General features: G+C 39.3%; 1 protein-coding gene across 1 annotated transcript; it reads left to right on the top strand.

Annotated features, from left to right (window-relative positions):
- Positions 1–8437: 8437 nt before the first annotated feature.
- VCAN (versican) lies at positions 8438–106011 on the top strand (the record flags this gene model as incomplete). Its single annotated transcript, XM_079548818.1, has 12 exons — positions 8438–8507; positions 16623–16994; positions 28111–28285; positions 28400–28527; positions 39508–39801; positions 80372–80485; positions 81949–82062; positions 89315–89473; positions 90216–90298; positions 103707–103851; positions 105175–105357; positions 105881–106011. The coding sequence occupies 12 exons, from the start codon at positions 8438–8440 to the stop codon at positions 106009–106011; spliced, it is 1968 nt and encodes a 655-aa protein (XP_079404944.1).
- Positions 106012–144179: the final 38168 nt, after the last annotated feature.

Genomic DNA, 144179 nt, shown 5'->3' on the forward strand with positions numbered 1-144179 from the left:
AGAAAAGAAAAGAAAAGAAAAGAAAAGAAAAGAAAAGAAAAGAAAAGAAAAGAAAAGAAAAGAAAAGAAAAGAAAAGAAAAGAAAAGAAAAGAAAAAGGAAAAGGAAAAGGAAAAGGAAAGAAAAGGAAAGAAAGAGGTTGGAGATGCGTAAAACAAAACTAGGGTGGAGAAGCTTTTGGCTCGGGAGGCTGCCGATGCGAGGCTGCTTGTGAATTGGCAGTACTAGGGGAAGTTTGGAACAATCACCCATATATTCTTTTATTGCAGCCTGTGCTGAGATTGGGGAGGCAGAGGGGAAAAAGGGATTTTGGTCCCAGCCACTTTCCCCACTGCAGCCGACTCCGGGAGCCAGAGCGGAGGAGGTCTCCCCATTCTCTCCCCGGTTAATTGTTTAATTGGGGAACAATGCTCCTCTCGCGCCCGCCTGCCCGTCTCTACGGGGCTGATGCCGGTGTGCGGAGGGACCCGTGCGGGGCTCCCCGGCTCTCGGGGGGCTACGGGACCCCTGCGTTGCCCGCGGGGGCTGCGCGGCTCGGGGGCGGCGCAGAGCAGGGGTCTCCCGCGCCCAGCTGCTGGATGAGGGAGCTTTGCAATCGCGAGGAGGCTCTGGTGGAGCCTGAGAACCCTCCTCTCGCCCAGCCAGCGCCCCTCCTCTGCAGCGCTGACGGTACAACGATATAATAATGATGGGTGGCTGAGGCTCGCATTTGAACTTGCATGCGAGCTCCGGGTGCCCGCAGCTCGGCGCGGCTCGCAGGCAGGTGCTCACCGGTGGTAAGGGAGGGAGGGGAGGCTTGGGTCGAAGGGGAGACCCCCGGAACCAGCACCTCCTTCCAGCACCAACCAGGGAATTTACTCTTTCATGCGGCCACTGGGATCTCTGGACTAGCCTGGCCACCGCGTTGTGATTTTTTTTGCAATCTCTGCAATACGCTACCTTTTAAGGTAACTATAACTCTTTTTAACGCGCTTTCCCCTCACCCCCTCCTTTACTTGTGGTCTCCGGTAAACACCTAGCGTGGGGTTTAAAGCGATCGTTTCGCTGTCGATACCTGTAAGGACAAAGAGTTGAACGGCAAACCTTAAGCGGGAGAGGATAGTAATGATTGATGATTTTAAACAACCTGGGGTAAGTTCGGCGACAGCCGGGGGAGTGAAGGGATGCCCGGGCACTCAGCGAAACCTCTCGCTGCAAAGAGGAGAACAAAGAGAACTGGGCAATTTTGGGGTGGGTGCCCCAGAAGTCTTCGTACCGGTTGCTCGGGAAGGTAGAGCTGCACCTTGGTGTGCGATGGGGCACTTTCTCGCCTGGGGGAGAAAGAAGAAAGCTATTTCCTACGGGTACTGCAGACACAAAGCGCTCGTGCAGCAGGAGAAGGGAATGGCCAGAGGGAACCTTTCCGGCCACCAGGTTTCCTTGCGTTGGAAAAGCGTGCGCTCAGCCTCCTCCGCCCTTGTGTGCTCCCCACACCCCACCCCACCCCCCACCTTCTTTTTTTTTTTCCTCATTTTTTCTTTCTTTCTCTTTTGTCTTTACTTCTTTCTTCTTTTTAATTTTTTTTTTCTTCCTTGTTTCTGGAAAGCTTCTGCCAAGACAGAGTGGGGCAGAGGCGCTCGGGTAGCAGCATCTATTCGGAGGAGCCGGAGAACGGGCACCGTCCGAACCACATTTCCACGGCCGGGAGGGGCTGGCAGGGGACGCGGAGAGAGACCGCGGGGTCAGCGGAGCAAAGCAACGCCTCTAAAGCCACGGACGGCTCTCGGGGGCACGGGGCACTGCTTTCCCCCGCCGCCCTTCGGCTTTTCGCCTTTGTGTCACAAAGAAAGTGAGAGAGCATCGCGGAAGGAATTAAGGGAGTTCCGACGGCGGGAAAAAGAGGGTCTGTGTGTGCGGTGGGTGGGTAAGGGGGGCTTGCCGGAGGGTCGGGCACCCACTGCAAGGGATGGGGCCCCGCGTACAACCTCTGTCCCTCCATCCGCCCCCACGGGCGGCCCCGAGGTGACTCCGCCACACAAAGGGGCGACGGGGCGCGGGCCAGCCCTCATTGTCCCACTTGTCACGTCCTCCCGGCCACCCCCATTCCCTTCGGGCACAGGGATTAAGACCCAAAAGCATTTTTTCTCCTTTTTTTCCTCCTTTTTTTTTTTTTCTTTTTTTTTTTTCCCCTCCTTTTTAAAGGAATGAAACGTGTTGCAGAAACCCATCCCATGACAACTGGAGTGTAAATGTTGGGTGTTTTTTCTTTTAGGGAAAAAAAAAAAAAAAAGGGAGAAAGAAGGAAGTTTCCTTCCAAAAGGGGATGAGTAAGACTTGGCTGCGGCCGGGGAGCGCTGGCTGGGGCGGCAGGGCGGACCCCGGGGACGTGCGGATGGCCGGAGCGGGGGCAGCCGGCGGGGCTCACCAGCAGCGCGCTGAAACCGCGCCCGGGGCCCCCTCCCACGGAGCTCCCCCCGGTGCCGAGAGCGGCGGCACGGCCGTACTCCGCGGCGGGGCCGGAAAGGGGTCCCGATGCCACCGGGCGCGGCTCCGCCGCTCTCGAGGAACGGGACGGGACGGGGAGCGGCGGCGGCAGCGTTATGGCGCCCCCTGGCGGCGACCGGCGGGGCGGGGAGCTGTGGTTGTACGAATGTTTAATTTCCCGCCGGCGGCGTTGCTCGCGTTCGGGAGGAGAATGGAGAACGATAACGGGGATAAAATGGTCGCCGTGCGCCGGCGGGTGGGCGCGGTGTGACAGCAAGGCGGCACCGCCGCGAGGCGGGGCGGCGAACGGCGCCTTTCCCGCCTCTGGCGGGGGCTGGTGGTGCGGGGCCGGTTCGTGCCCGCTGCGGGTCAGCGGGGATCCTGCGGAGCTGCTCCGAGTCAGCCGTCGGGGCACTGCTGGCTCAGCAGCCGCCGTTGTGCGCTTTGTTTCTAAGAGTTCTGCTAATTTTATGCACTGAGGGGTAACATATCCTGCGTTGGTAACGGCTTTCACAGACCGAGCCAAGCGCTCCCTCTGCGAAGAGGCGGACATGTTGCGTAAGCGCCTCAATGCCCACCTCATGGCTGCAGCGCCTGTCCCTGCCCAGCCAGTCCTGCCACCTTCTGCACTGAGGGTACCGGGGAAAGAACGGCCTCAACTTCCCAGAGTGCCTGGTAGCTGAGGCTTGGGCCAGGTGCACTCGGCTCGGCCTGGAGGTGCTGGGAGAGGTGTGCAGAGCTGAGTGAGGCTGAGCCGCCCTGCTTTCCTCGGACAGCTTCCCAACACCTCTCTGCACAGCTGCCTGCCAGCCCAGAGCTGCTTCTGGCTTAAATTAGTGCAGGCCTGGAGGGATGTCCTGAGGCAGCAGCAGGTTGCCCACAGCTGCTAGCATGGGGATCACCAGAACACTGTGCTCTGGTCACTCTCCCGTCTGTGCTGCTGTTTGGGGCCACCAACTGTGCTGCTTGCCCTCTGGGGTGAGGGGAGTGCACCTTGGGTGAGGATGCAGCAGATGCCCCACAGCCTTTTTGAGGACCATAGTAATTCCTTTGGAAGTGGTAACAGGCCAGCAGACAACGATGATGAGTTAGATGGAAGGCGAGACAACGATGAGATGAGACAACACAGTGTGCTGATTAATCACACAGCAGAGATGCAGTGAAACTAGCAAAGTCAATTGAACGGTACTTACAGTGAAGCTGGTATGTGTTGGCAGTTAACAGTCAGATGGCATGAAGGAATCAAAAGCCTGCCAGCAGGAAAGAAAGTGCAGAGCCTTAGAACAGACATCAGCTGAGAATGTCCCAGTGCCTGGTGCTCAGGAGGCAGTAGGAAAGGCACTGCATCTGGGCTGCACTGGAAAGTTATGCAGTTTACTGTTTTTCCCATTAGTAGGTACAGTAACTTCAACTTATGACTCTAGTGTCAGGTTCTCTTGGATGTTTCTCCTCCTCCTCCCTACCCCTCCCCCCCTTTTTTAAAAAAAATTATTCTTTCTTGGTATGAACCTTACTTCATTATATAGGCAAAGAGGTTAAATGGGCAGAGACTACTTTCTTCATACTCAACATACAACTCTGCATCTCATACAACTGCAGAACATGTGCTGAATGACCTGAGAAGCTGCAGCCTTTTATGACAGTTACTCTAGGACAGCAGTTAATTTCTCATTTTTCCTACTTTAGGGAAACCTTTTGTGTTAGAGACATGATGTTCTCCCTCCTGGTTAAATTAAAATAGCATTGGTGTGAGATCAAGCTTGCACTGTAAACTAAGCACAAGCTGGAATTTGATCAGAACTTACTGCTCCTATGACACTCTGCTGTTGTAGGGAAAGGAGCAGCGCCTGCAAAAACAGGAGCTCTGTTCTCTGCTCAGAGGGAGAACCCCCACCATTAGTTTTCAGAGATATAAAGTTTATCAGGGACTTGGTGACTTTTGCTTAAAACTCAGATCTGCATCCAGTTTAGAAATGTGATGACTGCTATGAATCAGTCTGTGAGCAGCAACTCCAAATGAAGTGGACCAGTCCAGTTGGACTCCTGCCAGTGGCAACCTGAGTGTGGTCACATGAATTAAGATGCTTTTTTTTTTTTTTTTTTTTTTTTAATAGGAGGTGGAAATTAAACACTTTCTCAAATCATGCAGCCTTTAGTTGGCAGAACTTTTTTGCTCTGTCTGTAGTGTTATGGCTTTCTCTTCCTCTAGGCGCAGCAACACCAAGGGAAAAAAAAAAAAAAGCTCATGGAGAAGGTATGACTGGAAAGAGCTTGGCTACTTACTGCATACTTAATGCTGCAGCCAGCCAGCAGAGGCTTTTGTAGAGGGCAGGACTAGAAATACAAGCCACTCTTAGAGCAAAGATTTTGTTGCAGGAGCAGTCCCATCTGATCATAGTTTCCTGAGTGGCTGAGGCACTGGTTGCTAGCAGGCTCCTCTGCCTTGCAGATTGCTTTTGAGGGAGATTGGTGCATGCCAGGAGAGGCCCATGTGCTCTTTCCAGGCTGGGCTGGGTGTTGCTGTTTGCATCTGCCCATTGTTCCTCAGACAGGGTAACAGGGCAATTTCACATTTAATTCTGGCAGCTGTGGTAGAGCAGCACTTTGTAACCCAGGAGTGTTTATAGGAACCCATGGAGGATCAGGCTGTGAAAACTCTCATGCATGGCATATTGCATGGCAGTTGTGCTCGTGATGCTCATGAACCCAAGATTTGAACCCTTCCCCCAGCATTTTTCATTACTTAACAGCCTCATGGTGGAGGATATCTAGAAAATTGTGTGAGAGAAGATTTTTGAAGTGCTGGGTGGGGATTTTTGGCAGGTGTCTTGTATTAAGCTCTGTGGTCATGTACAGTACATTTTGGATTTTTTATTTTTTATTTTTTTAGCTGTGTGAGCTCTTACTATAGCAAATAGCAAATATAATTTTATTAATCCTCATCACAAGGCCAAGTCAAGATCCCAACCATGAGTGCTCTAATGGTTTGATACCACCTGGTCCTCAGCAGTCACAAGGTGTCTTGGAAGTCATCTCTTTGCAGTTGTCTTTTCTGTTTCCACATTTCATTTTGAGTATATGGGTTTTTTTTCATCATTCAGGGCTGAAAGCTGAAAATGTTTTTACAATGAGATTCCTCAAACTATGTTAAGAGTGCTGTAACCAGCACTGTGCTGGAAGCATGGCACTCTGTGTTTGTGTGCAAGGTGGGCAGGAACGAGAAGGTGAGATCTTTCATATACCCACTGCAGCTGACTCTCAGCAGCTCTGCAATATGGTGGCAGGTCTGGTGGAATTACCCGCATATGGGACTGGTTGCATCACTTTGTGTCACAGTACTCCAGTGAGCTTCGGGGGACACAAGACCTTGCACAGGTGCATGTTGTCCACTGACAGAGGGGCAGCTACTGCAGAGGAGCATGCAACCCACCCTGCTTAGGTGCTGCATACCTGTCTTCCTGGAAAGTCATTTATTCCTTTTCCATTGTGAATTTGTTTGATCCCATTGTCCAGTTCCCTTGTTTCTGGTCTCAAAAGCCACGGTTGCCTACTAAGGGAGAAGGGATGTGCAGTACATGGGTAAACATGGAAAGCTGAACTATTAAATAGTTTGTTCTAGACTTTTGTTTAACTGTTGATGCAGCCAGTGTGTGACACATGGAAAACACGTGGACAGAACAGCTTGCAAGATCTGGAACTACCATGTCTTCAGAATGGCCAGAGCTTTTGCATTCACCGTCTTTGAGGTTGGAGAATACTGTAGGTCTCCTTTGTGTGCTGCCTTCACAGTACTTGTTTTGCTACAGGAGCTAATTGGCAACGGCCTTGGTGTTTTACAGTGGTCTCAGAACACAAAGGTGCTTGAAACATCTTCTGGTTTCAGCACATCTGCAGTCTCACAGTGACCTCTCATTTTCTGAGACTTTGTGTAATAACAGGGATCACTTGAGCATTTATTTAAGAATATGTGGCTGCCTTTATTTGAAAGTTGTCCCTCTGAATTCAAAGCACTCTGGTGTCTGCAGCTCTTACCAAGTGCAACCTTCTTACTCTTGACAGTGTTCTGTGGGAACATAATATTCTGAAGCACAGTATAGGTTTTTAAAATTAGTTGTGAAATAAACACGTGTATTCTCCATTTGCTGCTTTGCTTATGTTAGCTGGGAGAAAGATAAAACCAGCCAGTTAGTGTTTGAGTCCTCAGAAAAAGCTTAGTGGAGGATGGGGCTCAAACTGAATAAAGTCAGAGACGTCTTGGTTCATGTTTGGGACTGGCTCATAAAATGTGCAGTTTCTGTGAAGTTAATATTGCCAAATCCGTGATATCACATCGTGCTGTGAGCTCTGTCAAATGGATGAAGCAGAAATGAGGCGTCTTTGGCAACGTGCAGCCTGCTCCATGGAAAGCAGCTGTATTCTTTCCTCCACGCCCTGGGAATAGGTTGCAGCATATGTTTCCCAGTGCAACCAGCCAGCCCTGGCCATCTGTATATGGGGAATGAAAATGGCTTGGATTTTCAACCCTTTTGGGTGGGAATTTTGAGCATGATGCTGCTATGTTAGAGACTGCCTCACTGGAAACTCTTCATTTGAGATGTTTTGCGTCTTTTCTGAACCATTCAGCGCTTACAGGTCAGGTGCCAATTCACACAGATTCATGTTAAGTATGGGCTGCAGCTGTTACCGGTGTAGGGAATTTTCCTGGGGTTGAACACATCATCAGTAATTTTTTGAATTTTTTGAAATTACTGCGTGTTTCACTTTAGTGCTCAGTATAGCTTATGGACGTTTGTGGGTTTATTAGTTAAGGCTTTGACCCTACAACGTTACATATAAATACTAAATAACTAAAATGCTAATGTAAAAAATGTCAGAAAATGTGTAAGTAATACAAGGTTCATAGCAATACCATAGATCTCTTTAATCCTTATTTTGCTGTTGAGCTGTAATCTATTTTAGAGTTCAGGTTTCTTGGCTATTTCCAAGCCACGTAGTGTACTTTGACAGCAGGAAACTCACTGTTCTGTGATTTAAAACTTTTCAAGGGCATTTGACAAATCATTACTGAGAGCTATTCCTTAAGATGCCTCAGTAGTGCATATGACTGTGTGGGGAAGGAACTGTTTTTAAAAGCATGGTGGAGGTGGATTGGTGGATGGGCTAACTGATCTTAGTGGTCTTTTCCAACTTTAATGATTCTATGTTTCCAATAGTTGACATTTATGGGAATTGTGATGGTTTTGCTAGAATGCTTCTTAAGTTTGCAGGATAATTGCAGATGTGTAATTAGAAACTGAAATAAAAATGAGAACATACCATTATGAACAAGCAATGTATTATGTATGTGTTATATATGTTTTCAGCTGTGAGAGCATGGAGCCTGTAAAAGGAGCAATAAGCAAACACAAAGGGGATTGACACATTTGTTTATTACTGCAGACTCAGTAAACTGAAATTCAGTATGAATTAGTATTTTATAGTCATTAGAACTGCCACTATAATAAATCTCCACTATGAAATAATACATACAGCAGTTTTAAAGCAGGACTTTTGTAGATGGAAAGGGTCATAGTGCATAGTGCAGATGTTGATTTACGCTCAGAATTCATGAAGTTATTGTGGGAGCCTCTTTTAAACTAAGGTTATTTGCTGATGCTAATTGATAGGGCAGTCTATGTTATGGATGCAGATCTTCCTGGAGGCTGCATCTAAATTGGCAGCTCTACAGGAGGAAGAAGTCATCATGTTCTACTTACGGACTGCTGTTGCTGTGTGGTATCAGATTTAAAACAGTGTACAAAATGGTGAAGATCAGAATATTATTATTCACTGTCCTTCTGAGCATCATTTTTTGAGCTCACGACTGCTTCTAGTATCAACCAATGATGAATAGAGTTGCACTGACTTGCTACACTTTGTAAGGACTCAGTGTTAAACTAACCATTTATTCTGTTTCTCTTTATTTGTAGGTCAAGATGTTGTTAAATATAAAAGGCATCATATGGATGTGCTCTACATTAGCTATAACTTATATGCTACCTAAAGGTAAGTCTGTTATGTATGGAATAATTTATTAAAATTAATTCCAGTGACAGCGGGAAGGAGCACAATCCAATTGGGAAAGTACTTCCCAGGACTGGGGAAATGTGTTTTCTGATTTTATCTCTGTACTGTGTAACTAATTTTGTTCCTGTTTTCTCCTTTTTGCCTACTGATTTACATAGAAAACTTCTGGTGCTTGAGCATGTTTTTGGCAAGGTTTTTACACAGTTTGTGTCTCCTGAGGTTTGTCAGTGCCATTACTATAATTCGAGTAATGATAAAGACAGCGTGATAATGCGATAAAGACATTAGAAAGCATAAAGTGAAACAGCTTGCCTTCTTCAAATGTTCAGGAATGTGACTTAACTGCTTTAACCTCTGTTTGTGAAATGTTGGGCCTGTTTGTCAGATATGTCTCATACCTTCATTTGGCATGGCCTACAGAGGAGTTCCCCTGCATGGATGAAGTGGGGAGTACTGGAGGGGATAGTTTTGGTGAAAAGCAAACAGTTTCATGAGGGCTTCAGCACTGAGAAGTGCCAGTGCATGAGAGCAAGAGCAGCTTGCTGCTACACACCTAGTCAGGCTGCAGAGGTCGCAAATTAAGTGGGGGAGTCTTGGATCTACAGGAACAGCTGTTCTGCACATCTACCAGTCAGATCCCAATGCATGCATTCATGTTATTGATATGACAGCAGCCTTATGAGTTTGTATGTCACTGACACTCTCTATATTCAGGGTGAAAAGTGCCACATACAAGTGAGATATAGAGAAACCAAGAACCCCAGTCTCTGCCTGCCTCTGTAATAACAGAAGAATGAGCCTAAGGAGGCATGCTTTTGGGGTCGCCAGACCCTCCGTGGTGGGGGCAGCTGTAGGCCAAGCTGGTTGGAAGCTGTGGCAATCTCCTGGCTGCTGGGGCCTGGAACCAAAACATCTTAAAGCAGCGGCAGGTGTTAGCTTTGGATAGAAAGTTGGAGCCCTGTTTACTTCTCATGGTGATTACGTGTTAAGCTGAAGTACATATTCATATATGATTGCTATGGTTCGAAACTTTTGACTCAAAATTAGTACAGAGCAGGTCCCTACAGCAGCTGCAGACTCCGAAAATTGGAATGATGGTTTTCCCAAGGCTCAAATCAAGACAATTTTTATTCTACTTTCTTCTTCTCGGGAGCCTTTGGAAAATCTCTTTATACTTTTCTTTTTTTTTTTTTGACTTTTTTTTTCTTTTTTTTTTTTTTATATTTTTTAGCTCTTATACTGTGTATAGCAAAGTTCTTTCTTAGGTAATTTTTCCTGTAAGATAAAAACTGTTTTGCTTAAGTGTTGACTTTAGAAGAAAAGATGGTGGGCTTTTTTTTTTTTTTTTTTCCTTCACTTGGGTTGGGAGCACTATCCTTCTCTGTTTCCTGTCATCCCCTCCTCCTTAAATCTAGTTTTGTTTCTCCATTCTTTACTAAACACACAGCAGACCAAGACAATTAGAAGACATTCTCGGAGGAAACGGACTCAAAGCTTCAGGGAGGGGCAAGATGCTAAAACTAAGCTTCCATTATCTCATTTATTGAGGGCTGAAACTCATTTGGTTATTAAATGTCAAGCTTTTTTTCTTTCTTTCCATTTTTTACTCAATAAAATCTGTAAATGTACACTGCTGTACATTTGATCTGCATCTTTGATCTGCAGGCATTTAATTATTTGTTCATATGAAGTATTCTGGAAGGCAAAGCAAGTGATTGTCAGAAGAAATCATGGACCAACAATGTCAGTTTATATAGGGAACTTAAAAATGTTTATTTGATAAGTTGTAGCACTATTAGTCAGCTTTAAAATGGAGTAAATGCTTGTACATCACTCATGGGATGAGAGGTATGAAGTTAAGATTTTACCTGATAATCAACCTTTGGGAGGAGAGCATGTAAGGAGAGGATAAGCAAGACAAATGAATCTGACATTGTATGTAAAGCTGACATTTCTATTACAACCTATTGAAAATCTGATCATGTTTATTTAGGGCTTAATTCAGTGGTCAGTCTAATCTCACATACATCATTTAGCACTACATGGGGTAGTTCTTCCCCTTCTCCGTACCCTAGTGCTGGCTGACATGTATTTCTATGTGTTGACGGTACTTATGGGCATATCTGTCCAGCTCAGTCAGGTAAATGACTTGTCTGAGAGACATCGGATAACCCTTTTTGCAAGTTAGTATTCAGCTGGATCAGATCTTTGATCTGCCTCACTGATTTATGCAATTGCCTGAGCTGGTAGAATTAGGGAAGTAGGAGTGCATCAATATTTGTGGAGAGGTGAGACTGAAGGAATGACACCATTAGATGCCCTTCAACTTACTCCACTTATCATCACCTCTGAAATGGTTTATAAATTGTTCATGTGACTTCCAGAAAAAGAATTTCAAGAACACAAGTGTTCTGTGAATGTGCTGGTGTGGTCATCTCAGGAATACAGACCAAGTTCTGACTTGTCCTCATTCTCTTGAAATTTTTGGAAAAAGTGCAGAAAAATCTTTGTGTTCCTAGAAATATATTGTGGACTTCATGGGTTTTATTTTTGAAGTTGAGTATCACACTTTAGCCTCAGAGATTCTCAAATGGGAAGTTCTTCAGAATATGGTCATGCTGAAGAGGAAAAAGATGAGGTAAACTTTAATGTGAATTAATCCAATAGAGTCTGGGCTTGATCCATATCTTTCTGTTTTGTAGAAATAATAGTAAGTTTATGTAATAACTTTTCTGAGGATTAATATTACAAGGTCACAGACAAACCTTTCCAGTCCTGCTGTTTAGAACGAAAAGAAACAACAACAACAAAAAAAACCCTTTAAAATAAAATCTCTGTTTGCAATTTGAAAAGTTAGACAGGAATTTCTTACATTTCAATTTTTTTTTTTTTTTTTAAATCCTGAATTTGAGTGAAATATTGATGCCTTGAAATCTTTTGTGAAACACAGATTCCCATACTTTCTGTTCCCAAAATGGATTTGGTTAACCATATGGGTTGATTGAATAGTCACTTGCCTATGATTAATGGCAGTGTTTCCCTTTGGGTAAAACTGTTCTGAAAGCTTAGATTCATTCTTTTGAAACTCGTATAGGAAATTTGTCAAAATCGACAGTTATTTTATGAAAGAAATAAGCTTTGGCAAGTTGGCATTTTCTGCTAGGAAAAATGTTGTGTTGAAAAATTTAAATATCAATTGAGAATACTAATGTTTGAAAATGTGTACTGTTTAGAGGCTAAACTATCCAGTCTGTATTGATCATCTGTCATTCAGTCTGATGTTTGATTTTGGCATCATTGATTCCGTTGCTTACTGAAGCACTTCCTTTTCTCTTCCAGTAGCTCCAAAAGGCTTTCTTTGGGAGTTCCCCCAAACCCCTCTTTTCAAAAAACAGACAAACAAAGTTATTAATTCTGGAATCCAAGAGATTATTAGGTTATAGAATCATAGAACTGTCAAGGTTGGAAAAACCTCCAAGATTATCTAATCCAACCATCCACCTACCACCAATATTGCCTTACTAAAGCATGCTCCTTAGTATAACATCTAAACGTGTTCATCCAAATGTGTTTCTTGAACACACCTGGGGCCATGACTCCACCAGCTCCCTGGGCAGCCTGTGCCCAACCAGCACCTGACCATGCTTTCATAGAAATTTTTCTTGATATCCAACCTGAACCTTCTCTGATGCAACTTGAGGACATTCCCCCTTGTTATTTCTAGTCATGGGGGAAAAGAGGCTGACCCCCATCTTGCCACTGCCTCCTTTCAGGCAGCTGTAGAGAGTTTAAGGTCTTCCCTGTGCCTGCTCTTCTCCAGACTGAACAATCCCAATTCCCTCAGCCACTCTTCGTGAGACTTGTGCTCCAGATCCCTCACCAGTTTCACTGCCCTTCTCTGGACAACATGCTGTGGTGCATGTGAAGGATTAATGATAGAAGTTCATGAGCAAGGTTTGCTCATGACACCTACTCTTGGCCTGCCATTTACTCACTTTGAACTACCTGGTGTTACAATTCTCTGGTTTACAAGCTGGACCCAGTGATTATGATCATTGTTGAAGTTTACCTCTCTCATTATAAGCTACTATTTATCATGTCACGAATAAGTGTGTTTTTATGAAAGCCCTACAATCCAGAAGAGAATACAAACATCTTAGGTTACAGTATGTGATAATGTCCTTTTGAAGGTACAAATAATATACATCAACTTGGCATATCATGTTAATATTATATGTGCTCTAGAACACGTGTGCTTGCTTATAATATTTGCACATTTGTATGCATGTTACACTGGGTTTGGCAGCTGGAATTTATGTTTTTCTGGCAGAATGATTTTTTTACAGAATATGACAATAATTGTTTTTTCATTACTTTGCCTCCTTTTCTTACTCTGTATCTTAAGACTGCAGATTACCTTGTAAAGAACTTGAGTGAGGACTTTATTGGTCTTGGTCTTCTACTACCTCTGCTATCAAAATTTCATACAAGTTTGTAAAAGCTATGCGTTATGTTTTAGTTTTTCAGTATCTTTATTAAAGAAATGATGGTTAGTGAAAAGACATCTCTTAGGCTCAGTATTAGTCATTAAAGTAACAGTACACAATTTCATTGGTCTTTGCAATTTTTCTTGACAGGTAATATATCCTATAAGTACACTGATTACAAACAATTGCACAGAGAATTCTAAGGAACTGCTTTGTGCTCAAACAAGAAGTAGTTTGTGTCCAACTTCAAGAGAAACATATAAAAACACATGTCATTGGTAAGATAAGGCATCTAGGGAAAAATATTCATATATACTGTCATTTCCATGATAAATTGATTAAAATGTCTTAGCTTCAGGTTTGGGGAATATACAGCATTGTTTAGTCTGTGAAACCCCTACCCTGACAGGACTGTTTCCTGTCAGGATACTGTATGAGAGATCTTCATTCTGTTCCTGCTTCTTATTCTGATATTGAACCTATTTAATATTTAAATTGAGGAAGACATAAAAACCCAGCTGCTAAAACACAGAGAGTCTGCTGATAACCTGACTGCATGTCATGCTCTGGGCTTGAATCTGCTGTCCCATCATCTAGTACAAAGCTCTCGTTAACTTTACCGGTAGTTCTTGAAAGATAGATCTGTAGCCAGATTACTTGGACTTAACTGTGTATTTTGTTTCTTTATTGTCTATTTTCCATAAGGACTTAAATATGCTCAAGAGTGATGCATTTTAGTTAGTAAGAGAAAAGAATGCTCATACCATATCTCATTTAAGAGTTATCAGTGTTTTAGGTTTTACTTGGGTAGATGGTGAAGACGTGGTATGAAACAACGTTCAGTGCTAGGATTGCTCTTCACTGATGATTGGGTAAATACCTGCTTTTCTCAGCTCATATTCAGATTTACAAACAGTTACAAAATATTTTGTATGCATTTTGTTGACTGCATCCCTTCTAAGGTACAGTCTGTCTCAACTGGCTTGGACTACTGAAGAAACGAAGTTTTTGAAACTGAATGGGAATATTTCTTAATCATCAATACAAAGCTTTTCAGTGAATTATATTTTCTCCCCTTTTCTCATCTGCTAGTCAAAACAGAGTGCTTTTAAAAGCACTTCATAGAGCTTTCTACAGCTAGATGAGTTTGTAGGTACATAGTTTTTGCCTTATTCTTGGATATAGTCCAGTTTAGGGTAGATCTAATTTGCATATCATTATGATATCTATTTGCTGTCAAGGGTTTCATTCTACTAATGAGAAGACACAAATTCTGAAGAGGAAATTTCCTCAGGGTTTGGTACTGATATTCTAGATCACACATAACTGAAAACAGCGCCTTTGAAAGTTTATTAAAATTCTGTCAGTCAGCGTAATTATAAGTAGATCATTTTTCATTTAAGAAGTTCCTGTAATGTATATAGATGACAAGAGATCATAATAAAAGCTAAATATTTTGAAACTGATTTAATCTCCCACCTGTGCGATTTGGCAGTTTTTCCATCACAACTGATAGGATTGAGTATTCATTCTATTTCTCTAGCTCTACCCAAATGTAATTAAATAAAGTTCCAAGAAATTAAAGGTGATACAAGAGTTAGTGATGTTTTCCTACTGTAAATCTTGGGATAAAACCAGCTCACTGTGGTGTTTAGCAATCAGTTCTAGGGAAGTCAGGTTTTTAGTTCTTTTTAAACAACATCTGACTTCCCCAAATTCTTGTTTCAGTATCTTTTTTTAAACAAATGTGTTTGCAATCAAAGCTTTTGAGCTAGTCTATAGTCTTCAGTAACTTCTGTAGGCTTGCCTTAAAGCCTTGTGAATTGTTCAGTCCTAGTTATATGTTGGTCCTGTTTTTGTCATTCACTGTTTTATAAATACATCCTTTCTAGATCTTTCTCAAGTTGTGTTTGTTCAACATGAGTTGTAGTATCTCACCAATCTTTGCTTGTAAGACTGAAAATTTCACTACATGCCTGAATCAGAGCGAAAAATCTTGCTGGTAAATCAGCTCAGTTCTGTGTGAACTTTTCATTTGAGCTTTGGATGCAGTGCAGCTGTATTGGCAGAATGCTACACCATTGTTGTTAGAATCTCTCTGGTCTAATCAGTTCTGATAAAGCTAACTTGCGTGTTTCTGCACTAAGTTCCCAAGAATCTTAACTTAGGTAGGTATGAATGGAAACTATTTGAAGACTTCCGTTCCAACTTCTTGGTCATCCTTGGCTGGGCCAGTATTTTTCTGGCTAGGACTTTGTTGTAAAAATGCATGGCTGTCATACTGGTGATTATTGAATATTTTTGTAGATGTTACTATTAATGTTTTATTCTCTGTGTGATGTGCATCTGTTAAAAATCATCAGCTTAATAAAAAGTTTTTCTTTTTTTTTTCTTTTTCTCCTTCTCTCCTGTTTTTCTTTCAAAATATTCTTCTCTTTATAGTGTGATGATGTTTTTGATGGTAACTAAATAACTAGATAACTTTTCAAGTACTGGTATCTCATATTTCGTGCTGGTGCCTGGTATTTGAAGACATTTTTTGTTTCTAAACTTTATGAATTCTACCTGACTTCAAATTAATGATTAGCATTTTCAACCTTTGAAAAAATGTTTGCAGGTCAGTGAAAGAGGACATATACATTCTATTATATGACAGCCTTTAATCTTCATTAAGCCATTAAATATGGTGAAATAACATCACATAACAACATAAATCTAACAGAAATCCTGTTTTCAGACAGTTGCTGTGTGCAGGTTGGATGAACAGTAGTCAACTTTCCCCTTGGGATATTGTCAGATGGAAGCATTTCACTGTAAAGTGTTTGCAGCTGGAGATGTCATAAAAATGATAAAGGTCCTATCAAGTCAAGCTTGAGCCAAGCAGGGACTTTCTGTGTGCTTTGCTTCCTTCTTTGCTTTAACATCTTAAAATACCCCATTTCTGTAATGTGTTAAAGGCCCCTGGGCTACAAGGAAATAATTTTGAAAGAATGACAACTTAGGATAATCTCACTGAAAAGGCTTTTGTTTCAGCATGTATACAATAAAAAGAGTTAACCCTTGAAAGAGAAATGGAATAAGGAAGGCAGTGTATGTAAAGTCTTGGGCTGTGTTTTACTTCTACTACATGAGCATATGAACAGGCTGCTGTAAGGTAAAACAAAGTGTAAGCATCACTAGCTCCCCTAAGTGCCTAGTTTTGGCCAGCAACAAATGTGAGATATCTGGTTGTCTTTCAACAACTGGTTTTAGTCTGGTGAAGTTTGAAAACATAGCTCTTACAATTCAACTGTCATCTGTAACCTTCAAAACAGTTTCCAAAGGAAGCCAATACCAATCTGACTGCTACAGTCAGTGACTACGACAAATGGAAAAAACAAATCAAAGAGCAGTGAATTAATTTACCCAGACAGGAAGGAGCTCAGTCAAGGGCTGAGGATGTTGGTACAGACTCCGTTTTGGCTTACTCTGGTCAGATCTTTTGTGAACCAGCTAGAGTTCAGGTCTTAAAAGTCTGTTAATAATTAAACAGTGATGAAATGTGTTTCTGATTTTGCTGGTTGCTAATGTGATATATCCTTTCTCTTCCTCTCTCCCATTCTTCTAGTTAAGGCAGAAAAAAAAACCCTGGTGAAGGGATCCCTCTCTGGAACGTCAGTCCTTCCATGCTTCTTTTCAACCACACCCACCATAGCCTCCAGCTACGCAGCCGAGTATCTTCGAATCAAATGGTCAAAGGTTGAACTGGATAAAAGCGGAAAAGATGCAAAAGAAACCACGGTCCTTGTGGCCCAGAATGGGAACATCAAAATAGGCCAGAACTACAAGGACAGGGTGTCAGTTCCAACCCATTCAGAGGAGACCGGTGATGCTTCACTGACTTTCTCTAGGCTGCGTGCAAGTGATGCAGGGGTGTACCGCTGTGATGTGATGTATGGAGTTGAGGACACACAAGGCATTGTATCGCTGGCTGTTGATGGTAAGAATTCATTTATTTCATTTGTAGTCAGCAGTAATCCCAGTCAAACCAGTAACAGCTACTACTTATAACTACAAGGCATTCATATGACCAGTTTTAGGAAATTGTTCTTCCTTCACTATTGACTTGTTCCATTCTCTTTTTGATTATTTTTAAGATTTTTTTCCAGCCCATATTTTTCTCATTTCTCCTGCACATGTTCTGGGAGGATACTCTTGATTCACAGAGCAAATGCTGTTCACTTGTCCCAGTAGCACGTTGATTGGTTTTATATCCTTTACAAGATGAACTCCTGTTTTCACAATTACTTTTTTTTTTTAGCAAGTACCTCTAAAGTTCTCCAAAACCAGTCTTTTTGAACCACAGTACATAACATAATACATCTATCTGAAAATGTGTCTTTATAAGAAGATAGACTTGGCAGGCAGAAGCAGTTTCTTAGTAATTGTTTCTGTAGGATGAAAAGAAGCGACTGCTCTGCTCTATTGGAGCTCTGGTTGCCTTCTCTTGCTGCTTGGCAGTGGGAATGTAAACCATCTAACCTCAAACAGCTCTTTCTGTGATAGAAACATCAAGCACCAAGGAAGAGTTTATCTCCATAATAGCAGTTGGATAGCTAAGAAAATCACCTGCCAAAAGCTGCAGGAAGACAAGTAGAAGGCTGCTATTATTCTTCCATGTGGAAGACTCAGGCCTAAGAGTTGGCATGCAAGCACCATAAGGAAATAGCCTCCAAAATTTTGGGGAAGAGAATTGTTCTTGTAAAGAAGCACAGGAAACAAAACTTTAAATAGAGTGTTGGTGGCAAAAGTAGCATCTGATCTATTGGCATTTTTCTCCTAAGTTCCTGCTTATACAGCACCATGTGCAGACTGCTCCAGAGCCTGATGCCCTGTCAGTTTGGCACCAAGCCTGAACTATTAAACTGCTGAAAAGCAGGACATGTTAGCCCAGGCACTGTGCCATGTGAATTCTGTACCAAAATTACTCTGAAGAACACTGGGCTGTGTGGATGTACCAGCTTACATGAGCGTTGGTTTGGACTCTACCTTGCACTTCTCTGCATTCAGGTGTTTTTTTGAAATTTAGGTATTTACTCAAGTGACTGAGTCCCAAAACAAACATTGGGATCTTCTGTTGGAAATCATGGCTTTGGCTAAGATTTTTTGTAAGCTTAATACTATATTGTTCTTTCACTATGCCTAACCTAACTTTAGCAGTCTTTTGGCATCTGTTCAATGAAAGGTTTTGAAGGTGTGGTCTTAATTTGGAAATACAATAAATCAGTGTAACCATTAATGTTTTTTTCTAACTTCATAAGCTGTGTAGTCTTAATGACAAAAGCAAAAGAAATCCTGGTTTGAACATTATTTTTCAGTAATGAATATACCTGGCATTCCTTAGCCCTTTAAAGCACTCCCTTGGCTATGTATCTGTATCCAGGAGCAGCAGATGTTCACTACAATAAAATATCAGATGATTTACAGCAATACTTTAGCTTGTGTTACTGCTGCTACAGTACACTGCAATGAGATGCACAGTTCAGATCTCTTTTAAATTAAAAGAAAATTTCAAACACAGCATTTTCTTTCTGAAGCTACTCTTTTTTGTCGTTTTTTGTCTTTGATGTCAAAATTTGGAGAACAGAACAAGCTGTATCTTCATACACATGGTAAAGTAACATTGTTAAGTTATCATTTGTGCACTTGATTTTCCATTTTCTATATAAACAAATATAATTTTTCAGACTTGTAAAAATTTTATATTAATGTTGTTGCTTAATTTTTGTACCCTTACATCAATAAGCCTTCAGCATTTTTGAGACTTCAGCTATTATCTTAAAAGAAAAAAAAAACAAACCAACAAAACCAATTGTATTAGTCACAAACATAATTTATTTTGATTATGTCATCTTTTTGAATCTGTGCCCTGAAATAATAACAATTACTGAAAGAGAGATGTGTGTTCTTTGTGAGTTCTTCATCACCTGTTGTTAGCAGTTAACATTATTGAGAAATCTTCTTTATGTGTTAATTGTGCTAATTTCTGAGTTGAGTACTGGTGTGGCTCAGCACTGCTTTGGTCTGCTCTTCCAAGAAGACTTGCAGGTGATGTTGCTTGTGTAAAGCTGAGTAAAATTATCACTCATTTTGCTAATGTGCATATTTTATGATCATGGAGTGAAAGATAAAATGCGTCTGTGTAGCACTTAATCTCTGGGGTCTGAGCAAGCACCTTTTGCTTCACCTTTTCAGTGAATTAAAAGTGTGTAGACAAAGCAGTTATTATGACTGTGAACATTGCAGTAAACTTCTTGATTGTGTAGATGAACCCAACATGACTAACTTGTTGGAGGCTTTTGCCAGCTTCACTCTGGGGACAATTTAGAGGTGGGAAGGAATGCTTCTGTGATGCTTTGGGAAGCACAGAATCTTAGAACTCTGGAATCGTAGGATGACTTGGGTTGGGAGAATCATCAAATTCCAACTCCCCTACCACAGGCATGGTTGCAAGTCACTAAATCAAGCACCAGACCATGTTGTCCAGGGCCCCATCCAATCTAGCTTTGAACACCTCCAGAGAAAGGGTATCCAAAATCTATCTGGGCAGTCTATACCTGCACCTCACCACCCTCTCAGTGCAAAACTTCCCCTTGACAAACAATCTAAATCCTCCCTCCTCTAGTTTAAAACCATTCCCCCTTATCCTATCACTATCAACCTTTGTAAAAACTTGATTTCCCTTCTGATTATAATCTCCTTTTAAATATTCTATTTCAATTATTTTAATGCCAACACTGTTGTCTGTGTTAAATCAAAGAATAAATTAAGGAGAAGTCGTAGCAACATAGAACCAAAAGGACATGCTTGATAGCTTGAAAACTTATTCCTTTGGTGTTACAGATCACCATGTTACATGTTGTGTTATATACCTTCATTAATGCCCAAATTGAGCAGGGCTTACTATTTGAATGAGTTGTCAGGCACTTTGCATGTTATGTCCCAAAAATCATAGAATCACAGAATGGTGTGGGTTGGAAGGAATGTTAGAGACCATCCAGTTCCAAACCACTCCAAGTGCAGGTTGCTACCCACCAGATAGGGTTCCATCCACACTGGCCTTGGATGCCTCCAGGGATGGGGCACCCACAGCTTCTCTGGGCAGCTGTGCCAGGGCCTCATCACTCTCTGAGTGAAGAATCGCCATGTAATATCTAATCCAAATCTCCTTTATTTTACTTTAAAGCTCCTCCCCTTGTTCTATCAGTATCTGCCTATGTAAAATGTTGGTCTCTCTCTTGTTTGCAATTTCCCTTAAAGTACTGAAAGAACACAATGTGAGGTCTCCCTGGAGCCTTCTCTTCACCAGGCTGAACAGTCCTAGCTCCCTCAACCTTTCTTCGTAGGAGAGGGGCTCAAGACCTATGATCATCACTGTAGCCCTCCTCTGGACCCAATCCACCAGTTCATCTTTTTTGTCCTGAGGTCTTCAGGCCTGTATGCAGTTAGGGCCTAATGAGGGCATAGTAGAGGGGAACAACATCTCCCTCTCCCTGCTGGCCTCTCCTCTGTTGATTCAGCCCAGGATATAGTTGGCTTTCTGGGCTGCAAGGGCACTGCTGGCTCTTGTCCACCTTTTTATCCACCAGAATCCTCAAGTTCTTCCCAGCAGGCCTGTTCTCAATTAGTTGTTCTTGCAGTCTGTCCTCATATTTGGGATTGTCCTGACCCAAATCCAGCACCTTACACTTGGGCTTGTTGAATTTCAATATCTTCTCATTGGACCTCTTCTCCTGCCTGTCTACATCCCTTTGGATGGCTTCCCTTCCTCTTGTTGTATCAACTGCACCATTCAGCTTGATGTCATCAGTAGGCTTGCCGAGGGTGCACTCAGTCCCACTGTCTATGTCACTGAACATCAGTAGGGCTAGACTGCTGTACCCCTCATTACTATTTTCAATGGTGAGACTGAACTGTACCCCTCATTACTATTTTCAATGGTGAAACCTTAAGAGAGAAGTGTGAAATTCTTAATTTTAATTGTACGGGAAGCTGTAGGCTACCACCTGGATACCATATTTAGTTAATGGCAATTATGGGTTCTCCTTGAGGTTGGGGAGGGAGCCTGCATCAACTGCTCAGCAGTGTTACATAGTTTCATCATGCTGGATACCTCCTTTTCCATTACTAATTGTAAGAAAAATCTTCCCTTACACCCTACTTGTTGCTACAATTAAATCGACTTTTCAGACAGGATGATTTTTTTGTTCATAGCAGACCTAGCAGTCTACAGTATTATGCACTTGGACCTCTTACAAAAAGTGGAACATTCAGAACATTCATATTTGCTTTTCATTTGAGGTGATGTCTCCTCTTTACACTGTACTGTTTGAAAATTTCTTTTTCTTGTGTGCGGTTCCTCCTTTTCAGCTGTTGTAATTTTATCTTTCTATGGTGTTTTGAGCTTATCTTTAGGACCCTTTTTGTAATTATTAAACCCAGATCATAAACTCTGTCCTGTTAGGAGTCCAAAGCAGTTGGACTTGATCTTTATATGTACTTTCCAACTGAATTATTCTATTTTACTATTACTGTCTTTGGAAACCTATTTTGCCACTGTTCTTAGTTTCTTCCCTGTTGCTGTTACTGAACATCAAGAGACTTCAAGTACAGTGCCTTAGCTGACATTGAGCTGTCTCTCCATTCCCACTTCAAGCTGCTTTTTGAAACAGATGAGGTTTCACCTGCAACCCGGTATAGATACTTGGATAGAGATAATGTAGAGGTTGATTGCCAGCAGGCAATGATCTTCAGGCCTTCTGACCATCGTCCTTGAGTGTTCAGCCACCCACTAATAGTTTATCAAGTTTCACAGGTGTGCTGGGTCTGAAGTCAGAGTAGAATTTACTTTATTTTCAGTGATTTAAAGTCAGATGCCTAGCACTCAGCTCTTTTCTGATGAGAGTTGTGGGTGAGATGAGCTCTCTAGTAGTTCTCATTTCTGTTCCCTGATCAGAGAGTCTTAGACAGGTAATGTAAACTAGACTCCTAACCTTCAGGAGTAACAGTGGTAAGTTTGAATTCCACAAAGAGTTTAATAAAAAGTACTACTGTACCTCTCCATATTTATTCCATTTCTCTAGGTATAATAAAGTTCGCTTGTGTAAAATAGATGTAAGTTTCCTTATAAAAAGCTGACCTGGACATGCAGAGTAACAGCATAATTCATTCTCAAACATAATTGAGCATTTAATGAAACTGTTGTTTTTTGTAGTTCTGCGAGATATTAAAAAGCAACATATTTGGACAAGTGCAAGGAACATGAAAGAACTGATCTAACAACTCACTTGAGCCAGTTTTTGGTTATTTACCTTGGAAATGCCTGCACATTTGATTGAAGTGGCAAATGTGATCCTTCAGTTTTCTTGCTTTTTTTGAAAATCTTGTCAGAGAGTATTTTTTGGCAATAATGTTACCCTTTTCTTACTGCTGTCTTGGGAGTTCACTGCTTTCACAGGCCTTCTTTTGTTAGCTTCTATTTGAGTCCACTGTTTGAGAGGCTTTTCACAAATCGGATTGTAGAGAAAAGCCAATAAGAAAAATCTGAGGCTTAAAATATTGACCTCTTTAAAGGGAAGAAGCAGCAATTAGGGAGGCAGAGTAGACTGTAATTCACAATTTTATTTTTATGCAAACTTCTTTCTTGCAGGCATTATAGTGATAATAAATGGATGTTGTTTCCAGTGTGGGAACACTGCCTCTCAGTTGTGCCCTGAGCCCTAAGAGATTGCGTGTTGACAACGTAATTGATTTATTCTCTCTAAAGCCAGAACTCCCCTTTATTAGCACCTAAGTATGGCATTTGAAGAGATGGGGTTTTGTAATCTTTTAGATTTATCTATCTTGAATCCTTATCACCTGTTGATGTTGAAATTTCATACTTCCTTGATAACTAAATAGAAATGGATTGCTGCGTTTTTAAGCTTATTCTTTACTCTCCTGAGGAAGTGATGGTAGGGAAGATAGAGGTTTCTTAGCTACAAGGTAAAGAGCAGAATACACAATGGCTCAAAGAGAGGGAAACTGAATTCTGTATTGAGATACCCGGTTCTGCATGCATCTGTGCCTAGGGAGTAGGAATGAGGATGCTATGATACATCTGTCACAGCCCTGGCACAGGGACTTGGAAGGTGGCAGCTGATTTTCAGGCTGCAGGTGATTTGGGGTCAGGCTGAGGATCTGCAGAGGACCACACACCTTCTCCTTTAAGAAGATAAAGTAAAGTAGGTGCTGATATGCATAGCTACACTGATTTTTATCCTGTCAGTCATCTCCTATTGTGAGAACAGTTCTGAGAGGCTATGTATTTCTTTTAATTTTTTTTTTAACAATTTAAATTTCAGTATCAGTGTCTTGGCCTCACTGAATGCTGTGTGACCGAGTACATTGTTATGCAGAGGTAACAGCAGGTACGTGATCTAGGCTGTCTGTTCCAAGGTATTGCAGATGTAGTAACCAAGTCCTCCACTTTGGCAAGTTGTCTGTCAGAAGAATGCAGTTCAGGCTGAGCATCAACTGCTTTCTTTCTCTGCACTAGCTTGTTTAGAGGAGTCTGTGTACACTTGCATGTTGCTGCATTACTTTGTAAAGATGGATGCAAAGATTTTGGGCAAAGGGGTGATGTGCGAGTTGGTGCAAGAAGCCTTGTCCCTGGAGAGCCAGCAAGTGGAACTGGGTGGTTGGTTAGTGCTTCCTCTTTGCGAGCAGAGAGGATCCTGGAGACATCTGTGAATGCAATGCAAGGCTGCTCTCAGGTTGCCAGAGCAAGAGATGGGAGTTGCAAGATGTTTGCAGAGCCTGGAGTGGGAGATGAATTATTGCAAGAAGCTCAAAATTCCTGTTTCTTCCTTTAATGCAGTGCTCTTCCCTGTTGCCTCTGTTTTGGATTGTATTTGTAATGTAAATTGATTTCTGCATAAAAGTAAGGAAGATCACCCAATTTGTTTAGAACTCTATTAGCTTTGGCATTGAGGGATGCTTGAAGGGTCTATCCACTTTGACTGAGACCTGAAAATAAAAATGAACAGAATAACGACTGCCATAATTATCTTTTCTCTTTACATATTCTTTGTGTTATGAGACTACTTCTGAAGTTCAGTCTTTATGTGACTCCAGGCAGGCAAGTTGCAGCAGCATGAGCTCACTAGTGAAAGCTGTTGTTTATTAGCCACAATAAAGCAGGAAGTGTCTTGAAGGAGCCCTTCCCTCCAGTTCTAGGAAGTGTTGTAGCATGATACCCTGGCAAGTGATAAAGCAAAGCTGCAATCCAAAGGTGCAAAACCATAGTATCAGTCTCTTACTCAGGAAGGTCCTAGTTTGTTAAGTGAAATACTTCATGCTTTCCTTCTCTGGTGTAAGGCAAAAATAAGTGAATAAAAGACATTCTCTCTTCCTCAGGCAGCAGCAGTGAATTTTTGGGTGCTGCAAATTACTTTCCTGTGAGTGCTCTTTTTTGCAGACACTGTTGCTCTTTCCTGTAATTAGGCTGACTTTGCCAGATGTTCGGTGACAACATTACGCTCTTGTAGTCTGTTTTCCAGTTACTTTATTTGTTCCTGGGACAACTCCTTTCTTGCCTTTTCTTTCAGAGGGCAAGTGGACAAAGGGGAAAAATCCTTTACAAATGTTGTAAAGTGCAAGAACTCGGACAATGGATTTTGCCCCCTTCTCTCTGTCTAACTGAAACAATGAAAGTCCTGCACTTTAATCTTCTTAGCCCCAGGGGGTCTTCTAATTATTGCAGCTGTTGCTCAGGCTTATACATACTGATGTCTTCCTACCCATTCATCTTGGAGGCTCTTTTATGTCCATTGGCTCCTCAGTGGAAATGGAAGAGCCTTAAACTCGGAGAATAGGTGAAGTTTACCTTTTGGATCTGGGTGAGGAGAACAAAGCATTCTCCAAGTTCCTTTCCAGGATTTACAAATGACCAAAGGCATTTTCTCAGCAGCTCTTTAAATTTATGTTAGCACTAGCTCTTTAGTTCTGCCTTACCAAGGTAATGCAAGGTCCACATGTCATCAGCAAAGCCATTGACCGCTTTCAGTTTGTAAGAAATAAGGGGCTTGTTGAGAAGGCACTCATATGTAGGCAGCTTAAAGCTTTAAAATAATGCGAGTTCAGAGAAGTATGTTGCCTTCTCCTGCTAAGTTAATAAACCTTTCTGTGGCTTTATGGAAAAGCAGTGTTCTTGTGCCTGGATGAAGTCATGTTACATCAGTTAAGTGAACTTGCAGGCGGGAAAAAGTATTGAGGCAATGAGTCTAAATGTCTATAAAATTTGTTTTAATTAAAATTAAAACAACAAGCCAAATGAGCAAATTACTTCACATACTTGTGCATTTCTGGCTTGACTCTGTATAACAGTCAGTGTAAAATATTGTATGCTACTGGTACAATAAGGCCAAGTTGGACAGCTTGTGAATTATACCATGACCAAACAGGTTGACTGAACCTCAGCATTTTTATTTACTATTGTGCCACTGAATAGAGTCATGCTGGTTTATACCAGCAGGTATGTGGCCCAGATTATTGACTGTGTTATAAAATAACCAATATATTAAAATAAAGCTCTTAAATCTTCAATTAACATATTTGTTATTTTGAATTTTTAAATTCAAAAAGTAATTAGTTGTTGTTACCTTAACTTTTTGTGTTGTAAGGCAGTGTACTGTGGACACATGGACATGTGATAAGGAACTGCATGGTTATGGGGTAAACAAAGCCAAAATACTGCTACACATAAGCTTATGGGTATACAAACACGTATGCATGGATAAAGTTTTGCACAACTTAAAGCAACAGAAATGATCTGTGAATTTGCCTAAAGCAGGCAGTGGAAGAAGCCTTACAGCAGAGAAAGTGTAGGGGCATAGGAGCTGGTACATCTCACTCTCTGACATTCCCTTTCTGTGTCTCTCAGAACAGAGAGTTTTCATTAGTAAGAGCATACCTTCCTCGAGGCTGTGCCATAGTGCACGGGCCATTGGAGTGCTCTGGTCCTCATCTGTACCATTACGCTTGCTCTTCTCATTCTCAAGAGAGAAGAAAGGTACTCACGGGCAGCTGTCCCTGCTCTTTGCTAACTCCTGAAGTCTGCCTAGAAAATTGTTTGGAAGGATGTTAGGAGGCCTGAGCCAAGTAACTTGCCGAACTAGTCTAGCAGTTTTAGCAGTCACGATGATGGAGTTGCAGGCACCTGGAATACTTAATTTATGTAATATAAACATAGCCATAATTTTTTTGTGACCTGCTCTTCACTTTGGGCTTTGCCAGTTCAATATTTGAAGCTGAAATAATTACTTTGCTGTTTGTAAGAAGAACTATTCATTATGTATTCTGTCAGCGACTCTGAAAATGCACTTTATGGGTCAATAGTAGCCTGTGAGGATCCAAGCGGTGGCTGCAGCTGGTGTGTGGGTCCACAGTAAAGTTGAAATTTCTGGTGCTTCTTCCATTTCTTTTGTTTTCTGCCAGAAGCTTTAATGAAAATTGATGTCTGATGACTGAGCTTTGAACTACCTGTGTGTGAATACACACAGTGTGTTGTAACTTTGTTTGAGAAACTTTCTTAGCAAACCACAATAAAGAGAAAAAAAAATAGTATTTTTTGCTTATTGTCCATAGTTAGATCTTTGATAGGATAATTTTACTAAATTAATCTTTAGGAAAAGCAGCTACAATTTCTAGGTATGTTGGAATTTGGTCACTTTTGGAAGCTTCTCATATTGCTGCTTACTAGTAAGTTATCAGACTTCCATCTTTCAACAGTATACTAATAACAAAGACTTCTCATTAAATTTGTTATTGTTTTAATGCCAACATTTCCAAGGTCATAACAGTGTACTGTATCCTCATCAGGAAATACCCCAATAAAATTATCACTAAAAATAACATTTTGTGATTTATTTTTCTTGTTTTGTGGCAATTCTGCATAGTGGATTATTTATGGTACTATAATGCTTCTGAAGATTTTCATTTAAATAAATGAGACTAGGTGTTATTTTTCAGTCATCATCAGGACGTATCCTTTCGGTGCTAAACTGTTAAAGACATTAGCAATGGAGAAGGATGTGATTTGGTCAGATGGGGTATCTGTTGTCTGCCATCTTAGAATTGGTGCCCTTTATATTGTTTTAGGTGTTCAGGCACAACTGTTGTCAAACAGAGTTTGAATCATAAGTGTATGGAAAACAGAATGTGGTTCCTTGACATAATGTCTTAACAAAAACCATCTTAACTCTTACCCTTCTCTCTCCAGACATCTGACATATTCTTGTAATTTTGGAAATTGTCTAGATTCTTTCCAGAACCAGAAAGGCAATAATAAAAGCAAGCTTTGTTTTGTCTGTATTGTTGGTACTGCATGCAGGAAAGCCTAGCAATGAAAAATAGGCCAACAGGCATATACTTATAAATGTTGTGTTTGCAATAATCTGTGAATGTGTAGGATCAGACACGAGGGCCATCACTGATGATTTAGCTTGCCTCAAAAGAAACTCTTTGGTGTGCCTGCTTGCTGCATGCTTCCCTGTGGCTGACAGATCTCAAACACTCAAGGGTTGCCCCATTCACTCTTGGCATTTCTGCATGCAGTTACTGCAGCTGGCTACTTCCAAAAGGCTGGTTCTTTTCTTGTTTTTTGATTAGGTCTGTTCAGTCTTGCCTGGTCACGTGATTTGACTTGCAATTGGATGGGCTGACAAGTGAGTGTGTCAGGTAGTGCCTCAGCATATGGATATACTTCAGTGTACATTCTTTTTGGTCACAATGTTCCATTATACTTAAGTGGAAATGCTTAGATGGTTTAATTACTTTTTCAAAGTATGCTGAATATAGTTCAAACTATTAAAAAGATAGGGTGTCATATAGTTACTGGTAGTAGCCACTAGAGGGAGGGGCATAATTCAATTGGTGGAATATCTCAGCCTTCTAGTGTTTTAATTGTACCCATCTGTTTTTACCATCATAATAATATCCAGGTAAAGTTACAATATGATGATGACTGCAGAAATGATGCAAAATGTGTCAGTAATCTGAGTTTGTTATCTTTTCAGGTGTAGTATTTCACTATCGTGCAGCCACCAGCAGGTACACTTTGAATTTTACGCAAGCTCAGCAGACTTGTTTGGACAATGGTGCTGTCATAGCAAGCCCAGAGCAACTGAAAGCAGCATATGAAGATGGATTTGAACAGTGTGATGCTGGCTGGTTGTCTGACCAGACTGTTAGGTGAGATGCTTAGAACACTCTTTGACAGAGTTTCTCCAAATTAGTATGCTTAGCCTGTAAAAACTTAATGTTCTGACTTATTGTGTTAATAAATATGGACATGCTGCATTTCAGATATCCAATTAGACATCCAAGGATTGGTTGCTTTGGAGATAAAATGGGAAAGAAAGGAGTCAGAACATATGGACGCCGTTTTCCTAATGAAACTTACGATGTGTACTGCTATGTGGAACACATGCAAGGTAAGATAGGTCCATATTTATTCTGCATGACAAATTTCAAAATAACTTGGGGTTCCAATATGGAAAAGCAAAGAAATATGTTCCGTGTGCAATACATTTTGGCCGTTTTGAATCTGAAGTGAATTGCTGAGTGGAGTGAACCTATAGTTTGTGCTGTACTAGACTTTAATTAAAAACAAATGTGAAGTCTACAGAAAGTCAGTCTGGTTTAAAGATGCTATAGTCAGTGACAGCAGATCACACAAAACTAGTGTCAAAATGTTCCTATTTTTTAGATGTTATGAAAGGATATTCAAAGAAATTACAATGAAAGTTTGAGAAACTGTATGTATCTTTTATATATATATACATATACATACACATATATATATCTATATATATATGAAGATGGATATGATGCAAATGCTGCTAAATATATTATAGTTCATAAGGTATGTAATTGAGGTTTTCACATGTCCTGAACATAAAGTTAGAAAGATATTTAATTGAAATCCAACTTGAATCTCTTTTCTTTTTTTTTTTTTTAAGAGAGTCATCTCAATATCAAAAAGAAAAACACAAGCATGAACTTTCTATTGAGGATTAGCATTTTTAATTAAATTATTTGTGGTTATATAATATAACTGTAGTCTTTGCAAAAGTTGCTAATTAAATGACTCTAATGCAGCAGAGAGATTATGATCCTGCCACATGTTGATTACAAACCATGGATTGTGATGTGAAGTCCGTGGTACTTCATGATCCACTTGTGATCATGTGATCAGTCTTGGTTCAATGAGGTGTTGGATGTTGAAAAGTAAAAAAAACATTAAATTTTCCTGTGATTGGTCTATTCTCATACCCACTCTTTCAGAGAAGTAGTGTTTTCTAACATCCAACCTGAATCTTGCCTGAAGCAACTTGAGGTCATTCCCTCTACCCTATCTCTTGTTACCTGAGAGAAGAGGGTGACCCCCGCCTCACTACAACCTCCCTTCAGGTAGTTATAATTCATACAAGCTTGGGAACTGAAAATTAAGCAATGCAATTAATGCTCTTAGTTTTGTCTTAGTTTTATTTAAATTCCTTCTATGTCTGACAGTGAACAGCATGCTTGAACACAGAGAATCCATATCATTCCTCCATAAATCCATGACAGAATTCGCCTCTGAATCAGCTCTTGAATCTAAGGTTATACATTCAAAATAGATTGTTCCTAGCTTTCAGAAGCAGTTTTGACAAATCTATATTGTTCTGGAATGAAAAAGAGGAGCGTTCTTCTCTTATCATCATTTACCCCTTTATTACGGGGAAGTGTTATAATATGGAGAAGCTCATCCTGGATGCCACTCCATCAGATCCACAGCTTTTATATGCTGGAGACTGCAGAATTAAATATAGGTGGTGTCACATGAGACTGCATTAGCTGGAAGCAATTCCCTCAACCTGCTGTTCAGGCATCTTTTCAAGCAGACCAGGACATGCCTGGCTTTCTGGGCTGTAAGCACACATTGCCAGCTCGTGTTGAGTTTTTTTAACTATGACCCCAAAGTCCTTCTTGCAGTGCTTCTCTTGATTCACTTTTTAGCTAGCCCACGTTCATGTTTTGGATTGCCCCAACTCATGTGCAACACCTTGCACATGGCCTTGTTGAACTTTATGAGGTTCACACAGGTCTTTCTCAATCCTGTCCAGGTCCCTTTGGATAGCATCCTGTTGTTGTGTTCCATCAAGATTTGCACCATGTTGCTTGGTGCCACCTGCAAACTTACTGAACTTTAAGCCACTGCCTACGTCAGATGTTAAATAGCGCAGATCTCTGAAGAAGATCACTTATCTCTGGTCTCCATGTAGACACTGAGCTATTGACTGCAACCCTTTCCATCTAGGTGGTTCCTCTTAGTGGTTGATCTGTCAAATCCACGTCTCTCCAATTTAGAGACAAGAATGTCATGCGGGACACATGCTTTCCACTAGTCCATTCAGTTGACATCAGTTGCCCTTATTCACCATTGCTGTAAGTCCATTGTTGAAGGCCACAGAATTTGTCAAGTGGAGTTAGCCCCTATTGAAGTCATATTGCCTGTGATGAGTTATCTCTGTTTCGCATGTGCCTTAGCATAGTTACCAGAAAGATCTGCTCTGTGATCTCACCAGACACAGGAGACTTGCTGGTCCATGATTTGCTAGGTGTTCCTTTTTGTGTTTTTTAAAGATTGGGGTTATGTTTCTCCTTTTCCAGTCAGTGAGAACTTCAATGGGCTACCACTGCTTCTCAAATATGATGAATAGTAGCTTAGAAACTTCGTCTACCAATTTCTTCAGGACCCTAGGATATGTCTTAAGTCCTGTGTACTTGGGCATCTTTGGGATCCTTAGGTGGTTTCAAACCTTATCTTCTCTTCTCCTACAGTGGGTGATCCTTCATTTCTCCTAGTACCATCCTCTGGTTTCTGACTTGGATGGTAGGGCTAGAGCATTTGTCAATGAAGACTAAGGCAAAAAAGCTGTTGAATACTTCACCATTCACTACAACTTGGGTAACAAGGTCTCTGATTTTCTTCTGGACAGGGCTCACATTTTCCCTACACTTTCTTTTATCACTGACATATTAGTAGCAGTCTTCCTTGTTTCCCTTGACCTCCTTGGCCAGATTTAATTCAGATATAATTCTGTCAGGACTTAGCTTTCCAACCCTGATCTCTCTCTGCTTGGACAGTGTCACTGTATACCTCCAATGATACCTGTCATTGCTTTCACTCTTTATAGGCTTCCTTTTCGTGTTTGAGTTTGTCCAGGATCACATGTTCATTTCAGGCCTCCTGATGCTTTTGTCTGACTTCCTCTTTGTTGGAATGTATCACTTCTGAGCTTGGAAATAATGATTATTGAATAATAGCCAGCTTTTTCAGCCTCTCAAGGTACTCTATCAGACAGATCCCTGAAGAGGCCAATGTCTGCTTTCCTTGAATGCAAAGCAGCATGCTTACTCGATGCCCTCGATATTGTCCTAACGATCTTGAGCTCCACATTTCAGGGTCACTGCTACTGGGGCTGCCCTTGTTCACATTTTCTATTAGCCTCTCCTTGTAGGTCTACCACACCACCTCTCCTTGTTGACTTCTCTGTCTCTTGGAGAAGGAGGTTATCATCAACGCACTGCAGAAGTCTTCTGGTTTGCTTACATCCTTCTGTCTTGTCCCACCAACAGATATCGTGGTGTTTTAAGTCCCCCATGAAGACCAGATGGTCACAGAATGGTCCCAGTTGCTGGAGTACGTGGGTTATGTTCATATATAATGGTATTACTACACAAAATACCTTACTATGGTAATAAACTGAATCTGAGTAGAGGGGAGAATTCCTGCTAGGTCGGTCAGAGTTTCACCACTGACTTCAAGAAAGTGCTGTCAGATCAATACTGAGCACATAATAAAGCTTATCCTTAAGCTCTCTATTTATGTAGCTGGAAAGTTCTTCATGTGAAGAGGCAACTGTGGTGGAGAAGATAATTGCCAATTAACAGTAGAATCTCAGCCCACTGCACAGGGATTTTGTTGCTTCTGTCTATCAATTTTAATGCCAGATATTAGATATTAGATTATTGCAACAACTAACCACATTTTTTTTGCCTATTTCCTCAGTTTTCAATGAACTCGAATCAGAAGAAAGTATCTACAAGTCAGAAGTGCTATATGGTATAGATATGTTACACTGACATGCAGGGTAGTTAATTTATTCTCTTTGCTGAAGAGGAACAGATGTAGTACCATGTTATGGTATAATGCAGGATAACTTTTTTCCACTGACTTCACACAAACCTGTGCCTCTTTAAACCTGTTCCTTTTTAAGAAAGAGCTATGGAGCCAAGATGGCTTTGTCTGAATAACAGAAACAGAGTGGTTTTTTTGGTTGTTTTGCTTTTTTTTTTTTTTTTTTTTTTTTTTTTTAAAAAGGAACAAATGATAATTTTAAATGCAGAACTTGTTTCACGTTACACCAGTGGGATTACACTTTGCAACCATTCATTGCAGAAGACAGATTAAATTTAGATGAACTGCCAACAGAAGTTATTGGAAAGTGAACACTGCAGAAAAACAGCTCCTGCATTTTATCTTCTGCATTGTAGCATGCTCCTCCACTGGTGGAAAAGTTAGCAGTTCAAGATTAAGTTTTAGTCAAATTTCTAGTTTCCATATTTACCCCACCTATGGTTGATTCTGAAAGTGCAACCATCCCTTGTACTGAGTACTGTCAACATTTCATTAAAAACAGCTGATACTTTGCATATTGTAGAACTGTGCTTAAACACGATTATTTCCATCCAAATTTGAAAGTTCTTATCTACATAGTCTGTTCTGTTTCAGTGCCAAATGTTATATTTGGGCTAAATAAGTCCTTATTCAGAGAGCTCATGTTGGGCAGATGACTATTCATGGAATAGGATGGTTGCTTGATTAATGATATCAAAATCTAAACCATGATGAGATGTCAGCATGGAAGTCATTGAATAGTTAATGGTCTGTTGGCCAATACTAGAGATATTGTTAGCCTAGAAGGCCATAAATGGTGGTAGGAATACTTAATTAGAATACATTGTAGTATAAATTTGTATTGAATTTGCAGTACTAATTCGGGAAGTTACACAGAGGATTTGTAGGAACACACCATTTCAGTTTTCTTCCTTTCTGGCCATGTAAGTTAGCCAAAAACTTGGATTTCTCCTTGAAACACAAAAAAATTAAATTAAAACCAGTTGTCTAAACTAAATCTTGCCACTTTCTTGCTCTAAGGAAACCCATAGAAATTAAAGACTACACAATTATGCATAAAATATTTTGAGTTTTGCTAAAAGCAAACTACACAGGATAATATTTCTGAGAAGGATTTTCAATTTCTGAGCTCCCAGTGATAAAAATAAGAATGTGGAGATAAAATCTGGAGTTAAGATCTTGTTAAATAGGTACTGGGCTTGGGGGTCTTACTGTGCACTCATATACTTCTAAATCTTCATATTTCATTGCATATTTCAGAATGCTAAGTGTTTAAAAATATTTAGGATATCTACCTTTAAATATGAGAGAATTCCTAAATAACAGTTTAATCTAAAGAGATTCAGTGCTAAGGGTTTGGATATAACTGAGGTTCTCCAAACACCTCCAACTGAAAAGTGTCCAGACCAATGTCTGATGTAGGAGACTCCCTTGTAAAGAGACAGTTGATGAGGAACAAGGATTTCCACTGTGTCTTCAGAGATAAGGTTGAATATGTGCTGTCAGAAATAGAGACACTGATATGCTGTCAGAAATAGAGACAAAGTGAAATCTGGTTGCCAAAGCCTAATGATGAAGTGAGGGACTGTGAAAGTGGGCTGCAGAGCCAAAGCACAAACTACTCCATGCAGCAGCATCTTCTGTCCAAAGACAGTTACAAGCCATATATGTCTAATAAACATATATAGTATGCAGATGGGAAGTCATGCTAAGAAAGTTATTTTTGGGTGTCTGTGGGAAAGATTATGAAGTCTCCTTTTCATGCACCATTTTCAGCCCCCTAGTGAGTGTGGGGAAGAAAAAGAAAACAAAACCAGATGGCCTTTAAATACTTTCAAATTAGTCTCATGCATTTTTGCTATTGTCATTGAAATCTGTGTGAGAACAATAGTGATTTAAAAGGTCGAGGTCTAAAATACTGCTTCAGGTGTGAAGTCTCTTGTGTTTTGAGCAGCTGAGAATCTTCTCTAGAGTCCATTCTTACTCTGGAGTGGCAATTGGATTTTAAAGAGGAAGCACAGAGAATTATTTTTTCTTCTCAGTTCAAGGCCTGTGATACAGCCACAGTTTTTGCATTGGTATTTGCTGGATATGTCTCCAGCCTTGAACTATGTGATTTGGTGTAGATTTAAGGATACAAGAGTTCTCAAGCACTCAAATAATGGAACTAGGTAGAAAGTAATTCTATGCTGCTTTTTATGCATGATGTGGAATTTGATCTGGAGCATGAGAAATCTCGTCTTTAGGGAGATCCGAAAATTCTGATTTCTGAATACTTTCTATGAAAGTAAAGCACAAAAAGGAAAAAAATAATCATATGCAGTTCAAAGTTCATTTCTTGCCTTTGTATGAGGCAGCTCTGTAAGGACATAGCAGTTGCCAAGGTACTTTGCATGCTGGAGGGCAAGCTGATGGGGAAAGTATACTCTTCCAGTCCTATCAAGTGCAATAGATTCCTGTTCAGCCTGTGATTTTGCATAGAGCAGATCCAAGACAATCAGGAGAATTTAATTAAATTGTTACTGATGTGTATCAAAAGGAATCAACTAACTTGTTCTAACGTGTAAAGGAAAAAGACTTCTGCTTGCCTAACATTCTGCTTTAAAGTTCAATGTAGCTGCTTATGTCTTTGTGATAAAATGTTCAAGGCAGCTTAAGTCTGTTTTCTTTAAGTAAACCTGAGCGAAGCTGTACATCCAGGCTAGTTTTCCAGGTTTTCCTTTCCTAGAAAGAGTGTCATCATTGTTTGGGCTTCTGTTAAGGATACTTCTTTAACAGTCTGGTGTATCAGAGAAGTAGCCCTTAGCAGAGGCAGGACAGAGGAAAAGAGATGCAGCTGAGACAACAAATCTTGTCTGTGCAGCTTGGGAAATGAAAATTGACTCGAGAGCTGGACTAATAAACAAACTAACTGTACACAGTGTCTAAGGACACTGCATGTGGTGAACTTGTCAGGTCCGTCTTGGCCTGGGTGTGCATGTGCTTTTTTTCCAGAGTAAGCAAAACAAGGGTAGTGGTCTCTGTGTCCTCATGCACATGTACTTAGGTAGGGTATATGTGGGCAATAACTCTCTGTTTATGGTGCATGAGCAGTCTGATAGCCCTGTCAGTGTTTGCATTTTTGCAAGGATCTTTTGGCCAAAAAAAGAGTGGAGGCAAAAATGAAATTTCTTGGGAGCTATTAGTTTCTTGTATACTTAACATTCCCCTGTGTTGCCCTGATTCTTCCCTTTGTCTTTCTTTAGATGACACTGATGATAATGGAAGTTGTAGACTCTGAGAACCCAGCCACAAGATTGGTGAATGCTTGTGAATTCTTTTTCCTAGTCATTGTTGCTGAATCCCAGATGGGATATTGTTGATGAAGAGTCTTGCTGCTTTGCTTTGGGAGAGTAAAATGGGCAAAAAGGCTAAAAATATTAAATACTGATAAATGCAAGGGTCTTTTGGTCATTCTTAGAAATGGGTTGAATAACAGCTAGGACACTCAGTAGGTAGTTACCAACCACTATCAACACCAGCTGCTGTGCTACCACTTTTGTCTACAGAATATTCAGTGAGAGACTTGTGGGTTCTCTTGTAAGCTTCTCTGCATTTTGGGGGAACCCTGTAAAACTCTTGTTGTGACTTGCACGTGATGCCTTCCTCTGCAAGTGTACATGGCTTGTGTCTGTCACACTGGGTGACCCTGGGAGAGTTGATGCTATACTCTGGGAGAAGAGGGCCACATAGCTAGGCTCAACGAGCTACTATAGGAAATAGCAGCATACCAATACCTTAGTTGTGGTTTCATCTATTGGAAGATAAATTACTGGTGAGGTCTGTGCTGTAGGACTAAATCTAGTTTTATTACTTTTGCCCTAGTCAATACATGTTGCATTTTGACCCCTGGCTATGCCTGCCCTTATTTCTGTGCTTGCTTTTAAGATGTGTGATTCATGAAATTCACACCTACAAACATGCCCAGCTCAGTGAGATGTCTCTGATGAGAGAAGATAAGTGAGCTAGCCTTCAAAAGAATGAAGCTTGCTATAAAACTAGCTGATAAGTTTGTGGATTCTAAGCTTTTTCCTTGGGGGTTGCAGTGAATCAGCTTGTCTTCAAGAGAAAAAGCTGGTTTCCTCAATCTGTTTGATCTGTTTGAAAGAGGGAAGAAGCAATAGAGAGGGAAAAGGATAGCTAATGCAACATGATTTCAAACCATGTTCTCTTTCCAATGGAAAGTGAAGTAGGACCAACACTCTTTTCATGTACTATGAACTGAATTTCTACACAGTTGTGGGGATAGAAGTGCAGGAAAAGGAAGTGGGATATTATTAAATAGTCCTTGCAGCACATGCATGATAAGTTTTGATAATTTGGTAACCATCACTTTCTGACTAAGAACTAATAATGTTAGAGAAATGACACAGATAGCAAAATATCTCATCTAAATATAGAGATAGGAGATTTCTTCTTGATCTGCAGTAGTGTAAAGCTGGTTTTAGGAAATACAGGACATTTAACATCCCCACACATTCCATTCTGATTGTACTCAGTGCACACAAACAGTGGGTACTGATTAATTGTTTCTGTGCTCTGTGGGTTAGCAGATCCCTGAAGTACAAAGAATTCTGTACGTGCATCTTACATGACCACAGCGTGCTGCGGGTGGGATGTGCAGGAGGGATTGTGCATCTTGTGTTCTTGGGCTGCTGTAAATGAAACTGATTCTATCCAGCTGATGAAATATATTGAACACTGCTTTCTTTTCAATTGCTTGACAGAAGACAAACCTTTCCTTTTTTTTTTTTCCAATGTGGTGTTGAAATAAGATTGTAGGACAGCTTTTAAGAATGTTTGAACTTCTATAGCAAGGCCTTTATTAAAAATTCGCTTTTTTTTTTTTTTTTTTTAACATTTTGTCCCAGCAATTATCACACACATCAAGTGTACACTCAAACAAACAGGTAGAACTTAAATTTATCTTCAATCTGGACAGCCAAATTGTGGAGTTGTTTTTAAACAGTGGATTCAGTGGATTGTTTTTAAAACAAGAATTCTGGAATCAGAGCAAATCACTTTTTAAAGCTATTGCAAGCTGCTAAGTTTTAGCATGTATTTACTTTTTTTTTTTTTTGTCAGCAGTATTCTTGAAATACACGAATGATATGTGATTAAAGGGAAAATAAAAGCATTTTATTGATTGTTCTGGTACCTTTTTACATTCTTTGTGAATTTATCTTCAGATTTTATTTTTAATATGCCAAATAGGTGGGAAAGAAAAGCTTGACTTTTACTTGCTTGCTGAACTGTTCTAGTTAGACTGCATTTTTTCTTAAATATGTGGGGTTTTTTAATCATTGAATTTTTTTCTGGTAAGATACCCTTTGACAAAGACTGTGTCTGTGTGGGTATAGCCAGCTTCAAGAGATGAACCAAATGAATTGGTGTTGAGTCGGTAGAATTGATTAGGTACAGGCATGTCACTCTCCTATTAAAATTGCAGTATTATCAATATTGCATATACAGACAAATTCAGGCAAATATCTATGTAAAAATCTTCCTGAGCCTCTTGGGTATTTCTTTGCAACCTACTGAGCAACCTACATAAATTCTGTGTGTATAATGGCTGCTATGTGAGCATATATTCCTCAGAGAAGAGGGAGCTGTACTAGGGAGGTGTTTAATGACGTCCCCATCTGGGATTGTGGGATAACTGCAGCCCTCATTCTGTGTTGGCCATGATACTAGATCTGCTCCACAATACAGAAAAAGCTGTCTTCTGCAGATCTGTTTAATAAAAAAGCTGTATTATCTATGTGGTCTGGAGAGCTGGAAGAAGCATTCTGATACCTCTGAGGGTGAATGATTTTTCACTTTCTTTATCATGAAGTGTTCCTGGTAGACATGTTCTGCCCTTCAGTTGCTACTTCTGATTTAAAAACTCCCTACAACACGTATAAAGAAACTTACACTGTGGAATTGATATTACAGCTGTAATAACAAACCAGAGTTTCTACCTAGAAGGAAAAAGAATATTGGCATTTTGCCTTCTTTCACACTTGCATTCCTTTCAAGCCTGAAGCAAGTGTAATATGTGAATGAAATTGCTTGGGGTGATGTAGTCTGTCTGTCTTTTGCTAGGTTGTCTTGAAACAGCTGCTGAGGTGGGACAGATTGCATGTCCAATGTGAATAAGTGGTGCTGTCCTGCAACAATGGTTGCTGTGTTCTGGTCTGCTTACAAGGGATGTGGGAGAGAATTGCTATCTTGTAACAAATGTTTTGAGTTTGCACTGTTTTCTGCAGATGAATGTGTTGATTTTAAGTTTGATCAGTACTTTCTGAAGCCTGAGCAAAATCTGGAAAGAAGTCAGTTTACTTTTTCGTTCCCAGGACAGAAAGATCAGAGCCTTGATTTTGCTTATAGTGTTTGGGTGAACAAGGCAACAAATCAACTATATAATGGCTATTATTTAACTTTGAAGCAAAATATTAGGCATAATGTTTGTTTTCAGTCTCTAGCTGAGAGGCTAGTAAGTGCAAATTACTATTTAATGGAAACAAAACTATAGTAGGGGTAATCTAGATTAGTTCGGCTTTTTTACAAAACGGGCTTTGTGCACACAACATGTCTGCTGCATTCCCTCATCTGTGTTTCCCCACAAGGCAAGAGTAAGATTGATGTAAATACGACATTTGAAGCTGCTGCGGAGCAGGCAGGGAGGAGCATTATTTGCTCTTTGTCTGTGTCCCAAGTGAGATTTTAGCGATGACTAAAAAGGTCAGGTAAAAGGCTTGCAGATGTAAAGGATTTGTTATACTGAGAAAGTAAATTCTGTTGGGCTGGATTTAATTAGCAAAGTTGAGTTGGAAAGTCTGCTCCAGCAGAGGTCACGGAGGAGCTTTGAGGCTTGTGTTACCATTGCCTAGAGACTCAGTCTCCAACCATGATGTAGGTATAATTTGAGTATGAATGCTCGGGCTTTCTTGTAGGCACTTTTTCATAGTGCCTACAACTGAGATATAAGAGAGTTATATCTCACTTATAAGAAAAGTGAGATTTAGGTTTTCTGTCTGTTTTTTTTGTTGTTGTTCATTTGTTCGTTTTGAGCAAAATGGTAAGTAAAAGGCATCTAAGCAAAATTTGAAAGTCACCTTGCAGGATATGGACAGGATGAGAGAAGCTAAGTTGACTAAATGAGGGAATTTGATACTCAATCTTTGTCTTTGTTTTCTCCCTGTAGATGAAGTTGTTCATGTTTCTGTTCCTGAGAAGCTCACCTTTGAGGAAGCAAAAGAGCTATGTCAGAAAAGAGATGGTGTTCTTGCTTCTGTTGGAAACATGTATGTTGCCTGGAGGAATGGCTTTGACCAGTGTGACTACGGCTGGCTGGCGGATGGAAGTGTTCGCTACCCTGCCTCTGTGGCTAGGCCCCAGTGTGGCGGAGGTTTACTTGGGGTGAGAACCCTGTATCGCTATGAGAACCAAACAGGCTTTCCTTACCCAGATAGCAAGTTTGATGCCTACTGCTACGAACGTAAGCTTTTTTAGTTATAATTTTCAGTACACTCACTGTTCTATGTCTGAAAATTGTTCACTATAATATGTTTTGTTTCAGTTCTTGAAGTGCACGAGTCCTTAAAAAATGTTTTATCATTATGGCTTTAAAAAAAGTAATAAGAGAAAAGCCAAACTAAGACAAATGTCTTAAAGTAACACCTTGGTACATTGATGCAAAATTTTAAGGTAAGATTTCAGCCTGCTAAGTACTGTTCTGTTCATGCAGTGATATACACTATCCACAATCACCCTGGGACCTGTGACTGTGGAATGCTATGTAATTCAGTGCCTCATTGCACCCTGATTCCTTGTATGTAATGTCAATGAACATGAGAACAGAAAAAGATGTCTTCTTTGACTAAGGGAGTGACTATCATCTAACCTGATGCTCTATTCTGAATGATGGCAGTAAGAGAGGCTGTTTACAGATTGCATTTAGCCCTACCCATGGAAATGCCAGTAATCTGGAGGCTGTCATTGGATTCTAGACATTTCCTCCCATCATATTTTTTATGCTTCTAAAGCAGTTGTATGTTCTGCTCTCACCCACGTGATGTTTCATGTACTTTTCAACTGGCACTGTGGATCATCTAAATTGCCTTTCTTACTGCTGCTTTTTTTTAATCTGATATTTTCTGAAGCACATCAAGTATTTGCCACATCCATCTTTAAACTGCATCAATCTAAATCAGATCTCCTTCATGCCTGTCAACTTTCCTTGGTCTTTGGGTTAAATGTTCCTCTGTAACCTCTTCCATCTTCTGGTCAAGCAGCCTGGCTCTGCTGTTATTATAGTGCAGTCTATCCCTGCACAGATTCCATTTGTCTCAAAGATTCCCCAGCTTCTACTATGAGCTTCTCTTCCCTTTATCATTATCTCACCTGTGCACTGCAGGTCTAGATCCCTGCCTGTCTCTCTGACCTTCCTGGAACTGACAGTGCTTCATATACCACTATGGAGGACCTGGCCTCATCTGCCCAGCCTCCTTCAGAACACCTCTCTGACAATTCTCTCCATCCTCACTGATGATTACTTACACCTCCACCTCCCCTCCACTTCCAGATAACTTATCCATACATCCTCTGATGTTAAACATTTGGGCTGCTATGTAGACCTTTCAAATATTGCAGACCAGATAACTGTGTCAATTAGCAGAGGATTCTATCACCTTGTTTCTGTCCTTTATGATCCCTTCTATCACAGGACTGTTCCTGATGCAAGAGGACACTGATACTATTAGAAGGTCAGTCATGTATAAGAGGTTGGAGTTTGTGTCTTCCCAGCTGAATGTCCTGAGTCTTACAGGCTCCTCACCAACACAGGAAGGTCAGACTTCTCAATAATTTCCCTACAGGCCTCTCTGGTGATGTTCCTGTGGTTACAGACAGTGCTTTTGGCACTAAGGAATAAAGACTGCTTGTGTTGTATTAGTCTTTAACTAAGAAAGTACAGTTTGGAGGGGCTCACTTCTATGACTGTAAGTCACCATTGCTTGAAATTTGCAACCTATGCTGTCCTCAGTTTTGTCAGTGATGAGCTAGTTGAAGATGTGAATCTCTCCAACCAAGGCACTGAAGGCTCCTTTATGAACAAACCTTACTGCTTGAGAACAAATCCCAAGATCTAGTGTAATGTTACAGTCTGATTGTTCACACACACTCAAACATGCATTTTTTAATTTTTATTATTGTTATTTGTTGCTTGTGAGTTAGATACTGCAAAACTTTGCATGTAAAGGTAGTCCTGGAGGACTTCAGAGGAACTGTATACCAGGAATAAGGACTAGTTATGTTAGGAGTGTGTTTTAATCTGCAGGGCATAATTTTGTCATGTTACTCCTTCTGCCACTTCATATTTATTGTTTGTAAGTTGCAGGTAAAATTAACTAGTGGACATAAAACTCGTTAATCCCTCTAAAAAACTGAAGTAAGTACTGAGTGATTTGCTTATAGTCCATGGGTATGGAACTTTTAATGAGAAAATAAAGAAGACCATAGCAAGCCACCATAATTTATTAAATAGTGAACTTGCATTCTAGCAATTTTGATTGCAGTCAACATTACATCAGACGTAATTAAACACTGCTAGTTAGATGACTCAGGTTTTGCCAAACATATCTTGATTTGTGCAGGGAAAAAAAAAAGAAGTATAATGCTGAATTGTATGTACTCCCCTTCATACTTGCTGAAAACTCTCTCTCCCTCTCATAAGGTGCTTAGAATTTCTCAGAAACCATCTGCAATTCTCCATTGCTTTTGATAAAAGATTTGTGCATGTGTTAGTGAGACTATCTAGTGGTTTGGTCTTTCACATCCCGGACAGCTTCCCGAAGTTGCAGCTGTAGTGAATCACTCTGCTGGTGGAGCCAATCCCTTTTCGGGGACAGAGGAACAGGGAAAAAGTTAAAAATGGCTCTGCAGCATAGCAGGAGATGTGAATTTAAGTCTTTGTTTCAAATGATCCTTTATATGGAAATTTCATCTAAAGCTTCCCAGTCAGCTCTATTTCAGCATGGCAATATACCACATCAAGTCCTCTATCCTCATGCTCTGAGTGCTTTCAGCTTGATATGAAGTCTAACACAGTGATTCCTGCAGTGCCAAGAAACCAAACATTCTTCCCTAAAACCTTGATTCTTTGCAGTTAACTCTAATAGATTGCCCATAGCTCTTAATATGCTCATTAGGTATTTGATATTACAAGACATTTCTGTGGCTGAAAAAGAATAAAATGGGGAAGTGGCTATGCACATCTGCTACAAGAAAAAACACTGAGTTCCTCTGCAAACAAGGAAGGAACAAGTTGCCTGTCCAGATAGCACCAGTGCCAAAGGTCTGCAGCACAGATGTTCATACAGTGACCTGGGGTTTTTAAAGCATCCCCATACAGTTTCCTCTGCCAGCAAGGTTCACATTGATCAAGCCTTGAGTACTGTGCCCACATGTTGATATTTTGTTTGAAATGCAACAACAATGACTGAAGACCTGCACTTCTACTCATGCTGAGCAACACTTTCCTCCCTGAGCAAGACCACTGCAGCAAATGCTGCCCAGCACCAGAGTCTAGCTCTCAAATTTACATGTACTCTCAAGCAATAGGTGTGTGGCAAAGCAGGCAGCTGTTTGAATCATTATGAAGACAAGTCTTGAGTTTAAGAAAAGGGATACTTCTTTTTTCAGCCCTCCTTAAAGTCTTTACTCCTAACTTGTGATTGAATGTATTTAAATGGAATATCACAATATATTAATTTTAGATTGCAGTAGAGTTAGAAGAAGCCTCAACTGATGCATTGAAAATCTAACTTTCAGACTCACATGATCAAAATATGTATTAAAAAAAAGCATAACTCAACTGTAAATTAAAACCAGTAGGCACTAATTTCAATAAAATAGCTGACCTGGACAATATTTAATAGTGAAGTTCAACTTTTAAACTTCAGCTCTTTTCTGGCTACATAATTACGTTGTGCAAAGTGTCTTTACTTCTGGTAAGCAGAAGTGGTCTAGACTAGTAATATATGATTTAAAATCTAAAAATCTTGTTAAAAAATAACAACCCTCTTCACTTTGATCAATCCTTTTCTTATTCTACAGAAACCACATGGCTCTGAATTTCTGAAACATTATCCATGTGTTTCAGCTCATCCTTTGAGTATTGCCAGACATCTTAGGGTTTTTTGTTTGTTTGTTTGTTTGTTTCTGTCAACGGTTTACGGGCTGGTTCGGCCCGGTTCTGTGACAAGCGGGGCAGAGGGATCCACAGATCCTCTGGAAAAAAAGGAAACAGGGGACCCCAAAATAATTAAAACAGCGGCACCGATCTGAGGAGAAACAAACTAATTTACTAAATATATTACTGGAATGCAAGATAACACACTATAATACAATATAATCAGAATTGAGGCTAATAAATCAAATATAATGAGAGAGAGAATGTCCGTGGATAGGCCTCACCACAATGCTGAGGTGAGATGCGCAGTCCGATTGAGCAGCAGGGAGACGGAGCAGCGCCCACGACGAAGGGCCGGAGAGAAAGAGCAATCAGGTGACCTTGCCAGGAGTTAAACCTCTTCTCCCTGACCGCAAGGTCCCCTGGGGAATGTAGTTCTTCTCTTCTTCTGAGCAGGTACCCAGGACTTGAGCATTGACAGTTAAAGTCCCAGTGCCCCACATGATGTTATGATGTGGAATACCGAAAAGCAAAAATCACAAAACCATGACAGTTTCTCTAAGAGGTGCCAAATCATGCATCTGATAAAGCTTAAAAAGTTTCAGATTAAATTAAGTATTTGAAGCTCCCTGGAGACCATCATCAAGGGAAGTTTTTCAGGTGTTAAACTATAGGACTTCTAGTCACGGTTCAAAACAAACAAACAACAACAAAAAAACAACCCATTAAAAAAAATCCACGCAAGAATTAATGGTAGAACAGCTGTAGAACAACTGATAAGAGAATAAAACATTGCTTCAGCAAAAAATTCCTTCATTTTTAATTGGATACCTGTTTCATATTTCATTGTTGCATGGAGCTATAGGGTATTTATTTAACCCCATTCTCACCCCAGCCTCTGTCTCTTCACGCTTAATTCAGTGAAGTGTTTGGGAACCTTGCACAGACTTCAACAGACTTCGGATTAGGCATTTTATACTGCATTATCTGTAGAATAAATTGTGCTCCAGAAATGCACTAAGCAATATCTGTGCAGTTTTTGATGTGCATATCAGTAGCAAAACTGAAATAGATACACACAGAGGTCAATGAAGCTTTGAAGAATAAATGCACGTTTTACTGAGAAATGCTGGTTTATTAAAGCTGAATACTTTCATAGAGCTGTATGGTTTTTGTGAACTTCTCAGTAAAACAGTTTTTTGTTTGCCTCAAAACATCTGTTCGACATTTTGGAATAATTCTGCTCTGGATTGACCATTTTGTTTCATATTTGCTTTTTCATTTTGACTTTTTATTTCATGCACCTTCACTGATTCTCTTTCATTACACTCTTTGGTTTGGTTTTATGATTTCCTTTTAGCTGGGAATTGGGAAATTCTGCATCAGAGGAAGCATTTCCTTGCATAGTCACCCATGAACAGGGTCTGTGTTTGGGTTTTTTTTCTTTCTTTTTTTTTTCTTTCAGAAGAGCTGCATCAGGAGTCATTTCAAGTTATCTACTTCTTGGGTCTTGCTGATTTTCTGGGATGAATGGGTTTTGCTCATTTGCTGCTTCATCTGAAGTTCAAAATCAGTGCATTTTTTACAAAGAAATACAGGAAGCTACAGTCTTCATAATATGCAACAGGAACTTATCTTTGTAAGACCCAAAGGGAAAATACTTGTCTCTATGCAGATTTCTGTCCTGTCAGCCCCAAAGCCTTTCCAATCGGAACCCTCTGTTTCTTATTATTTTATTTGGTGTGTTTCATTAGGATGCGGGTTTTGGTAACTTGATAGCAATGTTTTCTATGGAAGTGAGAAAAAATTAGAAAGAAAAAAATGTCCTCCAGCATTAGCCATCATGATTGCAAACTGCTGCCCAGGAGCATGAACTGTTCTTAGCTTGTCTGGCAGCAAAAAGGATAACATTTTTAGGCATAACTCAAAAGCTGGCAGAAACACTGTTGACTATCTGTTTGCTGTGTGTTCCTTGGTTTTGAAAACATTAAATAACTAAGCAGTCCTATTCTTTTCCACAGCAACCATCAATGACTGTATGTCCCACCTATTTTCTGGATGAGAGATTATTTCTAGCCTCATGTTAGGGGCAGCACAGAGGGAGATCTGTGGGTTTTTGGTCAGCTTGAGAATGGCTGCAGAAGGTTGTAGACTCAGCGATAGTGGTACTCAGCACACAACAATGTAAACATGGATTAAATTTTAAAAAAACTGTTTATCTTTAGAGAAACACAGTAGAATACAGATTTTGTCAAAGCCAGCATCCTCCACCTCTTCACAGCTCAGTTCAAGTGTCAGCATGGGCAAAATAACTTTGAGCAAGCAAATGTTTGTAGGTGATGGTGCTGGCTGGTATGTGCAACAGTGTGGGCTGCGCTCATGCTCCCTTTCCCTTTGTGGAGTTGAGGCCTTATTGCAACAAAATAGTTCTCTGGCTTTCATTATTTTGCTCAGATGGTGGATTTCTATGCCTCTTCCAAGTATGCTGTTTAGCCAGACCTACAAAGCAACAGAGCTGTCCAGAAATGTCTAAATTCCCAGGCTCCCTGCAGGGTCTGTGAGTGAATGTCATGAAGGCTGTGAAGGAAGGCTGTGCACAAGGACAACTTCTAGTGGTTCTTATGTCAGCCTGCCACACTTACAGAGTTTGCAAAAGAACAGTACAGATTTTGCAAAAGAATTCAGAGCACACCAAAAATAGGCAAGAAATTCTCTGTGCCACACACCTCCCTGATACCTGTAGAAGGAGGAGGAGGTGGTGGCTGGTTGCAATTTAACCTTTTAAATATCATGTGAAGTATAAAGACAGGATTTGATTTACCCCGGACCAAGTCCTGTAATCCAGCTGCAGCCTTTTGGTGTCTCTGGAGGTACAGCTTCAGGTGCATGCACTTCTTTTGCCAAAGAATGCAAATATGCATTTCTCTGAGAGGTCCACAGGTGGGTTGCTGAAGCACACCCCTGAGCACAAACAGTGAACAGGGAAGGAAAGGGGACGCAATGGGAGGCATTTTCTTTTCATCCTCTTGGATAAAAAAGGTAGAGGGTCTGTCCCTTTGGGTATTTAAGTACAAGGAGGACAAATCCTTTTTACTCTTTATTGCCTGTGCTCATTGCTTTGGGAGCTGCATACCACCCACGGAACATACAGGTAATTTGTCTCCTTTCACAGTGGGTGGCAAGAACAAAGCACTGAGATTTTTTGTACCAGTTCCTGACTGAAGTGACAATCTTGGCTTTCTTTATTCTTCCATCATTTATTTTTGCAGCCAGAAAACAAAGGTTGTTTTTTTTTCTATTTAGTGCTGGAATGTGGACTTTGTTAGGAAGAGCTGAGTAAAGAGGCTCACCTAAATTTTGTATCCTTTGGCAGTTTAATTATAAATAACATGGAAAGAGAAGTACTTTTTGCTATTGTTCTTTCTGTGGGCAGGCAAGTTAAAATTTGTTCACAGAACCACATTTACATCTGGGGAAACTAGGGATAACATCCTTCCCCCCTTAGCTGCCTGAGCAGATATTACAGAACAGTATCTGTGTTTATAGAGCTCATGGTGCTGCTGCCCATGCTGTGTTGTTAGCTGGAAGGAAGCAGCCTTAGCTGCCAATGTCAGGAGGATGCATAACCTTTCTTTCTCAAGTTTTTCCTTTCAAATAAAGTAGACTGCCAACTAGTTATTGATTTGAATTATTACTTTTAAGAATCCCACTTAGTTTCTCTGATTTTGCATGTATTTTTTAAGTGAAAAATGGCACTGCATTCAGATTTTTCATTATTTTTCTCATTACATTTGGCTGTGTTCTGATATCAAAACACAATGTAGGTAAGTGGGAGTATATTCCTAGAGTAATAGGGAAACTGTATAGCTGTAACATCAGATGTTGAGGCCTCCATATGATATCGCACATCTCACAGGTAGTGAAGGGGTACCTAGTTGGTGTACTACTGACAAATCTTTGGCTCTGTCTGCAGCCCAAAGTTCCAGTTTTTATTTTTTTCTGTTCTGATCTGATTCTTAGACTTGTCCAGGCAGTGAGGTTCTGCCTATTGTTTAAACTCCAGATGGGGCATCTTGTGGGGGAGCATTCAGAACTGTGCTGGTGCTCGGGCAGGTGGCAGGGAAGGAACAGACACTAAGAGCAAACTTAATGAAGCAGCAGTTATCACAGTGTGTATACATGAAACACAGCAAACTGCTGGTGTAGGCATACTCAAAATGGATGGAAGGTATCCATTAAAAACCATTAATTTGGATCTTTTCAACATCAGTGTTATTCTGGGAAAATTTCTTTTGGCTTCTGTGATTCATAGAAAGAATTCAGCATTTCCAGGTTTTAGTGTGACTTAAAACTTTTTATGTATTTATATATTTTTTAATTGTCCTAGGTGCTGACAATAACTTGAAGAAATCTCTTTTTTTATCTATAGGGTCTATGTTCATCCAGGTTCTTACATACATACCTAAATGTAAGCACAGAAACAATATTTCCAAGTGCAAAGAGACTGCATCAGTGGCTCATTTTAGACACATGGTTAAAGTTTTGTGGAACTGATTATGCTGAAAATGTATATATAAAAGTCATAATGTAGATAATTTATGTAATCTTTTATGAAAGCATTTTCTCCTCCAAGAAGTACACCTAGATATCCTGAAAGTATTATTAAATAGAATCGAACATATTAAAATCCTTTTTTGGTAATTGCAAAGTTAAACCATGTATAAAGTAGTGCACTGTGATTTCCTTGAAAAAATATTAAGTTTTAATATTACTCCATTATTTTAAATCCTTCTTTAAACATTAGTGGGAGAGAAGAGGAAGAAAGTGCTGTATAGTGAAAACATAAAATAAATAAATAGAGAATGAAAATGTGCAGTATCTGTATGAAATCATATACTCCATCCAAAATCAACTTAATTCAGACTGTTCAATATAAAAAGAATTGATTAAAAACCTGAATGATAGTCTTTGATATGAACAGCTGCTGGTGAGATAATTTGCTTTCTTGTTGCTAGTATGTTCATGAATATTATTAGGAAAATCTGCCTCATGTCTTGCATAAGAAGAACAGAGGAGATAGCATATTGCATGCGTGTTGCAAGAAGTACAGTAATACAGAACATCTGGGTGAAGAGTTCAAACTGATATTCATTCTACTAAAAAGGCAATCCTCTCTTTGGTTTTCTCTTTTCTCACAGAAGGAAAAAAAAAAAAAAAAAAAAAAAGAAGGAACACTGATAGATTTCTCCAAGAAATTCAAAACACAAACTCAAAAAAGTCTGTGAACCTGAATAATGTGTATGGAAAGCCTTATATATCACATTTATGATGAAACAGTTTTGGAGGCCCTAAAGTTTATTTGAACCAGAACTGCTCTTTGTATGTTGGCAATTGCATGTCTTGGAAAAGAGAAAGGCTGTTCATTGATTAATTATTAAAATTATATATATATTACTTATACCAGCATATGAATTCACATTTGCTAAATCAAATACACTTACTATTTGGTCAGATTTACTGCCAGTGTACTGATTTTATCACTAATAAGCAGATAATTATAGGAAACAAAAAGTAACTGCATTTTGGGCATGAATCTGATCTTTTGGCACTTGCAAACACTTCCAGGAGATCAGGAAGTTACTTATATTTCCCAGCCACAGGAGAATTAAGTTACTTTTCACTTCACTGCCTATAAAACCAACTTTTGCACCCTCATTTTTATCTAGCTTTGTAAAAGAGTATTAGGTACCAATATTCTTTCCAAGAGTGCTCTTAATTGTCTCTTAAGGGAGAGTAATTGGGCACTCAGTTGATGATATTTGCTGCAAAACAAATTCAGTCTTCATTAAGGAAATGCATCCTGTGTTTGAAAGGGATAATATGGCACTATGTTTTGTGCTTCCCGCTTTGCTGTTCAGAGGAGGTGTGTGACAGATCTGTGGTTCTTTGGTGTCAGCACAGCAATTATCTGCTGCCACTCAGCAGAGCTGTTCTAATTTACTTTTCACTCCCTGCTTATGAAAAGAAACTCCATGCCTCAGACCACCCTGCACACTTAGTGATGAAAAGCACTGTAAAGCATAGTACTTTTTAAGTTGTTGATTTTGGGAGCAGTATCTCATATTCAAAGATCATAGGTACTGAAACAAATAATGAGTATCCTCTTCAGGTCATAGGACCCCAGAACTCAAAAGTCACTGTTATTAAGGCTGTGCTTTGCTTAGTGAGCTTTCAAGAGTTTTGCTCCTGCTTGTTCAAGTGCTCAACTTTGGCCTACAAAAAATGTGTATAAGTAGCTAAATCTTCCTTATAAAGCAACACACACATGTACACAAAAGATCAGAAATGTGGTAGAAACTGAATCTATTCCTTTTTCTGCTGGCAAAGAACATCATTTTAAACACAGCAACATCCTGCATTTTTACCCTCACAATTTCTTTTTCACTTTCACTTCTTCAAGAAAGCTGAAATATAATTTCTATTTCCTCATTCCACTGCTCTGTAAATCCACCTACATATTCTAAGCAGCCAGTGTCTGGCAAGCAGCTTCTGTCTCCTTCAAGGTAGTTCAAATAGCTTTTTTACAGAGGTGACATTCTCAAAGTTTTGTGTGTGAAACTAAACAAACATTTGCATGACCTTCACTTGCAAAGGCAAAATCCACATGTTCAGTATCAAAGGCTCACCCATTTAGGCATAGTGGTGTGAAAGTAACTGAACTGTGCATACATACTGGGTTTGCTTGAGAATAAACTGTCACTATACAAATATATATGGCTACAGTTGAGCCTTCCTAAATATTTTTTTCTTGTTTACATTCTGTTATTTCTGCATGCTCTTAACTTCTTTAATTTTTCCAGTGTTACTGAAGTCCCAGGTCATTATCTGGAACATCTTCATCTCTGTGCCAGGCAATAATAATCCAGTTTCAGAATGCACTTTTCTCCCAATAAGTAACTGGTATTCATTCCTTACAATAGCTAGAGTTTCCTGGTCTCTTTTACTATCTCACAGTAGTAAAAAGAACCTTCTGGTTTCAGGCTGGAGTCACAAAATATTGAATCTGATTTGATATTTGTGTGTTGGAGGAATAGATTTCTTTGCTCAAACAGATGTTTAGCAGTATTTTCTTAGACACCAAATGTCTAATAATAACTGACTGTGGTAAGTTGCTAGTTCTCATATATGCAATCTATTTAATGCATCCTCCTTGTGCTTGGTGTAATGCTTTGCTCTTAGCTGGCATCCATCCAAGTTTTCTGACTCTTAGTCACTTGGAAATGAACATGATTTATGACTTTCACACCCCACCTCTCTATTCCTGTTGCTCTTCTGAAGATCGCTGACTTAGAAGAACTGGCAGAAGGGGAGACATATCTACCTAGGACTTTTCCTGAGTAAATCTTGCCTTCTGAGCACAAATCCACCTTTTTCAAGAGTTTAAATTCCATTACCAAAATTTGGAGTGGAATGATTCATTTCCTGCTCTGGTGGGGTAGCAATCTGTGGCAGGATTGGACAGAGAAATGGCACCAGGATCCTCTAAACCATCACACTTTGGTTCATTGGAATGACATAAAGTTATTTGTGCCTACTTAGCTATCCAGCATAGCTACCCTTTACTGCTCACATCATTTAGGAGGTTCATCGCTCTGCTTTTTCATGAGAATTCTGAGAGTTCAGCACTCTCATGGAAGCACTTTTGTTTGTGAAGGAAGTTCAGTTATATCTTTGAAGTGTTTTCCAGAGATCATCATCATAGCAATAAGTTTATGGTCTTATGGTTTACTGTTCTCACCTTTCCCTGTAATCAGAATTTCTCTCAATGTAATTTAAAGCAGTGCAGCAATTCTTGCATTTTAATACAGAATTTTCTGATGGCATGTTTGTTCCTGTTTCTCAAGCGTGCTCTCCTGTGAGGAATCCTTTTTGCAATCAGTAATTATATGCTGAAAATAAACGGAAGTGCTGTTTCAGTCTCCTTATGCATTTGAGTTGTATGCTATAATAAGCTTTGAAGAAAACCCATAGATTTGCAGTACTACTCATTTATGCCATTGTGGAATAAACTTTTATATGTCCTGATCAGTACTTAGCTGTCAAATGGATACTTGTATAGTATTAGGATACTCAGAGATAATTATATAAATAACAGCTACAAAGAATACTGCTCCTGTTCTCATTTCATTTGACATTAAGTTACATGCAACTTAAATAATATGATATTTATGTCACTCAAAGCTCAGTTGTATGCTCAACAGTTGTCGAAAGCTTTTTTGCCTCTATACATATTTCTCAATGTAACATGTAATTTCTTCTAGGAATATGTGAACTAGTTGAAAATGTTGGTAATCTTACTGAATAATTCCTTAACTTTTCTTTATTCTCTCTCTTTTTTTTTTTTTTTTTTTTTTTTTTTTAAAGGTAAAAAAATTGTATCAGAGCCTACAACTGTTAAGCTGGTTACAACTCTGAAAACTGACAGTGTGAAACTATCAACTGCTAAAGTTACTCTTAAACCTTCTGTTTTTGAGAGTTCAGTTACTGAAGTGGCTGTCACCAAAACAAAGGTCCCTGCTTGGGAGGAAGCAACCCTAGAGAATGAAGATACAAAAATGACTACTGAAGTGGCTGAGGAGAAAAGGGAAATGGAGGTGCTTATGGAGAACATTAAGTTAACCACCCTTTTACCTCAGACTGTCACAGATGGTGAAATAAGCCCTTATGATACGCTGGGAAGGACTGAATATGATGTTTCACCTAGGTTAACAGAGAGCACATCTGCAGCTTTGGAAGTGGAGCACACTTACTCTGAAGCAGAATTGTCCGAGGAACAAGGTAGGTCTGAAAGCACTGAGGACGCTTTCTTGACCTCTGTAGTTTTTCAGGATAGCACAGCTGTAGCTAAGAGTTCCACTGGTTCGTGGGAAGATATTGAAACAGGAGATACACAAAAACATGATGCTGATAATCAGACTGAACAAATAGAAGTGGGTCCTCTGATGACAGCTACAGATAGCTTGGTACCAGCTTCTCAGAGAGAGTTACCCAGGACAGGGACTTCAGTTTCACTAACAAAAGAAAATCTGTATCTTGGTTCTCACTCAACAAAAGAACCCACAAAAAAATCAATGGAAGCAAAATCTGACAAGAAACTTACAACTGTTGTAATCCCTAAGGCTTTATTCACTGATCAGTATGATCTTACTACAGAGGGGGAGGGAAGAGAGAGCGTGTACACCATTATGCCTGATAGAATTTCTGGCGTGGCTCTGGTTAGCATCCCAGAATCAGATGTGCCTGCTGTATCAGAGACACTCATAGATGAGCTTGTGGTAACCACTGGACAATCTTCTACAGCAGATGAGTCAACTCCATTCATTAAATTTAGTTCGTCTGCAACTGTGTTTGATAATGAGGCATCAGCTGAGGGAAGCAGAGAGGATTTAAAAGATGTGCATCACACTACGTCATCTGGAATACCTGTATCCTTTTCTGTATTCACTGCCAATGAAACAGAATCTGCTCTCACAGAAGGTACCATTGCCCCACAAAAGTTTGAAGAAGGCATCACATCTGTTCTTCACTCATCTCAGCAAACAGAAGGATCAGCTATTTTAGAAAAGCAGGAAAAAACAAAGGAGCCAGAAGTGAGGACAATAGATGATAAAGTCCTTTATGTCACAACTGTTTTTCCTGCTTCTGTTAGTGCAAGATCTGAGGGACGTTTCGTAAGTGAGAAGTTCACACACACTCCTCCAGTTTCTGGCATGTGGCTACAGACAGATAAGGATCAGAGCTATATAACAGAAGAAATGTCTCATACTAAGAGAATTGAGCTAGACTCTGAAGATGGTATCTCTGGAATGGAGCCTACATCATCTCCAGAGCAAATCATAGAATATACAAAGCATCTGAGAGCTTCAGTTTCAGCAGTAACGGATGAAACCAACACAAGCATGGAGACAGCAGAAACAAAAAGTGATGAAGAAGCTGTATCAGCTGATTTTGATTTGAGTGAAGGTACTACAGATGTCTTCCATACAAGCAACTCTTTAGATTTGGAAAAGTTTACTGTCTCCAAAATATCAGTGGATGAAAGTGGTGCAACATTTAAATCGTTTAGCTCCTCTAGTGGTACTGTGTTACCAACTGCTGTGCCCACTGTCCTGGAGGTGACTGATCATGAAGCAGATGAAACATCAGGACATGTTATGAAAATGACTCTTTCTACCCCAGAAGGTGAACAAAGAAAGGCTACTGAGAAATCGCCAGCAACCTCTGCTGAAGATGAAGTCTCTACAGGGACGGAGATCTCAAAACACACAGTGACAGAAGAAGGCCAGACAACCAGTGTGACATCCACTGTGGAGGTGTCAGTGGCAACACTTCAGGAAAGAGGAGGAGAAACATCTGTTGGCTTAGGAGTAACAAAGGAACCCCTTAAGTTTACAGATTTAACTGAGATAGAGAATACATTTCCACAGAGAGAACATGATATTTCCCTATTTCCAGTCACTGTAGGTAGTGAGAACATTGGAGTTACTGATCAGACTTCTTTTGACAATATCATTCATACTGAAGCAACAGTAACAAGTGCAAAAGCTAGTGAAGTTTTTCCAAAGGAGCTCTCCACAAAAGATCAAGATAGGGAACTAGGTACTGCCACAGGGTCTACCTTGTTTGTGACATCTGTCCAAATGCATGAACAAAAGACGACAGCAAGATTTGAATCATCTCTAACAACCACTCTGGAAAAACACGATGAGACAGGTTCAGCCTATGATGAGATGTATCCAGCAACAGAATTATCAGTGCCTGCATTAATGCTTACAGAATATGGACAAGTTTCAGGGCCTGTTGTAACTAGCACCAGGTCTTCGCATCTCACAGTGACTCCCAAGGCTGAGACTGCTACTGAGCAAGAAGAGAAGATTACAGAAGCGATGCCTGTAACGTTTGGTACACAGGCAAAAGTGTATGAAAGCAAAGGAACCACCACAAGGGAGGAAGACAGAAATATAGGGAGCTGGAGTTCTGTGTTGCCCCCCCATAAGATGCTGAGTAGTCCTTCTACTGCAGGAAGCATTAGTCTTCTGACTTTGGGAGCTTCTCCAAGTCAAACTCCAGAAGGTTCAGGAATATCAGAGGAGCTGGAAGAAGTCAGAACAGTTCCATTTTCATCTAAGGCAGCAGTTAAAACAACTGTGCTCAGTGATGTAGATACATCAACTAACTCTACAGTTAGTGCTGTAGAGAAAATTCAGCCTACATCAGCATCCAAACCTTTTGTTTCTCTGAAGACGCCACGTATTATTCCCGAGGAAGATGAGGAGGTAACAAGCAGTGACATCATAGTAATTGATGAATCTATTTCTGCAAGTAAAGCCACTGCTGAAGATGATCTGACAGGAAAGATGGTAGAACCAGAAATTGATAAGGAATATTTCACATCATCAACTTCTACTGCAGTTTCACGTCCTACTGCCCCACCCACAGTGATGGAGGCCACAGAGGCCTTGCAACCACAAGAGGTGTCTCCTACTTCACAGCCTGATAGTGGAACTGACATAAGATTGTATGTTATTCAAATCACAGGCAATGATACAGGTAAGATTTTGCCTTTTAGACCTGCAATCCATCGTGATGGACAGTGTATCATAACAGGCTGGTGTGACACTTCTAGAATATACAAGAAGTGCTACTTGGATCACTGAAGCATGCAAAGCACAAGTTTTATCTAGACAACAATTTGCTAAGTGTTGGTAGGTCTATTTTTCTATCAATTCAAAATGATTGGAAAAGTGTTATATATATGGCTTCAGGTGAGGTTAATTTCTATGTAAGAATAATATTGAACTGTTACACTTCGTATTAAGACTAATGGTGGTTATATTCCAGTTTTCTTACTTAATGTTGTCACGTCACTGATTTAACTTCAGCTATCTGTGGAACAAGCATTTTAATTTCACAGCTTCCATTCCATGCGTTACTAGTCCTAAACAAAGCACTAGATTATTTTAACATTCCATTAGTCCGTAGCAATTAACAATGCCATGTACATGTAGTCAGCTAAAAAAGGCTAATGCATCCTGCTGTGTCCTAAGATGGATCTCCTGTGATTTTAGAGAAAGGTTTCTGAAGTTTTCTTAGATTTTTTCTACAAGTTTTACAGAATCTGAGATGTAAGTTGATGTAATTTTTTGCAGTTTCATTCTATTTTTTAGCTGATGACATTGTACATGTGTATGCAGCTTCAATTCCATGGGTATCCAGAACAGAAACTTCTGAAGTAACAATGAACTCTTTAATTTTATTAAGAATATGTCTCCATAATTCAAAAGTTGAAGAAGCGTGTAAAATGAGCGTTACTTAAGGAGCCTTGGTAAAACCTTATTTTTAAAAATTAGGCATTGAACACTGATAAAAAGGAAAGAGCTCAAATATCTAGTATGTTCGGTATTGCATTCTGTTTTGTTTTTTGTTTTTTTGGTTTTTTTTTTCAACAGAAACAGTAAAAATTCATTCTATGCTTTTTATAGCTTAACTGTATGTGATGCTTTTGAATGATTATGCAAGAAACTGTTTTGTCATTGGTTCTTTGCCATAATCTCCTTATTTTGAATAATGTATCCAACAGAAATTATAATTTATGGAAGTCTGGTAGACTGGTTTTATTAAGTTTATGGCTGGTAGAATTATGTTTAAAAATCAAGAGGCAGAAGTAGAACCCTTGAGATGTGCTGTATTGTTATTTGACTTTCCCAGTGGACTTGGTATGTTTATTTACTTTGTGCTTGTTACTGTACTTTATATTTACTGGACATAAAACTACACAAGTCATATCAGCAGTGACTGAACCTATTTCAGAAAACAATAGTTATTTTAAAATTTAAGCACTACTTTTGTTTCTGTGACATATTATCTTAACTGAAGCCATAGTTGTTGCCAGTGTCTTGGAAATCTCAACTGAATGAGACAAAAGCGGTAAGTCAGAACAGAATTTCTCAAGACTAGAGTTAAGTTACATGTTTTTATCCCTTAGGAAGTTTGGATAATTCTGTTTAACAAGTAATAGGAGGACTGCGTAGTAGTGAAATAATAGTTTTCTCTGTTCCATTGTTGATTTACACAGTAGTTTGTTGCGCAATTGAGTAGATGTCTTCAGGCAGCTGTTTGTTCCACATGGATGGGAAGTAGTAGGATGGTTTGGCAGTGTGTGGAATCTTCCTGTCTTTTCATATAATGCCTACAGTGTATGATTTGGGATTTTTCTCTGTCTCCCTCAGATAGTCTTCTTTTATGTTTTCTTTGGAATGCTGTGGGTAGGAATTAATCCAGTTCCTAATTTCTGGACTACCTAAAGAACAGCAGATCAGTGCACAGCCATGATTTCTCTCACTGGGGTGATGTAGTCCTCAGAACCGACTTTATTCAGGGTTTATCTTTTGGTTCTTCACAAACATTTTTCTAGTTATACATGTGCATATTTTTGATGGTTATATGTTGAATTAAAGTTTACAGCCTTAAAATTCTGCCCTTAGGACTGATTTAGTCTATCAGCATAGGAAAAAAAAATCCTAGAATAGTATGGTAGTATCTTCATTTTGCTTAAATAATAATAGGATTTATCAAGTACCCAGTGAAAGGTCAAGAAGGAGCTTTATTTTTCTATTTTCATGTGTGACAGTGATAATTCCTCCATTTAGATATTCAGAGAGAAAAGCCACCCTATGCCTACTTGCAACAAGTTAAATCAGAGCTGCCAAAGATTTGTTTTGTCTGAGGATATGGTTTAGGGCTTTCTTTTCTTTCTCCAGAAATGAGAGACTGTGCTTGAAACAGACTGCCAAGCCAAGTTTCACTTCATTGTTATGCAGTCCATAAACTTTTCTTTGTACTGAAGAAAATGTATATAGGAGGTGCTAAAGAGGAATGAATTTGGCAAGTATTACTAACATATGCCCTTCACACAGACACAGCTCAACTTCTTATTCTTTCATTGTTGTCTGAAAATTGATCTGCAGACATATTCAAACTACGTAAATTGTGCCTCTGATGTTTTGTTCTCAGCTAAATGACAGCAAGACATAGTTTTCACTATCTCTTACTCATAAAACAGGAGTTTTTCCTTTTTTGCTTTGGCATTCATTACAAGGCAATACAGTTTAGCATTCTTAAATAAAATAATCAGTGGAGAATATCAGAAAAGGCCCTCATGATTTTAAAGTCATTATCCAGAAGTATATTTTTAGAAATGGCGATTTCTTTTTACCAAACCCTTCAAACAACAGCTGTTGTGGAACAGTAATGGGAAATCTGCTATATAAAGGGCATATATGAATGTGTATAAATGAATGTAGTATTTTCCTTCTTGTGTGTGCACAAGTGTTGGAAATATCGTTGGGATTAGTTTTTTTTTAATCTTTCTTCACCACGTTGCCATTCAGCTTTCTTCAGAAGCAGTACTCAATGGAAATACATTATCACATTTGGTTCCCTAGCCACATGGCTACAGTATAGTCATGCTATTATACTAACAGCCGAATAGCACTCTCTGCAGTTCCATTTACCATCTGTAGTGTAGTCATAACACTATTTCTGTGGAGGTAATGTTGTCTTCGTGAGAAATATTTCACACTCCACGAAGAGGGCTCACGCCAAGGGCTATAGGGAGGCCATGGGCATCTCTCCTGTGCCCATTGAAGTGAGGAACATTTCCATGGCCACACTCTGTGATGAGGAGGAGAAAGAGGGAGGATTTCTTGTGCCTTTCTACTTGATCTCAAGGCCTTGCTAAAGTGGCATCACCTTCATTGAGATGCTTTGAAGTCATCGGCTGGAATGTGCTGTAGAAGCATGGAATGTGTTATGGATGTATGGAATGTGGGGGATATGGTTCTTGATTATTATTGTAGACTCAAGCTGCACTTAAAAGACTTTTAATATTGATGATGTTAAAGTAAATTGAATCTATTGACAAGGATTTCAGGTTCTCTTATACTCTACCAGAATAATTTGTAGTGGTACTGTACGTAAGTCAGATATTTCTGATTTTAAATAAAATAGGCCTTTGAATTTATTGAACCAGCCATCCAGGAACAGTTTCTCCTAGTAGGCTTCTTTTCTCATGCCATCCCTGAGCTTAACAGTTCTTCTCCTAGCTTTTAAAATGCATGCTTGCAATCCATTAAAAATTTCATAAGGGAAGTTTCAGTTACTTTTAGATAATTAAATTTAACTATGGAAGCAGAGTTAGGGGAGTTGGAAGGTCATCCTCATTAGCTTAAATTCTGATAAATACACTCAAATGCTGACAGGAAAGAATGCAACATTGGATGGATTGAACAACTTGTTTGTATCAGAATATGTCACCTTTCAGTGAAAAAATGTCATGTATAAGCAATACACGCACTTCCATGTGTGCACGTGTGAGGCAGGTGCACAGATTTAAGAGGAATATCAGGCATGGTGTTTCTGATGGGCTATGGTACGTGGCCATGTCTGGATTGGATGTTCCAATTAGTGAGGAAAATATATTTGTGTTCAGGGAAACATTCCTTTGTTTTTATTCTAATAAGGAGGATCATGCACATGTTTCATGATGGAGAAAGCCTGGAACTTCATTCTCCTTTACGAAGCAGTAAGCTGCTCCTGCTGCATAGTGACACAGCAAAGTGGCTCTCATCTCAGTGTTGACCACATGAGCACTTCTTCGTTACATAGGATAGGACAAGGGAATCATCTCTTTCAAGGCAAAGAGGGAAGTCTTGTTCCTTTGTATCCTTTATTTCCTCACAGATCTGATATGTGTTGCAGTTGTGAGTGCTGGTGCTGTTACTGGAAGGTAGTGTATCAGCAGCTGGGAATAAAAGAAAAAAAAACCTGAAGGAACTTTTCAGCTCATAAAGATTTTATGAGCTGAAAAATGCTTGTGGGGGTGTTGTTTAACAGTGATACTGGAAACATAACTCCTGTCTGTATCAGGAGTAATTTGCACACCTGCATTTTTTGGAGACATTTAAAAGTCTTTACTTAGTGAGTGTATTTCAAAGCACTTATTGGACCCTGGGACTCACACCAACTCTGTCTGGTTTCTTGTCCCCTCCAGCTTTGAGCAGAATGAAATTGCAGAAACTTGTGCTCTGAAGTTGAGGAATTTTATGGAAAGAGGGTTACAAACCTTTGTGTTTCAACATGTAATTCCCTGACATGCATATTTATTTCTTAGTAGTGTAAGAAGATTGTGAAATTTGGAAGAAAAGGAGTACTGTAGAATGCAAGATGTTAATGAGTCATAGTCGTAAAGCTGAACAAAGGAGGCAGAATGGGGTCTTTGCAGGTCCATCTTAAAATTCATTTAATCCTTTTGTTCTTCCCTGCTCCCTCTGGAAGGCTGTCCCAGATCATCGTGACTCTCCTAAAGTCTGATTCTAATATCTAGCCTGAATTGTTTCTTGGCCAGTTCAAACTCGTGTTTATTCTTGCCAGCATTGTCTTTAGCTTGAATAGGTCTTTTTTCTTCTTGACACTTATCCCTTGATACTTTTATTTCTCTGTTCAGTCATAGAAAATAACCATGTCCCCTTTCAGCCTTCATTTTTCTCATTACTGAGGAGAGAGTGAAAATGCTGTGGCATTCTGCAAGGAGCAGGATCTACTGCTCAGGGTTGTTGGGATGGTGCTGGGTGATGATGTGAAGAAGCAGAACTACATGGCTCCCAGCTTTCTCCAAGTAGAACCTCACATGTGATCAAGCCATTTTAGGAGCTTGCAGCATCTGTTCTAGCTGTCTTCACCTGTACCCACACTGTTCTCTTTTAAGTTGCTTTATTTATGTCTACTGGCAAATACCTATCTGGACACTGTTCTTCGTAGTAGGTGCACATGTCCTACGTGCAACTTTTGGTGTACTTTTCAGAAATTATTAACATAATAATTGTTGTGTTTGAGAGTTCTGCAGAGGGAGAAGAAGCCTTGTCGTTTATGTGCTGAAATCATTTATGTCCTCCTGCAATTGATAGATATGTGCTACAGAAACATTGTTTCTGCTTAGGAACTGTTTCAAATCAAAGTTTATTGTAAAGAAAAAAATGCTGTCCTGCATAAAGCATTCTCCTTCTTTATGCAGTGCCTGCTAACGCACTCAAACATGTATGGATAGAACATCTCTGCCTGCACAGGTTGTTTAGCTTTCTTAGCAACTGTGTGATTCCTGGTATCAGTTGTGCACTTAAGAGAAAGAGAATTGAAAATGTGCCTGAGCATCATGGCGAGCAAAATATCATTTAATCTTTAAGTGTATCTCTTCTGATACGGTATTCTATGGCCATGGTTCTATTGGTACTGTGTTGAGCTAAGCTCATTTCTGTTGGGATGTTGGAGCACTAGTAAGCTGAGCACTAGTAAACTTCCTATCTTATTAAATACAAAGCCTCCTGTTTATTTAATGGAAACTGGACTTGTCTGCTTACTAACTGATTTCCAACTGATATTAAGACTATGGTGGCTGCTGGCCTTCACTAGCCCTGGAGTTGGTCGTATTCCCTGCTGTTTGCAGCAGTCAGTGGGCATGGTTTTATTTCAGCTGATGAATTATTAATGCAGTCTTTCCTAGTGGTGTTTTGTTTGGAGCTCTGGGTTTGTTTGTTCAGCTAGGAAAGAAAAATGCCCAGTAGTTTTGAAACACATTCTGAATGAAACAGGTCTGTCTGTATTAGATAGCTGCTCAAATAATTTTCATAGCCTGAGTGACTGAATTCTCTGTATCTTGTAAAATGTAGAATACAGATAGCCAAATTTTTATTTTGTTTGAGTAACTCAGGCTAAACACCAGCAAAAATGGCCAGATTCTGATATCATCTTTCCTGGTGTAATTACACCACAGTAATTACAGTGAGGTGACTGAGAGCAGAATTGTTTAGGGGACAATAGGAATGTCTTTATAGCATTCACAGCTTCTCTTTTGTTCTATAATTAGTTACATTTTACTTCAAAAGACACTTGTATCATGGGGAGTTAAAGCAACACATTTAACTCTAACTGATAGACTTGTTACTTAATTAAGCCAGTTAGAATTTTTCTGCATTAGAATATTCATGTTGTACTGATGCTATGAAGGATGTTTTAAGGAGTGCCATTAAGTTGGTCACTATCACATATAAATCATAGTTAAAATGCACCAGCAAGGATGTCTGACATGGGAGAAAGTGCTAACAAACAAATAAGCTTAAAAAAACCAAGCTCCCAACCTTTTATACTTTGAAAATAACAGCTCTGTGCTAAAACTTGATATTCAGAAGCTTTCACAATAAACTAAGTCTGTGAATTAATAAGAAGTTTTTAAGCCACTATTGCTGGCTCTTCCTGCAGTCTTATTAAAGAGCAATGATTTCTTTTTTCACATTCCTTTATAGACTTCCATAGATACAGAGAACACTGCCCTCACATTAAATACTGCTCAGAGGATGCATACACATTCCCTGCTGTTTTTGCATTGTTTCCAAGGAAACGTCTCCATCCTAGACATAGGGATTACACATTTGTAGCTTTCTTATAGCTCTTTGTTTATTCATGAGACAAATGAAGGAATTTTATTCATAGGTACAATGTAGTTTTTCATTCATCTGCTGTAAAGGAAGAAGAATTCTGTTAGGAGTTTTGTTTACATGTGAAGAAAGTCTTTAAAAGTCCTTTGGCAGAAAAGATGAACTGTCATTTACATGGAAACTATATCTACAATATGATTCCTTATTTTTTTTTAAGGAAGGTGATCATCTGTTCCAAAATTTTCTGAGCTTAGTCCCCTCTGTAAGAAATCTTGCTACTTACGATGAGGATATCAACTTTTTTGCCATTTTCAGAAAACATTATCTATACTGTGTTGCTTTACATGAAATGTTAATGGGATACAGTGAAACTCTGAGTTAATACAGGATATGGTCCCAGGAATATAAATAAAGATATTTTTATAAGTGCTTCAAATAATAAAGCTCTTAATAGAAAATCATTCCTTTAAGATAGGACACTTTGTATTTAGGTCTGCTAATAGCAATCAAAAAGTGTTTGCAATATTCTTTCTTTCTGAGTGCATAGTTTTCTTTTTTTTTTGCTGCTGTTTTTTGCACATTAGATGTAATTATTAAATTCACTCCTGCTGATCCAGCTAGCCTTTTCTATCACCTTCTGTTTGTTAGTGTTTAGATGATAAATTTGATCAATATTATACATAATGCCTGCTGGTTTCTTTCAGGAGGTTTGTGAATTATTTCCTGGCACAAGTCAGAATGTGTTTTCAGTGTCTGCTACATAGTTTCTGTAGCCTTTGGGAACATGCAGTTGAAGTCATCCATCTTGATCATTGGAGTAATTCATGTTTTAAAAAAAACCTGCTTGCTGAATTGTATTAGGGTTTGTCTGATCAGTCTTATATTACTGTCCTTGCTTCAATGAGGATAATTCAGTAGCAAAAATCATACGGACATTTCTCTTCATTAATGATTAGAGCTGAAATTTCTCCTCTCTCTCCTGATAAGGAGTTGGAAGTTTTGTCTTCTTTAGGAATGATTTTGTCTTTCAGAAGCCTATGCTGTATTTGATTACTTCTTCTTTTTTTTTTTTTAACTGTAACCTTTTGATTTTTTATCATCCAGTGAGAGTTTGATAGTTTCAAGTTGGAGTTTTTTGGCATTTGAAGAAGAATTTCCACATACTTGATATAGTTCTGTGCCAACATAAAAGGGATATGCCTATATGTATACAGAATGACATTCTTTTAATATGAGAACTTATAGTAGGATTTTACCTAAACTATTTCTTTTTCTTTTTTTTTTTCCCTTTCTTTGAGGTGATGACTGAAATGACTCCTGGATTGCTCCTGCATTTGCTATTTAGGCTTGTAGTGAGTCACCATTAAATATTGCAAGCAAAATTCAAAAGTCCTGTGGAAAAGTTGTATGGTCCAGGTGACAGTTTAGGAGGCAATTAAATTATTATTGATAGAGGAGGTTGCTTTCAGATAAGACCTCTGTAGTTATAACCTCATTCTGGAGTATTTCTGCTCTGCCAGGCTTCCTTTTTGGCTGTACTTTTCTTTCTGTCTCATTTGCTGTGCACATGTTCCTGCAGACTGGAAAAAAGTGTGAGGATCAAAGACATCCCAAAGTTGATTCAGAAAGAGATTTTGTATCATGCTTAGTATTTAGTTTTTGAAAGGCTTTTACCTGCATGGCACTATTCTCCTTTTCCTAAAGGTATATTTGAAAGTAAGAGTCACGTCTGAGATATTCTGTCAGAAGCAGTGGGTTTATACAGTCTTATATTGGTAAAACTGAGGGTCCAGTTTACTCCCAAACTGCTTTGGCTTTGTAATACCCAAAGCAAACATGCCCATTAACCCCCTACACAATAAATCTGAAATGTGTGAAGGCTTTTTTATTGTTTTTCTCACACTTCAAGAGATGATACTCTGAACAGCCCATTGAGATTGTGATTACAGAATCTATTCTGTATTTTCTGTATTTTTGTGTAAATTTGCAGTGCATAAAATGTGCAAAAATCCGTATGCCAAGTAAGTTAACATCTATGAGTACAATCACTCTAAATATTTGAAAACATACATTTGAATTTAAAGTTTTACGAAGAGAAGTGTAGTAACACAAGCATATGGGTCCTGGCCAAGATTGATTTGGCCCACAATGGACTACTCTAGAAAAGCCTTGCTCACATTTCAGTGAATAAAATTCAAGCCTTAAAATAGATTGGTGAGTATGGATTGTCACAAAAATAATAGCTATAAATTTGTCCCCAGAAGAAACAGGGGCTGCAGCTGAAAAGTGTGTCTGATTCACTGTATTTTTTTGTGCTGTCTGCTTGACCAGAGGGTTTGAGCAGAGATTAAACTGTAAGTGTGCTTATGCAGTGTTTGAGAGATGTTTAGAGAATTTTAGGGGATAAAATTTCAGAGAAGCATCACAATAAATGGCAGACATATGTATAAACTACTCCAATACTCTGTAGAAAAAGCATTGTGAGCTAGATCAGGTGGGATAATGTGATATATTCACTTGTGCATCTGTATGTATAAACAGAATAACCTGTTGTAGAGCTTGAACTTTAGGAAATTTTCTGGTTTTATTTTTGCCACATAATCTTTCACCTTTGAAGCAAATAACATTGGTTAAGAAAGTAAAACTGAGCACATGTGTACTCCATAAAACAATTGTATTACTCCTACATTAATATGAAATCAACTTAAATTTTTTGGTAACTAACACAGTAAGGAGTCTACTCTTAAGTTTGTTGCTAAAGCCAAAGATTGCATTTACCATGGGATTGAGCATTAATTACTGGGCGTTTCATGTCTCATGGACATCTGCTTTAGCACTGTGGCTGTCGCATTTTGATGTTTTGGTCCAAAGTTTTGTGGCTACAGGTCATTTTTTTGCTGGGAAGGGGCAGTCGTTTCCCACGTTAGTAGGGATGGAATTGATTCTGACTTGTTCCAAATGTGTAGTGACAGAAGCATTTTGGGGTTGCCCTCATGTAAATGACAGCTAGCAAAGGGCAAGACCTGTTTCCTTCTTTACCATGGAAGAGTACCCATGGGATCAAAGCTAAAGTTTTGGTGAGTGGTTGTCTTTCTTTCCCAGCCAAATTTTCTGCCTGCCCTGGTGAGCTGGCCTCTGGAGTTGGACTTTTATAAATAACAGGCAGAATGGCTAATCCAGGCTGCACATTTTGCCTTTTTACTTTGTTTAGGATTTTAGCTGCAGAAACGGATGTAGTACTTGCCAGTGGTTTGTTTTGGGTTTGTTTAGCCCTGCAGAGTTTTAGAAGTGTCTTCTCCATGGGCATAAAGTAAAATGTCATTGTTGGAAGGATGCTCAGGAGTGAGACGCTGCTGTCTGGAACATAGTTTTGTTAATGAAATATTGGAGCGGAGAGGAAATGGGAACAAAATAGTTGTCCTTAGGATATTGTATGGCAAATACTCACTCGTTATCCAGGAAAGTATATTCTGCACTTGCAGGGGCTCAGACTTGACACTGTAAAAGTGCCGTTTTTAACAACTTGACATTTTACTCAATCTGTTTTTTCTTAACAAGCTCACCATTGTGTCAGGGGGGGAAAGCAGGAAGCAATGAGGCTGAAGGAAACGCCAAAGGCTGCCAGAAGGTTTCATGATACTCTTTTATAATAAAACAGTTCCTTTATTTCTGACATGGTTTTTGCATCATCATGTCTATTACTCCAAAATTTGGCAGGGATGCTGAAACAAAATGATGCAGTCCAGAGCCTTGTGCAAAACAGATGTCCAGATGAGTGACACCCTTTACACAGGTGTTTCTGGTCATGGCCAACAATTCAGTCAAGTGTGAACATGTGGAATGGCATAGTTTGAAAAAGGCTGCAGCTTAATGCCAGCAATTGATACTAAGGCTTTCAGCAGGGCTGTATCTCACATGAAAACAGAAATTACTCAAATAAGGTAAAGCAGAATGGTGAAGTCAATTTGAGTAGACAAAGCTGACCACCCACCTTGAATTGCTTTCAACTCCTACCCATCCAGCTGTACACAAACTCTTCCTTCCCAGTATTTGCTTCCAGATATTTGCTTGAATGATTTAGATTTCTTTTCAAGCTCAATGTATAGAATTTATATCTGATTTTTTTTTTCTTTTCTTTCTTTTTCTTTTCAAAATGACTAATGTGATTTAAGGAATAGTAACTTCTCTTTTGACTGTCAGATGGAAAGCAAAAAAAATTTTTGATTAAACTTGATTAAAAAAAAAAAAAAAATCAACCAAAAAACCCCAATGGAAATGTAGATTACATCCTTAAAATTTTCTAATGGGAGCCAAAGTTAATAAAACTTACATAAATATATACCTAACTGCGGAGCACTTTCAAGTGAACTAAATAAAACCCTTTATTTATTTAGACTCAAGAGTAATCAAGAAACTGTCTTTAAGTAGACCTCATTATACATGTTGTGCATGTTAATGAAAAGTAAAAGGATTAAAATAATCAAAACTTTAATTATTTCTGGACTTGTCTTTGTTGTCTTTTACTCAGGTGTGTATAGTAGTAGCCATGTTTCTTTAACACCTCAGACCAGCTCCTTGGCAGCATTCCCACCTTTTTCTGGTGGGGGAGATGAGGTATGCCTGGAGCACTGCTGCACTTTGACCTTGCTTAGGTAGGTTAATAGTATTACAAGATGGCACAAGTTAGAGGAATTGCACATACTGTAGACTGACATTTGGAATTTTCCTTCAGCAGGAAATGTCTGTATTTCAAAATATTATTTCTTTTGAAATGAGATGAAAAGAATAATAATAATAATTTTTAAAAAAAACCTCTCTATGAAACAAAAAAGCGTCCAAAAGATGTTATCAGAATGTTTTATTTCTGTAAAACAGAAGCATTCTATATCAATTCAAATGTTGGTTTTTTTGGTTTTTTTTTGTTTTTTTTTTTTTAAAAAAGAAGTCATTCTACATACCCAGTTCTTGAAACTTTAGAGACTTTTTTCAGTTTTTTTAATTGAAGGCCATCTGGTCAAATTGCTCCTCCACTCCTTCATCACGCTTTTAAATTGAAATATTCATTGAGACTGACACATTACTATGGGATTGACTGGGCTTTCTTTCACTGGAAGATTTTCAGAAAGCCGTAGTCGTCAAACTACTGAGTCAGATTCAGCTGCAATGATCCTCCTCTGCAGAGCTGAGAGCTCTGGGGAGTCAGTGTGTCATTTGGAGCTCTTAGTCATTCCTCAGGCTTGGTCTTCTCCAAAGCCCAGATGTGAGCCCTCAGTGAATTTTTTCACAGTTCAAATAATTCAGTTTGGACCCCTTACTTTGAGGATTACTAAATATTTTATAGAAGGAGTGGAAATATCTGCTGTCTGAATTTATGTCTAGTGATTCTGTTTGCTGTTGGGAGGTCACACTTGCTAACCTATCAGGTGTGTCCCACAAACATGCATGAATTTTCGGACAACACATAAAAGCCTTCAGAGACTCTTCATAGAATCTTAGTCAAACGCAACATGCATGTTTGAATCAATTATTCAAAGCATTGTTTTTCCACTGTGTAAAGGTTGGACTTAGTGAAATTCTGTGACCCATCTCATGCGGGAAGCTAGGCTAAATTTTGTGAATATACAAAAATGAATCAGATACTGGTTTGTGCTTCTGCACCTAGTCCTCACTTCTGACATTGTGCTTTCCATAGCATGTTTTTGAAATACAATCATGCTTTGCATTGCCTTTTTCAGAATGTTTTCTAGAAGTCTAATCAATGGATGGTTTGAAGAACCATCAGCTTCACATCTCTGACCTTGAGTTCTTTTATCAGCTTGCCCAAGCTGATGATCTGTTCTTCCACAGTGCTAGGGATTACAGTTTTATCTATCCCCTAGTCCCCGCCCCAGACACCCAACGATAGTCCCAGAGCATGTGGTCTATTGGAGGTGATGTCCAAGGCTGTTGCTGAGGTGCATGTTTATCAAAGCGCATCTGATGGGGGTCTTCAGGAGTTGGTGGCTGTTGTACAGTGCTGACCAACTGTAGCAAAGAAGCGGAGGTACCTGAAATTAAGCGCAGAGTATATAGCTGTGGGGAAGAAACAAGGTGATGTAACAGTAAAGCATGGAATGTAACAACTGTACGAAGGAAAAAAAAGGAGGGGAGGATTCTGCATTTTTTATCTTAAATGGTTAATCACTTTTCCTTCTGAGCCACAGGTTATTTTTTTTTTAATTTGCATTGCAAGATAAAAACATTACGTTTTTAAAACAGTCACTGAATGTCACGTTTACAGAAATGTGATGAAGACACATATATACAATATTGTATTGTAATTGTAGTCATAATATGAACTAAATCCACTGTGATATAATTCTGATGGAGCCAAAACAAAAATTTCCTGATTATGAAATGCAGGAATAAATAAGAGTAATGCAAACTATGTTGTTTCTTTCATCCTAGCCTTCTGGCTCTGCATTCTTAATAGCGAATGCTATGTAATTTGTGATAGTGCCCCAGTATGGAATGATACTCACACTTAAAAGACAAACAGTCCAAAAAAGTTTTTGGTCTTCTTCTAAAATTATCTTTTCTTTTTATCTGTATTCTAAACAAAATACAGGGCCTCAATCAAAGTCCGCAGAACACTGTGTGAATCTTTCAGTGGATACCATGGGTTTATCAGACCTTTAGTCCTACAAAACAAAGAACTATTACTTCTGGCACATAACTTTGGAAGTTTCACCACCATAAGTGGAGAAGTTGCAGAAATCCACGGGTGAAACTGTGCTGTTTGCAGAATGTCAGATTGAATGCTAATTTTCCTATTATGAAAAAGACAAGAATATGCTTAATGCATAAGCCTACTGGTTTTTATATTTAAGTTTTTAAAAAGTTCGAAAAAATCAGAATCTGTTTTTCATTTAACTTTTTACTCTAATTCAGGTGTTTATCAGAAGGGTTTTTAGAAGGAAAGCCCCCTCTAATGCCTGCCCCCCTCCCAAATGATCTTGAAAAAGTCTTTTAGAATTCTCTGTAGAATATTAATTCTGTTTAAAACAAACAAACAAGCAAACAAACAAAAAAACACCAACAACTGGTATCACATGTTATACATTATTTACATGTGTGGAAGGCAGCAGTGAGTAACTTTGGGGAATTCTTGTCATTGAGTCTTTGAAAATTAATTTGACTGTAGAGCCAAGGATCATGAGAAGGGATGGAATGGAAATTAATGCCATCTCCATCCATTGCTCTGTGGTTTTCAGTAGTATTCTCTTGTGTCCAAAAAAGCGCCTGGAGCAAGGGAATTTCCATTTCTTATACACAGTTACACATATTCTGAGATAGATTCTTATGCTATGCAGGTAATTTAAAACATCTAAATGCATTAAATCAATTAAGAAGCACTGTAGGCTGCATGTAAACCTATCCACCTATCTATTTCATCTTTATTTCACTGCATATCTCTTCAGTTTTCTCCACAAAAGGCTTTACTGGCAAATCTCTGTTGGACTGGCAATGTAGACCTACTACCCCTGTTTAGACTACTTTTTAATTGCTTGTTCTTACTTTCCTTCTTCTGAGAGTAATAGAAGAGCACCTCTTTGAACCTCTTTGAGTGCTCCTTTTGTCTCATCTGTCATCGTAATGTGTGAACTATTGATAAGAGCATTTAGGAACTGAATTCCTTTCCCTTGTCCTCACTCCACCTTATTAACAGGCTCCAATGTATATGTCTTTCCCTGCAGATGAAATGGGCACAAACATAAATATAGACAGCACCTTTCAGCTACATCTAGACAGCTTAAAGCTATTGCGAGTGTTTGTGTGTCTGCCCTGAGCATCTGCTTTTCCCTCCCTATTCACATCTAATGATTGTACGTAAGTTTTCATCCTAAAGTCTTGCTTATTCTTAGAGAACAAGATTACAAGGTATATGAGCTTATATTGTTTGTTAGATTATTGCTCATCTCTAAGGCTTAAGACAATTTACTATAGCTGTTACTGCTGAGTGCTGGCAACTTAAATAACCAAAACTTTTCTGGAGAAGAAATTTTAATAAAGAATGCTTCAATTGGAATTCCTTATTATTTTCTTAAGAGCTGGTAATTTTGTTCATGGGAAAAACAAAACAAGACAATAATACTTAGTATTTGATGAAAGGGTCTTCTCAAAATTTATTATTTGAACATCACACCATAGCCAAGGTTCTTTTATGTGGATCTTTGTGGCATGTGAGATCTTGAAAGAGCTAACAAAGTAGAAGTAATGTCTGATAGAGATCTTTGCATATGTAAGAATTTGTATATGTCTTCTAGGTGAATTTGGAACAGATGTTGTTTGTTAATTTATTACCTACTGTGATTTAGCATGAGCTAGTAATTTGAGGGACTCCCAGGTGTGCACTGCTACAAAAAGCAGTACACTGGTCAGAACTTGTTAGTCATGGTATCCTCCTATGAATTATAACCTATCCTGTTCCATCCTGTTTTTTTTTTTTTTTCTTTCTTTTTCTTAAATATGTGCAGTTCTTTGCAAAAGGATACATGCTTTGTGCACACAATCCTAACAGCTGTATGCGAAATTGTAATAATGCTTATGCCATGTTAGTCTATATACTAGGGTATTTATACATATTATTTTATAAACTTGTACACAGCCATCTTTCTTGTTTGTACATATTTTCATTTGTAATTCTCTGGTTGTGTATTTCTGTATTTCACATTATGGCGAACTTACCAAGAATCAAATTCTGAAAGCTCTCTAGCAGATCTAACTTGCCATTCCCTTTTTCATTAATTGACTTCTTGTGTATTTTTTCAGTTTATGATTTTGAAAACAAAGTGTACAATTTTGTGCTAATAAGAGTTTCTAATTTTTTTGAAAATACAATGTTTGATACTACAGGCTTCACTGGGAAAATACCCCAATAGCTGGGCAGAATCAGGTATAAGATAGTATTTTTCATTGTAATGGGAGCCCTGAACTTAATGCTGTGCAACCTGAATGGATCTTGATTTTTCCCAAATTCTTTAGCAATTAGGTCATAGCCTCTGATTCACTGCACTTAATACTTATTCTTTGTGAAATACCATTACTCTTCAGCTTGAGATTTATCAGAATGAATATTTAGTGGTAATTCTAAGTTTAGCAGTAAGCACAGGGTGAACAACTAGAACATTAATTCTCTACTGAGTTGCAGTGATTTTTCAAAAACCTGAGTTGCAGACAGTTTACATGCATTAAAAAAAAAAAAAATAAAAAAAAGAACAAGCCAAAGATTCACCAGCCTTTCACAGTGTTCTGCATCAGTTCAACATGTTTTAATACGTACTTCTCTAGAATTATCATCTGATTATCTCTGAGGGCTCAATTGTCCCAGAGCTTAAATGATGTTCATACATAGGATTACTTCAAACAAATGAAATACTTTTCCTCTTAGTTTTTCATTTCTTTTATTCTGTGTAAATAGTTCTAATGAGGAAGATATACTTGTAAATTTTGCTCTATCATGTATTTAGTTTGCTAAAATACCTAAACGTATTCTCTGGATAGTAACCATTACCAATGGTGCTGCAAAGAGTCCTGTATGTTGGTAGGTAGTTGTAGACAGAGGTTCATTTGTTATTCGAGTTTATACCAGCAAAGTGTAATTTCACTTTGGACAAAATGGCTTTGAACATGGCCTCAGAAGCAGAATATGTTTGTGGAGTAACATTTGGAACAAAGTTTCCAGCTTCAAATCAGTAGGCTAAGTGCTGTATTAATCAAAGCCTGAAAATTGTTGTTTATTCTCTCAATCTGTTGTCTGTATGCATGGATGGATGTGAATACATTCAGTGAGGATAGTATTTATTATCTAGATTAGAGGGTTTTAAGTAATCTTTGTTCTGAGAAGGTGCATTTATGAAGTGCCAGTGGACTTTATGGTCATAAGTCTTAGGGGAATTCATGAGGGCTTGTAGTGTCTACATAGAACTTCTTTCTTCCTTTTTATCTGCTTGGCTACCTAGATAGAAGATGAGAGGTCTGTAGTCTGTAAGATCGTATAAATCTTTTGAAGCAAGTATTAAACAGAAAAAAATAACTGGGCGTTACTCATGTTAATGTCTGAATGATGACTGATCTTTGAATCTGGTATTTTTTTTTGTTATTTATTATAAAATTTAGAATGGCAAATTGCAACGACTTTGTAAAGTGAGACTATTTGCTAACCAAGGATCCAAGTGTAAATAATAGAGCACATGGTGTGGTTTTCATGGTGTTACTAGTAATATGAGTTACTCTATACTGAAGATAAATGGAGCTATAAAGGTATGTTCTTTATGTCCTACTTTAATTTAGATTTCTCTTTGTTTAGCTTCCTCTAAGTTCAGTTTTAGTGGAGGTTAGCTAACATCACTAATCATCACAAGCATTTGTTGCAGGTTGGAACCAGAGTCTTGTGGTCTAGAAATAGTTCTTGTCTCTCCTATCTAGCACAGGAAAGGTTAGCTCTGGTGTGGACAGCACTTCGTAAGCAGTGAACTCAATATTCAGAAGGTCTGAGTAGAGTGTAAAACACTGTGGAAGCATTTAACATAGTGTGAGTGGAAGAATATATCGAATTTGCTGTTTGACTTTTCTGTTGTTCTTTTCTTGCTCTAGAGGATTGTTCATACTTCATGTGTCTGCAATAATGCACAACCATGACTGTTACTTAGGGATTATGAAAAGCTCTTTTTTTTTTGCAGATCATCCGGTGAATGAGTTTTTGGATCTGTTCAGTCGCCACATTCTTCCTCATGCAGTAGATGAACCCCATACTGATGCAGAATCATCTCAGACTGAACCCTGTACTTCAGACTCTGTGCAGGATTCATCTGAATATATAATATTGGATCCTTTCTTTCCAAACTTTATGGACTTTGAAGAGGAGGAAGAAGATTGTGAAAATACTACTGATGTTACAACTCCTCCAGCTTTGCAATTCATCAACGGAAAGCAACAAGTGACAAGTGCACCTAAAAGTACAAAAGCTGAGGAAGCAAGAAGTGATCAAATTGAAAGTGTTGCACATTCAAAAAATGTAACCTTTTCACAAATCAATGAAACAAATACCTTTATAATATCTGAAACAGAAGCTTCTGGTACAATGCAGCCAAGCAAAGCTGGAGAAGTAATGGGGGCATTTGAAGTCACACAACCGACAGCAGATGTTGCAATGTTAGAACCAGTATATAGTGGTGAATCAGAAGTTACCACAACAGACAAATATTTAGAGTTCACTTCTATGTATGAGCAGTCACCACAAAAAAATAAGGAGACTGTAATGTGGCATGGATCTGAGGAGAGTTCTACCAAAGACACAAAAAATTTGCTTTTGATTGCTAGTGAATCTTCTGGAGATGGCTCCACTGAATCTGATTTGTCTAGGTCTGTGTTCACAGAAATTGTGACAATTTCAAGTTATGAAGATAATGAAAAATTTTCTGGTACAACTTCTGTTCCTAGTGTCATTTCTGTGGAAAGTTCTGCAGTAACTGCTGCTCCAAGTGCAGGTTTTGATACTGCTACTGTAGGCATAGCTGTGAAAGACTTTATTCCAAAAGACGGGACCACCACTCCGGGAAATTACTATAAATCGACTATTAAACTTGATGCAGAGTACCCTTTTGAAAGCAACCTGGAAGCAACAACTCATGCAACAAAGACTGAGATGAGTGCTTCTTCTTTTATAGTTCTAGAAGGTTCTGGGGATATAGAAGAGAACAGTACTTTAGCTTCAGACACAACAGAAACAGCAGTTGCAGAAACACTTTCAGTGCAAGATATTTCTCTGGGTTCTGGCACATTACTGCCAACAGAAATTTCTGTAAGTATTTCAGAAATCACCTCTGCTTTGCCTGGAGGAGGAAGAAATCTTTATTCTACTTTTGATCAAAGTTCTGAAGCAACTGTTTCCACCAATTTTGTGTCTGAATTAATTACGGAGCAACTAGTTGGCAGCTCTGTTGCAACTGAAAAGAAAGTTGAAGATGAAAAAGAATTACAGACTACTGTTTATTCAAGTCAGGAAATTTCAGCCACTGCTGCAAAGGGAAAATCAGAACTGGGTGAGCTTGGAAGCACTACTAATGAAGTCAGAACTGTAAGTCAAGAACAGATCCCTCTCAGAAAAACAGTACCAGTAACAGGTACCATGCATTCTGAAATTGAAAAGGTTACCACCACTCCTTTCTTGAGAGAAAAGAAGCTTTTTGTAAATGAAGGATCAGCTGAAGAACCAGCAGACTTATTTTCAGGGAGTCCCACAAGAAAAGTGGTAAGTACTGACTCCCCGTTTACTGATTCAGGTTCTGGAGACATAGATGTTATCATTGAGTCTGCTGCTTTGACTTCAGATCCATCAAGGTCTATCATGGAAACACAAACAGTAAGACATGAAGGAAATATTTATGTCATCAATGTTTCACTGAAGAATGCCACAACAGAATATGAAGAGCACATAGGAAGAAGTGAACCAGCAACATCAGTTTCAAGTACTGGGTCAGATGGTTTAACAAAGGATTCTGAAGTAGCAATTCAGATGTCTGAGAATGTCTTTAGTACAGAAAACCAAGGAGAACAAACACAAGAAGCAGAACCAACTCACACAGCTCCTTCTGACAATAAAACAAGACTTGGTTCTAGAAGAGAGGTAACATCTCATGTTGCACCAGTAATTAGAACAAAGGATTTACAAAGAGCTGAAGTCACGTCATCTCCAGAATCAGTTGTTAATAACAGCACTCTTGACACCATGGTGACATATGATGGCATAGAAGCAGTAACTGAGTCTACAGAAAGCAAAAAGGGAAAAGGTAGCTTTTCAACCGTTTCTTTGGGTAAAATTCTAATGATTGAGCATGGCTCTGGGGAAGAACTCAAAGCTGACAGCAGCACCACAAAACTAATGTCTAATGAACCTACGGAAAAAGTGCATTTTTCACTTTTTGATCAGGGATCTGGAGAAGCAGAAACTTTAACTGAATCATTTACAAAAGCATCAGTTTTACCCACTGGGAAACCGGAACCACAAGAGCAGTATGACAGAAAAGGTGTCAGCATGCCATCTGCTGTGGTTCATGCCTTCACTGCTGAACCTAATGACCTAGTCACAAATCCTGAATATGACATCACCATTTTGCAAACTGTAACTGATACAAAAATGGAAGAGAAAACAGCTAATGAGCTGACAGTGACATCTTTTGCTACAAATCTTCCTGTGTCAGAAGATGTGCACTCATGGCAAGACAGGCCAAGGGAAATTTCAACAAAAGCAATAGAATCTTCTGGAGAAGCAATGGAGGATCCATTCTTCAGAAGTACACAGGCTAACCATGAACATGTGGAATTTTTAGATGTTCCTACTATCAGACCATATTCAGAAGAAAACAAAGTAGAAGCTGAATCTGGTGAAAAAATATTGTTGCTATTTAATAATGACAGAGTTACTGAGTCTGCAGTAATTGAAAGGAAATACTTAAGTTCTCCTGTTGCAGGTACAGAGGAAGAAGAGAAGTTGGTACAAAATATTTTTCCCACAGAAGATATTCCCAGATTACTCCTGACACCTAAAGAAGAAAAACCAACAAACAATGATCTCATCAGTGATCCATTATTTTCAGGACAAGGATCAGGAGATGAGTTTACTGTTATTTCTTCAGTGGAGTCACTGGCTGTCAAAGAAACCACAAATACTTTAAGTCCTCAGTCTTTTCTTCCTGCAAGTATAGGACCCAAACTTTCCACTGACATGACACAAGTCTTTGAAAGTGGAAGCACTGAATCAAATGCTGAAATTAATGGAGAAATTAGAACTACTGCAGCAGAGCTGCTGACAGAAACTGCATACTCAATGGCCACCAGTTCCCCAGCTTTAGAAGAAGAGAGTTCCAATCGCTCCAACTCTAAAGACAAAGAGATAACACATTATTTTGTTGTGATTGAAGAACCTTACAATAAGGAAATGGACCATAGGAGGGGAGAAAATGAAACAAACAGGCCAATAGCTACTCCTGGAGATGTTTCTCATGAGGAATCTTCACATATGCTGGCTACAGATGACATAACTCCTGTTTCTGTAATACTGAGTGAAACTCCTTATCTTGAAATGGGAAAAACTCTTTCAACCTCAGCAACAAAAATGCCAAGCAGAATATTTCCTGAAAGTTCTGGAGAGGGATCTGGTCAGGATGGTGTTTCAGATTCATTTCCCCCTGATGCATTTACTCATTTTACAATACCTCCTGTGACAGAAGTCGAACTAACTGCTTCATCTCAGGTTCCTGAGGAAATTTATCATAAAGTTATGACAACAGATGCACCAGGAGATGGATCACAGACTGTGATCACAGGATTAGGTTCACTTTTTACAGAAGAAAAAGAGCTTGTGGCAAATCAAACTGCTGCTGATCCAAAGACAGCTACATCAGAAGAGCTGACAAGTGATACTGGGATGTCACTGGATATTATTCCAGTGGTTGATGATAGAAGACATCTTACACTGAATGTTTCTGTTTATGGTGATATTACACTAATTGAAGAACGACTTCAAATCCCATCAGAAAAAACAACTATTATAGACATGGATCACTCCAAGTCAATGCCTGAAGATATAATAAGTGTTCAGACAACGCCAAATCTTGCCATACAGTCAACATATGGCAGTGATGATAGCATGAAAGCTGAAGAGGATAAGTATGATTCAACACTTAATTTTTCTATAATTGAAGAGAATATATCTAGATCTGGTGATAATCTTTCTTTGACTACTTCCATTCAGCCAAATAGTGAATCGGTGACAGCTGGACATGAACCAAAATTAGTAGACAAGGATGTAGGTTCAGGGTATGCTATGCAGTTTGCAACAGAAACTCTCACAACTACCATACTCAATGAACTAGGAATTTTCCTTCCAACAGTACCCGCGCTGGTAAGCCCCCATATGCCTCATGACTCTAAAGAATCTGAGTTCGAGGCTAAACATGTTGGAAGCACAAGCAGTGCAGACGATATGCATGAGCTTTATACTTCAGCAAACAACCAAATAATAACAGATCAAAGTGAAACAATGTCTGTTACTGGGTTTTCTGGAATGGGCCAAGAAGAATCAGGTGATAAAAAGCCTGTGGTTCCTTCCCTCACACCAGATTTGACTATGGAGACAGAAAAGGCTTTGACAACTGACGCATTTGATGTAAGTATGGTCACCACACAGAGTATGTCCCGACATGCAACTGTATCATCTAGCAGTAGTGAAGAAAAGCACTCTACAGTATATGTAGAAACAAAATCAGCGTCAGCAGCAGAGTATGAAGAAACAGACTCAGTAAGTTTAAATTCTGTTTCTCAAATTCCTAAATCCTCGGTAACTATTCAGTTAGTTAACGGAGTATCTGAATATCCTGAGGTAATCATTCCAAGTACATCATCTGCAAAGGATTCAGATCAGTCTGATCACTCATCAGATGGAACTTTCAAAGAGGTTAGTTCTGATATTGCAGCAACTTATAAACCACCCACAACAGACCTAGATACAACAGAGTCTTCTCTGATAGAGTTTTCTTCTGAGCCTGAATCAGAAAGCGTAACTACTGAAAGTACTCCTCACTTTAATAAACTTGTAACAGAGAGGTCAGAGGAGACAGAATCTTCTGTAAATGATCTGATTACTGAGGAAAATGCTACTGTTTCTGGAGATTCTCCATCAATACATGACTACCCTACTGCTTTTCTGAATTTTGGAGAAAGAACAAGCACAGATATTCCAAAACTTAGCACCATAGAAGTTGAATTTTCTTCAGAGAGAGTGAAAAATCCCAGTCAAGAAAGTGATAGGAGTACTGAGAGAGAGACACCAAGGCTTTCATCCACACCTGCTTCAGATTCACCTGACAGTATAGAAGTTGGAGTATTTAAACCTGACCAGGAAACAGTTACAATGCTAACTTCATCTTTAGAGCCTTTGGACAGAAGCTTGGAAACACAGTCAGCTTTGCTTGGTCGACAGGAGATCACAACAGTTTCTTCTAACATTGCAACAAACAATGCAGCCCCTGGAAATAATCCTTATTCAAATGAACAGTCAACAATAAGTTCTGAGGAGCTAAATACTATTGAACTTGTAACTTCATCATTTTCTCTTCCGGAAGTCACTAATGGATCAGATTTCCTGATTGGCACAAGTATGGGTTCGGTTGAAGGCACAGCAGTGCAAATTCCAGGTAACTTCCACATATGATCACTGTTATATATATTTGTTGTGATAATTGTAAATGAATATCTTAACTCTGATAAGTGGTATGGCAATGAAATACAACAGAACTCATGACCCTCAAGCCTGAAATCAGTATGATGGTAAACTCTACTGTGACAAAATGAAGGAGGATGGGAGACCAAAACTCAAGTCAGTGACATTTCCTGAGTGTTTGCATCGTGAAGCTCTGGATCAGACTTGGGCTGCCCAGCAAGTTCTAAAAGTCAGGATGATAACACTGATTGTGATAGAGAATTCAGCTGTGATTATTCATTTTTCCAGTTTTCTATGAAGATATGTGCAGTTATTTTATCTGATAGCTCTTCTGTGTTTGCATGATGATAGCACTTATACAAATGGTTTACAGGTAGGATTTTCAGAGTATTATTACTTTGCAGAGCAGATCTAGCTGCATTTTAAGTACTGGAATTTTCCATTAAAAATATATTTTCTTAATCTACAAGGTAATTTTCCAAGAAGAAACTGAGGCTTCATGAATTCAGATTATCTGTAGCTTACCTAGTTAATAAAGCATCTATCTTTCATAAATTATAAATCTTCTTATTAGACATAATTTGCTACAATATTTTGGTTTACATTAATGGTTATTAGGCACCATTTAATCAAATACACAGATGGTGCAGGTAGGATCTTTATGAGGAGTATAACTTCAATGTATTTTATCTAGGTATAGCTGAAGAAAGAAAAAGGCAAGTTTAAAATTACATAGCTTTCTATTATTTATCTTCAGATAATCCAGGTAGCTATGAATTTGAACATGTTTACCAGAAAATCATCTGTAGATAAACACATGCACAGTAAAAATACGTGCTTAACATTGGTCTGCTTTTTGGATTTAGATATAGGCAGTCCTAAAAGAACTCTATTTTAAGATTATTAGATTCTTTTGAAAACCTCTGGAGCAAGAGTCTGCCCACTTACTTACATGCCCAAACTTATAAAGGGGGATTTTCTCTTGGAGGCTTTAAACAGAACTTAGTTTACCTCCAGCGAGTAGATAGGGAATTTGGTACCTTAAGAACACTGCTTCCATGAAAATTTTACCTGAAAGGGTAAAACAGATGTTATCTTTTATTTTATAAAGAATAGCCAAACCACTTTGGGAAAATGTAATCAAAATATAAAGTTTTTTCCTGTCTTTGAATCAACTTAGATGACAAAACTCTTACCCATTTTGTAAGTTAGGTCTTTATTCTTGTATCCCAAAAGGGTTGTCTTAATAATTTTCCTCTGATGCTGAGAAGTGGATATGAATCGTTGTCTAGTGAACTTTTGTGTGAGTGATTGCTCCTAGGCATTAAATCAATTGCAAATACCTAGGTATTTAAACTTAATTGAAATACACATCACTAGAAGTCACCTCTGCAAGAAAAATCTATTTAAATGATAACTCCCGTAAAACCTGAGGATTTCACAGCAGGTAAGCTTTTATCTTACTGTTTAGTTCAGCTACAAATGTACTCAGTACCTTTATTTGTATTCTTGAAGTGTGGTTTAAGGAAAGGTGAGAAATGTACATGAATGAAAACATAATTTCAAAGAAATAAGAATCTGTGTGCACTGATCGTTTGAATATAATGAAATGAACCATCAACAGGCAGGCAGTATATTCAAGAGATATATGTTCTGTGTACCCAGTCATTCTACATAAACTAACCCTGTTCAAAAAAAGCAAAAGCATTTTCCATTCATTTTGCTTATGTTTAACTATTTTCAGCTATAATTAATTGTTGTGTCATGCTGACTAAATCCTCAGTAGATCATTGTGACTGCCAAATGTAGTACAGATTCTGAAAATTATTTATGTTGGTTCATAGTGAATGCCATGTAATTTTTGAAGTTGTAAATAGTGATGCCTGAAAATGAACTTTATTATTTTACAAAAGTATCTTAATATTCTATCTTATTATTGTAGTTTCTGTAACAATAGTAGGTCTTGCAATATCAGTACAAAAATGAAGAAAGATTTATTTTTCCAAAAATTCGAAAAGAGATCAGCACTTTGAGACCACAGGGTAAACTTTATTTTTCTACTTAACAGGACCAGATCCATGCAAAAGTAATCCCTGCCTTAATGGTGGTACCTGCTATCCACGTGGTTCATTTTACATTTGTACATGTTTGCCAGGTTTCAATGGTGAGCAGTGTGAATTAGGTAAGTTGATGTCATCAAGATACTGGATTGTCTTTAGATTAATTTAAGTATAAAGTTTTCATACATGAGATTTGCAAAAGTAGGTTGTTGTTGTTTTTTTTTTAAGTTGAAGAAAACATGAACATATGAAAATATTCTGCAGTAAAGCCTTACTTAAGAAGAGAACACAAATAGGTCCACTGTCCCCTTTTCTCTCTGCCTGTAGTGTGCACAAGAATGTGCACACACAAATGTAAGTGAATTATAACTGAATCACCTAGAAGCACAAACATTAAATTCCTAAATACATTAAGTAAAATCAGTTTATTCAGGATAATTCCTTAAAAGCATCGTGTAATTATATTAAAGAGTGGTAAAATAGCCGAGACCCAAATATAACCATTGAATGTTAGCTGGTATTTTTTCAAGAAAATTTTAAGTATGACCATAATCAGATGCATTTCTGGTAAAGGTTAGTATTTTAATAACTCTTTTAGCAGAGGATCTCTTCAAACTGCTTGTGACACCTGGATTTCTGTGCTATGAAGTTGGGTTGAGAAACTCACCCATACAGTTCAGGATAAACAGTTTTTCCTTGCTTTTCCTTTCAAACCAACAAGCCAAATCACGATGAAACTAGCAGTATGGCTATTTTGTATACAACTTTTGCACAAGTTTAGTCTTTGGAAAAGTTTTTAATTTAATTCCCTGATCAGTATCATGGGTTTGTTTGTCATCCACTGAATATGAAAGAAAAAAACCTTATGCAATATTGCTAAAATGAATTCCACTTATAATATACTGGGGAGAAAAAAAGACAAAGATTGATATCAGTGCAGAACAATTATCAGGACTACTATGGTTTCATTTGTTTTCTGCAGGAAAATAGATGATTAAAAAAATACTTAGCCAGTATTTTTCCTGGCTTACATGGATGAAATTTGTAGTTCATTAGTGGGTTGTTGCTGCTAGAAGTCACAGTTTAGATACTGCATCTTAGATGTTTCTCTTTGTCAAGGTATCCCCTGGTTACCAGCCAAAGATCAGAGAATATTTTTTTTTCCTTTCATTTGAGATTTGTGAAGATATTTGAGATTTCCAGTGTTTGATGAGAATTTTTTTGTGTGATGGTCACAAATCCAGGCAAAATTCTCTACTGATAGTGGTCCTGCTGTGCAAGATAACTTCTTTCTCAGCTATACAATGCAGTGCTGAATATTTACAAATTAAAGCAGGAGTGCAGGATTCTTGGATCAGTAAAGTCACATTTACTGAAGAAACTGCTTCTTGCTTTTGGGATGAAGAGAAAGGAAATGTGTATGAAATCAGCTGTCAAGCAAATAAAACCACTCTCTTGGATCTTTCGCAATAGTTCATTTTTTTGGTGTGAACTTGTCCAAGTAATAATTATGAATAAGGCAGAATAACATTTCCCTTCTGATAGCTGAGTGAATTATAAAAACATTTTTATCTGTATGTTGTAGATATTGATGAATGCCAGTCTAACCCCTGCCGCAATGGAGCCACATGTATAGATGGCCTCAATACTTTTACTTGCCTGTGTCTACCGAGCTATATCGGTGCTCTCTGTGAGCAAGGTAAGATATGCTTTTAAATCTAGAATGACTTAAGTCTTGTGTATGTGGCTGTGAAAGAGGAAAAACTCTGTCATGTTTTCCATGAGAACTTAAGTGAGTTGAAGTGCCGGAAGTCATGCTTATATACGTTTCTTCTTAATCATAAAATTGGAAAAGACCTTTAAGATCATCGAGTCCAACCACCACCTAACCATACTACCCTAACTCTAACAGCCCTCCACTAAATCGTGGCCTTAAGCACCACATCCAAATGGTTTTTAAACACATCCGTGGATGGTGACTCAGCCACTGCCCTGGGGAGCCTATTCCAGCGCTTAACAACCCTTTCTGTAAAGAAGTGTTTCCTCATATCCAACCTAAACTTATCCTGTTGCATCTTGAGGCCATTTCCGCTCATTTTGTCACCTGTCACCAGTGAGAAGATATCAGCCCCTCTCTCGCTGTAAGCACCTTCCAGATACTGGTGCAAAGAGAGCAGTAAGGTCTCCCCTCAACCTCTTCTTCCCCAGACTAAGCAGCCCCAGTACCTTCAGTCTCTCCTCATAGGGCATATTTTCCAAGCCCTTCACAAGCTTTATTGCCTTCTTTGGACCTGCTCCACCATCTGATTGTCCTTTCTGTACTGAGGTGCCCAAAAGTAAACATAGTGCTCAAGGTGAGGCCTCACCAGTGCCGAGTACAGGGGCAGGATTACTCTCCTAGTCCTGCTCACCACAACTTTCCTGATACAAGCCAGCATGCCACTGGTCTACTGGTCTTCTTGGCCACCTGGGCACACTGCTGGCTCATACTCTGCCAACTGTCCATTCTTGTTAAACTCAGAAGTTTATCCTTTCATCCTTTTTCCTCTTCTCTCACATTGTTATGCTACATAGCTACCTTCAATATGAAGAGTAGAATGTCTTTATTTTGTCTTGTTTTGTTGTTGTTGTTATTTTTGTTATTGTTTTCCAAACAGTGGAGAAACATTTTAGAGAGATGAGTCATACCAGCAGGTACCTAAGACACTTCCAACTTTATACACCTATCTGTTTCCATTTAAATAGTCTTCTGGAATAGCTAGATTAAGGTAGCTTCTTCTAGTAGATAAAGGATTGAAGAAACTATTAAGATTTATGGGTAATCATAACTGTGAGATGGGTTTGCATTTTTTAGTCTGAACAAAATTTGAATATGTTAGACTCCCATGATTTGTAGCTGAGGGCTCTTTGTTTAGCATTACATTTACACCATCTTTCTCAGATGGATGAGAGCAAACACTATCCACATGCTTAATCGATCAAAATTCGTACTATTGCTGTACTGAATGTTAACTGAAACTGGGATCCAAGGCAAACACATCCTGTTCAGATTGGCTTGCAGGCACAAAATCAGGTTATTTCACCACTGTAGAGATGCCTTTGGGATAATGAGTGGAACAAAATTTTACTGCCTCTGAACTTTTGTTTTAAAGTAATTACATGTAGTGTGAAAGACATATCAGAACACATCACTTCAGACAGCTGTCACTTGAAAGTAGGAAATATCCCACTCAGTATACTAGATTATATGTCAATTCTATGAGGTTCATAACCTTGACATCTTCATCCCAAACTTTTCTATATTGATTCATTTGGTGTTATTTTAGGAGAAGTATGTTGCAGGACCACAATTACAAGTAAGTTTTAAAATTTTCTGAATGGGACAATTGAAATGAGATCAAACATCGGATTTTCTGTAACTGTTAGAACATTGCCTTGCAAGAAATGTTGTTGTATTTAAGAGAAATATTCATGCTGCAAGATATTTACTTAGTGTGTAGATATAGGAGGTGCAATAGGGGTAGCAAAATCTGTTCTGTCGGTAAAATTAATGAAGACATCTCTATAGGAAAAAGAAATGGAACCTTAAAATGTACTTTCTGAAGCTTATAAAAATATCTTTTTCTTCAGCTGAGTAGTTTCATTCACAGGGGAGTGAACTGGAGCTTTGGATTTGTGTAATTAATACTGTGTCTTAACCCTTCAATGTGCTACCTATTTTCAGGCTTGTGTCTCATCTTCAGTGAGTGGAAGGCAGTTTGAAAACTCTTCCAGTTCAACCTATAGAGATGTTTCTTAGAGTTTAAACCTCTTGAAGCTGACTGGCTCCAGGACTTTTCACTGTTGAGTTTTTTCAGTAGTCTGCCCAACCTTGTGATTTGAAAGGAATTCTGAATTTGCTCTTAAAAATTGCGAGTTGTCAATATTCTCACAACAAAAGAAAGAAGTGTTTTTGCTCCTCTCCTTCTTTCTACCTTTAATTTCAGCAAACGCATAGTAGTGATGGGCTCCGAGTACCATGGTAGCTTTCAGCTGCTTTTTATGACTAACCTGAGAGTGCATTTTAGGTGGTTAATGGGAACATTTCCTAGTTTGTCAATCAGAACCAGAGCCCTGCTCACTCAGCTTTGGAATTTAAATTTCCTCCGCTTAAAGTCCTGCAGTGGTTTGAGACTTGGGAAAATTGTTCAGTGCCAAATTTCCACTCCACCAGACAAAATAAAACTGTGTTGGCAATTGAGACACAGTTGTCTGGCAAGCAGGCTTTATTTCAGGGCACCAGTCCTGACCTCACTAGATTTAAAGACCAGCCAGAACAACAGAGTATGTACCTCAGTGCCACAGGAAAGGTGGAGTTGAGCACACTAAGATTATATTTCATTACTTTCTCTTTTTTTTCTTCAGTATATACTATTCATTTTAGAGATCCTCAGAAAAAGTGAAGTTGAAGGGCTTTCTTAGACATGGTGCTGAATATTCAAAATATGATGGAAGTGAGAGGAAGAAATGAATGCACGTTGCTTCTGAAAACCAAATTCAAAATGAGACTTTTTTAGGATAGTGGATTTCCAGCTGACATAAAGCCCCACAGTTTTCAACTTTAGGAAATGTGACATGGGGATAAACCCAGGAGCTCCAGTAGGTGGTAGAAGCTGAGGAGCCTTCAGGGTGATCTAACCCAGAGTGAAAGAATCGGTTCTGAGAACCAGTGAGCTGTAACTGGCTCTGTGACAGACATTTTTCTTGCCAGGTGGAAGCGGTTCAGCAGACAATCCAAGCCCGGGAACTTCTTCCTGAAGAGAGCTAAAGTTGTCTGATGTTAGAAATAGAGCAACTGAGGGTGTTTCCTTTTTAAACTAGATTTGTAGGTCAGCATGCCAGCATTACTTCTGAATCAGACTAGATCAAAGTGGAGTGGAGGACCTCTGCTAGAAAATACTCTCTTTTTCCATCACATGCATGTTTTCAAAGCACAGCATGCCACTTGCTGACATTTGCATGTCATTTCCTAAATGCAGAAATATCCAGAAAAGGTTTTTCAAAGGATGACTGCAGACTGAAGTAGACCTCGGTATGAGCCTTATCCCAGGGGAGCCAGTGGTCATTGCCTTGGCATCCTTCTGTGGAAAGACCTTCTGAGAACTTCCAGCATCTGCATAAATGAGGTCAGAGCTCAGAGCATCCCAATTCCTCTTCCCAGAGTGTTGCTTCACACACTCCATGGCTGAGAAAGGAGGAGAGGGGATAAGCTAGGTATCTTGCACACATTTTGTGGAATAAATACCAGAGAAGATGTACAGTGCAGCACTTCAATGTATGCAACTGTTGATTCAGTATTTAGCTGCTCATATTTAGGATGAGGGGAACCATATTTCATGTTTACATTGGAAACAACAGAATGGTAGAGAATTACAATTTGGGCGGCAGCATCAAGAGTAATTGGGTAGATGAGCATGTACTTCTACCTTCCTTTTCCTTCCTTGAATGGCTTGCGTTACCTTCGCTTTTTGTTGCCCCCTCTCCTTGTTATTCTGTTATCTACCTGCTTTCAAGGCATGTTGTTTGCATTTCAGACTCAAACTTTGGTTTTCTCCACTGCCAGGATCCCTGCAGGCACACCTAGCTAAGTCTGTTTATCAAATGCAGCTGCACGCGTGGCCCAGTGTTTCGTAATGATGCCTTTGTGTTTGTTGCTGGACATGCCTCCTTGGGATACTATAGCCAGCTGGTCTGTATTCCAGGTTCTGAAAGCAAAACAGCTTTTTTCTTTATAATTGTATCAGGAACAATGTGTTTGTCTTTTTTTTTTTTTTTTTTAATAACATTATTCATACATAAATTCTTTGTTGAAATGCTTATGATTACCTCTGTCTCATTTGATTCACTTTGTTCCCTGAACTTGGTAGGCTGGGATGGATGTATTTGAGAAAGGCTCAATGCAGAGATAATTTCTGAAAACAGATGGTCTCTAGCTGATGTCTTGCAGCTGAGAAAGGGCTATTTTGAATATTTAGAAATGGTTCCTCTTCAAGACATGTGAGCTAATGGGCCCAATACTTTTGTTAGATACCTTAAAACTGACAGTTGGGGATTGGATTCGATGATCTCTGGAGGTCCCTTCCAACCCCTACAATTCTGTGATTCTGTGATTCTATGATTTTGTGACAGTCACAGATAAAATTCACAGCTGAGTAAGACTCTATGTTCTAATACCTGTTTTTCACTCTTTTATTTACTTTATGCCTCTTATGAAATTTATCTAAACACAAAGGATGTACAGCAGTGTATTTCAGCTGTTGAAAATGTACTTATCATGCCTGTCTGTGTATTAAATGAACAGATTTAATACATTTTTTTAATGCAGTCTTTAGAGATGTTGTTACATGTATACAATTGCAGTTGCAAAGAGCAGGAGCTGTGTGGGTGTCTCCTTGCACACATCACTGGAGCCTGTAAGTTGTAATAAATCCTGAGGCTTACTCAGACAACTTTTAAAATACCGTAAATTTAGCACGCAGTTTATCAGTCTTTCCATCATATTTTGGAGCAAGGTTGCAGAAAGCTGTGATTACAACCCAGAATAAGTATATAATGAAAATGCAGTATTGTATTCAGTAGTAAGATTTATGATTTATGCTCAGGCCATTTATATCTCATTTTTTGAGCCTGATCTTTTAGTCTTTTCTTCAAGACTCCTTATCTCCCATTCAACCTTTCTGCAGACCTTCTCTCAAACTGTGAAGCTCCTCCTGTGATGGAGCCAGACTAGCACAGCCCTGATCTGCTCTCGCTCTCCAGCCACAGTATTCTCAACATGCAACACATGCCTTGTTGTTATCTGGCTTCTTTCCTGTGGGACAGGGTTGTCCCTGAACAAGATGAATAATAAAAGCTGAAGTGCCTTCAGAGAGTACACGGCACTGTTAGTCAGCAATGTGTGGTTAAAAAAACGTTCAAGGGAGCCAAAGGCAGACTAAACTTTGAAATGGCCTAGATCCCAGAGATTACAGCCTGCACCTCCTACAGAATGCAAAGCAGAAAACACCAAAAACTAACAAGTTGATAGTATAGATTACATCTCTTTTTCATATCTGATATTAGCCAAAGCACAAGCAGCTTTCTGCAGCTTAGCTTGTTGAAAATAGAAAAGAGGTAACAAGCGTAAGCTGTATTATGCCTTCATATTCAGTATATCCATGTGATGACCTAAAACAAGATTTTGATATGAGATTCATAAGACAATAATTGTTTTGTTACTGACGCTGCCAAGAGCTGACAGGGAAAGCCTCTGAAGTTATATGTTTGCACATATCCATTCATATATTTTAAAGTTTAGTTTTTGTCTCAGAAGATTAAAAAAGGCAAAAAACTTCCAAAAAATTGGCACATTCATGCTTCGGGATGTAAGCAGCATCTTCCTTCTGTGAATTAAGAATCAGCCTTCTGTTGTGATTTGTTTTTCCAAAACTGACGCAGTGGTAGCAGCTCAAACCTGAGAAATATCATAGTTAAATTATACGCAAACATATGTCATTGGCATACTCTATAGTATTTGGCTTTTTCCTGAAAAAGTGCAAAGAGTCCTTCAGGCCAGAGAATCTTACTAACAATTATCTATATTACTTAACTGAAAACAAGAGATCAGATTCATACCCACAATGCATGTATAACACTGGAAAGGCAAGATGGTTGCTTTCAGATAAGGCTTTGTTTGGTCATTGATACAAGACCTTCTGAGAAGTCACAAATTCCTGTTTGGAGATTAAACAGAAGCTTTTGTTTCCGTTATCATCATGCAGCTGAGGCTCTTCAGGATGAGTAGCGTGTGCTTAGTTTGCTGGAACCAGCTGTAGTCAGAACACACCATAACCTTGTGCCACCAAAAAGTGTCCTTTTTGGTGCCACTTTACCCACCACTGCTCAAAATAATCCTGAGATTTCTCTGAAGTTTGTCCCATTCCTCTCTAAAGCTCTCTCAATGACAGGTTCTTCCCATTATCAACCACAGATCAGACTAACCCAGGCATCATATTTGTTATTGCGTATCTTATTAATGCTGAGTTACATCTGTGATTCATTCCGACAGTGCTGGTCCAGAAGCAGACTTGGGATGGAAATCTTGTTCTTTACCATATTCTCCGTATTCTGATTGCATTTGCCTACCCTTGACAAAACAATTAATATCAAATCCACAGATTGTTCTGAGGATCATGTTTATTTCTCTTTATATAAAAGGAAATATTGGCTGATATGAACTTTTGACTATTACATATTCTTATCAGCATCGTCCCTCATATGAGTACTGGCAGTGTACATTAGTTTGTATTTCAGCTTTATAGCCTTCTTTTGAAACTGATGCCTAAAGCTCATTAATTGATAGTTTATCAAGGAAGATGGGTTTTTGTGAAGGATTTGGAGAAGTAAAATCAGAAAGGTAATATTGCAACTTTGCATCTGTGGACTGAACAACAGTAAGAACTTTCCATTATGATCATTTTCCATTATTAGTTTCTTCCAAACCAAGGTAATTCAGTGCAGTCATTCACAGAACTATTTGCCCTTACAAATAAAAATCCTAATCCTCACATACAGACTCAGAAAGTTCAGATGATATATAGACTCACTGCAGTGTAGCATAAAGGCATTTCGTTCACCCTGGGTAATGGAGTAAAAATGCCCTTGTGGAATTGTCGGTGTACAGCATAATTCAATCAGCAGGTCAGAGTTACCAGTTATGGGTATATTCCTTACACAAATAATATACTTGAAGCTTACACTGAAGTGGGTAGACAAAACAAATTGAATGAGTACTCAAGGATGAGTGCTCATTGCTTGTGTTCATACCTCTCCACAGATAGTGGATATCTTCACCTTGTGCTTGCAAAAAATCCATCCATGTAAAACATTTATATTTCACACCCATTATCAGAATTGTGGTTTGTTTGTCACAGACACAGAGACTTGTGATTATGGTTGGCACAAGTTCCAAGGACAGTGCTACAAATACTTTGCCCACCGACGTACCTGGGATACGGCCGAGAGAGAATGCCGCCTACAAGGGGCCCATTTGACAAGCATTTTATCCCATGAGGAACAAGTCTTTGTGAACCGTACGTATGTTATCATCTCCCTAAACAAGTGCAGGATTCACAACGTATCCTCCTGTTTGTTCAGCGTTTGCATTTCCATGTTAAAATGCACTAAGAGTGTTTAAAAGATGCACTTCATTTTCCTGGTGTTTACTTCTGCCGTGTGATGTTCCTATCTCTACTAAACTACAATTTGTTACGAAGAATATTTTCATTTTTTGAGGAAGTGAATGAGACACAGAGTTCTGGCATTGAAAATAATGAAACTTTTTTCTGGTGGCTTTACATTTCTTGTTCAAATAACATGAATGCCATCATATTAGGTGGGCATAAAGGGTTCCTGTGTCCAAATGCTGCACAATCTGGACTTTGGTCACAGTCTACAGTCTAAATAAAACTTTAAAAATGTAGACTTAAATACACGGCTTTTTTCAGTGTGGTTTCCTGATATGTGCACTGATAGGAAACAAATCTGTTTTCTTTGGGGGATGTAGTCAGGAGAGAAGAGGCAAGATTGTTTAAAAATGTTAGATGAGAATCTGTTTTTATTATAGATATCTCGAATTAAAATTTAAAAAAAAAAAGTTGAACATAAAAATCAGCTGAAAATAACTGTAAATAGTTGTTTGCATAGGTATTAGAAGAATCTTAAGAACAGGATGTCTGATTCATTCTGAGCAAATTCTTTTAATTTTCTTTGATGAAATCACTGCCATTTATGGGAAAGTTAATAAAAATATCCTGCTGGTTCTTTTCCCATTAGGTATTGGGCATGACTACCAGTGGATTGGCCTCAATGACAAAATGTTTGAGCGTGACTTCCGCTGGACTGATGGTAGCCCACTGGTAAGATGCCTTTAAAATGAAATCATTCACTCAGCTTTTTGTGGTGTTTTATCAAGTTCCCACCAGAACTGAGAGAAGTTGCAGGAAAAACATCTAGTCGCTAAATACGCATCCAAGCAAACAACCAGCACACCATCTTGTTTTGGGATAATTACTATTTTGTGGTGTAGTTCTAAAATCTTATTTCTTATTATTGTACATGTTGGACTGCCAGAGTTTCCAAAGAGAAAAACTCTTAGACTTTTTGTCTAAGACCATTACTTAAGTTTACTTCTCAAATGGAGAAGAATTTGTGATCTTCAGCTCTTACATTATGACATATAGCAATTCGCCTTTCTTCCTTACATATACAGAGCAGAATGCTTTTTATCAGAGCAGAATGCTTTTTATTTATTTATATATATTTTTTTGGATGAAGGTATGGCATACAAATCCTTATATTGGCTGGATCTTTGAGAATGCATGAAGGAGCCTCTCAGGTTTTCTTGGAGGCTGTCCTAGCCTGTGTGGCAGTTGTGCAGCTAGGCTGGGGAAATACCATCCTTAGGTGGTTCAGGAGGTCTTTAATTGATTATCTGTCCATAAACGTTTAAGTTGCTGTTGATACAACTTGTTACCTTAAAACAAAAAGGAAAATCAGCGGAAAGAGAGGGAAAACACTTTCTGCTCACCTTTAGCTAACCTAGATCAAAGAGGCGTGCTCAGTACAGGAAATGGTGGAGCTCTTTCCACCAGAACAGGGATAGTTGTATTAATGCTGTTTAATATCCACTGAATTATGTGTATTTATATGTATATTTGTACATGTATATATGTATGTATATACACAGACAAACACGCAAGTATATAAAGAAGTGGTTCGCTTTTCATTTCCTTTCCAGTTATGAATTCTTCTTAAAGAAGAAAGCATCTGGACTTCAGGTTACACATGTGCACATACTCACATATGTACATAATTACATGTGTACTTTACTGCATTCTGTGTGGCTACAGCTTATGTAGACAGACACCTGGAACAGGCTTCACTTATTGCCATTTCATGTAAATAGCCAAAGGTTTAAAGTTCTTTAAATGACTTACAAATGAGCCATTTCTTGGGAAACTACCGTGGGAGGTGCCAATATGAGGAAAAAAGAAGGAAGATGATAAGTTTTCTTGTGCACTTGGTTGCTTGGTGACTCTTTGGTCAAACAAATGTGCCCATTTGTGTTTGGAACCACATAATTTTTCAGGATGTGAGTGGAGGAGCTTCTTTTCATCACTTTCTCTTAATTCTCCTCATGTATTTTTGAAAGCAAAAGATCGACCGTAGCCTCAAACTTTATTCATGCTAGATGAGTTAATTCTGTTTCTCTTAATGTGGCTTCTCATATCTTGCTAACAGCAACAGGCATCCACTGAGGATGGTTTAACTTTGACATCTGTACTTTCTATTGCTAGTGATTTGTTACTTCCCTATTAATTAACAGAAATAATGACATAATCAACAGTATTCATTAAATGTAACCCCCTGATGTTGACCTAAAATTCCAATGAATTTCAGTACTATAGTTCAAAAATCTACATCATTTATGTATTTGCAGCTGAAAACCAGTCATGATAGTATTAATTTACAATCTTAAAAATAAGCATTAATTCTTAAAAACTCATATTCTGTTACAAATTTCTGAGTAGAGGTTGTTGCATATATTAAAACTTATATATATCAGAGTGCATCTGTAATTTGGCTGTTTTTATTTTCGTAGCCCAGTTCTTCTCCAAGAGAATATTTTCTATCCAATTCTATTCAGGGATTCTAGTCAAGACTTCTAACTTAGTAGAAAATTTGCCAAATCTGCTGGGTATTCCCCTGACATAAAGAGTTTCCCTACTATCAAAATCACAACACAAACTTCTAGATAGTGCATATAAAAGTAGCTCACATTCATTTTTATTTTGATACTTGTTTATATACTATGATAATAGCTTAGCTTAATTTGAAAATCATACTTAAGTGGTTTCTAAGCTTTTGGGTTAAAAAAAAGTTGTGATATTTAGTAGATTAAAAAAACAGGAGCAAATGAATAACACTACCAACAGCAAGACACATTATGGATTAACTTATTGGCCCACTGCTGCAACTGACCTAGTACTGCCCAGATTAAATAGCTGTGAAAAGTGTTTATACAAAAAATTATGATTTGTCTTTCATTTAATTTTTCTTTCTGAGCCAAATTAAAGGAGTCATTACAACTGGAACTGAGAATCACTGAATGACAGACTTTACTATTGGACAGTATGAAATAAGGCTAGGATTATTTTGTTACACTTCTTCTGTGGACATAAGAAACCCACAACTCAAATATTCAGCATGTTGAGAGAAAGTTTTACCAGGTGTTTGCATACAGCTCATTAACAATTTCTGGAAAAAGGGTCAAATGCTTTTTTAATATTTGCACCTACAGGATATTTCAACCAATGAATTCAGTTGAAGGAAATCAGTCACATTTTAATGTTTTCAGCTCAAAATCATGCTGTGTGTTTTTCCAGAATTTTTAAACTGAAACTAAATGCCAGCCACTATTATTTATGACCATCGGACAAAAGCAGATATATGAATTCCTTATTGAAAACCAGCAAACATACATCCAAATGCACTGTGCATCATTTCTATCTATAGTGTGCTCTTGAATACACACCTCAGCTACTTTTTGTGGACTACATAGTCATATCAAACATTGGCTTTAAATCGTGTGCTATTTTAAGTCCATCAGCTCCCAAAATACTGGGTTTTTTTTTCAGCATAGCCTTCTTATACAATCATATGAGATGAGTACTGAAATGCTGCAACTATAGGACTAGAGAGAGAGTGATGAGTTTTTCTTTATCATTAGTCTAGTAATATGAGAAGGCTTAGATTCTCTGATGTGGTTGTGGAAATTTCCCCTCCCTAATGAATCAATGGATAACAGTTTTGCTGGTCAACTAAGAAAGGGCCTTTAAGTTTTCTATGAGATCCATTCATGCCACTTCAGTCAGATGGGAGATTTTTTTTTAATTCCTTAGGGAGAATATGACCAAGGCTTTTAAAGAGTGAACATACATAATTAAGCTTCTTACTGGGAAACCATAACTGAAGCTAGGGTAGCAGAACAGGTTCATGGTCATATTGAAAACAGGGGCAATTATTTAGGTGCCTAATAATCAACTAACTATTGTCAGACACTTTGAGTATCTTAGCATTCTTGTAATTCCCTATAAAAAGTGTTGACAGTCAACAGTTCATCAAAAAGAGTAGCAGTGCATTAAGCCCACCTATTCCTATGCTTATTTTTCATCTGTCAACTGGAACTTATATCTAATTTGCAAAAATAATACCAGTAAGCATATTTTGTAAAAAGTGAAGAGTAATCCTGTAAAAGCACTGTCTGATTCTCACAGTTACTCAGGACACAAAGAAGATGTTTTCAGTAATGAAGCATGACCAATCAAATTAAATGAGAAAGCAAGTAGTAGTGTTTATAGCATCAGAAACATTAAAACTCTTTTTCAGTCCATAGGACATTTTTCTATGTCTGTGCTGCTGAATATATTTGTTTGACTGTACTGACATTACACACTGAAAACATCAAGATGTTTTCTTTAAGGAGAACTGTTAGGAGAAGGAAAATTTTCTTAACAAAATAGAAACATACATAGTCATAATTCATTGTATTGTGTGGCTCTGTTCCTGCAAAGAGAATGTGGGAAGACTTTGATGTATCTCACCGAATCATTTGGTACATATTTATCTATGTGCTTTTAGTGAATTTTGGCAGATTTTAGGTCTTTGTTGTAAAGTAGCTTTTAATGTTAAACTGCTCAGCAGTTTCCTTTCTTTTAGGCAAAATAGCACAGTGTTATGCACTGGATTTACTTGTCTAAATAAAATCTTACTATTTCCTTGTAAAAACACCTGTTAACATGCTGTTCCCAATACATCTGAAACACAAACTGGGCTTGAAAACTGCCAAATAACATGAGTAAAGTAGCTAGGTAATACGTTTTATACCCTATAGTTCAGCTGGTAGTCTAGACTTTACTTTTCCATAAACAGATTACTTTCTAGGTAACTAATACTACATTATATGGGATTTTATTAGCCAGGACATATTTTATTTGTAATTGTCTACTTTTTTTATAACACTTCTATAAGACATAATTGGGAGCTTCTTAGATGACTTAAGTGCACATCATCAAAGGAGCTTCTGGGCTAAGCCTAGGGTATCCTGCCCAATATGTAAACCAAAATGAACTGATTTCAGTGAACTGTGAAAGCTATTGCTGGCCACCTGTAGTTGTTGTAGTTGTTAATTTGTTCTAATTGTTGCACTGTATCAGTATGGCAGTAAGCAATCTTTTATCATCTTCAGTATGTTCTTGATCCATTTCTCATAGAAAGAATTTTCCAACATTTCCAGTGGCTAAGAAAGTTGGATTTGTTGGATTTGTGTTCTGAAGCTAACTGCTACATGAAAAGCACTTCAGCACTATTTCCTCTGTTTCAGTGTTCCCAGGGCACTGATTGCCACTGTGTGAGTGCAACACAAAATGTTCATGTTCTTTCAGGAAACCAAAGTTGAACTTGTGGTGCAAGTTCAGCTTTCACCACAATGATTGCAGAAAGTTAGTGGCCATGGCTGTAGATCTGGAACATTGGTAGCACACCAGATAACCTGGGCCACTAAGAAGGAAAACTGGGCCTACCAAGACCTGCCTGCCTAGATCCCAGCTTCCAAACATCTAATCTTACCAGTACCCCACTATTCCTAGGGCTTTATTATTCATTTCTTCCTCAAAATCAAGCAAATTTCTGTTCAGGACATTTCAGATATGATTGCACTGACAGATGGAAGAGCAGAAGGAAATAATAGAATGTTACAGAGCATGTTTTGTTTGCTCTGCTTTCATTCTTTCACAGTGTGGTTATGTGCTCTTGGTATTTGATGTTGAAAGGCCTTAGTTTTACTCCAATTCGTAGTTTACAAGGGAATCAAAATACATGTATAAGAGTTTATTTACATAAAATATTATACTAAGTTTTATTAAGTTTATTTACAGGATTAAAATTATTTATTGCACTTCTCTGTAAATTTTTCTTCTGACATTTCTGTGATAGTGAATAACTCTTTTATGTTCGATCATGGATAAATTTTATGCCACATACATTGTAATCTTGAAGCAACAAAAACAAATAACTTTTGGAAAGTCATGTGATACAGAAGGAGGTAAGGCTATAACAGTCATAGGACTGTAGGAAAATAAGAGTTTGTCCATAACTACTTGAGTTCTTTTATGACTTGAATTTCACAAAGTAACAAGACTTAACCTATCAGTGGAGACATTTAACAATTGGCTTGATCTAGGAAAGAATGAACACAACGTGACATTTGAAAATATCTAAGGGAAATTGAATTTAATTAATTCACTTAACTCTGTGAATAGTAACTTTTACAGCTGTAAAGCACACCCATCCACACAGAAAAAAATCTGATGTTGTTCTTGGCAGCTTCTCCATTGTGTTTTGGCTGCTGGCATTTCACTGTTAAGGACCCTTGTGAGCTGGCACAGTGGTAAAGGAGTCCTTTGGAGCTATTCATGTTATGGATTAAGCACATATATAGCTACTTGGGGTTGTGCCTTGGGCCTCCATCTCACAAGGGGTGTTATTCATACCCTTTGGAAAATGCTGTTGATAATTAATGCTTTGTAGGGCAGTGAGATCACTCCCATTACATAAGATTAGCACAGTAATAAAGAGCTGGCTAGTGTCTGTGGCCAGATTGTCTGTCACTGGGAAAGTAATGGGGCATATTGCTGCTTTTAATACTCTCCAGAGACTCCACTTCATTTTTCGTCCCTTTGGCACTACGACGTTACACCCTGCATTCACAATGCTAGCCCTGCAGTTGTCAGTGCTAGGTAGTCACATAAAAACAAAGCAAAAAAAAAAAAAAAAAAGCAAAACCAAACAGAAGTTTAATTCTGGCAAAAAACAAAGCCCTCTCTTGTCCGCTCTTTATTGGTCAGTGAATCAGAAGGCTCTGACCTGAGCAAATCCATAACTGCGTCCTCATAGAAAGAGTAACATTATTAAATGCAAAGCCCTTCAAAAGGCTCAGGGTACTGTAGGGAGGCAGCCTGCCTCCGAGGGTTAAATAAAGCAAACAAACTAAAAAGTACTGTAGTCAGCTGCAAACAAAAAGCTCATTGTGCCAATATCCCACAGGATCCCTGCTGAAGGAGATTTTAAATTTACCAAATGTTTTGATTTTATGCTGCAGTCAGTCATTACAGCCTATTTTTAAGATGCTCATTTGACCTGTGTTTAAATGGAGGAGAACTATATAATGTTATTAATGACAGGTATGTTTCTAGTTCAGAATGTCATAGGCAGTAAGGAGGCCTCTTGGACAAAGTATTTTTTTGTCTTACTTTTACCCATGGGGCCAGTTCCATCAGAGCCTTGTTTCAGCTGGGCTAAAGCTCTTGGACAACTTCAGACGTGCTATAACTGTTGAAATAAATGACAAAGTGGAAGATTTTCTTTTTTGAGTGGCTCTCCTGGAAGTTGTGCACAAAAGGAGAAAGTCACACCCTGTACAATTTGCATCACATTGATAACATATAATTATGTTGGTGTGACTCCCAAAGAACATTTATTCTGTCAACCAATATTTAACACCGTAAAACACTTTTCTTCCAGTAAAACACCTGACCACTAGCAAAAGAATTTCACCAGCTCTCTGTGCCACTGATTTTTCATTCTCTGTACTAAGGAGTATCCTGGAAGACCAACACAGTATACTCATAACAATGAACCATTGTGAATTGCAGTGAAAGTTAACACCCTAAGCGGACTTGGTCCAGAGCAGGTCAAAATCACTGAGATGCTGTCCACTTATTTCAGTTAGTTTTAACAGAGTTCATAAAAGAAAGATCTTTTCTGAATAATGATGATTTTGAAACTACTGCAAGCAGCTGGAGGCAGTCGTGAGTAGACATTGCCATCTAGTGGGAATTTTCTGCCATACATGCAACTTGTGCTCCCCCCAAAATACAGGTTTGGTACTGCTTTTGTGTTTCAGCAACATCAGCTAGCAAATCATTTTTACATATTTCAATCCTAGTTCCTAGATTTCTTATCCCAATTGTATATTTTTGCAACAATCTTAATGCTTATTCAATATGTGATCAGTTCTAATTGATGTTTACAGAGCCACACAAAATTTTTTCTGAGTCTGTATTTACAAGTTGTTTTGTAGGAACTAAAAGCATTTGCAGTATATCTGACTGCTCTGTTGTCAGCAGTGTACGGGCAGGTTCATAAAACCCGCGCCTCTGGAAAAGGGAAACAGGGGACCCCAAAATAATTAAAAACAGCAGCAATGATCTCAGGAGAAACAAATTTACTAAATATAGTATCAGAATGCAAGATAACACACTATAAAGCAATATAATTAGAATTGAAGCTAATAAATCAAATATAACGAGAGAGAGAATGTCCAAAGATGGATAGGCCTCACCACAACGCTGAGGTGAGCTGCACAATCTGGTTGAGCAGCAGGGAGATGAAGAAGAGCTGATGAAGAAGAGCACATCAGGTGACCTTACCAGGGGTTATATCTCCTCTCTGACCACAAAGCCCCCTGGGGTATGTAGTTCTTCTCTTCTGGACAGGTCCCAGAACTGGAGCATTAACAGTTTAACTCCCAGTGCACTACATGATGTTATGATGTGGAATGCTGAAAACCAAAAATCACAGAACCATTACATCTGTTACAAAAAATAACAACAAAGAAGCCTATGGAGGGAAGTCTTTTGCAAAGGTCCTTAGCAACGCTCCTTCTGAGAGTTTGACTTGCTCACGGAGTGACTGACTGCAGTGGGGAGGACTGCATGCCTGCCTGATCCAAATTCTGTTTGTTTCCCAAGTCGCATGAAAAAAGCCCAGATTAAGAGTTTGTGGCAGGTCATTCAGCTGTGATCTAAATATTCATAATATTGGGGTAATTATGTGATTTATCTTATGTGCTCGTAGGCATGTTTGGACATAGCTGTTGTTTTCAAATTGACTCAAATTTCTCGCAGCAGAGACTTGCCAACTTTCATAGCCCAATCCCTTCTTTCAGTGTGTTATTTTAGCAAGTGCTTGAAGTATGCATGGGATCTACCCTATGGAGTTTAGGACACCACCCATGGCTTTAAAACAAGACCTGTGCTTAAGCACCCACTGAATGGATTTTTTAGTCTTACAAATACTTTCGGTGAGTTCTGTCAAACTACTCCCATTCATAAAATTAAACAGGAAATCTTTTTCAGGACTGGGGTGAAATGAAGTGAAACAGAACCTATGCTGTAAAGTACATTTTTCTCAATGTATAAATGTATTTAAAGACTAGGTGAAGTTAATGTAAGTATTTTATTCACTGCCAAATCCTCACAGTAATCTGATTTTTTTTTTTTCCTGTTGAAAGGAAATGCAATGCTTTTCACCCCCCCGTGAATATCTCATGTAACAGTATCAGTGCTGGTTAAGAGCATGAGCCTCAAGCCAAAGATTTCTGAGGTGATCCATGTACTTTCTGTGCCCTGGTACTGATCTTTTTTCATTCACCCAACCTATAAGGCAGGGAAATGACCAGGACTTGTAGTCTAGTTATAACAGAACCTTCACAGTGAGGGACATGTTCACAAGGCTTTTCTGAAGAAGACTCCTAAGAATTTGTCTGCTGTTGTGAAAAAAATATATTCCTACTCTGTAGCAAAATTGTGGGGAAAAAAATAGAGACAGCAGCCAATAAGCTTTGTAATGGTGGCTTACACTGGCTTAATGATGTCGTGCTTCACTTAAGATAAAATGACATAGAGAACATTCAGTCAGCTGACTCCCTGCATCACTGCTTTTTTGTTTGTTTAGTTTTGTTCATTTGTTTTACTTTTTAGCTACATTAACCTTGCATTAACAAGCTATATGGTAGGAAAGCAGCCAAAATGAAACAAAATAAAAATCATGGTGGACATTATAAGTGCCAAAAGTAGCCAAGACAAGTTTATGCTTTAAACTCATTTAAAGATGCTGAAAACATGCATTCTTAATCCAAAGTAAAGTCATTAAGCCTATAAATCTGAAAAGTAGTTGCATTTCAAATAAGCTGTTTCCTAGCTCTGGTTACATACAAGAGATTACTAGCCTTTGCACTACAAAGGGGTTAAGCAGTAATGTTTTGTTTGCATCAGTAGCTGTGCTTCATTAAACATGGTTTTTGTTGACTGTTCTGGAATGCAGAATCCAGTCATTGATCTAAACCAATCGGTGCATCCTTTGGAGATAAAGGGAGGGCTGAAAAGTCTAAGAGCTTGGTCAGATACTGGGTTGGAGATTCATCTTGGCAAGGCAAACATCTGAAAGAGATGAATGGATAACTCATTAAGAAGGAAATTAGTTCCTCAAATAAGGCTGGCTATCTTAAAAAAATAAAAATAAAAACTAACAAATCTCCCACAAGATAGGATCTTGTACATATCAGGGAAGTGATGCTTACTGCCAGCCATCTGAATGACAAAAATGATGGCCACTAAAATCAGTATTTTCACAATTCTTTGTGTGATCTTGGTTTTCTTTTCCTACTTTATCCTGTCATCTGATTAAGGCTGCAATTTAATTCAATCCTGCTTAAGGAAATCTTCCTCAAACACATAGAGCTTTTACAATAAGGAACAAGACAAGAACACACATTGCCACTGTGTCACTGACTGGAGATCACTCAGCCAGGGAAGCATGTCTCAACTGTGGCTCTAACCCATAGGCATTCTGTCCTATTCCTGAGGGAAATTTTTGGTACTTTTCATCATGTGGACTTCAGTTTCATCAAAAGACAAGACAAGAAAGATTTCTGGAAAAAAAAAAAAAAAAAGTATAACAGGAGCTCAAATTTTCAGTGAGAGCTAATGGTAAGACACAACAGAGGTGTAGCTCTCAAAGAGACAAATGAAAATACAGATAGCAAAACACAAGAAATATAACTCGTACTTCATTGTGATACAGCTAAAAATGCTAATGGCCATGATTGAAGCTTGCCTGTTGGCAGAAGGATGCCCTGCACTTCATCCACTGAAACACCGTGCTTCCTCGTGTGGTTTTGCTGGTGTGGATGTGATGTGGACATAGCAGCAGGCTGCATGGGATGTTGCCAGTGGGTTTTGGCTCCTCTCTGACCATGGCTGATCTATTTTGGACATGGTCTTAAAAGGCAAACAGTCTTACATGATACATGTTGCCAAGGAATGAAATTAAAATATTGAGTTTTTTTGTTGTCAGTAGAATGTTACTTTTCTAAAATTCTGTAATTGCACTGAGGATCTTAAGTGACATCTTATTTAGAATATTTTGAGCATTGCTTTCTGAATGAAAATTTATGAATGGAGTGTTTAAAGTACTTTTTTTTTTTTTTTTTTTTTCTTGTGTGTGTGAAGGGAGTGTTTACACTTAGCACACTTTGTATGAGATTGTAAGGAGTGTTGTTGAAAATCAACAGTAGCATACACTGTCTGGTATAAGGGATTTGGTTCTTTTTGGTTCTTTCCCACTAAATTTCTGCTGTTGTAGTTTTACTGCATCTAGTGCAATCACCTCTGGTTTGTAGTTATGAAAGCGGAAAACAGTTTCAAGCTGGTGGCCATGCAAAAATATCATCTGTGAGGGAAAAAAAAAAACCAAAACCAAAAAGTGCATTGATTTGTTTCTCTAACAGTTTGTTCCACTAGGACTGTGAGAATCTTTTTGTACCATTATCATGTAATCAGTGGCTAAGTAAGGAACTGAGAAACTACAGAAGATCTGGGTGGAGACTTAAGAAACAGTTCAGCAGACTGGAACTTCCTCTGCTTAGCAATTCTGGCACTAAAACCAAGCCAAATCAGTGGTATTCCGCCAACATAAATGTGTGCAATGATGATATCAGATGTGAGGTAACAGCATGTCATGCTAGAGGATATCAGACATTCTTGAATAAACCACAAAGTGTAGATATAATCCTTTGCCATTACACAGCAGCCCTGCCAACAAAGCAAACACGAATGTTCAGCTTCTTAAGGCAAGGCAAGTAGCAGTGTATGGAGTGTGGCTTAGCTGGGAGCTGGTGTGAAGTACTCAATTCTGGTCTTGAGTAAAGAAGTTAGCATGAATTGTAGTTTAGGACTATTAGACACAGATGAGACTAAGAACAATGAAGTTAAGCTTGTTCCACTTGAAGAATGTTTTATGAATTGGAAGAGGTAATAAATTCAGTGCAGAACAAATTTATTTAGACTATAATTGTTAAATTGCTTGGAGAATTAAAATCTGTGATGAATGAGATGACATAAAGCAGGAAAAGGTCAATTTTTTTTTTCATAGCCTGATTCATTGTAAGGTAAATGCTACCCACATGGCATTTGTTAACTGTATTTCTAAAATGTGTTCACACAGGCAGTGATAAAGCTAAGAAAATAGAAAGCTAAACTTTTATGACATTTATATGGCCCAGCTCTAGTCAGAAAGATGTAAGCACTCAGGAAAACATAAGCATTATAGAAACTCTGCCATTTTGACCATACAAGGGACTGTCTGCCCAGTTAAAGTCTGGCATTTATGTGAATTCCTGTTCTTTTAGATATCTATTTTTATCTTTCATTAAATTCTTCATGGGGTGACACAGAAATCCCAAAGAAAATTGCTAAGAATAGTTTCCCGTATTTACTCAAGCTTTCCTTTGCATAACATTATGAAAGTCTCAAATTATTGTGCTTAACTGGGGATCAAGATGAAACAAGAAGTGGAGTAAAGATTATCTTGCCTCTGCTAACTGCAAGGACAGCAAATCACACGTAACCTATCAAAGACTGTTGCACAGATTTTCAATCTGTGTGACAATTCTTTTGCTTCTGCTTTTCCTGATAGTTAGGGAAAAAAACAAACAAACAAACAAACAAAAAAGTCATCTAGCCCATCAAGATGCATTAGTATCAAACTGCACACAGTATGCCAGCAGTCATGATCACACAGCTCTTGGTAGGGACACAACTTAGGCAGATCCTGAGCTGGAAGCTGGGAGCTGTGTAGCTATATCACTCCAAATCTGTATATTGCCATCTTAGAACCCCAAATGCAGAGCCTGCCTATGTTGATGTGCCAGATTTGTGTTCCAGGTACTGGGCTAGAAAATTTAGTTTGTAAATAAATAAATAAATAAATAAACAAATAAGCTTTCTAAAATTTCTATTACGTACTTACAACCAGATTTGTACTTCCAATAACAGTGTACAAGTTTCAGTTTTCATTGCCACAGATACATGTAAGTTGCTCTGAAAGTAATGCCTCCTATTTATTTCCATGGAAACGTCAACAGATACAAAAACCATAGTAACACTATTTGGGAGAGCAAATTCAAATTCTCAGCTACAAAACACTTTTTTTCAATGTAGTTACGACCACTAGCTATGCATTTCATTTTTGCCAGTGATGAACAAGAACCTTCATGTGTGTTTGTAACAGTCTGCATGGTCATCCAGAACGTTGGTTGTCTTTCACATTGTGGATGCCACTGCAGAAGCATACTACCCACTGCCTCACTGTGCTCGTGTCCACTGGCTGCTCTCCATCGAAGTTCAGCAAGCATCAATGAATGTCACCAGGTGCCATTTTTTCCACGTGGAGGAATTCAGTTCCAAATTCATTTCATCTGCATTTCCATGTCAGATGCCATTCTGTCATACTGCCCCTCTACTGCTATCAGTCACATGGCAATAACATGTAACAGAATATTGGTGGGAAGGTTTAACTTCTACTGCCATACCACCAACCAACGTCTGCCTCTGACGTCCTGAGCCAACAGAAAAAATTAGGAAGCAATACTTTCGGAGCAGCCCTCATATGATCCAGATATCTGTGGTGTTAGTTTTTTTTTCAGGTGGATGAATTAAGATAATCATTTCTTAATCTGAAAGGCTGCTCTGTACTATATTCTAGTTTTTAATGGAGATATTGATCTGCAGTGATCTGGGCACACACCCTGACACCTTTATTTATTTTACACCTCATTCCGCAAGCTGTCCCATTGCATGGCTTCATTAAATGAAGTCAGAGGATAGATAATTTGAATCTGAGAAGCCAACCTGTGTCTTGCCATTTAGTAGTCATGGACTAGCAGGGATAGTAGTCTATTTATTGCATCTGTTAGTAGAGTGGGAAGACACTGTAAATCTAGCTTTGTTTAGTTTGTGCTTAACTGCTTGAACCAAACAATTGAAATTGCTGCTCATTAATGGTAATATTGTGTGCTCTTCTGTAAAATGGAATGTAAATGTATCTCAACTCTGGAAATAATGAATTTGTTAATCTTTCCTGCAGCAATATGAGAACTGGCGACCAAACCAGCCAGATAGTTTCTTTTCTGCTGGAGAAGACTGTGTTGTTATAATATGGCATGAGAATGGACAATGGAATGATGTTCCATGCAATTACCACCTGACCTACACCTGCAAGAAAGGAACAGGTAGAAACATTACAGAAACTATGGCATATAATTCTTTATTCCGGTTTTGTAATGTTAATGGGACAAAATATTGTCGATTTCTGGTAATCAGTACAAGGATTTCAGAAGTGAGTTAGCCCCTCAAAATCACCTTTATCCGCAAATCACATTTCCTAATCTTCTTTTGACTCAGACACAGAATGATACCCAGTTGAAACTCGTGGTTAAAACCAGGCAAATTTCTTATTTACAGATCTCAAGAGACATTCACAGACCTGGCAGGACTGTTTTACTTGCATGCCTTGAAAATACTACCAATTCTTCTTTCCTTTGATAACATCACTGTGAATGATATGGGCAGCAGAGATAGTATGGATAGGAACAGAACAAAGCTGCAACAGGGCAGGGTCAGGCTGGATATTAAGAAATATTTCCATGCTGTGAGGATGGCCAGACACTGGAGCAGTCTTCCTAGAGAGGTGGTGGGTGCTCCATGCTTGTCAGTGTTGAAGCGGCATTTGAACAATGCCCTCAGTAACATGCATTAACTTTTGGTTAGCCCTAAAGTGATCTGGAAATTGCTCTAGACTCCAATTGCCTCTTCAGCACTGAGCATCATCTGTCAAGTGATGCTGCCCTTCCCTTCCACATTTTCCAAAACCGTGTAGCTTAATCACGGAATCATAGAATTGTTAAGGTTGGAAAAGACTTCTGAGATATAGTCCAACTGCAATTGCACTTTAGGAATCTGAAATGTATTCTGGGCTTACACACTGTTAAAGCTGATAGAATAAATCTGAGAAATGCCAGGAGCTGTACATTAACATCTTAGTTGTTCTCTGCCTCTTTGGACTGGGGAAGTAAAGAAGAACAAAAATCTTGTGTGTACTTCATCACTGCCCAGTTACTGTTTGCAGCTTGTTACTATGTTCTCTGTGCACTGATGAACACATGAGTTTAATGTGTCTTTAAACAAGGTGCTGTAGAGGAGGACATGATACGTTTTGAGAATAAGATAATTTTCTTAAATGCTTGTTGTAACTTCAATACTTTTCAGGTTTTACAGTTCTCCAGTGAATATGAAAACTTTTTTGGTTCAAATTTATATCAGTAACTTAAAGCAAAAAGGAAATATTAACAACACAACCTGTGATTGCCCATTTCCCATTTGCTCTACAAGAACAGAAGACCGATCTCCCTGTTCTTGTTTGAACGTGTCTCTTTGGAGTCTTGCTGAAGCCACTGGTGCAGAAGGCAGTTATCACATTCAGATGAGCTTTCACTAACTGACATTTTGGGTTCTGTTTTGTTTTTTTGTTTTTTTTTTTTTTGTCTTCCTTTCAGTTGCCTGTGGTCAACCTCCTGTTGTAGAAAATGCAAAGACCTTTGGGAAGATGAAACCTCGTTATGAGATTAACTCCCTTATTAGATATCACTGCAAAGATGGTTTCATCCAGCGTCATATTCCAACCATACGCTGCCAAGGGAATGGAAGATGGGATATGCCTAAAATTACATGCATGAATCGTAAGTTCTTTGAAAATGAGTTGGTGTTGGACTGGGATCAATAGGCTCATTAACGTAAAATTTATCATCTATAATTATAAGTAATGATAAGTAACAAGCACATCTTTTAAGAGAAGTGCAGGAGATATAAACAAAGTCTTGCATTACAGATGATGACAGCAGTGCAACTCCCTCTGTAGAAAAGTCATCTGGATCCAAGAGCTAACATGAATGTGGCTTTTCTGCTTTTACAGAAGCCATTAAGATTCTTTTAAATCAAACAGCAGGTCTCTTGCAAAGTCCCTAAAAGTAATAGGTTAAAGTAATAGGTTACTTAAAGTAATAGGTTACTTACAACACAACTTCTATCGGTGTGTTCTGACTTTGTGTAAGAGATGATTCTCCTGTCTGTAACACGGTCATACTAGTTAATCATTTGTTAGCCCTCTAATTAACCAAGAATAAATAGAAAGGGATGGAAAGATGAATGATTCATGCTTGAATTATTTTGATTTCCTTTTATTTTTCCTCCTTCTCATTGCAGCGTCCACATACCAAAGGACTTATTCTAAGAAATACTACTATAAACATTCTTCATCAGGAAAGGGAACATCATTAAATTCATCAAAACACTACCATCGCTGGATCAGGACGTGGCAGGACTCAAGGCGCTGAGTGCTAAATGGTGAATGGGGATTTCCACCATTTCAGCCAAAGTTCTAACTTTCTGTGCCTTTTCTATCACTTTTAGGAGTATTACGAAATTGTTTTGAAACTACGGACTCCGGTATTCACAATGCATTTTGCAAAAATATTGTGTTTATCAGAAAATTTTAAAAAGTATATAGAGAAGTGCTTATGGGGATAAAAAGAAACCATTTCCAGCCTATAATGACCATTAGTTTTCTATATGCCATCAGTGTGGACCATTTTATGATACTCACCAGCCTTTTGCAATATTTAAACAGCTCAATTTTAGCACCAATGAAAATGTAAATAAGATGATTTTAATGTTGTTTAATTGTTTTTTGTTTTTAAAATCCTGTATATAAAATGAAAAGTCACACTAAGTTCGGGCATATTTATGGTTAGAATGGCCTCAGAGGTCTTCAGTCATTTATGACATTATTTTTATGTTTACTTAGGCTGGAAATGGTGGAAATAACTTTACTGACTGAAATTTGCTATTAACAGGTGAAGATAAACACAAAAGTTACATGAATTTTTTTTAAATGCAAACTGTGCCAGTTATCATTCAAGGTACAGTTTGTGCCCATGTGAAGCAAAATTTAGAGCACATAAGCGGGGATATAGCATGAACTAGGGACTGCAATGTGGAACTTTTTTTCTGCTCTCCATTCCAGCCTCATCATTCGTGAGAAAGGACTGCATGGAGGACTTGTATATGACAAGGAGGGCCTGTAAAAATCCAAGTGCTAATACATTAACTTTATCAACCAGGGCCACCTTTTTTGAAAGAAAGAAAAAAGAAAAAAGAAGAAAAAAATGACTTTCACAACATTAACTACAAGGTCTATATTACAGGTCTCTGCATTCTAAAATGGAGATAGACCTAGTGTTTGGGGGATCAATTTTTGTAAAAAACAAACAAAATCAAAAAAGTAAATAATTTTGTATATATAACCATTTTTTAATCTTTTTATAAAGTAATGAATGTTTGTGTATGAATGCTGCAGCTGTGAAGCGTACATAAATAAATGAAGTAAGCCATACTGATTTAATTTATTGGATGTTATTTTACCCATGCAAAGAAGATTAAAAGAGCTCTCCAGAGCAGTATTAGCCCCTGAGCTCCACTTTTGGAACCATCTTATGCTATTTCCCCAGAGAACAAAAATTCCTGCTAAACAGGCTCATTTGTTTGTGGTTAGATGGGTGAGATCTGTGCGACTTGCAGAAGAATCAGGATCTTGGCTTTCTAGACAAAAGTGTGTGCACAAAGAAATTATAGGTTGTAGTTGGTGCAGTGTGTGCGTAGGAGTTTTCTGTTAATTTCTGACCTTGGTCAGTGTGACAACTGGCCTGGATGTGTACAGTAAGTGTAGAAGGTAATGTTTGAAAGGACCTCTCCATATAAAGGACTGTGATTATTTCTGAGAAGTTCCCTGCGCAGCTTTGGGCACAGGAAAAAAGGAAAGAAAAAGGGAAAATGAAGAACAGTGAGTTCCCTGGGATACACTTTCTAAAATGTCACTGCAAATACAAGACAGATGAGAGTTTTATGTCTTTGTGTTACGTGTAGAGATGATACGAAAAGTTGGAAGGGAAAGGAAAAGAATTGAAAACACAGCGAGTTTGTCCTAGGCAGAGCTACTCACGAGGCAGCCTTGCCACAGCTTATTGGGAGCAGTGGTTACAGTCCCAGACAATATCTCCTAAGAAAATGGCAGTGACTGCTCCATCCTGGGTACCTGACCTTTGTGCTTCAGCCTGGCAATGCATCGCTGCGATGGCTGGTTCATTCCCCACCCCTGCCCCCAAACAATGCACATAATACTTTTCTCTATTTATATTATCTTGTATAGTGTACAATGTGAATGTCTGTTTTTTTTGTGAATGAAAGTCTAAAATCTTTGTAACTTTTATATCTGCTTCTGTTTCACCAAAGAAACAAGGTTTTGCTATACTGTGACTTGTCTTGTTATTGCATGTCTTCCTGTTTAAATCTATGCAATGTGATTTTTTTCATATGAATACAGTTAAATTGTCAGGTACTTCACAGTCATCATGGGCTTGGTCAAATGCCCACTGGAGTCAAAGAGAATCAGCTGGCTGAACTTTAGTAGGTGCTGGATTTGATTTTATACGAGCATTGGTAGGAGATTTGGAGTAACATTTTAAGATATGCAGTTTATGTTCTGAAGTTGATTATTGTTTGTATGAGTCACGGCTCTGCTCATAAGTATACAGTATTCTGCACATCACTTCCTTGTACCAGAAGCATACAGAACAGAAAATATATTTTAACATTCTGCAAACTTTCTCACCATATGTATAAAAAACCCTGCATAGATTTGTTGTTTTCTTGTCTACTTGTTGGATTTAAACAATGTTGTAAGGCAATCAGATAACATTGTGATTGTAGTTTAAGTAGGTTAGGTGCAGTGATTATATTGATTTTTTTTTCACCTCCTTCTATTACGCATAATAAAGTAGGACTGACAACATTCCTTATTAAAAAAGAAAAAAAAATACAAAAAAAATACCAAAAAAAAAAAAAAAAAAAAAAAAAACTAACCTGTTACCCATGCTTGTTTATTTAGACAGATAATTAAACTTTTTTTAAGCCTGATCTGAATCCCAGATTGTCCAGTGCTGGAACTCATGTCACAGGGCAGGTCTGACGGGACACTGGGATGTCACTGCAGCAACACTGGTCTCCCGAACATGACAGGGCATTTGAGATGTACAGGAACTGCTGGCAAAGCCAAGGATTTACATACATTCTTTTTTCAAATGCTCTTCCATAGCTCTCTTTTCTTGCCTTCCAAGTTTACCAAGGATCCTGTTTAACATTTGTCAGACCACCCTCTGCAGATGAGGTTCTCCTCCTTCAGAGCTTAGCACTTACACAGGATAGGGACAAACCAGGCCACATATTCTGGTAGAGCATCTCTAAGGGGTAATGCATTAGGCATGTGCTGCCTAGTGGAAAAATTTCTGTATCCCAGCTACACCATGAAGACTGCATGACTTGAATCTAGGTAGAAAAAGACAGCTTTATCTTCTTGCAGGATACTGGCACCTTTGGGACCTCCTATTGAACTGTCACTGTAAACAGAGACTTATCAGAGGCTGGGGTTAGAAGTATAGCACAAGAGAAAATACAAGGACGTACTAGCAAGGTACAAAACGGGCTGGCAAGGGGCTACCAAAGGAAGGGATGGCATGCAAAGAGATCTTTGCAGTGTGGGAGGGTTTTGCCAGGGCCATGACTGAACACTGACCTTCCACTGATGCAGAGTCAGTCTGTGGAATGGTTCGGGTCCCTGTCACTGAAAGTGAAAGATCCTCACTGAGCAGATGCAGAAGCCAGCACACACATGCAGACACATTTCAATTACAAGAGCATGATGGACCTGCCACAGCCAGTGTGATCAGAGCTGTGAGGAGCACTGGCACGGCTGCCTGGCTGGTGGGAGCAAGGCAAGCAGCAGCTTCAGCTACCAACCTAAACGTTATTATGTAACTGCTGGAAACTGGGATCATGATAAAAGTCCTAACAGTGCTTGTGGATATAATTAAATCCTCTGTGAATCTCTGCACGCTGCTGCCTTGGCAACTTGGCATCCAGAAGGGCTGTGTTTATGTCTGCTGGTTGTCCTTGCTACCCGGTGCCCCACAGAGCGGTATCTGCTCGTTGTGTCTCCAAAACACCCCAGGACTGAGCAGGGCTGTGGGGCAGATCCTTGAGCTCCCATGGCATTCACAGGAAGAGGTTTGAGATCCTGGTGGTGTGAACCTGAGCTGAAGTTTTGTTCGGAGAGCAGGGAGAGAGGGAGGCCATCTTATCTCGCTGAAAGCCCTGCAGCTTGACCTTCTGGGTGCCCTGCCACAGCTATCTGGTAGAAAAACACTCCTTCACCAGCAAAAGTTTAAGGCTGCACATACTAAAAATGATGAAATATTTGTGTTTTCAGTGCGGCTGCATTAAAACTCAAAGGGAAGTTTGTCTCTTTTCATTGTATTATTTACCATAAGCCATAACATGCGTAGGCCTGTACAAGCATACTGTTCTTCCTACAAGCTGTGAAAGGGATAGAGATGCTGTTTAAACTGAGCACTGTAGAAAGCTGTGACATGCAAAGAGGCCACGTAAGGTCATTAACACAGTGAAGCCAAGAAGTACAGTAATTGTAAGGAAAGAAGAAAAATGCAGCAAAAATGTTTATGATCTGAACATTCATGCAATAGAAATTAAAGGAAATGCAAGATTTTGGAAAGCACAGTTTGATGCAAACTCTGGCTTTCATGGAAAATGCATATTTTTCAAGTGAGGAAGTCATCTGCGCTAAAGGCTAATATAATGTTTAAGTGCAGAAAGAAAAAAAGAGGAACAAGACCTTGAGGTGTATCAGAAGAATTTTATTGCAAGGATTGGAATGGATTCACGATGCTACAGAAGTGCCTCCAGATGTCCCTTCTGCCAGTAGCCAGGAGGTCAGTTCGAGCTGGAAGTGGTCTGGAGTCCTACTGTTCAAATGGTCAGAAGATCTGCGGTTTGACAGTGGGTTCCTGGCAACTCCAGATGTTCTGTGATTCCATAAGGGGAAGCTACAGGCCAGGCAAACACAGGCTGTGTGGTCCTGCACTAATACAACTGTTTTAACCAACAACTATATGGCTTCTGTCTGTAAGATATAGGGGCTGCTTCATGCAGTGGTGAAAAGTTCTGTGATGGTAGAAGAAAAAAGCAGGAGGAGGTCAGCTCAGGAAAGAGAAGCAGCAGCGTGATTTTCTCTGCTGGTAATAGCAGATGTCCTTCATCTCTTACACTGCAGTGTTCATGGTGTTAATCAAAAATAATTTTCCTACACAGCAGGGAAACAGAGGCTTGGCAGAAACTGCATACAAAAATCTGTAGCAGACCCAGGAAATGAGTTTGTACTTCATAGGGACCCTACTCCTTTGCAGGTTTAAAAAAAAAAAGGTTTCTAGAAGATGGAAGTTTTCATTCCAGAGGCACAGGTGAGAAGTTCTGCAATGGTAAAACCCTTACTTCAAGGACTAAGAGGTAACCACAGCTGGTGGCTGGGCCACATCTCCCTAATACGCACCCGGGTGTCTCCAATGCATTCTCCAAAGGTGCCAGACTCCCATCCCACACACCTTGCCTGTGACCCTTTGCTCGGGGGAAAACAAAGTAGACTGGGCAGCTCATGCTAGCTTTCTAGTACTGTTGGGGCGTAAGGAGATCCTACACATACCAGTAATTTGTGGTACCTAATCAATCGCATGCCACTGGGCGACAGTCTCTATGTGGGTGGGATCTCCATGTGGTATCTGCAGCACTTTCTCTGAAGCAAAGGAATTTCTCTTGCCACTATGTGGTCGCTGACAGAGAGCAATGCTCTAAGGAAAAAGGCATGACTGGAAAAAGTTACTATTTCATTCCTACTCCCCCGTGTCCTTTCTGCACCAGCAGCCTGGCTCTCTCCCCAGGGGCATGCTCTCCAGACTGCCATTTCCAAAGGCAGGTTAAAATGGACCAAAGTCTTATGGAAATTATATTGTCACAAAAAGAAGTCAGAGGAAAAATGCAGGAAAAATGTTTGGATGAAAAGAACATAGTCATTGCTTTGAAAATGGTAAGTCAATCCATATTAAATTTGTGTTAGGAAAGAATTTGATTTTAAACTAAAAAATTTACACCAGCTGGACAGTTGTATTCTGTGACTGTACATCAGTATAATAGCTAGTTATAGTATAAGATACATGCTACTGTAGTTTTCAGTAAGTAGGATTAAATGAATGTTTTCTTGATCAGTAGCAGAATTTTTATTTGCACTTTGTTACTAGAATTTTTTAAAGTTCCTAAAATCTTTCAGGACTTTTCTTAGTACAGACTTTCCACATGGTGTTTGTGCAAGTGGGCTACACATTCAGTGACTTTCTAGTCCTGGAAAATGGTTAGGAACACCTATTTATACTACTAAACCCAAATATTTGAGTTTAAAATGACAAACAGTGGAAATACAAAAAAGGTTTTTTTGGAACACCTCAAGTGATACTAACATACTGATTAAGTGAAATGACTTCTGAAGAGAATAGCTTAGGATATCCACCGTCTCCTACAGTTGTTCCCAGAGATGAATGTGAAAGATAACAGGAAAATACAGTGTTTTGTTTTTTTTTTTTTCTGCAAAAGTAACAGGTCTGCTATGAGAGGAAGAGAGAATGCAGGGTATCTGGGACTGGTGTCATAGGCATGTTCAAGTCAGTGTATTTTGAACCAGTGTAAAACAGGGTTGAATTTGCAGATAAGGATAATGTGCATGGTGCAACAAATCTTCAGGCTGCTAGGATGGCTGCAGTTCATTTCTGTGGGAGTACATTTACATTTGTGTTAAATCACTGGCTTTCCAAACGAGGATGCAGTTCAAAATTATCCCTTCACGCAACATAATCTGCTGCCATGATCCATGCGTGTTTGGAGTAGCTAGCTGTCCCTGAAGACACTTCTCCTGCAGGCCATCCCCACCATTGCTAAGCTCCACTTCACTTCTTTGGGGTTTGCAGGCCTTGCCCTTCCTCTGCACCCTTCTGCAGCTGCATCCCAGTATTTCACACATTTACTCAACTACCTGTGTGTTCTTGTGCAATCCGAGTGCAAGAGATCGCACGTGGAGGTAGGGCTACAAATACCAAATCATGAGCAGGGCACTGCAGCACTTGTTCTCAGCTATCTAAACCCCACACACAGTATGAGATCAGAGAAAATGTAAAAGCACAGGGACATGTTGAAGGACCAATGCAAAGCCATGGGTAGAAGTTTCTGTGCTAGCCAGGCAGAAGAGGAGTACTTTGCCAGTAATTTCTTGTATCTGTTTTTGCATTGGTGTACTCATTGGAAATGTGGGCCAGAGTGTGTACGAGTAAGATGGGATTTGACTGTACAGCTGGAGGGAGAATGGGTCTTCTCAAATGAAGGGCTGTTACTCACTTTGAGGCCACCAGGTAGTCACACAGTCATATCTGTTGCCAAAAATGCCACCCAGGATTCTTCACCTGCAGGCAGAGTGCAGTTGTCCCTGACGCGTGCCCTCAGCGAGGGCTCATACAAGCTAATACTGTACAACAAAATGAAAAGGCATGGGTCATTTCCTTTAGTCTCATCTTTACAACAGGGAAAGCATTGATTTTTGTACAAACATTGCAAATGCATAGATTACATGTACAGATAAGGAAGAAGAGAAGGAGAAGGAAAGAGCAGGACGTCTTCAAATGCTCCTTCTGACAAAGGCCACTCAATGATGCTATGAGAACAGAGAAACAATGGGAAAAATATTGTTCAGATTTGTTCTGGTAGGCATTAGGAAGTCTTGTTCCAAGAGCAGCCTCGCCATGTCCAAGAATGAGATAAGCTCGAAGAAACATTGGAGTACATGGATATTGTTAAAGTTTATTACTTCCTCAGTTTTCCACACGTACAGAAATTAAACCCATATATTATGCCATGGGGCCAAGACATTTTCGGATGAAATAACCAACATGATGACAACAGCAGGAGACAAGGAAAATCTTTTTTACAGAGACTGTGTCTCCCTGCTTTGCACCCATCCTGCAGCAGGTATATAGCTGCCTGATTCCTCAGAGATACATAGTCAAGGAGTTAGAGCTGGAGGCATTTTGTTTGCTTTCCTGTGTTATTTACTTAAAAGAAAAATGACATAGGTAGAGTCCCCAAATGAAGGCATATATGTCCCAAACTCATAAACCTACAACATACATTGTTTTCGGTCAATGGCAAAACTAATACTGCTCTTCATCTATTCAAAGTGTAGCTTTGGGTAGCTACAAAGTCAGTGTTGTATCACCCACAGGTTTATATAGTCTGTGCCTACATGGAACAAAGTCAAAAAGGAAAATGGGATAGCTTAAAAAAAATGAGTGTACTAATTGCAGATCATATATTTGAAGTATGTACATATGCCAGTAAGATGTGTTTTACAGCATCGTGGTGCTACATGGGCATGCCTTCTGTCCAAGGATCATAATGAAATACATAAGCATGGAAAGCTTGGTCTTAGAATATTCTAGCACTTCCTCACACTTACTCTTCCGTACATCTGGGCTGTGCAAACAAATTTTCAGCACTAAAAGTTTTGGTACACCCAGGATCTGGGGCTTTGCTCCAGTATTTTTTTAATGCAGTAAATATCTCATTACGTAACACAGCCAATATCATGCTTCAAGGCCATGTTTACTGATACGAAGCCAAAGACAACTAAATAAATAAATGTCCAAATGTTCATGCCTTTATTCACTGTGTGTTCAGGACCAAGTTCAAAACGGCCAGGTTAAAGCGGGCAGATGTCAAATGCTACGTCCTGTAACCTCAAGCATCCAGATAGAAAAAGTATAATGGAGAAACACTGTGGAAGTGCAACTTCACTACTTAATTCTTGTGTTTTTTGTAGGAGCTATAAGTGTACCCCTGAAAGCTGAAGCGGAAGTTGAGCCAAGCTGTATGCTAGCTCACAGATGTTACAGAAGGATGTAACATTTGCTATTGCTGTTCATAAAAGCCTTTCTTCCCAGCGGAAGGTCACCTATTAATATCATCCATCAGGCTGAACAATAGGAACATGCGTCTTTGTACATTCCCACCAATGCATCTGTCGAGCCTTTTAGAGTTACCTAACATGCATGTACTTAGCTTTCATTTGAACCACAAGCTGTTTCAATTTAGCACTTCTCTATTTTATGTCTTCTCTTTTCTCCTATTTTAGAGCAAATGTTGAAAATATTTTCAGTGTTTCTACACTTATCAGTACAAAGCCATAAGGTAAGACAGTTTTTTGTTCTCTTTCTTTAAACTTAATATGTTTAGCAAAGCAGAATCTTGCCAATGCCAAATGCTCAAAAAGCCCTTAGACAAGAAAGCTGATTTCTAACTCCGAAATGATACTGATTCTTTTTTTAGTTTTTTATCGCACAATATTAGCTGAATGTCTTTGCTTTGCTTCTGAATAAAAGCTGAATTCTTGTATGATTGGAGACTTCAACAAAAAATCTCAATACTGATGGTACAAATGTTGAATTCCCTGTGAGGGAAGCAAACAAACAAAAAAAAAGAGTTTCTTAGGTTACATACATGCAACAACACATTCAAAATCTCCATCTGAGCCACAAAGACCTGCACAGATGAGTGCTGTGTACATTTTATTGACAGTGTAATGGAGAACCATCAGGGGACGTTCCACTGCCTGATGATTTATTTTTCTCTGTGGCCACTGTCGAAGTATAGAAACTGAAAGGAAAACCATTACTTTTCCCAACTGCCTCAGTCTTTATGTTAGGGGCAAATACCATTCATAAAAGCAGAAAACACTAGTGGTAGTGTAGAATTGTGTGTTTTCAGTGAAAATGCTTCTATTTTCCCCCTCACCAGTATGTGGTAGAGCACATGTAAGTCCTCTGAGAGGGATTGGTGGGAACACTGACCACAGTTTGCCCATGACAATTCTGAGAGTTGCACCTGTGATCGTGTTACGCTTGCTGGAGAATGTTTTGCTGGAGGTAGGCTGGCTGATTGGCCATGACAAATTATTCCTTTAAACACATGAATGTACATTCATAGAGAAACCTAGGAGGAATTTTTATTGCTCTTTGGATAAATTGGCTGCATTCAGATTGTGATTTATTCTTGTATGCTAGTTTGACTTATTTTGCAGTTCAAGAAGCAATAAAGCTAAGGTGCTTTGAAATGCTTGTGGCAAGCTTCTGCTCAAAGCCACCTGGTGTGGGTGAGACATACATCTTTTCTTTGAGAACATGAGTGATAGCCTCTGTAATATAATGTATCTTTCCCTTGAATGGGGTTAGAGTCCACCAATTTAGTACTTATTATTTTATCTTTTTTAATTATACGTCAATAACAAGGATGAATTCCAACAGTTTAATTTACTTTCCTTGTTGCCACTATATCAGTACCTCACTTCCACAGAATGCCACTCTGTTTCCAGCTGCTTTGGCAAACAAGAACCACAGAACATTTGTCCAACAGCTGCAGATAAAACAGAAGAGATTGTCAGGAATGATAAATTTTAACACAGTTGTCAATCAATGTGCAGAGACAGAATATAAAAGACTAAATTAAGGAAATCTAAACTGTGCAACCTATTGTAGGAAACCTGCTTTAGCAGGTGCTTGGACTAGTTGCTCTCCAACCCCTAAAATTCTGTGATTCTGTAAACTGAGAGGAGCAAATTGACACCACATTTTGCTAAACATACAAACAGCAATGTCTAGGACAGAAGAAAGTGAATGACAGTGATTGAAATTAATGTTGTTCTGTTCCCAGAGTTGTACTTTTCTGAAGTCAGCTTCCTGTGAGTATCTTCACGCGATGCATGAATATCCACTTGTTCTTTTCATCAGAATTTCCTTTTATTCTGACCAGTGATCAGATGAGCAGACATTACTCATGTCAGATGCAAAGTGCTGCTGGCAGCGTCCTTTTGGTTTCTGGGGGACTGACGTTGACAAGTCATTGTGGCAAACATCCCCAGCCTGTAGCGTCAGGAATGACGGCTATTGCTGACTGGGATGTAATTGTCACCCTTCACCACACGAGGGAGAAGTGCTTGAAACTGTCATCTAGGATTTCCTTTTTTTCCTGCCTTGTTTTCCATAACCGCGTTGGACTTAATTGTCCTTGGATGAAGAGGCATATAGACGTTGGCTCTAAAACTTAGGTCCTTCTACTCTCAACACTCTAAATTGATAATGGCATTACCAATTTATGGTGATGGAGCATTTTCAGTTAAACTATCAGTGCTTTATATGCCAAGATTTTTTAAACGAGTTTATTGGACATTTGGTTTTTTGCTACTTCATTGGCAGTTTTATTTTCTGTTAGTAGCTGAGTATGGCAAGTGTTATTTTTATTAGCTTTGTGATTAGCTTCTGTCCTTTGCAATATGAGGTGTCTTTCTCACAATCTGATTTGGCTTCTAGCAATGCCAGGTCAAATTACTCTCAGATATCCCATCTGTTGATTTTTTTCTGGTTTGTAAGAAAAGGTGACCTCATATGGCCTATGAATTCACGGTTTCTTCTGGTTTCTTGCAAGGAAAATGTACCATGTTCTTTCTCTAGGAATATTCTGGCATGGAAAAGGCATATCCTTCAGTTTTAAAAAGGCTGTCTTCCACCATCTGTAGTCATGATGCAGTTGTGATATGACAGCTCTTTGAGTGTTGTTGGACTGCAGAATTTAGCTCTGTGGAGATTCAAGTCCGACCTTTCCAGTTTGACCTAAATATTGTCTGCATGCAGAGCGGGGAAGGAAAGCACTGTGGTCCCAGAAACAATTTCTGAGCATTCTTCTTAGAGCAAAGGGTTGAGGGGGGTGCATTTCTTCCCCTTCACTACAAAATAGTCTTTAACAAACCACATCAGTGAATTGATGGATCTGCTTATAACCTTTGCCTTTCATTATATTCTTGCATGATCTCTGCCAAAATAGCAAATTTGATCTTAAGCCAGAAATACAGTTTGAAATAGAAAATATATACTGGGCATCTAAATGTATATTCCTTTTCTTCATATCAGTCAATCAAGAAGAAAAGCTCTCCTTGCAGATTTTGCTTTTTATTGACAATAAGTGATAGAAGTGGGATACTAAGGATAAGTTTGCCAAAACATGAAGGGAATTTAGGAACAGAAGTACTGTTTGCTTTCTGAATCTTTTTGTTTGTCTGTTTGTTTTTGTTGTTTTTTGTTGTTGGTGGTGGTGCTGTTAATAGATCTTTCAGGAGCATCAGAAAATCTCTATGCTTTATTTACTTCGTCAGCCCAACAACGACAGAAATTATAAATGTCAGTAACTGTACAGCAGCGACCATTACCTCAATATCCAATAAAGTATCTGAAAAACAACGCCAACATACTTGCAACTTGCATAGGAAAACCAAAACTTACTCAGTGAAGTTTATTTCCTTAGACAGTTTTTGTTTCTGCAATGATTTTTTTGTACTATGGATAGAATGTCTGCATTCACTATTTTTTTTTTAACTCTTCAGATGGCACCAACTTGGTTAATTTACCAGTACTAGTCTTCCTAGAAAGGGGAAAGCAATTTCAGACCTGTTATCAAATAATTGTATCTTAAGGATGCACTTTCTCCCCCTCTCTGGAATGAGTAAGGGGTTGTGGGACACCTTGGATGAGCTCTGCTCTTTCCTTGGTGATGTGTGATAGGACTGGGGGGTGATGGTGGTGTGTGAGCAGCAGCAGTGAGAAGAGCATCCTTGCCACCTGTTCTGCCCTTTGTGTGGACACACTGGGGTAGGGGAGTGGATTTCAAGCAGAACAGGCCAAAAGGTTCCCTTCTGAGTTAGACGGCAGCGCAGTGCAAAGCCTTTGGTTTTCATAGAATGACTGAGTATTCCAAGTTGAAAGGAATCCACAAAAAATGAGACCAACCCCTGCACCACACAGCCCTACCCAAACCCAAAGCCTGCATCTCAGCATGCTGTCCAAACGCTCCTCGAACTCCAGCAGCTCAGGGCCGTGCCCACTGCCCTGTGCATCCCGTTCCATGCCCACCTCCCTCTGGCACAGACCCGTTCCCTGACCCCCAGCTGCCCCTCCTTTCACACAGCTCCATGCCGTTCCCTCGGGCCCTGTCGCTGTCACATAGAGCACAGTTCTGTGTCCTTCTCACTGCGGCACCCAACCCTGCACAGCACAGAGCACAGTTGCACATCCCCTCCCCTCGCCCGATGGCAGCGCTGGTCCGGACGCAACGCAGGTGCGGCTGGCCATTTTGCCTCCCGGACACAGTGCTGGCTCGCATTCATCTTGTCATCAACACGGCATCTCCCAATAAAAGGAAAGCCATCCGTGTGAGCGAGGGCCTGCCGGAGCAGCGGAGCGAGCTGCGGGAGGCAGCGCCTGTCCTTGTCTCAGCCCGACGCTAGGTGTCAGGCGGAGGCGAGGGATCGCTCTGCCGTACTTGGCGTAGAAGCGGGTCGAAACTGCATCTTCAGGCCTTTGGGATTCCTATAAGGATGCAGGTTCTTGCTGCAGTTATGACAGCACGAAACATTTCCATGTATGCCACTCCTGATGCTTCCTTCTTTTTCCTAGCTGTGAAGATCAGCATGTGCTTTAGTTAAAGTATGTGCCTGAAATCTCCCCAAATCACAAAGAATTCCGCAAATCATACTTGAAATGCTTTTCACAGAATCATAGAATGGCCTGGGTTGAAAAGGGCCACAGTGATCATCGAGTTTCAAACCCCCCTTGCTGTGTGCAGGGTCGCCAGCTACCAGACCAGGCTGCGCAGAGCCACATCCCTGGCCTTTGTTACTCAGTCTTTTGAGACTCTTTGGAGCATAGAAAGTAAACTAAGTGTCTCTTTTTTTTCTACTAAAAAAACCACTGTTGTCCAGTTGTGTGAGTTGTCCTGAAGTTCGTTTGCAGAATTTGACTGATTTTATCACGAATTGCTTTAAATTATTAATTGGTGCCTGGGACATGAAAATTTTGAATTTCTACATTTTGCCACCCTAATTGTGACAAGAGAAAATTAAACACTGCTTTGATAACTGCCACAGTTTGATAAGTTGTTATTTGAGTTGATAAGTTGTTATTTTGAAAAGGGAATTTAGCTGAGAATTTGATCCAAACAGTTGAGGCAGGCTGGTAAAAGGTACTAAGAGTGCAGGGAAAAACATCCCGCAGGGTTTCAACAAGTTCTTTCCATCAGCAGGCTTCTAAAGTCTATCAAGTGCCTTCCAAGAAACATTTGAGTTGGAAGGCCATCCTTTAAAGACCATCCATCCCAACTCTCCTGCAATGAACAGGGACATCTACAGCTCAATCAGGTGCTGAGCCCCCTTCGGCCTGGCCTTCCATGTCTCCAGGGATGGGGCATCTGCCACCTCTCTGGGCCACCTGTCCCTGTGCCTCACCACCTTTACTGTTCAGTCCTAGTTTTCATCAATATAATGCCTGTGGGCTGTGAAATGTAGGGAACTTGTACAGAAAGAATATGATTTTCTGCTATGTGGATTTATAAGCAGAACTACATGAGGCAGAAGCAGGAAAGTGAACGTGTCTGCACCTGGTGCTGAATGCAGGTTGGGTATTAAATCAGTGATTTAGTGTGTGCAGACAGCAGTGATCATTGAAGGCTGGGCAAACAGCTACAGCAAGACTCTGAAGAGTTCTGTGTCACTGCAAAGGCATGGCCAACAAGCAGAGCTGGAGGAATATAAAGGAAAAAGCAAATGTTTTATGTGATCTGCACAATTACCACTGGACTGAATGGAGACTGTGAATTTTCAGAGGTTCAGTATTACCAAGATAAATTTGCATGCATTTCTGGACGTGAAGTGTTAAGGAGCAGCACATAGCACTGGAACAGGCTGCCCAGGCGGGCCGTGGTTCTCCTTCTCTGGAGATACTCAAAGCCTACCTGGGTGCTTACCTGTGCAGCCCACTACAGGGGGCCTGCTGTGCTGGGGTTCCAACCCCAGTTATGTGGGGTTTGAGTAGCAGAGCAGTTTTCATCGAGGTTGGTCTCCTTGACAAGCTGCATTGACTGCATGATGCCAACCATCCCTTCCTGGAAAACTTGTTTCAGCACACCAAAATCTGCACCTGCTCTTTGGACTTTGATGTTACATTCAGCATAGACTCTTGTCCATTAAATTTTAGTAAGGCTTTTTTAAAGTCTCGGAACACTTCCAAACTTCCATCCCAGCTAAATAGTGGTATGAATTCTGAATATTCAAGCAGCTGCCTCAGCCCACAGGATCAGCTAACATCATGTGGTCATAGTTCATGTCATCATAGTTGATGCAGAAAATGTTGAATGGAGTACTTAAAATCCTAAATTTTCATGATCTTTTATAGTTAATTATTGCCATGTATAAATGAAAAAGAATGGCTGCTTTTTTAGTAGTCTGGCTTAAGTCAAACAGAAATACAGAGTGAAATAACTGAAAACAGAAAGAAAAGTATTCACATCTGTTGGGGAGGAGGTATGGCTTCAAGTTCTGGTTTGATGTAGAAATGACACTATATCCTAAGTAGGCTGCTCTGAAAGTAATGCCTCCTCTGTATTTCTGTGGAAACAACAACAAATACAAAGAGCACAATAATACCAAAAGTCAGCAAATTTTCATCTGCAAAGCACTATCTTTAAACAAAGTCACCACAATTAATTATGCATTTTTTACCACTGATGAACAAGAGCCTGCATGCTGGGCTTGTAACAATCTGCACCAGTAGAGGTGACCCATTGTTGCTGTCTCCACATTCTATCGTTGATATCCTTAGGATGCTTGCTGGGTACCCAGTTTATTTCTTCTTCACAGGGCATATATTCTCGACAGAGACATCAGTGTTCTTCATACAATATATGCCTTATGTAGAATGGATATTTGTAAGAAGAAATTATTTCAAACTGAAGTGTATCCAGAACTGAAAATTGTTATAGTACAACTAGATGCTCTTTAAAGGTTCCTTTCAACCCAAGCCATTCTATGATTCCTCTGTATTCTTTGTAACTGTAAAGGTCAGATGCAGATTAAGTGGGACAGGGAAGAATATTTGTTCCTACATGAGTAGATCAGAGAGAAGGCAATTTTTAAATGTTTAATATAGGAACACAATTTCAAATACATTTACAATGTCTCAGCAAATGACAAGCAAAAGAACCAAAATATCATTGGACAACCTGGTGGGCCATGCTGCTGGCAGCAGCATTAGAAGACTATGTGGCAAAACATCACAAAGGTTATTCATGAGTTATGATGTTATGTGAAAGAGGCAGACAGCATTGCCTTTTGCCTGAGTGCCCTGAAAGACTGTCTGTCAAGCAATGTTATTAAATAACCTTTTAATCAAATAAATAATTCACGGTTAGTGCATGATGATACTAGTGTCTGGGAATTGGGCACTGCAAGAACGGTAGTAAGGCTATCAGCATGAAATGACAGTGTTAAAACCCAGGATGGATTTGAGAAATGGAGAAATATTTAAATATGTAGAGATAGATCTCCACTTGATTTATAAATGGGATTAATTTCCATTTTTTAATTTTTTTTTTTTTTAAATTATAGTCATGACATGTTTCCTGTACAACCTGTGCTCAAAGTCAACATGATCTTGGAGTTCTCTATCTTCCTAGCTGGTGATGACCCTCTGCAGGATTTAGCTCTTACTCCTCACTCAGGTATGAGTTTTAGTCATCATCCCAGAAGAGGTAATCCTCAGAATCACCACTGAGTGCCAAGGGCACTCCCTTGGTGGAAGGCTCTTTGTTCATTGTACAAATCTTTCCACCAAGCCCTTGGCAGTGAAATCTTGACGAAGTGGCCCTGGGCTTGCATACCAAAGGCAAACACCAACCACCTGGGAACTGTTTTCTGTTGTACTCTCACCAAGAATCTGGTACAGAAAAGAGTACAGCCATGGTGTGATGGACCGCTGCAGAGTTAGGAGAAAAAACAGTCTTTTCATAAGTTGTTGAGAACTGTCTGTGTGTTTATGCTTAATCATTTGCATTCATATGGAATCTTTTGGGTACAGGACTGTAACCTTATCACTCAACAAGTGTGACTCTCAGTGTGAGTAATAGTTTAGTTGTGTTTTGTTTTTCCCATTTTTGTAACTCTAAGGAAACTAAAGACATCTGGTCTCTTTTTTTTTTCTTCTTTTTTTCCTTCGGATCTACAATTAAAAAACTTTAAGGTTCTCATTGCTTTAGTTAGCTGTCTGTTTACATGAACACAACCCCCCTAGTTAAGCGTGGATGATAGTACAGGAGTTACATACTGGTGAGTGGTAATAAAAAAATTGCCCAATATTAGATGCAAAGTAATTACTTTCTCTTCCCTCTCCTACAGAGTTATACTTTATTTTTTGTCTTGATTTTGATTTACTCACAATTTTTTTAAGGTTTGATATAAAAAAGCAAATCTTTACTTCCCTATTCTCTTCATATTTCTTTTTGCACACCCTTTTCCTTGCCCCAGTGTCGAGAAAATATTGATGCTTACCTTCATTTCCATTTTTGTTGGCATGGCAGTAGATAGGGCATGTCAGAAACAACCCCTAATTTTACAAAGAGGGCAGTGTTTCATCCAAAGAATCAGGCAGGCTGCTGGGAGCAAAAATTATCCACAATGGTATCTGCACAGTTTCTTCTGTCAGTGATAAAGACCTCTGCAACTTTTGCACCTAGAGTACTGTGCTCAATTTTGGGCCCCTCACTACAAGAAAGACATGGAAGCCCTGGAATGTCTCCAGAGAAGGGCAACGAAACTGGTGAGGGGTCTGGAGCACAAGTCTTAAGGGTAATGGCTGAGGGAGCTGGGATTGTTCAGTGTGGAGAAGAGGAGGCTCAGGGGAGACCTCATTGCACTTTACATACCTGGAGGGAGATTCTGATGAGGAAGGGTTTGAACTCTTCTCCCAGGCAAAAAACAGGAACGAATGAAAGGAAATGGCCACAAGTTGTGCCAGAAAGCTTTTTCTCTCAAAAAGTGGTCAGGCACTGGAATGGCCTCCCCAGGAAGGTGGTGGAGATGCTGTCCCTGGCAGTGTTCAAGAGGTGTGTAGATGAGAAGCTACGAGATATGGTTTAGTGCTTGTGGTAGCAATGGTAAGGGGAGGACAGTTGGACTAGATGATCTTGTAGGTCCTTTCCACCCTCGTGATTCTATGATTGAGATTCTAACTTTTGTACGACTTCCTATTTTTCCCCACAACTATAATATTTCTAGAATCACTTTGCAAAACAAAACCAGTATCTGTATATAACTCAGAGTATTTCTGTGAAAGGTCCTGGTTCACTTCTTGCAGTTTTGCAACAGGAAACTAAATAGTGGAGGTCTCAAGGTCTACTTGAAGACCTGTGCATGCTCTAAACTAGGAGCATTGTATTGCACACATGTGGAGGGGCAGCAGAGCTAAATATGGGTCTCATTATTTCATATTAAAGACAACATATAATGACTACAGCAGTTGCATCATGTTAAACATGCAAGAAGAACATTTAGCAATTGTTTTCCATGTATATTTTAGGCCAGTTCTCCATTTCTTCCCCTAAGCACCCTTCAAGGTACGTGAAAGTTTTCCAGGCAGGCAGTACAAGGATACTCTTTACAAGCTGGGACAGTCTAATACTGAGTGACACAGGAGAGTGAGACCTTGCCCATCTACAAGACTTTGCTGTTTAGCAGCCTGGAAAGTGTGATCAGAGGCAGATTTACTGAATCACTGTTCTTCCTGGAATACTGGAGGTGCTTTGAGAATTGGCTTTTTGTCATTTTAATTTGGAAAGCAATGAATTTTTGAGCCTACTCTCATATCCACTCAAAACTTGTCGTGTAGCAAAAGATAGTGGGAACCTCTGGTAGCACCAGAGCTAGATGCACATTTTCTGCAAGAAATACATCTTCAATGCACTGCAATTTAGCTTTCTTTTTACTTTTCATTGCCCAAGTAATTTGAAGGGTTGGAATAGTTTTAATGATCAAGCCTAGTATCTGTAAGTGCCAAATACATCAGTCGTCCAGAGACAAAGATTACATTTGCTAGCTAAAATCTGGTCCAGACTGAAACGTGTTTATCTAGACTTTGTTTATTGTGAAAGGTCTGTAACCTAATTTAGTTAGAATTATTATTATTATTTTGTAATTTAATACAAATTCAGTTGCTTTTTCAGTCAGGAAGTTAGTGAACAAACTTCAGTAGGATTTGACTAGCAAAGTGCACTTACTTTGTATTTATTCAAACCTGGGCATTAAATAAACTGATTGTATTAATTGTTGAATTTGTAAACATAAAAGAAAATCCTACCCATGAGAATTAACAAGTTTCTTATCAGAACGCAGAATGGGGCACCCTCACTGTGCTCTCCTCACGTCCCCAGCCTTCAGGGACCTGGAGTGCCAGGAGCTGTGGGAGGAAGGGTGTTGATCTCAGTGGTGTAGTGTAACTGTGGCTGAAGGGCAAGGGACGAGGGGTTCTTCAAGCCCTGCTTAACAGCAAAGGAAGCACAGCTGGAAATGCACTGGCAGTTCAAAAGAACAAATGGGCAGACCCACTGATAAACAGTGATCTGTGATATGGGAAGGACTGGGAGAGCAGTAGTAACTGTGTTGTGACTGTTAATGTAACTGTGGTGAAGGAGACCTGAAAGTGCTCAACAAAGTGCAAAACAGCAAGACAGGAATTTAGGTAAGACACTTTCATGGCTTCAGTGACCACAGCTGTGAACTCCAGCTGAGACAAAACGTGCTGATTTCTTGGCAAGAGACAGTAAGCAGCAGGGCCTTCTCTTCAAAAGATGTCTGGCAGTTTATCTTGAGATGTCCAGTCAATCTGGCTAAGTCAACATGTGAGATGAAGGGGTTAGTAATCTCTTTTCCCTCCTCCGTAGACCCAGAGTCCTCTCCTGTCTGATTTATGAGTTCCTGCTGGTTTCCAAATGGCCCCTGATCCTCCCTTGAAACCTGAGACACGCAGGACCCTCCTGAAGTTTCTCCTTCACACTCAGAGGGGGAGAAAAAGTTTCAAGCCTTCTGATGAAAGTTTTGTGCATGTTACTCTTCTATCACTGTATATTTTAGACTAGGGATTATTACATATCAGCTATTTCTTCTGGTAGGCATCACTTGGGATAACATTTAGGATAACCTACTGTGTTGCTCTTTACTCAAGCAATTGAGCTTACACTTAACCTATTGTTGGCACTGCAGGGCTCTTGCAGCTGTAGTATCTCAGTGCCCGGTAACAGTTTGGATGATGCAGGGAAAATTATTTCCATTTTACATTAGATGCACTGAGAAGATACAAATACAAATTGTGTAAGACCGCACAGGGACACAGTGCTGAATAAATCCATCCTGCACAAAAATGAAACATCTTAACCACCTGCATGAACTTCTTTTCTTCACCTTAACAGAGACCTCATTGCAAGAGGGAAGAAGACCTACTGACCGAGCAACGGCCAGTCACAAAAATTCAATATAAAGTGAAGCTTTCCTTGGAAGGCTTCCAGTGAAATTTATTGCTTGACATGTTCCTGACAGGTCTCTCGAGAGTGTTCAAAGCTTGAGAGAAATTGATGGTGTTCAAAAATGTGAAGCAGGAAGTATTAGCTGCGTGTGTTTGCTTTGGGGGGGGGGGGGGACGGGGGACGTTGGTGGTGTTTTTTCTGTTGTTTTTTTTTCTTTTTTCCACTGATTCTTATTTTTTCTTTCATTACCTTGGCATTGATTGAAGTATACCTCTGCAGCCTAACATGGAAATCTGTGAATGCTGTAACATGCCAACAATGACATGTTTTACAAGAGGGATGTGGACGCAGTGGCATTAGCAGAGTATATGCTGAGCTTGAGACATCTCTCCACTTCCCTCTGGATTCCCTCTTCTGAGTTCTGAGAGCAGTAGTTCAGGTCTTGGCATGGCAAAGAAAAGACCCTTTCAGTAACAGTTATGCAGTGATGAGAAACTTTGAGAAAAGCTTTCTGAATTCCTTTGTTCTTCTTTTGGGAGAGATGAACTGGATGGCTATGAAAATACCTTGATATAATCAAGAAAAATACCTCTTGAAAATAAGAAAATACCTCTTGAAACAGTGTCTCCATAAACACTGATGGACTTTGGGAATATGTGGCTTTCAGGAATTGTTTGACCATGTGATATCAAATCTTGAGACTGGTAAGCAAAGCAGCAACATGATATAAGTCACTGACCCAAGAATGATTGTTGACTCCTAAGGAATTTTACTGGGGAACTATGAACCTGTCAGCCTCACCACTGCTCCAGGTTATATCACAGACCGTATCCTTCTAGATGCTATGGAAAGAGAGGGAGGTAATCCCAGACAACCAGCATGGCTTCACCAAGAGCACGTCCTGCCTGATCAACCTAGTGGCCCTCTGTGATTGTGTAAGTGAATAAGTGGACATGGGAAAAGCCACTGATATCATCTATCTGGAATTCAGAATGGCCTCTGACACAGATCCCTATAACATTCTTCTCTTCAAATTGGAAAAGTATGGATTTGATGTGTGGACTATTTGATGGATGAGAAACTGGCTGCAGGATGGTACCCAGAAAGGGCTGGTCAGTGGCTCAACGTCCAGATGTAGATCGGTGATGAGTGGTGTCCCTCAGGGTTCAGTGCTGGGCTGATGCTCTTTAATATCTTCATCAGTGACACTGACGTTGGGATCAAGTGCACCTTCAGCAAGTTTGAGGATAGCACCAAGCTATGTGGTGAGGTTGACACACCAGAGGGATGGGATGCCATCCAGAGAGATTGAGCAGTGGTTTTATGTGAACCATGTGAGGTTCAACAAATCCATGTACAAGGTCTTGCACCTGGATTGTGGCTACTCCCACTATCAGTACAAGCTGGGGGATGTGAGGACGGTATACAGTCCTGCCAAAAAAAACGTAGGGGTACTGGCAGATGGAAAGCTGGACATGAGCCAGCAATGTGTCCTCACAGCCCAGAAAGCCAATCGTATCCTGGGCTGCATTAAAAGAAGTGCAGTCAGCAGATTGAAGGAAGTGATCCTGCCCCTCTGCTCTGTACTGGTGAGACCTCATCTGAAGTACTGCATCCAGATGTGGAGTCCTCAGTACAAGAGAGACATGGACATGTTGGGGTGCATCCAGAGGAGGGCCACAAAAATGATCCAAGGGATGGAACACCTTCCCTGTGAGGACAGACTGAGAGCTGGAGCTGTTCAGCCTGGAGAAGACTCTGAGGAGACTTGATAGCAGCCTTTCTATATCTAAAGGCGACTATAAGAAAGAAGGGGACAGACTCTTAGCAGGGTCTGGGGAAATGATTTCAAATTAAAAGGAGGAGATTTACATTGGATGTAAGAGAAGGCTTTTTTACAATGAAGGAGGTGAGGCTCAGGGACAGGTTGCCCAGAGCAGTGGTGGATGCCCCATCCATGGAGACATTCAAGGCAAGGCTGTATGTGACTCTGAGCACCTAATGGAGCTGAAGGTGTCCCTGTTCACTGCGAGGGAATTGGACTAGACGGCCTTTAAAGAATGGCCTTCCAACTCAAATGATTCTATTATTCTGAGAGTCTATGAAACACTTAGTCAAAAAAACCCTAGCTTGTTGTCTATCAAGACAAACCTAGAAGATATGGTAGGAACTTGGTAGTTGGTGTTACTTGTCCTCTCTGTTGCACTCATCTGCTGGACGTGTCCATTTTGGTCCTTGTGAGTATGAGAAAATGGGTACACACTGAATTAATTTTGTCTAAAAGAAATATCAACTTCTACTTTGAAAATCCTGAATTAGTTTTATTATTAGTTTTTGAACAAAGGTAATTTGTGTGTGTGTGTATGTGTGTGTGTGTGGGGGGGCCTTTTCAGCAGTGCTGCCAGCACAGCACAGAGCAGTAGTATTCAAAATAGAGGTTCCACTGTTCCCAGGACTGAGGCTGCTTTATCGCATAGATTCTTGATAGTGTGTTGATCTAGAGGAGAAAAATTATTTCTTTACCTTACCTGCTACTCACAGGCATTTGTTCTGATAGTATGAGTAACAAGTATGTGCTGAGCTTTCACAGGAGAAAGTTTTCTGAATGATTTTTGCTATCTTTGAAAGATATCTGATTTCTGAACATCACTTAATTTTTGGAATTAAGACCTCTGTGGCTCTAACCAAATGATGTAAGGAAATGTTACACACCTCTATTCCCACCACCACCACCATCACCACCCCCCTTTTTTTTTTTTTTTTGTTTGTTATCATCAGTCTCTGTGACAACTTGCCGCTGTCCTTTTTTATTAAATGACCTATCAAGCCAAAACATTACTCAGCCAAGTATAGGTGCCAATGAAAATGGAGTCAGTGCACAGTGCAATGAATCATTTGAGGTTCACTTGTGACCTTGGTCTTTAGTGCTTACAGCAGACATAGATGACTGTCCTGTGCAATGACATGTTTTGTTATGGTCTGTGTCAGAACAATAATATTTAAAGGACTAGTACTGTTCTGTATAAGGTAAATCTAAACTAACCCAGGTTTCCATGCTGTTTTCTTAACCCAAGTTTGCTTCTTACACTCAGGAGCCCTTACAAATCTGTATGGGACATACAGCTAGGTTAGGCTGCAGAAATGTACTGCCTTTGCAGATCTGGGGAACCTGAAAATGAGTGTTTCAGGTACTGGACAAAGAGGTCTTAAGGCAACTGGAGGTGTGGGATCTTGGGATGAGAGGTAAGTGGAAGGAGATACACCTCCAAACTATGGCAGGTAAGGAAAGGCCATCCAAGGCAGAAATCTGGAAGCACTTCTATCCAGTTCCCTGGGAAACAACGTGCATATGGGAAAGAAAATTCTGCTTCGCAGTGTTGAATTTGCCTTTAAGACAAACTGACAAGAAGATATGATGGCTTGTTTAGCTTAGGTTTTGTAAGTTGTGTTGTTGTTTTGGTCTGGCTTGATTTGTTGTTTTTTACTTACTTTTTCCCACTCTGTGTTTTTTTTTGTTGTTGTTTTTTGTTTGTTTGTTTTGTTTTCGTAGCTTTGGTTTGTTTGTTTTTGTCTCCTGCAGCCTGTCTGGAATTAGTTACAGTTAGCCAGGCAGACTCATGTCAAAAGTGATGCCTGGATCTGGCTGTTCCATACAGTAAGATATTGTGCAAGATCTAGGAGTGTGCACAGGGTGGGAAATCCCAAATTCCACCACTCTGGGAGGGCATGGCTCTGCTCACAGCAGTGATGGGATTTGCCTTATTAGCAGAGTGCTCCGTCACAGCTGACAAGCCACGTCTTTCTGTAGGACATGTTCTGTGAGGTTGTGCTGGGCACAGCTGTGCTGGTTGAGGTATCTTCACAACCGTATCCTCATTGTGTAGTAAAATGCTCCTTTGAATATGCCCAGAAAAATATTTGCCTCCGCAGCTGCACCTAGTTGGCTAAAACTGATTAAACCACTCACTTAGGAAAGTGTCCGTAACAAACGGACCCTGCAAGAGCAGCTGCTAGTGTCCATCCGCAGTGCTCACTGTGCTGTGCAATGCACTCTGCTGTCCCTTCCCTTCCTCCCTCTTTTCCTTGGCAGAGAACTAGGAATTGCTCAACCAGCCTGGAGCCTGGAGCACGAGTACTCTCTGGTACATAAGTAAGAATAATTGTCTACAGCCAAGAAAGAAAAAATTGTGCATGCTCTCTGTTCAGTCATTTGAAAATGATGCAAGAATCAGGACAGCAAACTTGGAAATGCCATCAAACTTGAAATAAATATACACATTCTAGAAAAAGTCCCCTCTTCTCCCATGAAAAATCCCCTAATGAAGGGGGAACAGGAAGATGAGAAATTTTGAGTTTGATTAGTTCTATTATTCCTGAAAATAGAGATTAGAAAAAAACACAAAAACATATGTAAGAATAAACAATCATGTATTTTACTTTTAAAATGCTGATGAGAGCCTTCACCTACCCACAAACCTGGTATTGTCTTTCCTTTTCAAGCAGTGCTACCTCAGGCTTCTCTGTACACTGTATTATACATTGCAGGTTAAAAAAACATTGCAATGAGATACAGATTCTCCCTAGTGGAGAATCTACTCCACTAGGTGTGGTAACATGGATTCCCTGTGGGTGAATGAGGCCTGTGTTTTGTTCACTTTGGTGACAGTAATGAGTTATACTGTCTGCTTGGGTCAGGCTAATTTTCCCTGTACGTACTCTGTCATGGGGGCACTTTTCATCAGGGCCCCTTCTTCTGGCCCAATCCTGACAGCTACTGCTGTGTTTTGCTCCTGGTCCTTGTGGACACCTGCCTGGGTCGGATGGCCCCATTGAAAAGGTGACAGCTGAGAAATGTTACTGTCTGCATGAGCAGCATGAGCTCTGCAGGGCTTTTTTTAGATTCAGCTGGGGCCGTTGCTGTTCTCTTTCGTATAGAACATGGACTCCACAATACCACAAAATGTACTCAGTGACTTTCAATTCTAGTAACAAGAATGTAGGGCTGATTGTTCAAAAACCTTCTGGTCTTGATTTAAAGGCTAGAAAGTTAACTTACAGTTAAGGAGATTTCCCAAAAAAGACAAAATCTATGAATCACTCTTTATCCAACTAAGACAATAATTCAAGATTTTTTTGACATACTATTTATTCTTTAACAGAGTAAGGGAAAGAGAACAGACCCTTTTTTTTTTTTTTAATTTTATTTTTTACATATATATTTTGCCTTGAAACTCTGATTTTGTACTGCCAAGTTTTTATTAGAATTAGTTTTTAAAGTAGAAATCTGTCACTAATTCAATATAAAGCTATTGGAACATGAGTTTCAAATATATTCAAAGTGAGGATCTTAAGTACTGACCTAAAGTGATCATGAGCACCTTGTAGTTATGCAAGTTCAAAAATAAATTAAGCCAATAAATGAAGTTTGAGAATTAAATGGCACATCCTGACTCAGTTTTCATTCGTTCTTTTGTTCTTTATGCCCAGTGCATGTCTCTCTCTCTCCTTCTAACTAAATGCACCATGTGGCACAGATCTGGAAGCTCAGACAGATCAGAGCAGCAATTGAGAGACTCAGCTGTCCTTCAGGAAGGTCAGAGCATTAAATCATGGTTCTGTCAAGTAGGCTGTCAGAGTCTGACAGCAAAATGTGTCTCAGCAAATTTACACTTCAGTGACAGATTCCAAACATCAGTAATTCAAAAGTCATCCCGTGAAATGTGATCAGGGTAAAAAGGCATATGGCACATGTAGGGCTTCAAAGTGACCAAGTCATTTACATCTGTGGTGTCACCCAGTAGCCCTGATTACTGAGCTTTCCTCCACAAACTTCTCTCCCATAAACAATGAAAGAGCAGAACAATTTCCATCCCGTTCAGGAAGGTGTCAGAATGCCCGGCTCCACAGTGACCTTGCGCTGCTTTGAAGGACTGCGGTTATTTGGAGAGATTTGTTGGGACCAGTTATTTTCCCGATCACCTGGATGGGTTAGCAGAGTAAGCCCTAGCTGAAGTGTAAACATGAGGAAGATAAGAAAAGAGGTGTGTTAGGGGTTAATTATGAGACAGCAATGTCAGGCTTCCCATGTCTTGAGTACAAAGCGTGCTGAGCTGGCCTCACTCCTCCCCTTTGGAAACACGCACACTCAACTCCATGGCGGAGAAGCCTCAGCCCCATCAACGTGCTCTCCCTCTCCCCACATTTTTGAGAGAAGAGAGAAATGGGCAGTGAGGACTCCCTGCCTTCTATACTGCAATGCAGGACCAGCCTATTCTGTTTGTCTGGTGTGGAAACATCACTGTAAAGGCGTTCTTGTAACTGATTGGGGCAGTATCTTACTCATGTCTAGGCGTGATTTCCTGAGCAGAAATCGTACTTTTATACACAACCATACATTTGAACACAGAAATTATGGAGATTGGGGAAAAAAAAATCTCTCCTTTAGATTATTAAAGTACACTTTTTTTTTTTTCCAGGTTTTTTTTTTGTTGTTGTTTAAATTTTATTTTGGCAAAGACTGAAGTGGCTGCCAGCCAGCAAAGAACTAAAATACAGTCAAAGACTGTCCTTGTCCACATGTTTGAAATGGACTACCAAAAAATGTATCATTTTTTTCCAACATTTTTGTTGGGTGGAGTGTGGAAGGTGATTCCCCCTTCACACCCTTAGAAAAACATTTATACAGAACAACTTTAGTTTAACCTGAAAGGAAAATTCTGGGAGTGCTTCAGAAAGCCTGTGGTAGGAAATAAAAACTGAGAACAATTTCCATTAAATTGCTGGCTCTGAAGACGACGTCGTGGGCTTGGCATATATCATGGGTTTAGGGGTGAACAAACGGCCCTACAGAAACCCCCAAAGTTTTAGACTGCATCTTCACAAAGTGTCTCTGTTAATCACCAGCCTCAGGAAAAGGCAAGGAGGAAATGCTTTGCTGCCTTGGGAGGGCACTGTAAATAAGCCTGCTGTCCTTTTCTACCTCCTCACTGAAAAGCAGAAGAATAGTGAAAGGAAGCTGTATCTGAGGAAAAAATGCATAACTTCAGAGGCACAAAGGGAATATATAAAGGACCATACATTTTTTCAGAAATAAAAAGGTCCTTCATAAGAGAAGGAGGGATTTGGATATGCCTGGTTATTTACAGCTGAACCAGCTCAGGCTCTCCTAACCCAGCAGAGGAAGAAAACAAACAGGACTAGATTCGATGCTGTGGTAGCAGTACTGAACTCCATCCTGAATTTATATATTCCTTTTATTTTTTCCCTTGCTGGGTTATGTTAAGCCTCATAATGAGTAAGTGACCCATCCTCAAGTGCTGCAGTTAGAGCTGAGGCTGGGCAGTGATCCCAGATGACCTCCTTGCCCTGGATTCACTTTCATTTCTCATTCGTGGACATGGATCAGCAACATGGTGCCTGGATGGGATGAGCTTTAGCTTCCTGGCCAGAGGATCAGTGTGATTGTGCAGCCATCTGCTTTACATGATTTTCAGAAAATCGTGGAATCAGGTCAGAAGGAACCCTTAAGATCATCAGTTTCAAACAGCACCTGACTCTAAAAGCACACCACTAAATGATGCCCCTTAGTGCCACATCTGTATGTCTCTCAAATACGTGCAGGGTTGGGGACTCCACCTGTCTGGGAAGTCTGCTCCAATGCCACCTTTTCCATGAATAAATTCTTCCTGATACCCAGTCTTAACCCCTCGTGGTCCAATTAGAGTTCGCTACTTCATGTGTTGATTTCCAGCATTCTTAATTTTCTTAATTTTGCTGGTTTTAAGTAAGTGGGGAAGGTCAGACAGTGCCAGTTTCTCTTAAAAATCTCTGCTTGTGCTAATCTATAGGCAAGTACTACTTCACAGATACCTTCTTTACTCTGTTGGAACACTAGCATTTCTTTGTGTAATTAGCTGATTACTGCTGTTAGGTTTTTTGTTTGTTTGTTTGTTTGCTGTGATCTCAAAAACCACTTAAATGCTTGGATATTCACAATGTTCTCCCAGAAGGAAGCAGTGCCTTTTACTTTATCTGAAAGTTTCTTTCCAATTGCACCACAGCTATCATGAGAAATGAAACAATGCTCTTCATTTTGGTTCCTAAAAAAAGACAGAAATATGGTATTTCACCAGAAAAGTCTGTCAAAGTAAGAACTGCATGAAGGCTGCCCTGCCTGGGGAAAGAATTGGCAACAGCTGTAAGTCCCTGTTGACCATACAAGGGACTATTTGCTGAGGAGGGGATGCAGAGGCAATGGCTGCTACCGCCCTGTGCACACAACAGCTATGTCCAGCCGTAGCAGCAGCATCCTGCAGGTTCATCTGCTGACTTCCTCTTTATTCCTGTGCATCACAGCTGAGATACTTCAGAGTCCTTGTCCTCATGTTACTGAATTGCTGAGCTCCGTTTCTTTGCTCAGTGAGTCAGATCAGCTTCAGAGGCAGAAACAATGAAATATACATATTGCTTTGCATTTTTAATGCTTATAAATAGGCATTTACCAAATGGGCAGGGAGTCTTTAAGCAGCAGAACAAATGTTATAGCTTTATGACTAATTGTTGCAACAAATTCTTACTGTGGAGTTCTGATTAATAAACCATTACTTTCCACTTGGGAAATGTGTGGTATTTATTAATGTGGACTTTTAATCCATGTCATGATGGAAATACTTAGCAGTGCTGCTCTACTGCTTGATCTCAGAGAGTTCTTGTTCATAAATCTAAGTCACATTTTCTAGTTATACCTTTTAGTTTGGCTAAGTATAATTTGCATGAAGACTTTTATAAAAGTGCTTATGATTTTAAGAATGGATTAGATGGGCTTCTGTTTCAAATCGGGCTGAAATAATTGCCTAATCTGTAATGGAAATAAAGTTTTAAGAACAATGCAAGAGTAGGTATGGATTATTAAGCAGTTGTGGCATTGTCTTCTTGCTGACATGTATATTTTGTCTCCAGTTATCATATGCACGCAAATTGTATTTTCGTGGGGTACAAGCCTTGCTGATCTCTTTTGAAATACAGCTGTAGCAGAGGCATTTATAGTTCCTGTGTGGATGGGAGGCTGAAGTGTGTGCAGCTGCACTCATCAGAATGATGTTGCCCTGGCAGCAGCGGCAAGCAAGGGAAGTCCTGTATACACCTTGTGTGCAGTGAGTGAAGATTCACAAAAACAGGGGTAAGACCAAGTCTTTGTATTTTTGCTTTGATTTCTTGCTTTCCTTCAAAATGTTTTCTAGCTGGAATGAATGACAATGTTTTAGACAGTAGCTATTAGTAACAGGTCCTTTTCCTCATCCTTCAAACCTAAGTAGCTTTGAAGTGCTGATGCCCTTTGAAAGCAGAACAAGCTACCACCTAATCCGTACTTGCTTTTGACCAACTGACAGGCCAAGTCTTGTCCATCACAGCTTCACCGTTACAACACCAAATCCACTTAGAGAATGGTAAGTCTGGGAGTGCAAGCCAGACTTTTGTCCTGTTTGGCCATGCTGCCACCCAGAGGGACGTGGGCAACCTAGAGAAACGGGCTGAAAAGAACGTCATGGAGTTCAACAGTAAGAAGTGCTGAGTCCTCTGGGGAAGAAAACCCACAGGCTGAGGTCACCCAGCTGGAGGCAGCTCTGCAGGAAAGGCCTTGAGGTCCTGGTGGGCACAGTAGGTTCAGTATGTGTCAGTAATGCCATTAAGTGTTCTTAGCAACAGTGTTCTTGTCTGGATTAGGCAAAGTATCACCAGCAGACCAGGGGAGATGATTCTTCTCCTCCGCTCAGCATTAGCAAGGCCTCACCTGGAGTGCTGGGCTCATTTCTGGCCCCCTGGAGAGTGCAGTGCCCAGTGCAGAGCCACTGAGATGCTGCAGGGCCTGGAACAGCTCTGCTGGGAGGACAAGCTGAGAGAGACAGGACTGCTCAGCCTGAAGAAGAGGCTCAGGGTATCTCATCTGTGTCCATAAATACTTGAAGGGAGCCAGGCTCTGTTCAGTGCTGCCCAGTGCCAGGGCCAGAGGTACTGGATGCAAACTGGAGCACAGGAGGCTCCCTCTGACCATCAGGCAGCACTTCTGCGCAGGTGATGGAGAGCTGCCACAGGGTCATAGGGGCTGTGGGATCTCCTTGGAGATTTCCAAAAGTCTCTTGGACATGGTACTGGGCACACTGCTCTGGGTGTATCAGGCACTTCAGGGGGCAGAGTAAATGCCAAGATAGATATTCCTGTGACTTTCCATAGTTGGTTTCTCAGCTGTTAGTTTCTAGCTTAACATTACAAGGGACAAACATGTCACAGTATATACAATACATGTATATGTATACGCACATATCTACACATAAGAATCATAGAACCATAGAATGGCTTTAGTTGGAAATGACCTCAAGGATCATCATGTTCCAACCCACCTGCCACAGGCAGGGATGCCAAATATGTGTATGTATTAAAGTACTTTAGAAGTGAAGATAGCCAAAATATAGACTAGCAGTGTTAATGATATCAATCCTCCATGCTTCTGAAATCACTACTATTATACATCTAACTTGAAATTCTGCTATTCTGTGAGGAATACAAAATTTCCTTTAAAAAGCTTGACTGATTTTCATATATAGTTAATCTTGCACAGCTGATTACTGCATTCCCACTGTAGTTTATACCAACTTGAGAAAAACCTCATGAGGAATATTCTACAGAATCAATATATGGCCAAGTTCATTTCTGTTCTGAATCAGTGAGGAGACTGAGGTGTTGAAAACTGCAGAGGAAAAATTAACATCTATTTAAGTAGTAATAATTATGATTGTCAGTCTTATAGTACATCTGAGAACTGTATTAAAGAACCACAACATGATTATTTTGTAGAGTGCTTCTGTTTTAAGGTGTATATACTTCTTTATTTTTTTTTTTTTTGACAGAGAAGATCAAGATTTATAGGCTATCTTCAGAAATTCAGAAGTATAGATATGAAAAGGAAATATTAAGTATTGAAGACCATATTTTAAATACTAGAAAGACAGTCTTTCCTGGTGTAATCATTGATGCAGTCATTTTATGGTAATTATATTTCAGATAATGTGAGAATTGAAAAACTTTCCACAGCTCTGTTTTCTAGCTGAGGCCATTCTTGTGCATTAGGATGTCATCTCTTGGTGTAATAAATGTGAATGAATCACTAAAGAGGGAAGAAGCAGAGAAATGAAATAGTTAAAATGCCCTAACTGCTTGTTTTGAAATATCAGTAATAGAACCATATATCTAAGGAGCCTCCCTAGAGACTCACTGATGCAGTGAAGCTCAGCTTTACTTGATTGCCGTCACAAGCAGCAAAAAGTCTTATTTTACTGGCTCTCCACACAAGCAATACTTGGTGCATGCTAATAATATGTGTTGCATTGATAACAAAGAAAATTATTTTTAGTCTTGTATAACAAATCGATAGATTTTCTGTATCTTTTGGAACTGATTGGGATTTAGCAACTTGATGAAAACAATATGATTGCACTTTAGCACTGGGATACTGTTTGATGTTCCTGAAAGCTACTCTCCAATCTTATTTTTGTAGTCTCATCTTTAAAGGCTGTGCACAACAGCTTAAAAACGCATGTTTAGAAACCACCTAGCTCTGAGAGATTGTCTGGAGCCTGTTCAATTTGAGTACCGGCCTGGGAGAAGTTACATGAAGCAGGATGCATCCTTCATGCCTTTTGTATTCTTAGGCTCATCCTGACACGTCCCTGAGAGAGAGCTTGGAAAAAGGAAAGAGGATTCTAGGGAGGGTCTTGTGATTGCCTCCCCAAAGCCTCTACTGCAGCAGCTAGTTTTACAGTATGATACCTAAGTACCTACCAGTCCTAACCATTCCATCCCTTCCACTGGGGATCCTTCTATCCCTAAAAGACTCAGAGTAGAAGGGAGCATACAGCATGCATCTACAATTGGACACACAGTTCAAAGACAGCAAGAACTGTAAGGTTTGTTCTTTTTGTGAAGTCGATGAATTATTCATTTGATTGACTATTAATTTCTCTATGCAAAGCACTTGGGGGTTTATGTCTACATACATACATAAAATCCTGCATAAGACTCACTGGACATGATGGCAACCCAATGTACTTTCCTAGGACATGAAGTAAATCTGTATTACAGGTGCAAGAGTGTTGTATCCAATACTCCTGGTAGCTGGGAATGATCGCTGTTAGGAAATACCACTGAGCTGTTATCCCTGTGGCTACACACTTATCAACAGCACTCCATGTTGTCCATCTGTTCTATGTCTGTATTAGCAAGTAAATCAATACCACAGGAGGGGTTCATCAGATAGGAGTAGTTAGTGCTGGGATTCTTACATCGGTGTGTAGTATTTTTCACTGTGTTAAATTTTAGTCTGAACCAAAAGTGCTTTGCAGTTATGTGGATTGAAGATATCTGAAGGACAGAGAATTGCTTCAGACCTTTATCTACCCCATAGGGCTGGGGGGCACTTGATGTCCACCTCCACTTGAGCTTACAATTTAGTCTCCTCCAAAGATAATCTAATTCATGCCCAACAGGATTTCTCCGTGAAACAAATCAAAGTACAAGAAGTGTAGGTGACCAAAAGATACACTTCGAAATCAAAGAGCTGCCTTCAGTTACTTGTGTTATCATCTTTTTAATGTACATGCAGCCGTATGTAACTGTGACATCAGCCTTTGTGTAGCGCACTTAAACTGTCATCTAACTGAAGAAAACTAAAGAAAAGTTCGATTCAAAAATTCTGAAGCTTTTAGCTGGCAAATGAGCAGGGTCAAATGAGCATTTCACCTACTATTCATGCAGTAATATAAATACAAAAGTTGACACTGAGCATATGGGGCACCTGGTTTGCAGGTGAATGGCTGTGTCTCTGATGTTCACTGAGAAAACCTTGGTAAAAGGGCACAGAGGAGCATTATACAGGGTTGAGGAAGTTGCTCTCCTAATCTGCAGAGCAAACTCAGAGCTCCTTCCAGCTGCACTGTTCCTGATTTCACATCTTCCATAGCATCCTGCTGTGTTATCTGGTGGGTCTTCCCACCCCGTTTACCTTCCTGGGGCAGGTGAAAGATGTCCAGTGGAGATTCAAGGGGCAGAAAGACATGAGATACTGCAGGAACTGTGGGAGAGCAGTCCTGCAGGCAGGCCTTCCCCAGAGTAAAGCACTGAAATTACCAGCTATGGTTATTTTTCATACTTCAGTGTCATTATTAAAATATTACTGACGTCCACTGTTCTTGGTTGGATTTTCCCCTACTAGCTCTTACTCTGTTGCATTTTTTTGTGCCCAGTTTTCTTCCATTTTATTCACTGTCAATGAAAAGAAAAAAAAAATCTCCAAATTAAGAGCACTAACAAGAAAATAAAAACTCAAAAAAGCATCCCTGAGAAGCAAAACAGTCACTTCTGCTTCGTGTGTGGTTACACAGAAAATAAATTAGTCTTATAATAGGATTTAGAAGCTCGCCATGCTAAGAAGCAGCCACGGATTCAAAAGCCACAGCTCTTGAAATGAAGACTTGTTAATTATGCTGTGTTTGAGGTAGAACTTGAAATTATTGAAATCTGGTGTTTCTCGACGTAATCAGATAATTAATTTTCTGCTGTTAAAGAAATCAGAATGAAATTAACTGGGAGGAAAAGGTTATCGTGCTTGCAAATAAGAGTGAATATGAGCATTGGAAGTAATGAGCTGACATGCCTTGCAGTATATCCTTTTAATAAGGAATAGAAACTGAACCTCTCCTTCAGATAGAATCACTGCAAACCCCTTTTTCTCTCTCTCTTTTTTTTTTTTTTTTTTTTTTCAGCCATCAAAAAATATCAAATATATATTAAAAAAATGGTTGGACTGGATGGTTGGACTGAAAAATACGCTAGTGCATAATTCATTAGCTTAGCACCACGTCAGGACTGTTGTCATTAGTTAAACAATTGCTTGCTCCTGACACAACACGGAAGAAATAGATGGACTTTGCATGTTAATCTGCAGTGTTTTCACAGTTTCAGACAGACAAAAAAGAGAAAAATATTTCTTTTCTAATGGGAATTTTCCTGCTCCAGTTTGAGGCTTGCTGAAGAAAAAGATGAAATCCTTTCCAAACCCTTGTTCTACTTCAATGTGTGTTGCTTTTCTTTCTTTCCCTCCAACTATTATTTGTTTACTTTTTAAAAAAATCTTATATTTAAACTGGTGTCTTAATTTTTGCTGGGCTCAGTGTGAAAAAGGCAAACATACTGTGACAGACAAGGACCCAAAGTATTGTTTTCTGTCTTATTTTCTTTTCCTTAAGCACTGTCCAAGTTATCTTTTAATGTGAAAAGGCAAACATACTGTGACAGACAAGGACCCAAAGTATTGTTTTCTGTCTTATTTTCTTTTCCTTAAGCACTGTCCAAGTTATCTTTTAATGTGCACCTCAATTTTCTTGACATAGGAAGAGAAGTATTTTTTAAAGAATTAATCTTCATCATTTCACCCTTACTTTCTGGAACATAGACTAGTTCACGCTGTTCTCTTAAATTTCTTAATTTTATATTTTGAATTGAAGTCTCTTCTCTTTTTACAGGAAAAAAATACCTAGCACTGGAATTTTGCTTCCCTGTGGTGTAGTTGTTCAGCTTCCATAACAAATGTGTAAGATTCAGCATCTTAAATCCTTCAAGAAGAACAATTAGCTGCTGTCCTTAATGAACAGAAAGTTGCTAATATGCTTTGTGTGTAAATGAGAGAATGGCCAAATAAAATGGCAGCCTCTTACTTCATTTACTATGTCCTAGGGGAAAATCTCTTTCTGTGTTAGCTCCATCAAATGTATGCCAAAGTCCAGCCACTTACAAACATGAAGGCAGTGTCCCTGTTTCAAACAGTGGGATGTCATCCAATGGAAGCTGCTGCTACAAAGGAAATACTAATTACTGAGGGATTGTTTCTACCAAAGGTAGTTTTAATTTTATGCTTAATGCTCTGAAGTCAAAATGTCACCCATTTAAAAATTGTTTTAACTATATTGCTGGAAAATCAAGTAAGTAAATCTCATCATGCATTGATTTTATTACAGATTTCCCTTATCCCCAGTGATCAAATTTTCAGATCAATTGCCTTTGAGGCTCTTGCTCATCCATTTTTAAATATGGATGATAAGCTTTTAAAAGATTAATGTTCCTCAGCAAGCCACTGCACTGTGTGTAACTTTCAGGGTTAAATCTCCAGCACAGATCAATACATGAATGCAGAAACTGTGATTACAGAAGCTGAAAATCTGGCCCCATGTTTTGAATAATTATTTGCTTGTCACTACAAATCTTTCTTGTTACACATTATAAAGAGAAATTTTTGTACGTTTTTAGTTTGTAAGCCCAGAGGATCAAAGAAAGAGTTTCATAATTTTTCTAAAATGTGACATGCTGTTCTGCATCCAATTTCTGGCAGTGCAAATGTGGAGTACTGTGCCAACCAAATTAAAAAGTAAAAATAAAATAATAGAAAGAAAGGAAAGAAAGGAAAGAAAGGAAGAAAGGAAGAAAGGAAGAAAGAAAGAAAGAAAGAAAGGAAGAAAGGAGGAAAAAGGAAGAAAGGAAGAAGTAAAGAAGGAAAAAAAAAAAAAGGAAACAACCTTCCTTGAATATACTTTATTTTAGATGATGGGAGAGAACATGAAATAAAAACTGGCACTCGCATTTCTACTTTCAAATTGCTTCAGAGAAGCATATAACAAAAGCTCTGGAATATGGTCCTCTTTATGATCATTGTAAATCATTTACACAGAGTAATGACTTCTTTTTTTTCTTTCCCTACTCTGGTAATTGCTTAGTTTACTATGTCAAAGTTTTTTCATGCTTTGATCTTTTCTATTCCCTTTCGTCTTTTCTAAGAAAGAAGAGCGGCCAGTCAATAAGAAGAAATCGTCATACTGAAAAAAACAACATGATTTAATTGTTGTCATTCATGGGCATTAAAATTCAGATACATTGTGAAATACAAGATAACGACAGAGAACATGAATTGATTCTAGTGATAGAATTTTCTCCCACCAACAGAAAATAGCACAGACTTTTATCCAGTTCTTAAGCTGCTTTTTAAGGTTTTTATCCAAGCACCTAGCTAGCTTATTCAAAAATAAGAAAACATCCTAACATTTGACATTATAAAAGGAAATGGAGTCAGTAGCTGTAAAAATAAATAGAATTCATGTCTTCTTGCCTATCTGTGCCCATATAGCAAGTATTCATACACTTTTAATGGTTTTTAAACCTGCTTACATTAGAGCTAATTATATTTTCCATACAAACATATTTTCATCACACTATCCCTTTAACTTTACCTGTAATAATAATATATATAATGTTGCATATCAATATAGTGATCTAAAACTAGCTTGATCCCAAGTTAGCCTACTGGGCTTTTTGTAATTAACATGACAGATGTAAATTCACGTACTGAGACTCCATTACATTGCATTTGCTTCCTAGCAAGCGGTATCTTCAGTGTGAACTTAAAGCTACAGCTGAGCGATAATTTTGCCGCTTGTGCTCACACCGCAGCCCAGGGCCGCTCCTTCCTTGCCGTGCCATGGCGTCGTCATGCTGCCAGACTGGGAGCAGCAGAACGTCTCCCAGAGCCAGGGGACGCATGGGTAGTGCAGAGCCTGCTCAGCCACCAGCCGGGCTGGGTGATGCACAGAGCGGGGTGACGTGCTACGCCCGGGCTGTCACAGCGGCAGCCCCAGGATGCGGGGGCAAAAAGCATAAGCAAGAGCAAGCCTGAGACTGCTGTGATTTAGGACCTGACCAGCCATCCCCAACATGTTGCAAAGTTGATGAAAGGCTCGATTCGCCTTTCCTGCAGTGCCTTTGGTCTAGCAGTGAGGGCACTTCAGCCAGCCCCACGAGTGGGTTGGATGACTACATTTTTATGCAGGTACATTATAATCCCCAATCCTGCAAAAAAAATGTGTCTGGGTGAAACCCTGTGAAGGGTTTCTCTGGAGAGGTAAAAAACAAAACAAAACAAAACAAAACAAAACAAAATTCCACGAGGGTCTCTTAACTGCTGTGCAGTAGGAACATCTGCAGGCTCCCACCAGCCAAGCAGATCTTTGGATCTGCCCACTTCGCAGCAGCTCTGGTTCTAGATGAATGAACAACCACTCTGGGACACTCCCCATGGCTTTTCCTATTCCACAGTCTCCCTGTCCAAGCTCCAGAAGAGACTCTGAAATACTGTTGGCCTCTTTTTTCATACTTTTGAAGGTTGGATGGGGGAACAACATGTATTTCTACTGGTCACAGTCCAGTCTTACACACTCCATTCCTCCTCTTGCACAAGTATTCTATGTTTCTATTTCCGTTTCTGTTTCTCTTTTCTCCCAAGTGTGTGGAAAAGGCTCTGGTGCCCTAAGAAAGTGTGTGAAATGGGCACTGATTTAAAAAATGGCTGATGGGTAAAGATTATGTGGGCTTAGGGGCTTGGCTTATAATTACTCTCTATTAAAAACTAAGTAGTAGAGCTCCAAGAGCATCCAGCTTTCAGTTGGAATAAAAAAGGGAAAGGGGTAGTTTGGCACCAACATCTGTTAAATCTGAATGGTATGAGAAAGAAGTCGTACTAACAGTGACTTGGAAGGATGGAGAATTGCTTCTGAGCTTAATGGGAATGCACTCCAGCACAACATACCACACACCATGGTATCTTTCCACTACAGTCCTATTGTTTATTATTCCTGGTTTGTTCACAGGTTTTTAACATAGGACCACAGCCACTCTGGGAATCAGTTTTACTCATGTCCATGGGAACATATCTACCCTAAGCTCTTCATGAAAGATTACTGGTTGTTGCCTACTTAGATACATCTCTGTTAGATATTGAAACAGTGGGAAGATACAAAACTTTGTGCAATACAAATATTGGTCCTCTGATATCTTCAATGTCAGCAAGCATGGAATAGGAAAAGAGTTCTACATTTTTAAGTGGTAGAACCAACACTGGATAGAGAACGTCAAAATGCCTAAAAGATTACTCAAGACCAAGATGTTTTTATGAGTGGCCTCTGTTTTTTGGATATCCAGCTTGAGACACCATTAGTGGAGTAAATTTTCAGAAAGCCTTGAG

This window comes from Tetrao urogallus (assembly GCF_951394365.1).
Source record: "Tetrao urogallus genome assembly, chromosome: Z".
In the NCBI taxonomy this organism is placed as follows: domain Eukaryota; kingdom Metazoa; phylum Chordata; class Aves; order Galliformes; family Phasianidae; genus Tetrao; species Tetrao urogallus.